This window comes from Oryzias latipes, chromosome 16 (assembly GCF_002234675.1).
Source record: "Oryzias latipes chromosome 16, ASM223467v1".
In the NCBI taxonomy this organism is placed as follows: domain Eukaryota; kingdom Metazoa; phylum Chordata; class Actinopteri; order Beloniformes; family Adrianichthyidae; genus Oryzias; species Oryzias latipes.
The window spans coordinates 8,842,951-8,964,846 of NC_019874.2; the positions used below are offsets into that span (position 1 = coordinate 8,842,951).

The following is a 121,896-nucleotide window of genomic DNA, read 5'->3' on the forward strand; positions in this document are numbered from 1 at the left end:
CGAGAATGAGTCCAAAACAGCAGGTATCTGGGGAAGTAAAGAAGTGAACACAGGTCCCTACTACAGACTCGTGCTCTCCTAAAGTCTGTGGGTTTAGATCCTAGCTTCCTTCCTGTCACTTTGTTTTTTTTATTCGTTCTTGGACAGTTAGCTCCAGCACTCCTTCTTTTTACATTCCATCATCCATTTTAGAAGAACATAAACACTCAATTGAGCACAAGTGTTAGCTCACCTTTGCACTAATAGTTTGTGTGATTGAATGAAATATCTCACACTAGTTGTTTTGAAGGCATAAGTATGCGTGTGAACACTATCTGTTTTGGGTACATGTTGACATGTGGACATTTTTTCAGCTAGCAGGTATGTTTGTAACATTTGAGTGTGTGTGAGGACAGGCCCCGCCCTTTGAGATTTGTATTACATCTGAACCTTACCGTAATGATAAACATCCAACAACTTGTTGCTTTATGCTGCTTCATGGTTTTATCCCCCCCCCCCCTTCTATAATGACTCTCCTATCCCCCTCTCTCTAACGTCCCTCTCTCTTCTTCCCTTCTTTCCTTCTTTTCTTTTCCGTCCGGTCCAACACAAAATATTTTCAAATATGATAGAAATGAATAAAGTTGGGCCTCAATTACAAAAGGGGTTTATTCAGACAAACCTCTGGTTTGTGTGAAGATTAATAACCCCTCTTGTTAAAGTAAAATATGTCCAACAAAGGAGGCCTTCAGCTCTCATCTGTCTGCCCAGCTGTTGGACAGGACAAGTAAAAAAAAAAAAAAAAAAAAAAGTAGATGCTAAACAAAATTGAGATTGTAATTTTGACTATAGCTCATAAAATAGATATAACTTTGGTTTGTCGTAAATTAGGGACAGCAGGCATCAAAGGACAGAGAACACCTGTTTCCATCTCTAGAATGAAGAGGTTATTTTCAGTATTTTCACTCTGGATGAACTACTATGAACTAAAAAAAACACACATTAGAAACACAAAACTCATTTGGAATTGTCCTGTCAAGGCAGAAAGCGTGCACTTCTTCAGTCTAATTGTGAAATGCAGTTGCTGTTGTTGTGTTGCATTCTCCTAATTTGAGTCTGGCTCTTTATTGTGAAAATCTTCCCTTCTTTGATGCTTATTTATCGGCACCGATGTCCCTCAGTGTCCCTCAGCATCTGTGTGGACTCCCTGGGCAGGAATGACTTTGACTGGACCGCAAACTGCTGTTCAGCAGAAAGGGAGGAGCTGCTGGTGGGCTGTGATGTACGTGATGCGCCTCATCCCAGTCTTCATCAATGCAGCTCCTATCGCCTGGCCACTCACTGCTGTAGAAAAAGGAAATGAATTTAAAAAAGAGCAGCGTTTTGTCCCCGTGGCTGGTGATGCGGATGAACTGCTGCACCCCTACTATACAGTATCTGTTTGGGAACAAATGTCAAGGTTTTTCTAGATTTTACTCACAAACTAAGTTCAAAGTAGCTGATGGGAAAACTCTGATGACCCAGCATTCTAAAAACATTTAAATCCATCATGTACGCACAAATCTAGAGACATGAGGAGTCTCAAATCCCCTTGTGCACTTGGACAGAAACAGGCAGACACAAGTAACCAACCAATAGTTACACACACAAAAATGTTTTGAGACAAGTTTTCTCCCTTCCCCTTTAAATTCTTAATAGATTTTGAATGCATCCCTTTTCTAGAGAAACAACCGGCTATACTATTACAAAAGAACCAAGAAAAATACGCAGTGACATTTTAGTTTTGTTTTCTTTACAACAATTTGGTGATGAGACTCTTCCTGTTTTTTACTCTCACGTCTGCAGGCGGAAAGATGACTTCTGTTTTTTTTTCTGTTTTTTTTTTACACGACTTTTCCTTCTTCATCTCACAGAAGGAAAACCAAAGATGTTTACGTTTTGAGAAATACTGACAGATGGATGATTTATAAGTGGATATCCTTTCTCAGTTGCTTTTTCTGCAAGGAAAGAGGAACAATGTCTACATTAGCGTGCTAACGGCCTGTGAGAGTCACATGCAGGTGTGACCTGATGGGAAGCATGAAGACGCATGCTGTAGTTCCATTTTCTGAAGAAGAGAGCATATGAGTCACCATAGCCTCATAAAGTTGGCTGCTGTAATGGTCCAGAGCTGGAATTCACCCTCACATCTGTTTTACTGAAAGTAAAACAGTACTACCTGGAATAGTACTAACAGAATAGTACTAAATGGAGCTGTTTGTTTAACCAGCAGAAACCTGGTCACTGGTCAACAGTTAAATCCTAACTGCTGCTTGAGGCTGTGTCGTTTGCAACTCTGATGATCATCTTCAGTAGATAGTTGTTGCTGGTTGGAGTGGGGGGCCCATCTGGAGTTCAGACTGTCATGTCATGTCTGTCATGTCTGTGCGGAGTTGGCATGTTTTCCTCGTGCATGCGTGGGTTTTCTTTGGGCACCGTCCAAAAACATGTTGTAGATGACTTTAAGATGTCGTGTGGCCATGTGATGCACTCATGACCTGTCTAGGGTGTACCCTGACTTAGTAACAGTAGCTAGGATAGGCTCCAGCAACTCTGAAATGGATTAAGCGGGTTTAGAGAATGGAGTTCCCCATAGGTTTAATGATGGTGGTGGGGGGCGTCTCCTGTCAGCTTCATTGACTGTAAGTGTCTCTTATAAACAATCTTTTGATGCTGGTCCCCCTCATCCTGTTAGAGCCCCCACCACCACACCCTACGTGCTGCTGAAGGTTTCCTCCTAAATCTTCCATTTTGAGAGTTTTTCTATTCTTCGTCAATCAGAGATTACACCCAAAAACTCTTCCATGTAATCTGCTGGTCATTCATTTAGATGACTATTAGAATTCATTCTGGGCTTAATGGAAGTATCTGGAGAAAATGAGATTCTAAAATTCTGGAATTTTTCAAGCTTGGTCTGTTGACCAAAGCCGATGAAGGAAGAGACATGTATCAGATCAGCACTCCCATCTATACCTGCTAAGGTGTGGAAGCAGTCTTGGTCACCCCTCAATGATTCAGTCTTTTAGAGGATCCAGATGTTCTTGTCATATTTTAAAGTGGTCATGATGAACAGTAGTCTTTTCTTTTCTGGACTCAAGCGATTAGGTTTTTGCCTGAGTTATTTACAAGTTGGTGTTTAGAGCTAAAACGAAAACGAAAAACCAAAATAAATCTTACAAGAGTTTGGTCACATTAAACGAGTAACTTAACGAGTAACTTTTTCTTTTTTCATTTCTTCAGGGGTCAAGTGCCCGGTGTGCTCCAAGTATGTGTCGTCAGAAGAGATGGAGCTCCACCTGGTTCTGTGTTTGACCAAACCCAGAGTCACGTACAATGGTTGGTTGTCCTCTTCCTTTCTACACGTTTCCACTGCTTTTTTGGGGTTTGTACACATTTGCATCCAAATTTGCATAAACCTGCTTCATGAATCCACTGATGACTACTCCTCCTCCCAGCAACAGTGTCATTATGCTGTCAGTGTGGGTAAATAACCAATTTTCTCATGAGATGAGACTCTCAGCTCCTTCTTATGTGTTAGTTTACACTGTTAGTTTACAATCTGTGTACCGTAATCTTTCAGTGATATTTTAAAATTGTCGATTAATGCTCAAAGCCTGACGCACAATTATAATCTCAAATTTATTTTCACACGACTACTTGTCTGTCTGCAAACCTTATTACAAGCTTGTAAAGGTCACGGGAATCCCAACATTAAGGTCCTAAGTAACCGTGTTTATCACTAAAGTTTCTCAGTGGATTCATGCAGAACCTGTTCCTGAACCTGTTCAATTTCCATTTTAGCCTCAGCCTCTTCTCCTTCCTGGAACATCTGCAACATTCCCACGATAACAGAAAAGCATTTCATACACAGAAGCTTTGAATGTTGTTGCTCTGTCGAGCAGGATGGGGACGGGAGGAGCTTTTCAGGGCTCTTTACACAAAGTGCTGGATACCTGTCCTACCATTGGCTTGAAGATCTACGATCACCCTGTCCAGCTCTTCTTGAGTAACTGCTTATCCACAGGATTGGAGGAGAATCCCAGTTTAAGTCGTCCAGACAAAAGTCAAAGCTAGTGAAGAACAGTCATAAAAGACTAGGCCTGCACAATAAATAGCTTATTTATTGTTGAGGTTTCACAGTCAATTTACAGACTGTTAAATTCCATTACTTTGGAATCATGCAGATATTTTTTGTAATAGGGAATCCTGTGAGGATGTGTGGTGGGAACATGAGTCTGCTCGTGACTGAGCTGAAGCTCACATCATCCTTGACACAGAAACAATAAGGGTGCTTCCTTATTCAACATACCCATAGATAAAGCCAGCATGTCCCACTGACTGCTGCTACGTCATAGACGTTTGGCCTTCAGCACAGCTGAGTTCTCACTCGGCCCGGAGGAACACGCTTCTACAGACTGATGCGGGTTAATCCCCGCTTACGTAAGCCTCGTCCCAATGACTCTCTTTACAGCTGCAGGTACTGCTGTGGATAGAAAGTCAGAACTAGCACACAGACAGACATGTACACCCATGTGCTTGCAGACATACATGTACACTCATGTGCTTGCAGACAGACATGCATACTCATGTGCATGGAGGCAGACATGTGCACTCATGTGCAGGCAGACAGACATTTACACTCATGTGCATGCAGACAGACATGTACACAGGCAGAATTTCAAACAGATAGACCTGCATGCGGGCTGCACAGTGGTTAATGTCTCACCTCACAGCGAGAAGGTCCTGGTTCAAATCCCAACTGGATCTGTGTGGAGTTTGCATGTTCTCCTCGTGTATGAGTGGGTTTCTCATGGGCACTCTGGTTTCCTCCCACAGTCTAGAGACTGTCCTAGTCCTTGAGACATGCAGTATATGTCAAATCTCAAATGGTTTTGAATGTATGTAGGCTCACTGGCCACTTTATTAGGTACATTTTGCTCGTACCAGCAGGGTCCGAAATTAATACTCACTGTTAAGAGCACTTCATCCTCTTTGTTGAGTAAAAGTTAGAGGGTTTTCCGCCACACAAGTAAATATTTGCATCAAAAAGTACAGGCAACTCCTGAACGAGCTGCCCGTTTGAAACCAAAATCGGTGAAATGGATGAAGCTGAAGAACATTTAGAAAGTCTTAAAGAGAACGTCAGTTGTGTGGATTCCTTAAAGCTTTCAAACAATTATCAGGGTGTTTGATGGACTGCTTTACATTTTGAAAGCTTGTGCTCTGGAATAGTCCACATTTAGAGAGCAGCTGCTCCACATGTAAAGTGGCTTTTCCTCTGAAAGTATTTGTTTGAGCTGTTTTTCATTTGTGGTTTTGATTTGTCCTGATCTGCAGAAGATGTCCTGACGAAGGATGCAGGAGAGTGTGCCATCTGCCTGGAGGAGCTCCTGCAGGGAGACACTATTGCCCGCCTGCCCTGCCTTTGCATTTACCATAAGAGGTGGGAGCTTCTCTAGACTTTCTTCAGAATTTAGTTAGAACCCTCATGCTGTGATGATGTTATATGGGACAAAATCATAATCCAGTTTTTTTCACGACCAAACTTATCAGAACACTGGATTTTTATTAAACCTGGTGGCTAAACGTGTTTTATATATAAATCCATAACAATCCACTGTTGGGACGTTTTTGGGTTTTTTTTGCCAACCAGGAGGCTTTATCAGACCTGAGGCTGCAAGTCTGGTAGGATACATCAGAGAACACCTCTCTGTTGGCCCTGTCCAATGTGTGAGAGATAATCCAGTTCAAGTCAAGTCACTAAAATGCTGCACAAGAACTGAGAGGGCCCCGACTTTAAACTTCTCTCTTCAAATCAGTGGCGATTTCTTTAAGACTGCAAGGGAAGCTCGGCTTCCCCTATAATGTCACAAAATGAATGGTCAAACATGTACTATTGTATTAACATTTTATTGAGTAAAAATGCGTTCGAAAACGTTCATCTCAAAGACGAGTTCGTTCAGAATCAGTTACATATAGCAGGTCGGCTGACTCGATTTCCTTCTCATACATCCCCGCAGCGTCACGGTGCATTGAAGCCCAGCGTCCATTGACTTCAATGGGGCTGCTTTGAACGTTTTTTTTTTTCTTCGAAACTAGACGGTCATTGGATAATTGCTGCAATCATGTCCTGCCAACGGACGCTCAGCGTCTCTGGGGGTCAATGGGGAGTGGGCTGGCCCAGACTCCGAGCTTCTGCGTGATGATTGGAGGCTCCGTGTCAAAAGACTGCATCTCCTTTTGACTGACAGCGATTCTGTACTATAAGGAATCACTGAAGCTATTGGCGCTCAGTCCCATCGCGGACCAGAGCGTCGGCCTCACGCTGCTGGTCATCGTGGCCACGCTGGTCTGCGCGCTGCTCTTCATGCTGTTCGGTGAGTCTCCCGGGTACAAACGGTAACATGACTCAGACAGAGCAGCTCATCTGCGGCTCTGGCTGATACCGATTCAGAAGCTAACGGCAGCTACTAGCTACTTATTCCTTTTTTGTTATTGTATTTCACTTTTTTGTATTGGATCGTTATGATCAATAAAGTTCTAGAAAAAAAAACATAAATAAATAAAATACGGGGTAGTGTGCACAAGCCACCAGGGGGCGCTCCTCCTATGCAGTTTGGAGTTGCCGCCTGTCTTTCTGTTCTGTTACGTTGGATGGATTTACGCATATCAATAAGCAAAAAATAGTCCTTCAGTTTTTAAGTTTATAATTTGTGTTTTGCCTGGTTCTTATATCTATTGATCTTAGCATTGTTCTATGCTCTCTGTTAATGAATGTTGGTTCTGTTTGTTTGTATGGTCTTGTCATTTGGGCATTGAGTCCGTCATAAATTATTCATTCATTCATTCATTCTAAAAATATGTTTATATACTTATATACTTGTTTTTTGTGTAGCAATAAACATAATTGAACAAATATGAATAAATAAAACCAAGATTTAAAAGATTAAATAAAAATTGATTTTTATAAAGAAAGCCCACATAAAATCCGTCATGATCCTTTTTTAAATTGCTTAGTGCAAAATTTTTTAAATTATATCGCTGTGATTATATTGTGTTATATTGCTTTAAATTATATTATACGACAGGGTCACAGACCATTTTCTCGAAAAGGAACATAGGGCAGAATTTACTTTTAAATAAATAGACAATTTTATGATGTAGGCCGAAAATGAGCTTCCCCTCTCTGACAGACCAGTAGCCGCCACTCCTTCAAAGGGATGTAAAGGATTGTTGGTTTGGGGGTTGGATAAGGCAAGAAAGGCTAAGCAAGGACATTTATTATATGTTTTATGATCCAACAATGAAATCTTATCAGTTCTAGAGTGGACAGGATTCAAGTGTAAAGCTGCTCAATTGGAGGTGATGGGGTCGTGTCTGTGTGTTGAACAGCTAAACTTTGGACTCAAACACTAGCGCACAGTTTATTCCAGTACTCCAAACATGGAAAGGTCTAAATGCTTACAATCATTCAATTATTAAACTGTTTTCATATCAGTTGTTCATATCAGTTGGAAATTATTAAAGTCAGACATGAATGCAACGTCTCTTTGTTTATCAAACTAAAAATCCTCCTTTGTTATAGGCGCTGCTTACCTGACATGTCTTAATAACCAGCTGACAGCCACAGAGCTGTGAGTGGCAGCACTAGAAGTAAAATAAAAAAACGTTAGTTTTCAATCAAAATCGAAATTGCTGTATTTTTCCGGTAGGAACTTCCTTTACCGGTGGACCACAGAGCAGAGACGCACAATCATCAGTCAAATCAATATACATGGTAAAATACAGACAATGTAAACGCAGACCTCCTGAAGTAACCAAAGAAAAAAGTAGCAAACAAAATAACTAAAAAGCTTAAGATGCCACTGATTTAGCTGTTTAGCAGTCAAGCTAAGGTTGGTACAAAACTTGATGTACACAATTTATTGGAAAGCTTTAAATGATTTCAGCTAACAAAAAGTTAGCAGCCAACAAATCTTTAACAGTGATCTATACTGAAGAACAATACAAACACAGCACTTTGGTTTAAACTCCCATTTGTTATGAGACCAAATCAAAGAACAACTAATGATGAGATGAACTCATTTTCTTGATACACCAAAGAACTGTTTTGCTTTAATATTGTTGACAAATGTGTCTGAACCTGTGACAGTGAGCACCACACCTTTGCTGAGACAAACCATCCCACCTCACAGGTGTGCTATATCAATTTGATTAGACGGCATGATTATTGCACAGGTGTGCCTTGGACTGGCCACTCTGAAACGTGCCTTTTTGTTTTTTAGGGACTCAGAAAACCAGTCAGTGTGTGGGATGACCACCATCTTCCTCATGCAGTGTTACACATCTCTGCATAGAGTTGATCACGTTGTGGATTGGCCCATGGTGGCAGTGTGAGACGTGAAAACAGTCTCACGGTAGATGGTAAAAGTCTTTACATCTGCCTAAAGTCTTTTAAACTGTGAGATTTCTGGTTCATTAGATAAGTATAGCTGAGTATCTTCATAACAATGGAGTTGCTGTATGCTGTGCTGCCTAACAGTGTCGCCTAATTGGCTGTGGTCCTCACTTCTGGTCGTCTGTGTCCCTGTACCTGACCGCGTACCTCGTCTCTACTACTGCTCCTACACTAGGCTGTGGATCCTGCCTCTGACTGCAGCCCCCAACTCTATCTGGATGAAGCCCATCTGCTGGACTATTCAAACATGTAGTTGTAGAGTTGGATAAGCTAATTCTTCTCTAAGAGTTCTGGTACATCGCCTGTCCATCCTGGGGACTGGGGAGGATCCTCCTTCATGTGGAAACCCCTGAGGTTTCTTCTTTTTTTTCTGGAAATCTGTTTGTTTGTTTTTTAGGAGTTTTTCCTTACCCCAAAGGGGGTCTAAGGGCAGGGATGCCCAGTTTAGTTTAGTCGGTTTTGTTACCAGTAGTTCAGTTTAGAATTTACCAATTGAATTGTATGACTCCATAATCCTTGTGATTATATGTTTACTATATATATAATTGCCAGTATGAAGCCCATTGAGACGACTGTTGTTTTAATATTGGGCTAAATAAATGAAACTGAAATTGAATTAATGGAAGCTTGGACTAAATAAGATTGGACCAAACACACAGCCCTGTGGTTTACCATGGCTATATTTGCTGTGCGTGGAAGCCTCGTCATCTACTGCAGCAGTTCCCGTGAAACCAATGACACCTTCCAGTCTCTGCTTAAGAAGATTCTCATCAGTTGTGTCAAATGCAGCATAAAAGAACAAACGCAAGTCCCCTGTCTGCAGCCATGAGGTCATTTTTACCATTTTCACTTTTAGAATGTGCTCTGAATCCTGGATCAAAACTTTAAAAAAGAGGTTTGTTAGGTTTGAACATGAGAGCCCACAGGGAAACCAAAGCCTTTGTGATGTCTGTGCTGATGCTGCTGTCCTTCTGTCCTGCAGCTGCATCGACGAGTGGTTTGAAGTGAACAGATCTTGCCCGGAGCACCCGTCAGACTGAAGCTTTGTTTGCACAGGTAACCTTACCCCAAACATGTCAAGTGTCTCATTTGTGTCCAAACCATAAACCGGCAGGTCACACTCATGTTTGTTTCTTCTAATTTGGGTTTCTTTTTTGTTGTGTTTGTCATGTGGGGCCAGCAACTCGACCTGGAGACCAACCTCCAACGTAAAATGTGAATCCTGGGAGACGGATGGACACTGAGACCACTGTGACACCCCCTCCCCTCAGCAATGTAGACTACAGAGTGCCAAATCTCATTGAAGCACTCTTCAGGGATTCAAACTTTGCTTTTACATCTGAGTTGCACATCCTTTAAATGAACTCCACCCTGTATCCATCCCAACCCTGAAAGTTGCAGCTTCATGGGGGGGGGGTTCCTCCTCAGCCAGGTTGGAGGAGATGGTTGTGATCTCTTCCCCCCCCCCCCCCCCCCCCCCCCATCTTCTGGTTTCTCCCAGTGCCTTGTTATAGTGATGGCCAAGAGTCAACAGTGGTGGCTGCCGTAGCACTCCACCGGAACTACTATCTAACCCAAAAGACCAGCCAGATTCTTTGCGTGTCTGTTGGTCAGTGCTGTGTAAATGTGGTGGTGCTGGTGGGTCAGTATGTCTATTGTGTCTGTGTTAGCTTGTATACTTGTATGTCAGTTTGCATTTGAATCAGTTAGTTCAAAAGGGGCCCAAGTCCAAGAGGTTTTTTTTCAGGAAATGGTTTAGCTTATAGGGAGGCTACACCAAATGATTAATACTTTACCCAGATTTAGCACCAGTTCATAGCTTACAAATGCTATAATATGAAGCACCTCACTTTTATAATTTCAGAGGACTAGCAAACTAAAGTCTTTGGACTTGGGCCCTTCTTGAATTAAACAGGGGCGCTGCCATATTGGATAACTAGTGCTGCCATCTATGGGATAAAGCTAAACCCATGCCAGAGACGCCCAAGTCCAGGAATTTTGCATGAATTCCTTTTAAATGTCAAGCATAGTCAATACATTACAACAGACTTGAGACTTTTTTTGCACATAATCAGACAGCTTTTCCCTTGAAGACCATAGAACATATAATATCTCTATTCTGAAAATGTGGACTTGGGCCCCTTTTGAACTAACTGATTCATTTGTATATGTGTGTGTCAGTGTGAATGCTCAAACTTGTATCCATCTGTGCTTCCCGGTCATAAATAAGGAGGGCGGGGCCTACGGTACATAAACCATGAAACATGAAGCAGAGGGTGCAGGGTTCTGGCTGGAGCCACGCAGGAACCAGGCCGGACCAGGTCAGGTGAACTCTGGAAACACTGAGGTGCGAAGGCCAGAACGCGCCACGCTTGACGCTCCAGATGGGCTGCAGGACCTCTCAACACGTTTGTGCGCTGTCTTCGCATTGAAACAGGACGCCCCAATCCACATATGTGTGTGAACGCAGCTTTAGAGGACCTGGCTTCTCTCCCGCTCATCAGCTGTGCACCTGGCCGGGTTTCAGAGTCAGAACAGGAGTTGGTGGCGGTCCACATCAGTTCCTCTGTCTGCCTTAACACAGAGAACATATGCTTACGGACGAGCTCCTCCCCCCGAGAGCGCTGGCTTCTGCACCCAAAGACTAAACTGTGATTGAACTTGGGGGCAGACCCATGAGTCCTCCTGGGTGGGGGGTGGGGGTGGATGCAGGCTTCAGCAAAGGCCTGAACTTACTGGAGTCAAACAGATCATTGTGACCCAAAATTCAGTTTTTATAGACTATCAGTAAATCTGTGTTTTCCCCCAATCGTTAGTTGAGTTTTTATACTGGAAAAAAAAATGCTTTTGATAAAACGGCCGCCAACAGACTCTTCTTCCACCTCTCTTCCTCTTCTTCAAAGCAGCCTCCAGACAAAAGCCTGATCCACACATAAGCGCACGCTCAGCTGTTCTTTTTGGAGGTGCCCAGATTTCTGTGGGGGCAGATCCTCCTCCTCTTCCTCCCCGATGAAACGGCTGAAGACATCCATGAAGCGATGCTTGTGAGACACGCATCGCCTCTGTCTGCCGGTTCTGGGACACATCACACCCCCACCCCCACACCCAGGCTCGACAGGTCTGAACCCGTTTCAGCTGTTGAGACAAAGTGGATTTGCAAAAGAACGCTTCTGTTTATGTTCCCTCCTCCTGTTCGGAGAGCCGGATGGTGTGGAGCATGCTCAGTCTGGGCCCAAATGTATGTAGACCTGTGGTTCGGCACCTGGATTACATGATCCAACCTCATTAGCTTCCATTTTTAGTTGAGCTAAACTGCATCTTTCTGATGACATGATTGTACTGAGGATGCAGTTTGTGCACCTTTAAGCCCTTTACTGCTGCAGAGCTGCTGCTGGTGAACCTGAAACATATCAAACCACTGTAATTCACTATTTAATTCAGAATGTATCAGTCTTTGGACTTCTTTTGTACAGTTTTTGTGAAAAATGTGGAAATGTTTGATGTACAGTGATGACATGCAGACTTTAGTCCAGAGTTGGAATGTATCACAGGATGATCAGCTGCTCTGTGGAGGGAGTTGGATCATGTTTGTGGAAGAGCCTCCTGCAGCAGGAGCTGCCGCTCCTCTCCTCTCCTTCTGACTGCATGAAGGAGGCCGTTTGTACGTGTGAGACTTGCTGCAGTGCAGGGTGTCGCTGCATTCTTAGAAAGACTGGAACCACGGTGCAGGCTGCCGAATCACAACCAAAAGCTCCTACACTTGCTCTCTGATGCTACTCTGGCCAGAAATGAGGCGGAGCCACAGACGGAACGTGATGTGCTGGTATGAAATCAATGATTGGACGGCCATTCAGCATGAAGTCTCACTCCTCCACCTCAACAGCAGCAGCAGAATGTTCATCAGAGACGGTCTCACTGCAAACCCTCCTGAAACAAGGTCCATATAATGTCCTTCACCTGATATGAGACACAAGGATTCAACAGATGCCCTTTACTGAGACAAAAGTCGTTAATTTCTAAATCTGTCGCATCTCCTACTACGCACATATTCAGTTTGATCAGTCTTTTATTGCACCTTTTTTCCCTCATCACAAGGAAAATTTGCTATAATTAAGATGGATTTCTGTTTTGACTAAAATATTTGTTGAGAAACTGTCTTATGTCAAGTGTTTTTTACAAACATGAATGGAAAGTCGACTTATGGACTTAAGACTTTATGTAGTGCAGCAGCTCTACATTCTTTTTTTTTTAAAGAATCATAACTTTATTGATCCCGCAACAGGGAAACTGATTTGTTACCATCAATCAATAAAAAACATAACAGAACAATAAATAACACAATGAAAAAGAAGTTGTCGGTGTCTGAGGTTTTATAGATTCAGACAGGAGGAAAGATCTATGAAAGAGACTCCAGATTCTAGGGGACATCCCAGAACCAAGCCAGATCTCTGCACCACTTTGTCGATCCTCTTCCTGTTCCTGTCAGTGCAGCCCTGCCTCCCCCCAGCAGCTCACTCCGTGGAGGACAACAGATGCAACAACAGCATCATAGAAAGATATTTAACCTCTCGTTGAGCAGAATGAACTACTGTGTTAATAGAACCCAAACGGTGATATCAACATGTCTTAAGAGGTTAACTGAGTCCTCCAACCTCTAAAAAACCTCAGCCTCTACCAGGAGGGGTCGAATCTTGCCCTTCTTGTTCAGGACGTCTGCGTTAACTGTCCCGTCTAGTTTGTCATAGAGGTGAACACCCAGATATTTAGAAGAGTCTACTGTCTCCAGGTCTTTTCTGTTCACTGGTCAAACAGGAAGTGACTTTCTTCTAAAGTTGATGATCATCTTCGTTGTTCTGCTGGCGTTAATCCAGACTGCGTTGTCTCACACCAGTAGACAAAATCCTCCATGACCCTCCTGTACTCCTCATCATCTTCATCTGTCACACTCCAACAGTGTCACCCAACAAACTCTGCAGGTGGCAGCGGTCTAGGTCATAGATGAAGTCAGGTGTTTACAGGCTAAAGAGAAAAAGGGGAAAGGACTGTGCCCTGAGGAGCTCCTGTGCTGCTCATGACCTCATCAGACACACAGGCCTCACACACTGGTCTGTCAGTGGGGCCAGTCGCTGGTCCACTCCGGATGCCTCCAGTTTTCCTCTCAGCAGTGCAGGCTGAATGGCATTGAATGGACCAGAGAACTCAAAGAACATGATCCCTCCTGTAGTATTTGGACTCTCTGGGGTGTGGTCCTGGAACCACACAGGAGGTCTTCCACGGTACAGGAACCCTGTCCAGGTTCAGGCTCAGCTTGTAGATGTGCAGAACCACCAACGCAGCTGGTCTGGAGCAGATTCCACCTGTTGCCTTCCTGGTCTTGGTCTGTTTGAGCTGACAAATCAGCTGTAAGGCAGAGGCCGAGTCCAGCGGGGCTGGAGGAAGAAGCTGGGGAAAACGCTGGCAGTGATGGGTTAGCAGTAGAGGAGGAGGGCTGACGATGGCGATCAGATGTTACTGACTCAGAGTCACATCTGTTAAAAACCCAGATTCAAGCCGTTAGTCCACATCTGGTCAGAAGACACCGTTACTCCTCGAAGTGGCCAGAGATCGTCTTAGTGAGTTTTCCGTAATAAATATGTTCCTAAATGTTTTTTTATGGAGATGGAGCTGCTTCACAAAGCACACTTTAAACTGTTAATAAAATGTTTTTCTTTTTTAAACTCTTACCGAAATCATTGGATATTTTTGCCGAAGTTCCACACCGTAATTTTGAAGGAACATCTTACGTCTGCTACACCAAGAAAATTAAAGATAAGATCAAAAGCTCAGGGGTGCCCTTTATTTTCTAAATTCCAAACATTTTTAATCCATTTCATGTGAGGCTCAAACATGACCTGAGCACGTCTGCCTCGCCACAGCTGTTCTTACTAAAAACGGCTGCAGTGTTAGCAGCTGTGTTCCTGCTGATGCAAGAGGAAACGCAGACGTTCTGCTGAAAACTGAAGCTTCTTCAATGCTTCTGCATCTCTGGAGAAGCGGAGCAGACACAGGAGTTTGAACTTAAGCGACCTGAATACGGGAAACATGAGAGCAAATGAGGAAACTGATTTATTCTAAAATTTTAAAAGATGGTGAGTTTCATGTTTGTCTTCCCCCGATCAGCCTCCAAAAATGTCCACTTTTTTACTGAATGAACTTTCTGTACATATGATAGTTAAGAAAACAAGTTACCTAACAGAAAGAAAGAAAGCAGGGCGTCATTTTGTGATGCTTCATGAAACCATCGATGTGGAGGGAGAAGCTCGTGGAGGTTTTGTAACAGCCCTCATGTTTTTGGCTCTCTGCTTGCATTATTGTGCAACCTTAACATCACTACCCGTTTTTCCACACGAAAACACCCACACAGGGTCATTCTGACAGGAAGAAAGAGCCAAAACATTCAGACTCTATGGTAGACCAGTAGACCCCTGGAAAAGTTTTGTGTTTGAGCCAGAACCCAAAGGCATCGGGATCGAGTTGGAAAGTCAGAAAGGTCACCCAAGACAGACAGAAAAAGGAAAATCCTCCCAGAGAAAGTTTGATGAAAGATTGTTGTCACAAATCTAATATTCATCAGGATGCATCGGGTCGAATAACAGCAGAATCTTAACCACACACACTACACAAAGACAGTGGTTCTATTCCAATCGGCTCAGAATATCCAGACTTGGGGTTCGTTTGTCCAACAGAACAGACCTAGCATTAAGGTCAACAAATCAAAAAAACATGTCGTTCTAGTCAGGAAGGAATGAAAGAGAGAAATGACCAAAGTGTCATTCTGCATGTAAACAGCACTCAGATCTGCTTCAGAACTTATCGAAAAGTCGAAGATTAAGTTTTCCTCCCACAACAGATCCTCCTCCAGGTCCAGAACTTCTGCAACTCATGGAGGAAATGATGCCCCCCCCCCTTCACAAACCTTTGTGCACCACTTTATGTTGGGCTAAGACAAAGCTGTGGTTGTGGGGAAAAAATATTGACATTTTCCCTGCTTTTTCTGCCGCTGTCAGCATTCCTTTTAGTGAGCTTGTCCTTCATAAAAATGTTAGTTCCCTTCAAATTTCTTCCTTGCTTTCTGTTTCCATTGAACAAACTCTGGTTTGTCGGACTCTATTCTCCTGGAAACAGCAGATCTCAGTCTTGTTAGAACCTCTTTCCCACCTCTTTCGAGCTCCTGCTTGTGGGATTCTTCACCGTTCTTGGCGGTCGCATGAGATTGGTGTTTGATTTTCAATCCGGTGCTAATCACATCGTTAATCCTGGAGTTGTGTTCCTCGTCATCCATTCATTTTTCAGTGATCTCCATCCTGTTGACAGTCTGATCGTTCAGAGCTCATTCACATAGATATTTCTATATGTTTTCCTTCTGTTGTCTGTCTGTGTTCTTATGAACTGTGCTGCTGACCTCTTAGCCACATTCCTTTTGAAAAGGAGACTGATTGTAATGGGTCTTTCTCTGGGTAAACAAAGGGGGAAAAAAAACCGCTGGTTCAAATCCCAGTTGAGTCCTACCCGGGTGGAGTTTGCATTCATCTCAACCGAATTTGAATTGTTGCTCAGGATCCATCATGCTTTCTGTGTTCAGACGCAGCTTCACTTCATGGGAGTTTGTTACAGATTTACATGGAGGGGCTGGATTGTTCAGCAGCAGCTGTTGAAGGTAAATGTTCAGATATAAATGCAGCAAAGCAGGAGAGAAACAGGGTTGTTGTGTTGATGTTTGTGAAGGAGAACAGAGCAGCACGCACGCACACAGCCTTTGAGAAAGGTTTGGGTCGGTTACAGACTGGCAATGGAGGTTAGACTTGGGAGGCCATCCCATAATTGTTTGCACAAACTCAAGGCCAGATGTGGTTTTGTGGTCCAAGTCTGAAACTATTTAACTGCCTTTTCATAATAAAAAATCCTGATAGTAAAAACATCCCAGAGTTGTTACCCTTGTGCTATCCTAGGCACTTTAACGTTGGGAGTTGGGTCATCTAGACCCACTAGACAGTGCTCTGAACCTTTTTTCTTCAATGATTTGTGATCTTCACTGGTGTCCATGGATTACATGAAATCTTTGCACCTTTATCCACCTTTGTCATGGTAGGGAGAACACGTCAATGTAAGGGTGGGGTCATCTAAGATAGCACAAGGGATAAACTAGCACAGGCTTACATAGCAGATATGCATCATAGCCAACATTAACCCCTAAAAACAATGACAGGATTTTAGGAAAATTAGAATCTCAGCAGATGAGGAATTGGATGTTCCTAATCACCTTTTTTTTGCCTGGGGATACCTCCAAAGTTATTTCTGAATCAGTCTCACAGCTCCATGAAGCTTCTTCTGAGGAAACATCATTCTGTAAACATGCTCCTCTGTTGGATTCTTCCTCATCAACGCTCTGAAGCCTCTATGATGACCACTTTCTTTCTACTAGTTATTTAGGGTTCAAAATGAAGCTCTAACTAGATTTTAGCTTCGGAGAGCTTAAAAAACAAAAGACAATGGAGCAAGAGAAAAAGATCAGGACAGTATGACAAATATTGAAGCATGAACTCCATGGAGTCAGTTTACTGCTATGGTCACAGAACTACTCTGGTCTCTTTTGTGTTTTGAAATTTAATGATAAAATAATATCAAAAATAAAAAAAACACATGGCTCAGGTGATTGAACAGGTTATGATGATACAAGGCTCAGTGGTTCAATCCCCGCTCCCACCAGTCAACTGTCGCTGAACCCTTAGACAAGACCTTCCCTGCCTCCAGTGTGTACACCTGTATAGGGGACACAGATGGCCCGGCCCGCACAAAATAGCAAGACTGCAGACGCCCCCTCCCCAGAATCCTGCAGACTGTGCAAAGGGCTTGTAAGTGCTGTTCTCATGATACGTGTGTGGGGATCGTGATCCTTGTGTTCGGCCTGATTATTGGAAACTACACAATCGGAGTGTACCGTAGTTTGTGTGGACGTCCTAAGGGCACTTGTGTATCCTGAGCACACCCCGTGTGCAGCTTTCAGTCATGAAGGAGTAAATACTCACACCTTCCTAATGACTAGTGTGGCGTAAGGACACCATGACATCATCATCCGTACGTCACAAGTGTGTGTAACGTTCATAATCATTACAAATACTTTACATTACATTTACCACATGCACAACAATGGTACATTCCATTTTCAGCAGCTCTCAGGGGAACTGTAAGATACGCCTGCACTCCCAATTGGATGAAGCCACTCCTTTCTATGACCCTCCGCAGAATTGGAAAACCCAAAAACCTGCAGCGCCCACACGGGTCAACACCCTTACCAAGCATGTAACTCAGGCCTTCAGCGTCTGCATGGCTTCTGATGAAAATGTAATTATGGTTGACAAATTCATTAGTACATTCAGCCTTTTTGTGTTCAGTAAAAAAGAAAAAAGAAACAAAAAAAACATTGACATTGAGGTGTTTGTGTGCTTTTTTTAGGCTTTTACAATAAATATAATACAGTTCAGTGAAAACACACAAATGCATGCAACAGTTCGCTGAGGAGAAGCAGCAAAGTTTGCTTCTTCTTTTTCTTTTCCAGCTAATGCTCAGGACTGACACTTGAGCAGAGCGTGTCTGTGGGCGCTGAGCTGCTACAGTCCAACCCCTTCCATGTTGTCACATCACTAACATCAGAAGCAGACCACTTCTGTTTGGGTGAAACCAGAGCTGCAGACGTCCCAGTGCAGTCAGTGAAAACGCAGCCGCCGCTCTAGAAGAAACTCTTTCTCCTCCTCCTTAGAGATCTGGTTTCCCTTTACGCTGTGGGAAAAGATCACACACTGTAAGAGCGTCAACAGAACCAAGGGACCCAAAAGCATGAGGCGATAGCTCTTTATGATGAAAATAAGGGCTAAAATCTCCAAAGCAAATGACTAGAATGGATATTAAGGGTCTAGACATTTTTTGTGAGACACTCCGTCTGCTGTCCTTTATTGTTCCTTATTCTTCTTTGGATTCAAATAACAAAGCTCTCATGCATAAAGTCAGCAAGATGAAGAACTCTCTTTCGAGGCTTGATGGTGAACAAAGCAAACCTTTTATTTCCTTGTTCCTCCTGACCTTGTTCTCCTATGAGTAACTGGACTGGCTGTACGGTGCAGCTTAAAATGCCTTAAAGCTCCTGTTGGTTTAGCCAAAGTTTTCTCTTCAGTCATCTTCCCACGCTGACTAAGCATGAGCGACAAAGCAGAATTTGTCTTGATTCTTTTTTTTTTTCTGCACAGAAAACCTGTAGGTTTGCGTTTGTGTTGATGATTGAAACCTTTGAAACTGTTTCTATCTGTTCCCTGCAGTGACTTCTTTGCTGTAATGTGCCGTGCCATTCATCGGAATTCCTTCCTGTTTTACTGGCAGGTAAAGTGGGAGTGGTGCTCACCAAATCTCCTTAAACTTGGTGTTAACAGCCAGAGCCTCGGCGAGCCGCCGGATCCCCACCACCGTCAGCATGTTGTTGATCAACCTGCAGAGAACTGTCACAGCTGAGTTTCTTTCTAATGGTCCGTACCCGTGAGATTTCTGGATGACTGTGCTCCTCACCAGAGGTGGCTCAGACCCGTGTTTGCTCGAACCAGCTCAGCCAAGGTTGGAGCGGCGTCATCCCCCAGCTTGTTCTCCACCAACCTGCAGCAGGACAGATGGTGAAGGGGAAACCCGGTGCTGGTCCTCATGGGGTATTAACCCCTGCTGTTTCATGCACAGAAAGAGTTACATTACGTTCTCATTGCATTAAGCGATTACCAGAATATTCTGAGGACGCTGTTCTCCCTCAGCCCCTCAGCCAGGATCCTCCCTCCTCTGGATGTGATGCCATTGGCTGCCAGACTGAGGTTGGTGAGTGTCGGGTGGTTCCTTAAGGCTTTAGCGAAAGCCTCTGCGCCCTCATCCCCGATGCTGTTCCCCCACATCCTAAAACAGGAAAAGCAATGTTGTTGCATGTTGAAAAGTGGACCAAGATCCCGGAGAGGTCATGCCACCCAGGTCCACCTACCCCACATCAAATATGGAGGTGCTCTTCTGAATTGCAAGGGCCAGATATCTTCCACCTACGCCTGTGATCTTGTTTTTACCAAGCCTGAGGAACAGTGACAGTCTTCAACATGAACTCCAAATAAAACATTTATATGATTCTCTCTGTTTTACCGAGGAAACCATCAATCTGGAGAATATTTACAACTTTTCTAATCAAAATAATTTTAAACACTTGATAAAAAATGCAACACTTCACTAACCATTTAGGGAAAATAGATGTTTACGCAACTTGTGCTGCTGTCAAAGGATTCAGATTGTTTTTTTTAAGTAACCAGTCAATGTGCCTTATATCAGGTGTAAAAAGTTATTCAAGCAGCTTTCAGGACAAAAACATTTGGTAACATTTGGTTTGTGAAGTGTTCTTCATTTCCAGGACTGGAACTTACTTGAGCACCGCCAGCTTGGGGCATTCCTCGATTATGTGGGCGACCAGCTTGGCTCCCACATCTGTGATGTTATTGTTGTAAAGCCTGAACACAGAAACACAGTCACTTCCTGTCCAGCAGGCAGGCAGGACGCCAAAATGAGCCAAAAGCTCGCATTCGTGCATCAACCGAGGGGTGGCGGTGGTGGCAGGTTACGCTCCCCCACAGACACACAGATCAGGTAAAGTCCCACTAGTTTTCACACAGCAGAGTCGGAAACTTTTTCTGTGTGTTTAACCCCTCCCTTTGGGGGATCAGTGAGATGCAGTCACAGCCGTTCCAGGGTTTTACCCCCCCCCCCCCCCCCCACTCCAACCCGGGTTGTTAAAACAGGGAGGCACTTGCCTAAACAGGGGGTCCATGCAAACATCACCCACTGCATTTTAAATACACATTTTGTTACATTCAAACACTTTTCCCTCACACAATACACACAATAAGAAAGGGGTCAACAGTGGCCCTCTGTCAGATGGTGCAGACTAGTGGTTTTGCCCCAGGGGTGTTGGCTCCAGGGGTCCAGTGTCCCCAGTCCATGCAGTGAGGGGGACTCAGGATTTACAAAACTGGAATTAAATCAATCTGAGTTTTTTGCTCCCCAGGATCCGGTTTAAGGTTCCCAGTGTCCTGCGACAGATTTCTCTGAATGTTTACTGTCGCCTCTGTGGGGACAGTGGCCTGGCCAGTTTTAGTTTGCCACTCTTTCTGCCTGTCAAGGGCCTCCTGCCGGCACTTTCATCTTTGGGGTGAGGATGGCTTTGGGTAGGGGGGCCTGGCTTAGGCCCCCCCATGTGGTTTTGGGAGTTTTGCTTAAAGTTGCTGTGATCATTTTGTGATCATACGTTGAGCCCCACATGGAGGGAAATCATCAGTGGCTTTTGTCATAATTGCCCCAACAATTGATTTCTTATCTATTGCAGATTGAGTTTTTCAGTCTGGTGCAGGTCAAAAATCTTGGTTTTGGGGTACTTTGACAGCTCTTTGGTCAAGAATGTGAACACGTGTCTTTTATACACATTACAGTTCAAAAAGCTGTCATCAATACAGGTAATGAGTGCAGGACAGAGAAGCATGTTAAAAAAGCTAAAAGGAATGGAAATCTTGCTTGTTTGTTGATGACCAAATACTAAATTTGACCCATTATTTAATAAATAAAAAAATCCAACAATGTGATTTCCTGGATTCATAGGACAGGCCTTTCTCATCTTTTTAAACGACTTCTTCAGTCGTCATGTCAGGCTGATGTTGTAGTGTTGACATGGCTGACAGCAGCTCACTGATGTCCCCGCCCCATCGTGCTTACATCACCATGGTTCGATCAAACGGTTATACTACAAGTGGGACCAAGTCATTGTTTTGCACGTCCCAAGTAAGTCTCAAATCTTTGTCCTCAAGTCTGAGTCAAGTCCCGAGTCAAGACCAACAAGTCTCAAGTCGAGTCCAAGTCCTGCTGTTGAATGTTTCAAGCCCTTTCAACAAAAGAGTAATATTATTTACACAGATTATGGATGCTTCTAATAAGTGTATTTATTTATCACAATATTACAAGCATTTTAGGTCAATGACCTCTGAGCTCAGGCAACCCTGTCAAAAATACATCACTGGAAGATTTTTATTTTTGACAATAACAGAGAAGATTTCAGTGGGATTTAAAACAGAAATGTTAAACGTTAAACTAAATGTTGCATCAAAAAAGATACATTTTTTACTTTGAACAGGCGATACAGAAATTTTGAGCATATGATTAAATTGATTAGATTCATAAATTGCATTTATAGTGGACAGATATTTTTGTATCAAGTATACGTCTCATGACGGCAGGTGAGAATGATAATAAGTGAAACACTAAAATACAGACACCCACACATGCATTCGGAAAAAAAAATGTAAATGTAAAAAAAAAAGGAAGGACAGCAGCAAAAATCAAAGAAGGACTGAGACCCCCAAAGAGAGAAAGGAAGCTTTTGACAAAAACACAACACCACAGAGCACAAAGCTAAGCAAAAAACCCCAAAAAGCTCATATAGCAGCTCTGTGAATTCTGCATAACGTTTGCTGGATTTTTATCAGGGAAACAACCGAGAACACCCTAGCCCGAGGCACCAGCCGCCCCTCTGCGCCCACTCAGATCGCTCGCATCCCGCTGCAGGTAAAGATCTGAGCAGTAGAAATACTGTCTCCTTCATTTAACTGCTGTTAGCTGTGCTTTCATTCAGAACCCACCGAGCTATGAAGTTAGTCGTTGTTGACATTTATGCCATGACATAATGACACTGGCAAACAGAAACTCGTGCTGCAATTGACAGAGCAATGTTTTCCTGCAATTTGATTGGATGGCTTGTCGGATCAAACCGCTGTGGTCCTAATTTGATTGGCTGTCATGCCGACATCAAACAAAAATGTGAACAAACATAGAGACAGAGTGACCGCGGTGTGGGCTTTGTCAAAATGTTTCTAATCTTTGGATTTGGGGCAAATAGCAAGTCTTTCCGAGTCAAGTCACAAGTTACTGATGTGAAAGTTCAAGTCGGGTCTAAAGTCATCAAATTCATGACTTGAGTCTGACTCGAGTCCACACCTCAGGGTGATACTGACATTAGGAGCAAAGGAACAGCTCCAGAGGAACAATGTCTACTCACCCCAAAATCTGCACAATTTTGTGCTTGCACAGTTCTTCAGCCAAAATCTCTATGCTGCTGTCTGACAGGCTGTTAACAGACAACCTAAAGAGAAACCAACAGGTGAGCAAAGAAGCAGCTCTGCAGAAAAGAACATCCACCATTGCAGATCAGGTTGTGCAGCTTTCAAATGGGTTTCGTTTTTTTTTTTAATGTGACAGAGCCCCCACCCATTTCTGACCATCTGTGAATCTGGTTTGGTTTGTTACAAAGACTTTTGGGAAGAACAGAATTTCAAACTTTAATTCTAACCATATATGTCTATGAAGTCAAACTGGTTTGTTATACTTGACAATGATTTGCCAACATTAGTGAGAAAGAACGGCATTATACAGTACAGACCAAAAGTATGGACACACTTTTTCATTCAAATGAATGGGAAGGTGTGTCCAAACTTTTGGTCTGTACTGTATTTTAAAACAATTTATTTACTGGTAAAAATCCCTTTGATTTGCTAAAAGAACTGATAAAAATGGATCTATTTTCAAAATGCATTTACTTCATTCATCTCATCTCAATGAGGTGGAACCTGAGATGAGTGTAAAGAGTTTTACATTGGACTGAATATTTGCTAAGGTTTAGGGTTTAGCTGCAGCCTTTCCTTACCTCACCACAGTCATCCTGCTGAAGGACGGCCTGAGCTGCTTCACTCCATAGTCACTGATGTTGTTGTTGTCCATGTCAAGCCGCAGGAGCGTCCGATGGTGCTGCAGGACAAAGTTTAGGGCGGTGCAGTCGCCAGAGTACACGTTACAGTAGCCCAGCTTGATGAAGTACGGCGTGATGCCCTTGGCTGTCATCTGAGCAATCTGTTTGCTCCCCGTCTCAAAGATGCACCGCACCATCCAGAGGAAGTTGGGCAGAACGTGAACCTTAGTGCCGTCATCCCCTTTGTAAGTGGGTAAGCCCTTCATGTGGCTCCGGACCACTGTGGACAGGTAAGACTTCAGCGTAGCCCGTTTTTTCCTCAGTAAATTCGAGCATACCAGATGTCCCATCAAGCCGAGTTGAGACTTTGCCAGGAGCCCGCACAGGAACAGGTTGGTGAACAGAAAGTGCTCATTGGTGGAAAATGGTTTGCTGAGGCTCAAATTCACAGGGCGGCCGATGCAGAAGGTGAAGGGCAGACAAGATGGCTCCTGTCTCCAGCTGCACTCGCTGAAGAACTTGAGGATGGTGCCTGTAGGAGCCTGTTCCTCCAGCACTAGAGCAAACGCAGCCAGAAACGACTGCAGGGTGGTGTGAATGAATTCAAAGCTCCCAGGGCCTCTGCCGGGGTCGTAGTCACTGACCGGTTTCAGGAACCCCAAAGCCAAGTCCTCCTCTGTCAGACCACACTCACTGATCTCCTCCTGACTGCAGATTAAACTTCTGCGCTCCAAGCCCTGAAGAGCCAGCCTGGAAAACGCCGTGAGGGGCCTGAGTCCGGCCCTGAAGGTTTCTGAGGTGCAGCGAGTGCCTTTTCTCAGGGAGGAGGCCGCCGGTGAGGCCAAGCGGCTAAGGAAGACCTCACACAGCAGCAGGAAGATGTTTGTCAGGGTGATGCAGGTGTCAGGCAGGTGAAAGTCGTCATGCATGGTCTGCAGGTGCCTGAAGCTCTTGAAGACGATCCAGCAGAAGAGGGGGGTGGAGCACAGGCCGCAGAGGTGGGGGCTGGCATCCAGCTGAACTGACACAAGTTCCCGATGCTCCTGCTCCTTAAAGTGAAGATCGATGTAAGCCTTCAGGTGGTCTGGAGAGAATCCTCGGAGAGCTACCTTCTTCCGCAACACCCGACTTTGGATCTCGATCCCTGTTCGTGCTGTCATCACCTTTTTGGAGCCTTTCAGCAGCTTCCCACTTAGGAGGCTCATGAGCAGCTGGAGGGCATTGGCCTTGTCTTCTGGAGACACCACTTCAGGAAATTTCACAATGTCCACATCCTCCTGAATTTCATCATAGCCATCAAAGGTGAAAACAACCTTCTCAGGAAAGCGCAGGATGTAATCGAAGACTTCATTGTCCGGGTCATGGTCCGGGTAACAGTTATATTTGAACAACAGGTTCCTGAGGGAAATCTGCTCTGCATCCTTGAAGATGTTGAACATCCTGCAGCGAAACTTGAAGAAGAAGAGGGCATCCGTCTTCAGCTCCTTCTTGGACCAGAGGTTTGCCAGCTTTTGCAGGAGGATGGACTTTCCCACTCCAGCATCTCCCATCACATAAATGACTTCACCCTGGGGATTGAAGACTGCATCATCTCCGAGGAGCTGGTCCAAATTGTCCAAGAAGCCCAGGTTCTCATTGGTGTCGTTTAGTAACTCCATCACAGTGTCGGTGTAGAGGTCTTCCAGCTGGGTCTCCTCCTGCTGCCCGTACGACATGATGAAGCTGGTGTCCCGGCTGATCTCGTACCGCAGCTTCTGGCTGTACCTGCTGACTGAAGGTTTGAACAAACAGTCAGTCAGCATTCTCTGTCGGATTTGCTGACAGTCTACAAATGAAAGCTTTTCTCACATTTATCTGCTGACATCAGGCTAAAATTATTCAAAATAAATATGAATAAGTGATGGTAAAAATATTTGACTTCAAGTCTCTGCGCATTTATTAATTAGAGATTGGCTGCCTTCATGTCATGTGTAAACTTGTTCACACTGAAGGTGATTCACGCATCAGGGGTCTTCACTTTTAATGTTAAGTCAATGTTAAGGCACAGTCAGAGGTTCTGTTCAGCGTCGCAGCCTATTTTAGGAGTCACAGCGTGTCCAGAGTTCAAATATCCTTAACTTTGGTGAAGAACACACATAGCATTAACCTATCAGGTACTCAGCTTTGGCTTGTGATGTGTTAATTATGTGATGAGTGGGTTGAGTCTAAACAAACATGGAGAAGAATCGGATTATTCTCCTCTAGAACATTCCATCCATCCATCCATCCATCCATCCATCCATCTTCTTCTGCTCATCCGGGACCGGGTCTCGGGGGCAGACTTCCTTCTCCCCTGCCGCTTCCTCCAGCTCCTCTGGGGGGAAGCCGAAGGGTTCCCAGACCAGCCAGGAGACATAGTCTCTCCATAGTCTCTCCATCCGCCCAGTGGGACATGCCCAAAACACCTCCCCAAGGAGGCGTCCTGGAGGCATACGGACTAGATGCCAAGCCACTTCAACTGGCTCCTCTAAATGTGGAGGAGAAGCAGTTCAACCCCAAGCTCCCAACGGGTGACTGAGCTTCTCACCCTTTCTCTAAGGGAGTACCAAGACACCCTACGGACGAAGCCCATTTCAGCCGCTTGCATCTGGGACCTGGTTCTTTCGGTCATGACCCAGAACTCATGGCCATAGGTTAGTATTGGAACGAAGATCGACCAGTAAATTGAGAGCTTTGCTTTCTGGCTCAGCTCTCTCTTCAGAATCAGAATCAGAATCCGGCTTATTGTCAAGCTTACACTGACATACGAAATGTCATTCCAGTACAACCCAAACAAGATTAAACATACAACAGAAATACACAGATACAGGTCAAAGTTAATTTAGGCGCAGCCAACGTCCTCATCACAACAGACTAGTACAGCGACCGCATACCGGCGGATGCCGCACCAATCTGCCTGTCGATATCACGCTCTGATCTTCCCTCACTCATGAACAAGACCCTAAGATATTTAAACTCTTCCACCTGGAGCAGGGACACTTCACCCAACAAGAGAGGACAAACTACCATTCTCTGGTCATGAACAATGACCTCTGAACTTTATGATTTTGAATTAATTAAAATAATAATAAAAAATAATACAAAGATTCTCTAATTTTATTCTTATTTTTCATCCTCAGACTTGGGGGACAGTCAGTCAACAAACTGGGTCACAGAGAGACGGAAGCACTGCTGAAAACGTCTATCATTCAGACGCAGCTTCTGCAGTAGATGGTCAACCTCACCGTCCTGGGAGAGTCTCTGAATGATGTCATGAACCCACACATGGAGACACAGATGATTCTATAGAGCTCTTCAGAATTTAATAAACCTGATCTCTCAACATCATCCGTGTCTTCATGCATCGTATGTGAGATATAGTCAATGCTTCCATGTCAAAACTTTTAATGGTAGCTCCTCCCACATGCGTCCAGAATGTCAAGTTTATGACCACATTTTTGGACAGGTGTTGAGTAAATTTGACGCTTGTCCAAACAGAGGTGAATTTGATGCGTGAATTGTATTCTGTGTGAATGCAGCATTACAACTTCTGGTAAAACTTGTTTTTAAATATGTAGATATAACGGTCATTTTTTAACTGAAACTCCCATCAAAACAAAAGACAGAGCTAACTTCATCCTTTCATCTTCATGGAGTATTTTTGTAGACATGGCAGAGGCTGAATGAGGCTCTGCTGCCAGAAGAACACTCACTGGGGTCGCTGTTGACCACTTCCATCCCAATGACACTGCCTCTCGGGTGGAAGTTGATTTCCTCCAGCCATGGCTGCAGGTCTCTGTACGCATCACACACTTTGGAAATGATGTAGATGAAAAACTCGCAGGCCTCTTCCCCCTTACACTGCACCAGCTCCAAGACTTTACGCACCTGGAGGAGACTGAGAAGGTCTTTATCTGGGCAGACAAGTCACTTCCGCGACATTGACGGAGGTTGCAGGCTCCTACCTTATCTGGTTTGGTGGGGATTCGCTGAACAATCTCCACATCCTCCTGGCAGAAAAAGCCATTCAGCAGCAGGTTGTCCAGTAGGCACTGGATGCTGGTGAGCGTGGACACCAGCAGCTCTCTGTGGTAGGTCAGCAGGGGTAGGCACGGCCCGCTGGCTTCTTCCATCTGAGCCCCAGTCGCAGTGCAGCAATCACCTTAGCACAACCAAAAAACTATGACAATGTGAAATTATTTTACAAACTCTCCATGCCATTTTACGTGACACAAAAGAGTGTGTGCTGGAGAGTAGATTTTCAGGAAATCAGTGACAGAAGGTGAAACTCTGAATATTAAGTTTAGGACATCAAAGTTTCAATGAGAAGAGTTGGGAGAACATCGCAGGACTGCAAAGGATAAAGGGATGGACGGAGGACCTACATGGAGGCCCAGAGCAGAGCTATGGTTGAGATGGAAACAGAAGAAAGAGTGCTATCCCTGCTCTAGACCCACCTTCTCCTCAAAGCAGCGGAAGAGTAGCAGCCTCTTGACGGTAAAAATCCTGTGGTTTTCAAGGAAAACATGAACATACAAAACGTTTTGTTCACGAAGATGTTTTCTTTTAGATGCACTTTAAGTTCATGTATTTTATCCCTGGTCATTTATATTGAAAGCAGTTTATGTCTTAAATAACTTAAAGCAAAGTTCCTAGCTACTTGATTTTTTTTTTCTGGGAGAATTTTATTTACGTTTACAACACATTTGCACTAAATGGTGTAATTTCTGTTTAACAAAGATCCTATAATTTGTTCACAGAATTAATGTCTGATTTACAGCTATTTTTTTAAATAATGCGATGGCTATAGCTTTGTTTTTTAAATGTTAATACCAATAAGCCTGGCAGCTACTTGACTTATTCATTTTTATCCTGTTTACAGCCATTTTGTACTAAATAATGGCTGCTGTTCATGTTCACTATTGTTTAAACTGAATTTTACAGATATTTCCAAACGAAAATTGTCATTGTTTGTCAAAAACACAGTATTACAGATTTCAGCAATGATACACAAAAGTCTGTTATTCATTACACCAAATAAAACACAAGTTGCTCATTATCATTGTGTTTCTTCTTTCACTTTTGGCTTCTCCCATCAGGGGTCGCTACAGTGAGACAACCCTCCCTCGAGGATGAGTTGCATGGTTAACGTGGCAATGTTTTACCCTTCCTGATGCAACCCTCTCAATCCAACCGGGCTTGGGACTGGCACAGCAGCAGAGAAAGGAATAGGGAGCAGCCCGGAATTGAACCCTGGTTTCATGGACAGAAGGCGCTGCAAACCAACACAAGCTAAACCGGACCCGTTCATTATCATTGTGTTTAAAAACTAAAAAATAAATAAATGGGGAAATATTTTCCAAAAAACAGTTTCTCAAGTTCTTTGATATATTGTGAGTTGTTAGAGACGATATATATTGATTATCGCATTATCGACATCTCGTGATAGTATCGTTATCGTGAGCGATGTATTGCAAATCAAATCGTATCGTAAGGTACCCAGTGATTCCCAGCCCTACTATGTAGTGCCGTGAATTCTAAAAGAATTCAGACACCATGCTCATTACTTTTTTTATTTTTTTTAACGGCGGATATGATGTCATCGTTTTCACGAAGTTAAAATATAATTAAAATGAGCATTTTGCGACGATTATTTATGAGTCCACTGTCTTCTTCTTTTTTTTTTTTAACTTGTCCTGTCCAACAGCTGGGCAGGCAGATGAGAACTGAAGGCCTCTTGTGTTGGACATATTTTACTTTAACAACAGACAAACCAAAGGTATGTCTGAATAAACCCCTTTTGTAATTGAGGCCAAACTTTATTAATTTCAACCATGTTTGAAAATCTTTGGTGTTGGACCAGACGGAAAAGGAAAGGAGGGAAGAAGAGAGAGGGATGTTAGAGAAAGGGGGGGGGGGGGTAGGAGGGGGATAATGGGGGGGGGGGGTAAGACCATGAAGTAGCATAAAGCAACAAGTTTAATGGTTGTTTATCATTACGGTAAGGTTCAAATGTAGTACAAATCTCAAAGGGCGGGGCCTGTCCACACACACACTCAAATGTTATAAACACACCTGCTAGCTGCAAAAATGTCCACGTCAACATGTACACAAAACAGATAGTGTTCACACACGCATACTTATGCCTTCAAACCAACTAGTGAAATATTTCATTCATCCAATCATGCAAACTATTAGTGCAAAGGTGAGCTAACACCTGTGCTCAGGTGAGTGTTTATGTTCTTCTAAAATGGATGGTGGAATGTAAAAAGAAGGAGGGAGAGTGCCCAGCCATCCCCACACCAAGACCCCCGCCGAAGCAGCAGCGGCAGCAAGAACCCCCAAGCGCCACACAGCAGCAGGCAGGGAACAACCGCCCCCCGGGCGACAACATCTTCCACCCATGCCAGGGCCAGCAGGACCGCCGGGAGGCCCCCAGAGCCAGAGAGCAGGGAGGCAGCCCCCCCGCCGCGCCGGGAGAGCCCAACGCAGGGCGCCACCCGAGAAGGGTGCCCACAGCCCCACACGAGCACCCTATCATCACCCAGGAGTTCCGGGTATCCTCAAGCCCCAACCCCAGGTACGAGTCAGGACCCCCCAAGGGAGACCGCTCCGCACTCCAGGCAGCCACCCACCCGGCCCACGGTTGGTCCAGGGAGGAGCAAGGCAGGGGCCAGCCGCCCCCGCCCAGGAGGGGAGAATCCCAGGGAAAAGGGGGGCCCACGAGGGGTGTCGTAAACATGGCCCGACCAGGCTCAGCCACAGTTGGAAATTTGCTCAGGGGCAAGGACCAGAACCCACCCCACAGGGACACGGACACCCCGGCTCAGGTGTAATTTGATTTGTTGGCAGCGTGTCTTAAGAGTTCCTTAAGAAGTCTCCAGCTTGTTCAGAATGCAGCAGCTAGATTGTTAGCAGGAACTAGCAGAAGAGATCACATCACCCCTGTGTTAGTTTCGCTCCATTGGATCCCATTTGATTCTAGAATCAAGTTCAAGATCCTCCTGTTAACCTATAAGGCCTTACATGGAATGGCCCCGTCCTATATCAAAGACCTCATAGTCCCTTACCATCCAATAAGAACACTTCGCTCACAAAATGCAGGACTGCTTGTGGTTTCTAGAATTAGTAAAAGTACAGTTGGAGGTAGAGCGTTTAGCCACCAAGCCCCTGTCTTATGGAATAAGCTCCCAGCTCATGTAAGAGAGGCCGACTCAGTTTCTACATTCAAAGTTAGACTGAAAACATTCCTCTTTGGACAGGCTTATTGTCAGACTAGTTAGTATTTAGAGATTATTTAACTTAATGTTAATTTGTTTAAATTAAAATTAATAACAATAACAATTTGTTTTTAGTAGGCTGCTAGAAGTTGAAGCTGGGGTAGCTATGGAGCACTGGGGTTCTGTCCTCTTTTCTTTTCTACTTCTACCCTTCCTCTCTTCTCTATTCTTGATCATTATTCATCATTTAGTTCTCCATGCCTCTGTTTGGTGCAGTGCCATTCATGTACTGTCCCTCTTTCCCACCCCTCCTGGGGAGTGGTTGTGCTTCCAGATTCCAGTTGACTCATCTGTGCTCCTGTTCCTGACCGTGTACCTCGTCGTTGCTCCCGCTCCTACACCTGGCTGTGGATCCTGCCTCTGGCTCGTCTCTGCTCTGAACCTGGCCGTGTACTTTGTCTCTGCTCCTGCTTCTACACCTGGCTGTGGATCCTGTCTCCAGCTCGACTCACGTCCCGACTGTCCCCCCAACTCCGGCTGGATGAAGCTCGTCTGCTGGACTTTGTATATGTAGTTGTAGGGTTAGATAAGTTAATTCTTAATGAATTGAATTGAAGTGCAAAGAGGTCGCTGACTTACTGAACAGTGAATTGCTACAGACCTCTAAACGTCATGTGACCGTCAGATTAGCCTAAGTAATGGGTTTCATGGCCGAGCAGCAGCAGCCAAGCCACACATCACCAAGTGCAATGCAACGCATCGTGGACAGCCTTCCCAGAAGAGCTGAAGCAGTTATAGCTGCAAAAGGTTGACGGACATCATATTGAACTTTACGGGTTAATAATGGAGTGGTACTTTAGTTCATATGTCAGTCAAGCCAGGTGAGCCAATACTTAGGGTAATATAGTATACTAAAGCTGTAAATTTGAACCCAGACACTTCTGATGAAGAAATTTTACCAGTACTGTCAAAACTTGCCACGGGAGCCTTAAGGATACAAGAAGTGTTAACTAGTTAAGAAACACAACCACACTCAGTGTAGCAGATTTGTACATCCATGAATTCTTACACAATTTTTACGTAGGACCTAAGTGTTTCTGTTGTAACAACATGCTGGTTTGGTAATTTGATGAATACAAAAATAGATTTTTTGTATTGTCAGCAACAAAGAAAGCTTGCTTTGATATTTTAATAGTTTATCAAAAAACACATATTTGTAATAAACAAAAGAAGAAGAAGGGGGTCTAATGGTCACTTTAGTTTAGTCTTTTTAGTTTTGTTTAGCAATCAGCTATAGTATTTTATAACTGATTTTATGTTTGTAACAATTAGTGAAGTCCACTGAGACAACTGTGTTGTAATGTTGAGCTATTTAAATAAAACTCAATTGAATTGAAGACACAAAGAAACATTAACTCCTTGTATTCTAAAGGCTCCCATTAAAGAATTCTGTCAATGAGCGCAGTGAGGAGCGCCCATAGCCTCAGGTCTTTAGTACAAAATAATGAACCGCACTAAGTACGAATAAAGCCTGTATTTACAATAATTAATTCAATAACATTTAACTGCAGAAGCACCTGGATAATGTTCATCTAGATCTAGAAGACACACATCTCTAGATATTTGTCTGTGATTATAGGTTCTATTGTGCTTTTTTGTGTTCATAAGCTCCATCATTTGAAGTCACCAAATGTTGTCTGGCCCTAAGAAAAGTTTTGATCCTTGGATTGATTACTTTGGTTGATTGATTGATGTCTCTCACATCTCATTGGTACACAGAACGGAGCTGAAGACTTGATGGCTGCAGTTCAAAGCAGCCTCATGTAGTAATTCTGTAGTATTAGTCACGTTTACGATGATCGCCGCTCTTCCAGCTGACAGCGACGTCTCTCAGAACTCACAGCACCCCTTCTCACCTTCTTCCGGTCTTCACGGCTGCCCTCCTCGTCTCCCGATTCCGCGCCGCGACATCTCCGCGGCTGCTGTTCTTCTTCCAGGGCAAACACGCAGCTGGACGGAACAAACACCTGAAGTGAAAGCACCGCCCCGTCCACCTGCATTCACGTTCCCACCACCCAGCAGCCGCGCCAAGGAAAGCGAAAGTCAACCCACGGAGAGTCACGAGAAAAGTCCCGGGACCACACCGTCTATGCCCAGGACGGAGAGCAGGAGAGGAAGTGAAAGTTTACGTCAACCTCCTGCGAACGCCCCGCGGTGCGTTCAAGACATGCTCGTTCATGAATCAAATGATTCATTTGGAGACAAAAAAACAACTGTTAAGACTTGAGAGAAACTGAAAGTAGAGTTCCAAAAAATAAAATAAAAACTAGGAGCAGCGGAACTTGGCAAATGAAGGACTCATGACCCAAAAAGGTAGAAACCCAGAAGAACTGAAAGGACGCAGCCAAAACCTGGAGCAGCTGAAGAGAAGTGGTGTGGTTTGAAGACAAAGGGCCCAAAATGGACTCAGTAGTGAAGAAAAACAAAGACGGAACAGAACTAAAGGCTGTTCCAAGGACAAATCTGCACAATTACCTACAGAGATGATCATGTTTGCTGTATTTCCTCAGAGGATTGTCATTTTCTAAATGTCTGTAACCTCATGGTGGGCAGGTGTGTGAACCCCATACAGGTGAAGCCCCACCAAACACAGAGGCTTTCCTAACAATTCAAAAGATTCTTCAATGATGGTGAGGTCTGGTGGGCGTCTGAACCACAGCATCCTCTACAGAGCACTAGCACCGTCACAATCCCATGACTGCAATGAAAGTCCAGAAAAGTCTTTATCAGTGATGTGCGGTGTGGATGTGAACACAAAAGAGCTGCTGACTGTGTTTCTGATGACTTATGGTATCTTTTTAATAAAAACTAAATGCAGACAATCTCTAACGCATGAGGTAATAAACCATATATGAAACTGTTGAAGGAAAATATGCGGAAACGTTAGGTTTTATAAATTAAACTTCTAATGTATTTTTTTGCTTGTTTTATCCTAACTTCACTTGTTTTTATTCCCCCATCACATCCAAAATCTGGCTGGTTGGGGGGGGGTTACACCACACATTTACTGTTTGACATAAGGACCCTCCATCCTGTAAAACTTAGGTTTGAGATTTTTTCCTTATAAAATGAAAAAAATAACCATGTCATACGAATTAAGCGTTTATTTAAAACTTTCAACTTGATTTAAAACTGTTCTAAAAGTCCCTAACATGATTAGAGATCCTTCCTACTTTGTAAATGATTGTGGTGTTTGAATGAAGAAACATTGCTTTTTGTTTTTTTAAAGAAACCTCTTAAAGGTAATGATTTGTGATTTGGAGAATTGTATGTCTGACTTGATTATTCAGAAAAGCTAAAAAGTGATGATTTTGTTCTGAAAACATGCACACAAGCAGATCCAAAAGGGTTTGAGTGGCAGCTAAAGGTAACCATCCTTACCAGTGACTCATTTGTCTGTAATCAATGTGTGTGGACAAAAGGTCTTGAAGTTTCTGGACTCCCAACAGATTTTATCCTTTATCCTTTATCCAGTGCTGCACTGACATTTCTGGATCCTGAGTCATCGGAAAAGCCAAATAGCTGTCAAAAGATCTACAGGAAAAGGTAACTGAGCTGTACAACACAGGAAAGGGATAGAAGAAGATATCCAAGGAACCGAGAATGGCAGTCAGCAGCGTTCAGACTTTGATCAAAAAGTGGAAAGTGGTGCGTTCTATTAAAACCAAACCACGGTCACAAACATTTCTGCCACAACTGCCAGAAAATTGTTAGTGATGCAAAGAAAAACCAACAAATAACTTCAGCTGTGATCCAGGACTCTGAGAAGCTGAGGTGTGGGTGTTTCCAGATGAACAATAAGGAGGCACCTGAAGAAAAATGGGCCGCATGGTTGAGTGTCCAGGAGAAAACCTTTTTTTGGCAAATGCCGCAAAATAGCTCACTTTAAAACATGGCAAACAGAACAGAGACACACCTCCAAATATCTGGACAAAAATCATTAAGAGTGATGAGGCCAAGATTTAAAAACATGGGTGGAACAGGGAACCACCCTGGATCAATGTGCCCATCTGCAAGGTCCTTCCATCTGGGCTCAAAGTTCAGCCTCTGTGAGGACTTTTCTGCAGCAAAAGCTTGTTTGTCTGATAATGGATGCTTGATCATCATCAGTGTTCACATTTCTCTGAGTCTGATCCTCTTGTTCCAAGATGCTGGGATCTTTCTTTCTTATTTTTTCTTGTGACAAAAACGTTTCAGACACCTGGGTTTAGTAGGTCTCCAAAAGTAGATGACAGATCACCCGTTCCCCAACTTTTTTGTTTTTTTCTTTAGGTTTCTGTCTCAGCTCTCCTCCATAAACCAAATCCATCAAAGCAGTAGCGTCTACGAATCTTACGGAGGCTTTCATTGTTTATTGCTCCTCACAAAAGCACAAACACATCATGCGCATAAAAAGACATGAACTGCTCATCGACATCACTTTAATTAAGAACATTTTTATTGGGAAGGAATGTATGTGTTCCTTAAATAGGACAGTGGTATTTTTTAATGGAAAAATAGGATCAACATCATTAATGTGCACAAAATAAAATCCACCCAAGCATGACAGCAGAGAGAAAGCGTCTTAGACCAGAAGAAGGAAAGTGGTTTGCTTTGAATTGAGGGGATGGTTGGGGCCTCACTGCTGCAGGCCTGCTTCAGTGCTTCAGAGGGGAATGTGATGCTTTCAAATCCCTTCCACTTCATGGTGAACAACGTACTGAGGCCAGTTTCAACAGCAGCTGGTAGGACCAATGCCAAACACCAAAGTGAAAGAGTAACAGGTCGGTTCCACCTGCGCTGCAGCCTCATGGAGGCGACCGACGTGACAATCCCAGGATGCAGCAGTTTGTGTAAAAGTCAGATCTCGCTCTCGTATGTGTGCATGTAAGTCTTGAGGGACAGAATCTCAGCATAGCTCCGGGGGGTTCTGCGGTACAGGTCCAGGCCTGTCAGGAGCTCCACATCTTTGACCCGTGCCGTGTGCATCTTCATCAGGTCCTCCACCCAGCGAGACTCGTCCTCTGAGCTCTGCAGAGAAAACAGGCCGTCGTTCAACAACCTGGCTCCAGGAGACTGCAGCATACAGCAGGAGTCCCTTTGAAAGGGGAGGGTGATGCTGCTCAGTGCTTCACTTTCTCTCTGACGTCACAGCCTCTTCATCCGGTTACTGTCACCGTTGTGTTTCTAGTTCAGTGTTTTTCAACCTTTTTTAGCCAAGGTCAACTTTTTCCCTGACAAAAATAACGAGGCACACCAGCAACCAGAAATATAAAAACCCAGAAACTCAGTAGTCTGTAGTAATAATGTTCCTGCAGGATTTTGTGGGCCTTTTTGTTATATTTGTCATAGTATTAGTGAGTATTAGTACTTTGACTAAATTAAAAAATGTGAATTTAATGAAAATGTTTTATTCGTTTTGGGGAAGAAAACAACTTTTTTCAATTTAGTTTCAACCTTAATTCTCTTTCTTTTATTTTGTTATCACTTCTATTTATACTTTATGTCCTTTTTTCAAAAGTGCTTGAATTCTGGAATTTGTGCTCCAACACAAACCTTAAAGGACAACTAACTGTTTACTTCTGATTTAATCAGGATTTACAAACTGTTAGAACACACTGTTGGAAGTTTGTTGAGGTTCATGGCAAGTAAACAGCAGTGCTGAGATGCTGTTACATTAACCCAATGCATCATGGGAGATGTAGTGAATAAACTGTGGCGCTGATGTCGGACAGATTCATGTCGTCAAGCTTTATCTTTTTATTCACTACTTACATGATGTGAGCCCGGATCTTGCAGGATGCTCCACCGCTAACCACCACCTGTAGCTGTTATATTTATTGGAACTGAAAGACTTCAGGAGTCATGTCGGCACCAGGAAGAGAGGAGGTTTTCCAAACGTTTTCAAAAAATGAAAGCGATTGGCCAAAGGTGCAGCTAAATGGCGGAGCAATTGTTCTTATTTAGGTGTCTTGAATGGGAATCAAATAAACACAAAGAAAAAAGTATTTTGTGGTCTTTAACATTCCTGAATACTCAGCGTGAAACCTGGTCCTGTTTGAATGAACATAGAGCTGATATTCTGGGAATGGTAAATGGTTTTTAACATTTAACATAACAAAGTAATTGTTTTTTTTTTCTTTTCTAACTTGTCCTGTCCAACAGCTGAGCATACAGACGAGAGCTGAATGGACATATTTTACTTTTACAATAGCGGTTATTAATCTTTTGACTCACTAGGTGTACATTTGAATAAACCCCTTTTGTAATTTAAGCAAACCTTATTCATCTTACTTATATTTGTAACAAGTTTTTGTTGGACTGGATGGAAAAGAAAAGGAGGGAAGACATTTCTTTTCCGTTTGTCCCTTTTGGGGTCACGGGGATGCTGGAGCCTATCCCAGCCACTTATGGGCGAAGGCAGGGGACACCCTGGACAGGTCGCCAGTCTGTCGCAAGACCACACATATCACACACCCATACACACTCACATTCACACCTATGGACAATTTAGAGTAACCAAATAACCTATGAAGCATGTTTTTGGACGGTGGGAGGAAGCCGGAGATCCCAGAGAAAACCCACGCATGCACGGGGAGAACATGCAAACTCCACACAAAAGGACCCCCATTGATGTTCTGTTTCAGGACCCCCAGCCGGGACATGAACCAGGGGGTCTTCTTGCTGTGAGGCAAGAGCGCTAACCACTGCGCCACTGTGCAGGGAAGAAGAGAGATACTAAATCTGTCAGTAGGTGCAGTCAGGATGTCCTGTTGTGCAGTAGGATCCTCTTGCTCTGGATGGAACTGTCATCAGGTTTCCATGTTTTCCATTTGAATGAGGAGGTGTGATGGTTTTTGTGATGGGGTGTTGGGTCTTACGTTGCAGGTCTCGTCATTGTTGGGTCTGTGTGGTAGGATGAAGGCGGCGCTGCTGAGCGGGCCGGTGCAGGCGTCTGCAGTCTGGGTGTAGTCCAAGCAGCTGGTCAGAACCACAAAGAAGTGCGTGGGAATGGCAAAGGGTCCACTCACATACCTGCAACAAACAAAGCAAAGACTGCATCCAAACCTTCATCTGCCGGACGTGTTAGTGTGGAAGATGATCTTCATCATTCAGTGGCTTAAAGATCCTAAAAGGACTTTGAAGGGTCCTGCTGACTCCAGAGATCTGCCTTCTTAAATGAAGGGAATGTGAACACACAGACTGCAGCAGTGCTGCAAATGAACAGCCAATCACAAACACGTCTTCCTACTCCTTCATCGTCTCAGTCGAGTCTCTGACTCCATCATAGTTGTAGTCAAATATGGGTCCAACGAGAAGGTTCACTCCATTCCTTTCAGTTGCATATTTCTTCACCAGGACTTTCTGAAAGTAGACCCATATCCCTGTAGAGAAGAAGGGAAGAAGAGAGAAGGTGTATGAGGAAGAATAAGAGCAGAACAGCTTCGAAGTCCGGTCATGAACTTACTCTTGAATGCAGGGAACATGGGTACAGTGTTTGTGATGAGGACAGCTTCTGACTTTCTGTCCCAGGTTGATGACAGTTCTGTCAACAAACGAGAAAATTGAGGTTTTTTGTTAGGAGGAACGTAGACTTTGACACAGCAGATTTACCTCTTCTGAATCAACGTCCTGTGAGTCAGAAGCAGCTCAGTTTTGGTAAACATATATGACCATCGTAGAACTGGGAGAACAGCACTTTTTTCTAACCGCAAACCTCTTCTTACGTGCAACCTGCCTATCTCAGGGCTTTATACTCTTCTTTAATTCAGAGTAAAATTAAAAACTCCACTGAATGAAGAGAAGCAGCTGATCATACGGCCAGGGCAGTTACTGCTGCACCACGGCTTGGCAGGCATGTTCAGCCAGAACAATGACAGCTTCACAGCAATGTGGCTTATTCACAGAAAATCAAATCAAGAGTTCATCTGAAGTCCTTCACAAACAGAAAAAGGCGTCAGTCCGATTCAGAGTTCTTATCTTTCCTCCTCTTTACCACCAGCCACATGCCGGGGTCTGCCTGCCTGGTTTCCACTTTCAGCTGTTATAGTTAGGATGAACTCCCAGAATTCCCCTCCTTCACTATAACCTCACTCTACACGTCTGTCGTGTGAAGCCTCTGTTCCCCCCCCCCATGTCCTGCACACGGATGTTGTGTTTGTTGCTCTAGCTGTGTGCTTCGTCATCATTGCAGCAGCTGCGAGTGTAGCAGTGTTTGATTTATTAGATCTTTCATTTGCAATCTAAAATTACATTTAAAATCTGTTTTTTGATTGACTAAATCATCAATTCAAAGTTCTTCTTCTACATTCTCAGATCAAAGTCTAGAGCTTATAGAAATGACCCTCAGAGTCAAACGTGGGTTTTGTGGTTAGAGTTTTTACTCTTAATGTCTCAGTAGTTGATAATTAACAGCCCCGTGTGTTGAATATTATGCTGTCGATGAGGCTTTATGGAGTTTAGAAGAAAAATGGTTTCTTCCAGATGACAACAGATGGTTCAAACAGACGTTATTGTTCATAAATAACCAGGTTTGAAAGAAGGGTTCATAAGCAAATCCTTCTGAAATCATCAGCTCCCACACAGAAGAGTGTCGGGTGACAGCTGTGCAACACAAACCATGAAAGTGAACTGCAGGACGCTCCACACTCAACAGCAGATCAAACTTTAAGTGGATGAAAGCACTAATGCTGCAGGCAGTGAGAGCCCCGAGTGCTGCACCTTACAAAGAGCAGCTCAGCCAATCAGGAAGAGAGAGACAGAGGCCGGCTTATTAACCAATCAGACGAGACCAACAGCGACGCTACAGCAGATGAGGAAAGCCCACAGGATTTAGAGACACTTATAGGGTTTGCTTATTTTTTTTACCAGAAATCGAATGTTAATACAAAATCTTTGTGTTTTGTTAAGCTGTAACGACTTTACTTGAATTTAAACACTGTTGCAGCAGCTTCTTTCAGTAGATGTGCAGCTTCCCATCCTGCCGTTCTGTCCTGTAAATGTAGCCATATTGTTTCTGCTCTCAGCCACAAGAGAGGAGACACAGGCAGCGCACCTGTGCGGTGATGATCAGAGGAGATGCGATGCGTTCACTTACGCGGTGGGTACAGGAAAGCAGATGTGACGTGTCTGACTGCTCTGTAGTTGGTACAGGACTGACTGGAGGCTGGAGGCATTCTGGCGTCCGGCCTCACACAGGTGGACAGAGCTTCAGGCACAGGAGACATCTCCACCTGCAGGTCACACAGGGGTCATGAAAAGGGACCTAAAGATTACAGTAACCTCAACCACAAACACGCAGCTTCAAAAAACTTTTTCAAAATCCATTTCAAGTCATTCAACATCAAAAGAATGCAGTGAAATGAGTTCATGTGGTTCATTTCAGCCTTTTGCACATCTGACCCCAGCGCCGACCCAACATTACACACAGTACCAGTATAATGTTACTTTATTCTAGATGAAGGTGGTAAAGCTTGAAATGGTACAAAATTCCCATGTGAACTGTGAACTGCCAAATTTTTTTTTTTTTTGTTTTATGTTACCGTCTCTCCGCACCGTAGTGCAAGCTTTACGCAGGAGTTCTATGTCCAGCCCGCGTCAATGTCGACACAACAACCGGAGAAACAGGAAACAGGTCAGAGTTCAAAATGAAAACTTCCTTTGTACTATCGAAATAAAACTTTGTAAATTCTTTTATTTTGTAAGGTTGTGCCCACGTGATAATGCACGTCAACACCGCAGATAACACCGGGATCTATTTTTTACCATGGGCGACAAAAGTTTGACAAAATACAAAAGGACTCAGTGAGAAAGGAGAGGGCACAGGGGCCTGACTGCTTAAGTTTGGGATGAGCGAAGAGAGAGGGGCGATGGACAAACCACTCCACCGAAAGCCAGGGGGGTGGAGGGACGGACCAGAGACGCAATGGAGACAATGACTAAAACTAACTGATGCTTATGAGACGGACACCACACATCACAGGAAATAAACCCCAGACAGACCGATGTCAACTCGGCTGTAAATCATGGAGTGCTCAGCTCAGTCTCCAGAGCTGAACCCATTTGTTTTGGATGAACTGAACGTTTGATCTTTCATGGGAATGTCTGCAGGACACTTGGAAAGAACTTTCTGAGAACTTTTCATTAGTGTAGAAAGAATGCAACATCTGTGTTCAGCTGTTGTAGCTGTAAAAATGGTCTCTTTGATGACTTAATCTGGTCTTTTAACAGATTTCAGGTTTTTTTATTAATGTTTGACAGTTACTAAAATAGATGTTAGTCAAGATACAAATCTAAAGCTCTTCAGCCTCCATGATATGAGCTATGAGGCATTCTCTTAGTGTTTCTCTTCATCTCGGTAATGTTCTGATGTGTAGATATCTCTTTTTCCCTGGATAACCACCATTAAAAGTTAACTTGGTGCACTTTTTTTTACCTGAAATTTTTTGTAGAGGCAGCGTCCTACCTTTTTTAAGATTCAATGGGGGTTGATGCAAAAGAAACATTTTAAATGCTCTCCTTCAGGCTGCTCTGTCTTTACAGCTCTGTGGCATTAATTTTTCTTTTTTCTTTAGCTAAGAGTTCTTGCTTTTGGTCTTGATATTTTGTATCCTGACTAATGTTTATGATTTTTGTTAGTCATGGTCAATGATTTTTCTCTCCTTTTTATTTTTTTTAAATTTTGGATTTTACGTTTTGCACTTGTATAATACAAAAATAAAAAATTAAAAACCACAATCAAGTAAAGAAATGCACAAAAGAAATAGCAACCGAACAAACAAAGTACAACAAGTGGGGTACAACAAAAATTGAGTTTTGAGCTTTAGGTTCTTAGCAGGATGTGTATTGCTTCCATTTCCTCCATTGGAGTTGAAATTTTGCAGCTTTCAACAGCAAGTGAAATGTCCTTTTTTCCAAAGAACAGATTTCCTCCATAATGTCTGTCCATTGTTCCAGTCTCAGTGGTTCACTTCTAAGCATTTCCCTCCTTTTTATAAGGGTTCCTCATTCCAGGGTTGATTTTATGCTTGAATTCAGATTTTGTGTTTCCCTTTAATTTTTAAGTCCCACTCTGATCATCTTTTAACCTATTGTGATCTTTTGAGCTGTTTTTAGCCAAAAATCCAAAAACCTTTGACCTTTTCTATGACATAGTTTCTGCAGAGCGGCAGGAGTTCATTAGAAATTTCCCTCTGAGTTGTGGGTTGTTGTAAGCCGTCTTTCATTTCCCATCATCCCTTTATCTACACTCTCTGGTCAGCTTACAGCTCCTCATAAAACCCAACCTGACATTAGCGGTGCAACAAAAATGGTGAAAACAAAGATGTGCATGAATCTATCTGTATTATGGATCTATTCTATATTGAATGGAGTGGAGCAGGGAGGGACTTTGGTCTGCCGATTGAAGAATTTTATGTAACAACTACGATCTTTTTCATAAACCATTTTTTCGTCTGGCCCTGATTCACAACAGTTTGAATAAAGAAATACCCAGAAATGCTATTTTGAGCCTCATTTTCTTCATATATGTATTCCATCATCAGAAAAATGCTACAAAAACATGTAAAACACACCAAAATGTCATGAAAGGTCATTGATAAGGAGCAGACTGACGCGTACCTGTCTGCTAACGGTGAATGAAGTCCACAGAGGCATGGCGAGAGCCTCACTGTAACCGCTGATGTAGTCTACATGGTGGAGGACGAAGTATTTAGTGCGAAAGATGACAGCTGGTCGCCCAAAAGGCAGGTTCCTGCTGTCTAAGAAACACAAGAAATACAGCAGAGTCACACTTTCCCACACACATCCACCAGGATTATGGTCTGATCTCTGAATGTTGTGTTGATGAATGATTGAAGAACAACAGCAAACAGTTTAATTGTAAAAGAGACGTTTCTCTGCGCATTTTTTAACCCTTGTGCTATCCTATGACCCCACCCTTACATTGACGTGTTCTCCCTACCATGACAAAGGTGGATAAAGGTGGAAAGATCTATGTAATCCATGGACACCAGTGAAGATCACAAATCATTGAAGAAAAAAGGTTCAAAACACTGTCTAGTGGGTCTAGATGACCCAACTCCTAACGTTTCAGTGCCTAGGATAGCACAAGGGTTAACTAAACGACGCACATGTATCTCCTCTAAAGATAACATATGGATCTTTAAAACTGGAATTTAAATTCACAGCAGGCAAGACTGACCATCAATAGCTTGCCTCAATCGCTGGTTTAGCTCCTCCACTTGGTTCTGTAAGAGACAGAGCCAGAGTGACTCCAGGTTATAGCCTCGTACAAGGGTCACTTTCAAACCTCTCTGGCCCCTACTTTTTACACGCAACTGCAAAAAGATCAGAGATTGACACAGTCTCGCGCCAAAGATGCATACAGAAATCCAAATAGTACAGATTGCTCTCAGCCCAGCAGCTCCACCCACATACACCCTCTGTGTGTAGCCCACGACCGGCTTTGGCAGCTTTGCAGTGATGGTTGTGGGCTTCCAAGCAGCTGACTGTTTTGAGAAGACATGCATGACTGACTTTCCTGTTGAACTAACTGCTCCTCTCTGTCATTTCAATTTAAACATTTTGCAGAAGCTATAAGACAGAAAATTTGAAATGAGAGCGTGATCCAAAGTCCCAAAGTCGGCATCACAGGTAGATGCGGGCTGTCTGAGGGCGAAAAATGGGCAAACAAATTTTAAGATCGCAGACTGCTCCATGAGCCCATATAGCCAAAACATTCATGGCCATTTTATCTATGGGCACAGCGCAGGCGACAGATTGCAGTGAACACTTAAACAACACATTAGGGTGAGTAAGGGTGAAGTAAGTGAAACGCAGGCACATCAGATGGATTTTTCATTTTTTCAACCTCCCCAAATCCTGCAGATTGCACAGGGAGCCAGTTCGTTGTGTTCGTGTGATACGTGCACGCTCCTTCCTGCAGCCTGACTGTTAGAAATGAGGAAATTAGCCAATCAGAGTATTTAGGATCCTTTTGATTTTATGTTGAACTTTTTCAATTACCGTTAAGAAGCCCATCGAGACAACTGTTGTTGTGAATTTGGGGTATACAAATAAAATTGAATTGATTTGAATTGAATTGAGTGTAGTTTATGTGGACGTCCTATATGGGAACATACAGATCATGTGCACACCCCTATGTGCAGAATTTGCGCGATCCATTAAGAAGCCAGTACACGCCCCGTAATAATGACTAAAGTGCGGCAAAAGGGCCCCGTACCACAGCATCACCTGTGCGTCATAAGTGCATGTAACTTACAATATCCTTACAAATACCACAAGCACCACCATTTCCATAACATCCCTTGAAGTGACCGTGTGAGTCTCAAGGGAACTGCAAGACACACCTTCACTCCACTTGGGACTCGGCCTCTCCTCTCTACAACCCTCTAAGGCCCGAACAATCCACAGTACCTGCACCCCGTACATCAATCCCCGCACCAGTGCATGTGACTCGAGGTACAAACCGGGCTGGGATTGATCCGGAATGAAGTTCTGTTTGTCATTTACATGATTGAATTGACTTTGGTACACGCTCGCTGCTTCTCCTGACGCAACCCTCCGCGTTTACTCGAACTTGGGACCGGTACAAAAAGAGCACTTGTTTGCGTCATAAAAATGATAAATAAATACCAGATAATTTCAAACTTCAGAGTGGAAACATATCCCACTGACAAGAAATGACTCTGCCCATCACAAATCTCCACAGTCATGAAACTTGTTTCCAGATCCAGAGAAAATCGGTCCTCTGGGTAGAGATGGGAATTTGTGTCTTCTTGACTTCATGACTAACAGGACTCCGCTTAGCTTGGATCAATGACAGCGCAAATGGATGGAGGTCATTTACTAAACCACACTGCTGAGACAAGAAGTTAGACGCATGACGCATAAATATGTCCAGCACTAACATGCAAACAGTTTACCTCATTGTAACCCCCTGCTCTCCTTCTTTAAAGAGCGACCACCACTTGTTTACCATTACAATCATAGAACTTACTAGGTTCGGACCTAAATAAGGGTCCATGTTGTGGTGTTAAACCTCACTACATTTATTAGTACTGTACTACTCTATGATGATATATTAGTTCTGTGATGTTTCAAATGAACTTAGTTCCAATCAGCTGATCTGTTGACAGGAAGTACTGTTGGGTGTACATGAGCAGAGCTGCTGAAAACCAGCCTTCAGTGCAGCAGTCTATGGCTGACCTTTTCATCGCAGCTGCAGCCCAAATCATCTGTTACCATGGGAACAGTGCTGGTAGGCAACGGCCTGGACACCTCCTCTGGCATCACAGGTTTGAATGGGGGGCTTTTGAGCATGTGATTGAGACTGCCATGGGTTCCATTGTTTGGAGACGGTTTCAAACCCAGAAGATCTGAAAGGGAACACCCGACACAAGCCACTGCACAGTTAGGTTCGTGAAAGCTGGGATCCTCCAGTTCACATGCACACGTGATCTTTGCACTCAAACCAGAGCAGACAGGAAGAAGTGCCTTACCGCACATGACGTTGTAAAGCTCGATGTTTTCAAAGACTGGGACTTTCATCTTAAATTTAAACGCAGGTCCATAACCCAAGAATATTGTCTGAAATGAACAACTGATGTCACAAGTCAGGACAGTAATGAAGAGAAAGCAATAATGAAAAGTCTGGAATATAGTGTTGTGAAATCCCACGTGAAGACATTTGCAGGTTTACAAAGATGTTACACATCATGTCAACAGCCTGTGATATGCTCAAGATCATACAGACAGTATAGGAAAGATCCATGTCATCAGCATACTTGCATACTGTTGATCTTGTTGTCATATCCATGGTCCCCAGAGAAGCCACAGTGCCTCCTCCCCTCAGGAACTTTCCTTTAGAAAAGACCAGATCCGTATTTCAGAGGCTTCTTTGAAGGTTTGTATCTTTGGTATTAATCTTCTTCAGGTGTTTCTCTTAAATTTCTGAGTGAGCTGTGTTGATAGACTAGTAGGGGTAGGGGTGTTAGAAAAAAGAGTTTTGACGGTATTTTGCAATAATTCATTTGGCGATATTGGTATCGATTCAAAATGCTGTCAGGACGATATTTATTTATTTATGAGCGTCCTTCAGTGTCTCTTGTTTTCCACAGATTTGAGAAAAACGAAAGAAAGTATTCAAAATCTGCAGAAAGCGCTGACTCATGGAATTACAAATAAAGTTGGAGGACAAGTTGATAGATCTAGGAAGTCGCTCCAGTACACAGGGATTTAAGGAGGGCCAGAAGCAGTGGACCAAGACGGGCCCCGCTGATCGCTTTTGTGGAGGAAGTGCTGCATGGGAACTTGGAACTAGGAGACATAGGACGTCAAATTGATGTTCTCTGGCCCCCCTTCACCAGTATAAGCACTGTCACGTTCAAATGTGTAAGGCAAAAGACAGGATTCGTGTGGAATGGCACAAAAATTACCCTGGACACCCCCCCCCCCCCTTTCTGAAGAAGAGAAGAGAATACGCTGAAGAACACAGAGCCCTCCAAGAAAACCTGATACAGTTCTAGGCTTCCTTCCCTTACAGACCAAACTCTCCAACACAGTGGAGGAAGCCACTGAAAATGTCCAGAAGACGATTCTCAGGGACTGGAGTCAGAACACCAGAGTCCAGCCGGGAGTGACAGCGGACTTGGTTCTCTGATAGACCTGTCCAGGGTCTATCCCGTCTTCGTCTGACAGAGCCACAATAGGCTCCAGCAACCCTCTGACCCAGAATTGGATTCAGTGGTTCCAGAAGACGGATGGTGTTCCCGGTTTCTCCTACGCCAAAGTCCCAAACAAAACGATTAAATCTTCCCCACTGGAGGAATTCACTCAGCACATCTGTTCTACTGATGTACTTAGAAGATGCTTGTGTTGAAATAAAAAAAAACACTGCAAGATTATTCATTATTTTCACAAGGTAAAAGACTTTGGGAGAACAAACTATCTTTCAGTCAGACAACTCTTGCAGTAAGAAATATTTATTTCACATACTTAATTTTAACATTCTTTAAGTTGGCATTCACATCTTTCACATTTGGCATAAGGCTCCGTTCAATTCCATGATATAATTTTCCATAAAACTTTCGGGTAACAAAAACCCCCTTAATAGAGCCCACAGGTGGAAGCTGGGGAGGAGGGAGGGGCGACGAATGAGCGCTGAAGGTAAGAAAGAGAATGAATAACTGCGCACCTGGGCTTAAATAGGACGCTGAGCAAGTGAGTTAATTGACTGAACCGCCCTAGGGTATTTACCTGTAAAACACTGCCGAGTGTGCCTGCCTGAAATAGCGAAGGACGCTTATAAAGAGAAAAAAAAAAGGGCTCATCAAAGAAATGTAAAGGATTTTCTTTTCAGACCAGATTCAGAGCCGCTTGAAGGAGAAATCCTGCAAAGCCCAACAAGACAGAAGCTGTGTGTGAGCTGTAGTGACTGAGACAATGAAAGGAACTAAATATGCTCACAATAGGTGGACAGCAACTTTTGTATTGCATCAGTTGAGGAAGATGTGTTTTGGGTTTTTTGGTACGTATACACCTGCATATTTGGAATTTCAACGAGCTTGGGTTCGTACCTTGCAACATGCCACCTCCTGTCCACCAGCAGGTGAACGTCTTCGATGCGGCGGTTGTTGGCGTAGTGCAGCCTCTTCGGCAGGTGCTGTTTCAGGTAAGGCTTGAAGTGCTGCTCTGCTTTCTTACACTGGAAACAATGCGAGGCTGTTCACTCTAAGCCAATGCAGTTCCATCAATCGACCCGGACATTTGATCTCAGTCTGTGCTGCATCGTGACTTGTCTTTAACACTAATGTTGGGTAGAAAATCTTTTACTTACTGTTAGATTGGCAACTACAGTTTTTGGGTCATCTGAAAAAGAACAGAAGCATGAAATACCAACATTATCAAATCCATGTGGAAAAATTCAAATTCAAATGTCCTCCACTCACTGAAAACTGAGCAGCATAATGTTAAAAGGTTTTTAAAGCAACAATTTTTTGGATCACACTGTTTCTTCAAGCTGTGGTTTGAACTCAAGCTAAAGTAAGGAGAGATCAGGCAGCTAAAGAGTTAAGTCTGTCTGCAGTGAAGGTGGCAGCTGTGACGGGTTCTTCTCAACGTTGGAAAAAAGAGACAAAAATGCCTCCATATAAATCTGGCAGGTAAAACGTGAAAATGCTGAAAACAAAAACACACTTTTTTTCTGTTCCCTCACATTTTTGGTTGCTGTGGAATCTGGCTCGGATCCTGCCGAGGGTTCCAGGTATGAGGGCAATGTCATCCACACTCATGTAGTTACTGAGGAACTCAGTGTGGTCGCAGTGGGCCTCTTCCATACCTGAGAACATGGGGGGACAATGTCAAATCAGCAAAGTTAGGAGTTCTTTCAGAGGATTTTAAATGCTCTCCTCCAGATGTGCATTGACATTTGGGGGGGGGGTTTAAAGGCAGCTCTGTATCTTCTGTGTGTTTATTTGTCTATTTTCGTGTCGTAATGATCAGTGAGTCAAAGTTTCAGATCCTTAGCTGCTGGGGCGACAGCATTAGCTTTAGGTTTGTTTGACTCTGAGGCGGTCCGTGAAGCTCTGTTGGAAAGTGGAGGAATGCTAACAAATGTTGGTTTGGTTTTACACATGAGGCTCCCTGTCAAACCCTGAAGCGGACCAAACTGACTAACAGATGCTCATTGGTTGAAGGAGGAAGAAAACCAGTCAGTGCCGCCAGTCTTCAGACTATCAAACACCTGCAGCCCCTTTGCAGATATTTGTAATGTTTTAAGAGTTCTGTGTCTTCAGGTTCCCGCTGTGGGCTGCCTTTCTTCTCCTCCCAGCACATGGAGCTGACGTCCCATCCTTTCTTGGTTCCTTTCATCTCTTCGATCTGTGGAAAGTCCTTCTGCATTCACATTGAAGTGAACCGGACCAGAGTTCACTACCAAAAAAAGGCAACTATCCAGGAGACCACAACTGTGGCACCGACCAGACGAAGACCGAATGCACCTTTTCCATGAGTCAGTGGTGTCTGTGCTGCTCAGAATTTTGTACCGTGATCCCCCGCCAGGATGACGTTGACACATCGATGCAGTTTCATCTGCTTCAGCCCGTCCATCAGCTGACCAACTATTCTGTCGATCATCCTCAGAGGGTTGTTCAGCTGAGACACAAAACAATTCATGAATTAAAGAACAAAGCGCACAGGAATCTGAACGCCTCCGCTTTTCTGAGGTCACAGATGTCCAACCAACACAAACACATGCAGAAGCAGAGAAACAGAGAACTCACGTCTGCACTCATGGGCCCCATTTTGTGTCCGTATATGTCTGGCTGCTCAAAGTGCATTGCATAAACATACGGCCTGAAACAGTCAGTTTAGAGACATTGGTGTGTGCTACAGCAGGAAGACAGAGCAGTTTTTTTTAAACAGCATTTTTTTCTGCTACTCTTTACCTCTATCCCCCAGTTGGTAAAAGTTTTAGGATGTTTTTAAGTTCAACTTTTCTCAAAAACTGACAACACATCATTTGCAAACACTGTTTCAGCAAAAATACAGTTAAGCAACAAACTAGGAATTTCAAAGGTAATAAGAAGTCACATCAGGAGAATTTTAGCCCCATTTTTTTCCATTAATATTAGCATTTAAAAAATTGGCTGTAATCCTTGTGCTATCCCAGGCACTTTAACGTTGGGAGTTGGGTCATGTAGACCCACTACACAGTGCGCTGAACCTTTTTTCTTCAATGTTCAAAGGCGCAGGACTAAATTCAGCCAAACTGTGGTGTCAATCAGAGGCACACAGTTATGGAATACGCTGCCACAGCACATTAGGAACCGTGAAAACTACCCTACCTTCCAAACAGCTCTTAAAAAATGACTGAAAACAAACCAGTCCTCCAGTCATTAGTTATTGTTGTTTTTCTGTGACTTTCTTGGACTTTTTTAGACTTCCTTTCTATTGTAAAAACCTTATAAATATTTTTACCTCTAATATTGTGCTATTTTATTGTGTTGTAAATGTAATTGTTGAACTTTTTATCCTGCCCTAGGACAGCGGATGAAATTTAGCTCCTGTGCTAACTCTGGCATATTTATGTTAAAGCAGCTGCTGAAACATTGTTTAATATGCACTGTCCTAATTCAAATAAATAAATAAATTAAATTAATGATTTGTGATCTTTACTGCTGTCCATGGATTACAGGAAATCTTTCCACCTTTATCCACCTTTGTCATGGTAGGGAGAACACGTCAATGTAAGGGTGGGGTCATCTAAGATAGCATAAGGGTTAAACTAAGCATGTCTACGTTTAATTCTTTAATGCATTGATGCCTGATTTTATTTTCAGCTGTGAAAAAAAATATGTTTTTGTTTTCAAAAGTGTTTCCTTGTTTCCCTCGGGAGATATGTTCCATAATTATCCCACAATAGGTAAAATCTGCAAAGTCGGATTCCAGATGTAGGCAGATGAAGGTAGTAAAACCCCTCACTACACATCTCTCTTGTTTAAACTCTCAAAGTTCAAACCTTCGAAGATATGATATGAGTTCAGGATTATAGAATGAAAACAAAAGTCTGATCACGATGAAGATTTATGAAACTCTGGCAAACATACTGTATGGGAGACACAGCATGGAGATTGACTGACAAGATAAACAGCCAATCAGGATGCAGAACACAGTGCACTGTAGAAAGAGAGAAGAAAAGGCAAAACTGTTCTGAAAAAAATCCTCAAAACAGAGAGGCCGCAAAAGGTGAAGCATGATAAAGTGGGGAAACAGTGCAGATGCTAAATTAAGGTAAGTTTGGAGCAGAAGTAGTTTGATGCGTATGTTTAAGGGGTTAAACATAAGTGCTGAAGCCAGCAAAGAACAACTTAGTGAAAACAGACACAGGATCTATAAGATGGAAGAGAAACTGGGTTTAGACCATTGACTGCATAAGAGAACTGGACTGAGCGAGTGTGACATCACCCAAAGAGAAGGACTTGCTTCCGGTTCCAACTAAATGAAACCAATTCATTTGCTATTTTTCAGCAAAACGGACGTCACCATGTTGGAACCAGACAACCTCAGTAAGCCGTGAATGCTCCAAGCCGGTCTGAGTCCATATTTTTATGGCAAACACTGTCTCCAATCTGGAGTTGGAAGACCACTCCCCATCCACTGAATCTGTCAATCAAACATTCAACATGATACCACCTGCTTTTGTTGAGGCATCTGATCGGTCAGTTTATAACTTAAATAACTTAAGCTACAGCCAAAATGTCATAAAAATAAGGATTGTCAAGAAAATGTTAATAAAAGGTATCAGAGCCAGAATGGTTATTCTGACCAATAGAATGACTGAGTAACAGCTTTTTATTTCTCTATAATAGTCTATGGGGTTTGGCTTCTTGGAGCCACCAGGTACTTCCTGTTTGGAATTCCAGGGGGGAGGGGCCACTCAGTCCAGTTTTCTTTTACAGTCAATACAGCTGCTGTCGAGGCATCAGGAATGAGTCTGGTGAATAAAGGGGTTAAAGAAGCTTGTAAATAATGACAGCTCTGCTGTAGGATGTCCCTCCGAGCCTGTGGAAGTGCTGAGTAATCACAAGAGGTCAGCATATCATTCCTGATGAAAAACCTTTTCCTGTTCTTCTGACAGACAATCTGAATGGTCAATCAATCTGCCCAACACAACTCCTTTTCACGTCCTTTCTTCTAAATGACCTTGTGTCCTGCAGTCCAAGCTCGTGACCCTTCCAGAGTTAATTAGTATTTTTAAACAGAGTTGTCTGGAATTCCAACTTAGGAATTCTACACTGAAAAAACTGTATTCACCTTTCTCCATCAGGAAGGTGGAGCCACTGCAGCATGGTCAGTATCCTTCTCTCTATAGGAACGGAACTGAAACACATGGAGAAAAAAGGCTACTCCTGAAAGCCCTACAGGAAAGCACAAAACTGGGATGCAAAAGCAAAACATGTGAACAGTGCTGGTCTGAACATTTTCGAATGTCTGAAACATTTGACTTCTTTTAGTTTCTTGAGTCCTGTGTCTCTGGTTTTTGTTTTCTACTTTGATCAACAAAGCAATGAGAATTTGAGATTCTGGGAACACAAGTGTCTGACAATCTGTTTGGGTTTGAGGTAAACAGACACTTACTTGTGGGTTTTCTGGTCATTGTGTTACCCCAGGTTGTTGTGTCTCGACAACCGTGCTCAGACAGGTAATACTGCTCCGTTTGTTTCTTGGACAGCGACACACCAGCTAGAGAGTTGTTCGCTTCCTTCTAGAAGACTACTTCAAAACTTACTGCTCAAGAGCAACCACTAAATCGAAGTCTGAGTGTGTGTGCTCCCAAAGTAGAAGAGAAAGATGAATGGGTGGATGATAAATGTGATAACTTTAACGAGCATCTGTGCTGAATGTCATCATTTTATAGGTAGACCCAGACGAGCCAGAATTAGCATGCAGAGGGCTCAAGACTATTCCATCTACAATCAAAAGCAGCTCTTTTCTGGTCTTTTAGCTTATCAAGAACGTTACCACTGCAGCAGGTACCTGTCTTGACAAAATCAGACTTTAACTGAACCCTCTTTTAAACGAGTTCCTTTTCGGTCTGTGAATTTTACAATGCATTAGGTTGCCTTTATTTATGGAATAAGACTTTTTTCTGTAGCTAGCGGTTTTAAAGCCTTTACAATAAAAATACACATGTTGACAGTATAAAGGAATAGAAATCCTCAAGTCTGTAAGTAGTTATGTTTTCATTTTTATTTATGTATAGGTAAACTCCGACCAAAAACCACAAAGAGCTTCACAGTTATGGTTTGTATGAAGAATAAACTTCTAATCAGGTGTAATGCCTGTTGTTTGGTGCACAGCTGCCAAACCAACAGAGGCAGAGCTGAGTCCCTGAATGCATCGTGAAGTGGACTACTCCAGGAAGCTGACAGGATTCCTTTCTCTGCCAGTCTACTTTGATTCTCCTCTGTCTGTTCTTCTAATTCAGCCCCCACTCTGCCATTAAATGCTTGATGCCCCCTCCAATCATTTCTGCTGTTGGGTTGGATGGGGACCTCCCACAAAGCTTAATGCTGACCAGACCTTCAACCCGCCCTCCACTACTGTGTCATTACTCCACATAGAATCTGATGGGATGTTGGATTTAGAAACTATTCTGTGCCATGCTAATTATTGTGCCATGTATGCACAGATGTCCATGGATGCGGTCCTTTGTCCTCCAGGTGTCTCTGTCAGAGCAGAGTCCCTGCAAAGCATTGGAATGCAGAGGACGGTGTGTCACCTGTCTCCCTGATATAAAGAGTGGTTTTACCAACCCCATAGCAAAGACTATGGTAAAAACAACCCATTCTCATGCAGCAGCCGGGCTGCCCGGCCCATGGAAACATAAACACCATGCTCTGCGTGGGCAGGCTTTGTCTGAAATCAATCTGTAAGTGTTTGTGTGTGTGTGTGTGTGTGTGTGTGTGTGTGTGTGTGTGTGTGTGTGTGTGTGTGTGTGTGTGTGTGTGTGTGAGAACTCACACAGGCCAGAAGAAGGTGGCAGCTTTCACTCCCTGCTTAACTGCTGTGATCCAGATCTAAATAAGCACGATAGCGTTTTGTTAATTTGGGGTTTTTCTTCTGAAGGATTATGTCAGACACAAACAGACGTATTAATGTGATGATCCTTTAGTCGTAATCCCAAACATTTCTGAGGCTTCAGAGGACTCCAGATCCTCTGTTGCTCTGCAGTTTTTGACTGCTTCAGTGCTGGACTAAGATCACAGAAGGCATAAATAAAGACTTTAGAAGAAGAAGCAATGAGGGAAGAAGCTTCATTATTGAGTCACAACACACAACAGTATAAGGGCAGTAAAGTGAAAGACAGCTGCAGAAAGGTAAAGTTGACATAAATAGTAGTAGATGTAAAGACACAGAACAGACAAAAGCAAACAAAAACTATAATTTCAAACTTGTATAGGAAAAATGCAAGGTTACAAAACCATATCTGAATTTAAAGAGTTTTAACAACAGAGCCCCCACTTTGGGTTCCCGGTCTAGCTGCATGTCTTCACTTGATGTTGCACTCAATGACATTCAGTGCAAATCCTTTGATCATAGCAGCAGAAAACGATAGGGTAACATTTGCAAAAGACTTATTTTTGCTGCACAGACTTCAGAAGACCATGTCACACAGTCGCCACATACATTCTGCGCATTTTCCATGTATGAAATTTCAGTCATGGAGAAGGACTGTCAGATGACCTCGAAGAGATTCTGGCAAACAATCCAACCCCTCAGAGGGGAAAGCAGTTCTCTCCAGGCACCGTTTTCAGTGCAGGCGGGGAGCTGTTGACTTCAACTGGGGACATTTTCGGGTGGTGGAAGGAATACTTCGAAGATCTCCTCAATCTCATGCCTTCTTTTGAAAAAGCAGAGAATGAGGACTTTGGGGTGAGGCTGTCTATCACCCAAGCTGAAGTCACTGAGGTAGTCAACGAGCTCCTCAGTGGTAAGGCTCCGGAAGTGGATGAAGTCCGCCCTGAATACCTCAAGTCTCTGGATGCTGCGGGAGTGTCTTGGATGACACGTCTCTGCAGTATCGCGTGGCAGTCAGGAACTGTACCACTGGACTGGCAGACAGGGGTTGTGGTTCCCCTCTTTAAGAAGGGGCACTGGATGGTGTGTTCCAACTACAGTGGAATTACACTCCTCAGCCTCCCTGGAAAAGTCTATGCCAGGGTACTGGAGAGGAGAGTCCACCCCAAGTGTGGCCAAGTGTGAAGCGACTGGGATGAGGGTCAGCACCGCTAAATTTGAGGCCATGGTTCTCGACCGGAGAAAGGTAGTTTGCCATCTCTCGGTGGGTGGAGTGTCCCTGCCCCAGGTGGAGGAGTTTAAATATCTTGGGGTCTTGTTCACGAGTGAGGGAAGACCGGAGCGTGAGATTGACAGGCGGATCGGAGCGGTGACCGTAGTTATGCAGTCGCTGTATCGACTGCATAACGGACCACAACGGACCGATAGGAGATCCCTGCTTGATGAAGCCAACAGGACAACATCATCCGCAAAAAGCAGAGAGGAAATCCTGTGGTCCCCAAACAAGACCCCCTCCGGCCCCTGGGTGCGCCTAGAAAAAACTGTCCATAAAAACTATGAACAGAACCGGTGATAAAGGTCAGCCCTGCCTGAGTCCAACGTTGACAGGGAACAGGTCTGACTTACTGCCGGCAATGCGAACCAAGCTCCTACTCCGGTCATACAAAGACCGGGCAGCCCTCAGTAAGGCTCCCCGGACCCCATACTCCCAGAGCACTCTCCACAGGATACCAATTAGCAATTATTACGTAAATCTGGTAATAATTAGCGTGGTTTTTTGCAAGATGAATACACAAATCTGTGTCTTTCCACAAATTTTTCACGTGCGCCTAAAGAACTTTTAACGCATTTACCACCGATGTATAACTTTTATATTGCATACTAGGCTCACATATCACGTTAAGATTACGTAATTGACACGTCACTAATGCATTGAATACAAACAGCAGAATCATCACAGTTCATGTTCTACATTGATGTATGTACTCTTTGCGTGGTTTAATCATGATTCATTTGTCATTCATCTGCGAAAATTTCATGTAAAGTGAAACTTTTCTCACTTTTCCACATAAATTACCGCATGACCAATTTTCATCTGTGCAATATGCACAAAATTTAGGTAGTGGCTATGCCTTTCTTCTAGGCGTGTGACACGGCCTAGACTAAAGGTATTTGCTGATAGGACTCACTGGTTGTCCTCCCCACCAGCGGTGATTCAGTTTTTCTTGGCTCCTCAAGTTGAAGAAAGCATCAAACTGTGGGTCATACATGGAGTTTCCTATGATGCCGTGAGACTCCGGATAGAGACCCTTAAACACAAATTAACATCAATTTTTGAACAAAATGCATATTTCTACTATACATTAATATTTGGACAGAAGTGTAATTCAGTAATATTCACATAAACCTGGGCAGGGAAGATTCACACAACAATCAAACTCATCTGTGTGAACCCCGACCAGCAGTTTCAGCTCCTTTAAAAGTAGAAAACGCTTCAACCTGAGGAGGTGGGGTTGTCTGTGTTGCTCCCATTGACCCCGAAACATCTTTGCCCCTCCAGATGTGTTTTTTTCAGTCAAATGGTTCCTGTGTCCTTCTGAATGAGATACTTACTGTAGCTATCGAGTAGAGATTGGGGAAGGTTTTGGAGGGGTAAACTGGCCTCATGTAGGGGGCATGGGTTCCACATGTTCCTGAAGCAAACAAAGAGAAATTCATAAAAAAAGTTTGTAAATTGAAAAAATCTTACATTTCCTATCCCTCATGGCTCCTTTATGTTTCTAATAGTTCCATGTTCACTGCAATAACATCACTTCAGTCACACAAACAAAAAGCAGCTGGCCTTACTGAGCTTCTCAATGTTGGGTATGACAGTGCTCCCTCTTTTTACGTAGGACGCCCTGAATCCATCCACTGACAGGATGATGAGGGGGGGTCGCACAAACCTGCATCACAGAGAGAAAATCCGCTTTAGCAATCGAGCTGTAGCCACTCTGTGAGCCCATCTGCCACAGAACCGACTGAAACGTACCCCGCCGGACAGTCTGCGCTCTTCATCTCCTCACAATCCCCCTGCAGCCATGAAGGCTCCCCTGAACAGGTCACATGAGACAGTTAACAGCAGAACATCAGGGCTGATGTGTAATGACATGGCATTTAAAGCGCGCACTTTTCCCTTTGTGTTAGCCCGTGCAGACACACATCAAACATGCACACACACACAAATTAAATGGTGACACAAAAATCCTCTTCTGATCATATAAGAAGAAACAGGAGCGCCTGGAAGTAAATCAGAAGAAAAAGTGAGTAAGACCTCTGAACATTGCTGACCGCTCACCCTCTGACACGTCGAAACCAAAAATCCTCTTCTGGATCATCCAAATGTTCTCTAGCAAACTTTAGACAGGCCTGCACATGTACTGGCTTTAGCAGGGGGACACGTCTGACACTGCAGGGTTTGAGTCCCTGGTGGCATAGTGTGTTACTGATGATAGCCTTTGTTACTTTGGTCCAGCTCTCTGCAGGTCATTCAATAGGTTCTTCATGTGGTTCTGGGATTTTTGTGCACCATTGTGATCATTTTGACCCTATGATGTGAGATTTCAGGGAACCCATGATGGAGGGAGATTCTCAGTGGTCTTGTATGTCTTTCATTTCCTAATCATTGATTCTTTCTGGTGGCCCAGAAAGGTCACAACACAACACATTAACTGTACACACAACACATTAACTGAACACACAACACATTAACTTTAAACACAACACATTAACTTTACACACAACACATTAATTTTACACACAACACATTAACTTTACACACAACACATTAACTTTACACACAACACATTAACTTTACACACAGCACATTAACTTTACACACAAAACATTAATTTTACACACAACACATTAACTTTACACACAACACATTAACTCACAACACAATAACTCACAACACAACACAATAACTCACAACACAACACAATAACTCACAACACAACACAATAACTCACAACACAATAACTCACAACACAATAACTCACAACACAATAACTCACAACACAACACATTAAATCATGGCCCAGAAGGGTCACAACACAACACATTAACTTACCTCACAACACTTTAACTCGCAACGGAAGTAAAGCAGCAATTGAAGTGCCATGAGTTAATGTGTTGTGTTGTGAGTTAATGTGTTGTGTTGTGAGTTATTGTGTTGTGTTGTGAGTTAATGTGTTGTGTTGTGAGTTATTGTGTTGTGTTTTGAGTTATTGTGTTGTGTTGTGAGTTATTGTGTTGTATTGTGAGTTATTGTGTTGTATTGTGAGTTATTGTGTTGTGTTGTGAGTTAATGTGTTGTGTGTTAATGTGTTTTGTGTTAAGTTAATGTGTTGTGTGTTAAGTTAATGTGTTTTGTGTAAAGTTAATGTGTTGTGTGTTAAGTTAATGTGTTGTGTGTAAAGTTAATGTGTTGTGTGTTAAGTTAATGTGTTTTGTGTAAAGTTAATGTGTTGTGTGTTAAGTTAATGTGTTGTGTGTAAAGTTAATGTGTTGTGTGTTAAGTTAATGTGTTTTGTGTAAAGTTAATGTGTTGTGTGTTAAGTTAATGTGTTGTGTGTAAAGTTAATGTGTTGTGTGTAAAGTTAATGTGTTGTGACCCTTCTGGGCCACCGTAAGCTATCACTGAATCAACCCATATCAAAGGTCATACACTAGACATTATTTTAACATGTGGGATTTTATCATGTCTGACCATAAGTGCATTTTATTTTCTCCAGAACTAAATGGTATTCTTCCTGAGTCTAAGCCTAATTTCATTTACTCAGGTGTCTTCAACTCATCTACTGCAGCAAAATTTGGAAATGTTTTCTCGGCCCCTTAGGTTTTAAATTCTGATGCAAACAGTATTTTATCAAATTTTAACTCAGCAACTGCACGCATCCTGGACCAAATTGCCCCTTTTAGGTTGACAAAGGTCCAAAATAGAACTTTGCCTTGGATAACTGATAGTATTCGTAACTCGAAAAGAATCTATCGTAGAGCTGAGCGCAAGTGGAAAGCTTCTAAATCAACTGTGGACTTGGAAACCCTGAAAAATCACATGAATAATTTTAACCGTCAAATGAAAAAGGCAAGATCAGACTACTTCTCGCAATTAATTGATTCCAATAGAAATAATCCCAGGGTCCTTTCCAAGGTCATAAATCAGCTAAGTGAAGCCCCACATACTAGCAATCTACCGACTTCCCCAGTAATCTGTGAGCAATTTGCAAATAATTTTATTAACAAAATTTCTAACATTAAGTCCCAGATATCCATTACCAGATCTTCGTCACCTCCTATTCTGCCAAATCCACCTGTGAGGCCCAAAGTGGTCTTTGAAGCCTTTCAGTCAATCTCCCTCAACAGCCTTTCTGAGATTGTTCATAAAATGAAACCATCCCATTGCTCTCTGGACATTATGCCAGTTAGAGTTTTTAAAGAAATATATGGATCGGTTAGCTCACACATACTGTTCCTATTGAACACATCTCTTTCAACTGGCACAGTCCCAGATGATTTGAAGGCTGCTATGATTCAGCCAATATTGAATAAACCCTCCCTGGACCCAAGTTGCTTGGAGCATTACAGACCAATTTCAAAACTGGCTGAGCAGGTAATTTCCTTTTTAAATACAAATAAATTATTTGAGACCCTTCAATCTGGTTTTAAGGCCAACCACAGCACATAGACTGCCTTGCTGAGAGTAATGAATGACCTTTTAATGGCTGCAGATTCAGGAAAAATATCGATTTTAGTTCTTTTAGATCTCAGTGCAGCATTTGATACAGTTGACCACTCAATTTTATTACAACGTCTAAAATCTTGGGTTGGTTTTTCTGGCACAGTTCTTAACTGGTTTTATTCTTATTTATCTGACAGGTTTTTCAATGTTTTCATCTGCAATTCTTGCTCATCTAAGGTGAAAATGACATGTGGCGTTCCCCAGGGATCGGTACTGAGACCTCTGTTATTTTCAATTAAATGTTACCACTGGGGGAGATAATACGCTGACATAACCTTATTTTTCATTTTTATGCCGATGATACTCAACTTTACTTATCCTTTAAACCTGGTGACCATGGTCTTTTAAAGAATCTCAATAGCTGCATTGCTGACATTAAAACCTGGATGGCCCAAAATTTTCTGCAGTTGAATATGGACAAAACTGATGTAATTATTTTTGGTTCAGTTGAGGCCCGAAATGGTGTGCTTCAGAAATTGGAGTCTCTGTCTAACAATGTTTCTTCAAGCTGCAGAAATTTAGGGGTGATATTTGATACCGATTTGAATTTGGAGACACATGTTAAATCGGTGGTCAAATCTTGTTTCTGGCAACTACATAGGTTATACAGGATAACCCCTCTCCTATCACAAAAATGTCTTGATATGGTTATTTACGCTTTTATTTTTTCCCAGTTTGGACTATTGTAACGCACTCTACACACGCCTTTCACAGCAGAGTATGTATGAACTCCAGTTAGTCCAAAATGCTGCCGCCAGACTCATAAACGGAACCAGAATGAGGGACCACATCACTCCAGTTTTAGCGTCTTTGCACTGGCTCCCAGTCCGATTTAGAATAGATTTTAAGATTTTAATGATTGCTTTTGAAGCACTTTGTGGACTGGCCCTGAAATATATAGCCGATCTCCTCATTCCTTATGTACCTGGTCGCAATCTTAGATCTTCGGCAAAAGGCCTTTTAACAATCCCACAATCTACATTGAAGACGAGGGGCCTCATTTATAAACGTTGCGTACGCACAAAAGAAGGCGTACGCCACTCTCTACGCAATAGTTGAGATTTATAAAAAGCAAACTTGACGGGAAAATGTGCGGTCCTTCACGCAAGCTCTGACCCAGGCGTACGCACAAAAACAGGTGAAATGAGAAACGGCGACACCGTCGGCAGATGGAAGAAACACGTGAAAGTGAAAATGACAATACTGCCTCTCAGAAATAACATGAAGACTTCACAAAGCAAGTCTTACAATTAACAGCCTACATGAACACCCGTTTGATCAATCAGCAATGAAACAAACAAAAAAATCAAACGAAAATTACAACAGAAATTCAAATGAACACTTATTTGCAAAAGAAAAGTGAAATATGTTCTGCAATATTGGCATGTTGTGCAATTCATCCTCATAAATAATATAGTTAACAGAACGAAATAATGTACAAAACTGATATTCTTGTTAATGTGTCCGTCTGGCGGAGCAGATATAGGTGCAATTAGACAGACAGATGGATAGATAAAGAGAGATGCATTAATTGTCCACTAGGGAAAGTTATTTTCATAGTAAAACATTTCTTCATAAGCTACAGAATTATGGTATTCATGCATATGCCTTTATTTGGTTTTATTTTTGATAAAACAATGTATGGCGTATGTCTCAACCATTCAGAAAGCAACAAGGAATTACATTTGCGCTGATCAATTTCCCATTTCCACGTCGATTATTCCCGACATCTGTAGCTTGTCAGATGTAATTAAATGGAGGGAAATAAAATGCCCCATCACAATGCGTAATGACGCACAATGGCTGATCTTGCGCTCTTACAAGGTGTGGCAAATGGAAGAATTGGGGGTGAACGCATCTTTAGACAGCAAGAAGACTTGTTGGCAAACGAGGACGACTGGCTTGTGAGCCGGTTCTGACTTCCTCGAGCCGTTCTGTTGGACCTCTGCGGGCTTTTGGGGGTGTGTCACCCGGTGCATCTGGCGCGTCGGCGTCCCCCTGCGCCTCAGTCACCACTCCACTAAGGGATTCCCTAATTCTTGCCGCTTGTCTCTCATCAAGAGGGGTCAGCTTCGGTGTCCCCCCCCCCCGTGGCAGACACACTGCTGGCGATGCAGCGCCATACGTTTTTTTGCCTCGACTTTGATGTCCGACCATTTCTTTTTTATTTAACCACGGTCCGAGGTTGTGAGGCTACAGCATTAACGGCGTCTGCCACTCACGTGGCTTTTAGGCATTAGTAATGCCCACACTGTGCCCTCCAAACAACACTTTTCTCCTTTTTTCCACCTCGCCAACGATAAATTCTACTTCACATTGAGTGAAGATACGTTTTTTTTTGATTTCCTCTCGGTGTGTGCCATGGTTTTGCAATCAATGAATATTCATTTGTGGGCGTTTCACGGACTATTTATGGGCAAATATGGGCGTGTCATACAGCCGCAAAAGCTGCGCTGCATTTAGAATTGGTTGTGATTTATTAAGGGAAAGATGCGTAGGATGTGCGTGCGCACGGTTTTATAAATCCGAATATTTCTGTGCGTACGCACGTCCTATGTTTCATCCGTACGCCACTTCTGACGCAAATCCTACGCAAAGTTTTATAAATGAGGCCCCAGGCACGCTGAGTCCCTACCAGTATGTAAATCTCTTTCAAAAACCTACCTCTATAGGCGTGCTTTTAATGATTTTACTGGTTCTTAAATTTAAACATTTAATTTCATTGATTTTATTAATTTCGATGATTTTAATGATTTTACTGATTTATCGATTTTATTGATTCTAACTACTATTACCGTTTCGCGTGTGTGCTGGGTATTACTTCTACATACTGGAAACTGTTTTTAATACTGATTTTGTCTCATTGTAATTGTACAGCCCTTTTTAATCTGGATTTCGAAAAGTGCTATATAAATAATTTTTTTCATTATTATTATTATTATTAATAACAGAGTTGATTTCTTCACACCAAGCTGCTTACGTACTGCTTTGGTCTTGGACATAGTGGAATTTGGAGAGTGAGTGTTTGAGGTTGTGGACAGGTGTCTTTTATGAAGATAATGAGATCAAACAGGAGACATTAATCAGTGGAGGACAGAAGATCCACTTACAGAAGAAGTTTCAGGTCTGTGAGAACCAGAAATCTTGCTTGTTTGTTGATATCCAAATACTTTTTCCCCCGCGATAATTTACAAAAAAATTCTGTAGAAATCTGACAATTTTCTGGATTTTGTTTCTCGTAATTGATGATGAAAATGACAGGCCTCTCTCAACCTTTAAATTTGGAGAACTTGTACAATTGAATATTTGTTTGCCCCACTGTGTGTTTGTGCCGTTGTAGGTACCATAACCTTTCAGCCTGCATAACCGTTCGGGGTCCTTCGACTAGTGCTGACATCACATTATGTGATTGGCTGTCCGTTGGTCTGATGACGTGTCACATAGTGATTGGTCTGGACAAATTGCTATACTACCATAGAAGAAGATATTTTGCGGTCCATTACAAACAAGCAGAGCTCCGACACAGAGCGAGATTATCTTCTAAACGTACTTTTATTATTGTTATGTTATTATTAAGTGCATTTGCAGCCGAGCGGACTGCGGTTCGAACCTTATAACAAAGCCCCTTCCCTGCCTGCAAACACGAAGCAATTAGACTCCAGGGGCCTCATTTATAAAACTTTGCGTAGGATTTGCGTCAGAAGTGGCGTACGGATAAAACATAGGACGTGCGTACGCACAGAAATATTCGGAGTTATAAAACCGTGCGCACGCACATCCCACGCATCTTTCCCTTAATAAATCACAACCAATTCTAAATGCAGCGCAGCTTTTGCGGCCTCATGACACACCCATAGTTGCCCATAAATAGTCCGTGAAACGCCCACAAATGAACATTCATTGATTGCGAAACCATGGCGAACACAGAAAGGAAATCAAAAAAACGTAACTTCACTCAATGTGAAGTAGAAGTTATCGTTGGCGAGGTGGAAAAGAGGAGAAAAGTGTTGTTTGGAGGGCACAGTGTGGGCATTACTAATGCCAAAAAGGCACGTGAGCGGCAAACGGTGGCAGACGCCGTAAATGCTGTAGCCTCACAACCTCGGACCGTGGCCGAAGTAAAAAAGAAATGGTCGGACATCAAAGTCGAGGCAAAAAAAACTTCTGGCGCTGCATCGCCAGAGTGTGTCTGCCACGGGGGTGGGGGGACACCGGTACTGACCCCTCTTGATGACAGACTGGCGGCAATAATTGGGGAATCCCTTAGTGGAGTGGTGACTGAGGCGCAGGGGGACGCCGACGCGCCAGATGCACCGGGTGACACACCCCCAAAAGCGGCAACAGTACGGCTCGAGGAAGTCGGAACCGGCTCATAAGCCAGCAAGTCTTCTTGCTGTCTAAAGATGCGTTCACTCCGAATTCTTCCATTTGCCACATTTTTAAGAGCGCAAGATCAGCCATTGTGCGTCATTACGCATTGTGATGGGGCATTTTATTTCCATCCATTTAATTACATCTGACAAGCTACAGATGTCGGTAATAATCGACGTGGAAATGGGAAATTGTTCAGCGCAAATGTAATTTCTTGTTGCTTTCTGAATGGTTGAGACATACGCCATACATGGTTTTATCAGAAATAAAACCAAATAAAGGCATATGCATGAATACCATACTTCCGTAGCTTATGAAGAAATGTTTTACTATGAAAACAACTTTCCCCAGTGGACAATTAATGCATCTCTCTCTGTCTATCCATCTGTCTGTCTGATTGCACCTATATCTGCTCCGCCAGATGGACACACTGATGAGAATATCAGTTTTGTACATTATTTCGTTCTGTTAACTATATTATTTATGAGGATGAATTGCACAACATGCCAATATTGCAGAACATATTTCACTTTTCGTTTGCAAATAAGTGTTCATTTGAATTTCTGTTGTAATTTTTGTTCGATTTCTTTTGTTTGTTTCACTGCAGATCGATCAAACGGGTGTTCATGTAGGCTGTTAATTGTAAGACTTGCTTTGTGAAGTCTTCATGTTATTTCTGAGAGGCAGTATTGTCATTTTCACTTTCACGTGTTTCTTCCATCTGCCGACGGTGTCGCCGTTTCTCATTTCACCCGTTTTTGTGCGTACGCCTGGGTCAGAGCTTGCGTGAAGGACCGCACATTTTCCCGTCAAGTTTGCTTTTTATAAATCTCAACTATTGCGTAGAGAGTGGCGTACGCCTTCTTTTGTGCGTACGCAACGTTTATAAATGAGGCCCCAGCTGCTCTGCTCAGAGACACGGTCTCTCTTGTGTGAAGCAACCGGTTCACTCTAAAAGCCACAGATCTTTTTACAATGTGGGTTGTGGCAAAATCTCTCCATAAACACTACAAAGAATAATGTCAGACGAAACTTGTGAGGTAAAAGAACTTTAGGTTACAAAGGAAACGTGAAATGAAAATATGTATCGTTTGTTCAAGTGGGGTTACTGTAGTGTGACGTTATCCTGAGTCAAAAGGACCCCGAACAGTTATTGCAGGCCGAATGGTTATGGTACCTACACCGCACAAATGATCCGATCACTCTGAGGGATAAAAACAGTGACAACAGCTCATTTGTTGTGACTTCAGTCACACAAAGTGTAGCTTCACATGTGGGAACGCATCTCCAGCTCTGGTACTTTACATTTTGAATCTACAGAAACATTTAAGGACACAGCACTACACTTTATTTTAATTTTACTTAATTATCTGTGGATACAGTAGGAGAGTGACCACGTACAAAAGCAGAAAAATGAACAAATCCCAGATTTGATACGTTTTCTCCCAGAGAAACTGAACCGATATATGTAGCCATGTGTAAGCAGATAATGATACAGAAAAACTCTTTACAGATTAAGGTTTAGCCTGACCGGTAAAAATGCAATGAGAAGATACAGCAAAGCTGCAAACCTTTACAGAGTTTCCTGTAGTTTGTGCAGCAGTCTCCTCTGGACAGGCAGTCATCAGAGCAGTGGCATGCGTGCTGATCGTTGCGAGTCTCTCCACATCGATCCTTGCTGCACTCATAACCTCCATCTGTCCCAGAAGGAGGACAGGAGAACATGTCTTTCTTAAAAACGTTGTTGCTTATTTTTTATTTCAAGCAAATAAAAAACAGAAAAAAAGACAGAAAAGAAAGTATGAAGCCATTAGAATTAGTCTTGAGCATAAATAGACATATTTCTGACGCACTGAATTCCATCTATTTTCTATACATGCTATATCCCTTTCGGGGTCACAGGGTTGCTGGGGCCTGTCCTCACTGCTGTCACAGGGCAACACACTGACAGGTCATTAAATGAAATGATTGTTAAATGAAATTTAGGTAATTACTTAAAAGGGAGCAGGAACCTAAATAATCCTACGTCTATTATGTTTTACGGAACTTTTTTACACAGTTACCAAAACACAAATCTAATAAAGATGGAGTACTTATTGATCTATCATCAACGAATGTTGTTTTATTATTTCTGAAACACATGTATACATTACATGTCGGGGGGAAATATGCCATTAATTAGATAATCAAAAAACATTATTACACCCATATATCTGTAATTCAAACACTCAGGTCATCCAGTGACCTTTGCATCCCCTTATCTCTATATCGTGAACAAGTTTCTTTGTAAATAATGATGAACTCATGGATGCTTGTGCATGGTTTGAGCTCAGTGCTTAATCCGTTCCAGAGTCTGGAGCTGCACACTGACTCACAGAAACTGCAGCAGAATGCAAAAACCATCTTACAGCCACAGCAGATGACTGCTGAAGCTGCAGCATTGCTGCCACAGTGGTTTGGCTGCGTGATGGGCAGGCCGCAGCAACTAACCAACAACCTGGGAGTTTTTCAGCTTTCCCCTGCATGCATAGAAGTTCCGGGCATGAACTGGCCTCGTCCCTGCAAACAAGCCCACGGTGACTTAGTCAGAGGGAGTAATATTGTGGTGAGAAGTTGGAGAAAATCTGACCACCAGCCAGTAAACACACACAGCATATGCCTTAAAAGCCTGAAGCCTTTCAGTCCATGAGCCCCTTCCATCTCTGATCTCATCAGGCAGAACTTTAAGTCAACATCAAGTAAAAATAAGCTTTAGCTCATTTACATTTAAGTACTTTTCTAAAAAAAATAGAACTTCTTAGCCGATCCCTTTAGGGGTCGCTGCAGCTACTTGTCTTCATCTGGCTCAGAAGTGCAGACCTCCCGGTGTGTCTGCATATTTTCCAGATATCTTTTCTGTACTCACAGCTAACTACCTGGATCAGGTGTGTCCAGTTAATTGGAACATGCCATTGCAGGGTATACTGGAGAACAAGCAGGAATGTGGCCCTCAGCCCCCATTTCTGATCTAATCCCATCTTTAGTATCAGAGGCGGTCGTGGCTAGTCTGGTGCCCTGGGCGAAACAATGTACCGCCCGTTTCATGCCGTCAACCTAGAGCCGGCACCATGTCTGCGTTTTGCCGATCACCGCTAACTCCACTGAGAAAGTGTGTGTGTGTTAGCATTGGGGGCGGGGCTGGCAGCACAGGCTCTTCCTGGAAGGGACTGTACCTCCCTTTGTGACATCACAATGTGAGGACCCACCCATTTTTGTGGGTTGGGAAGGGCTGGTGCTTAGAGAGCAGGTTTTTAGAGGAATACTCAGAAATGCAGGAATGGATCAAAATACTGCTTTGGGATTGTTTTTGTGAGAAATGAAAATTGTAATACACTTAAAAGACTATAAGCAGAGCTGGAGGTAGCAGAGAGGAAGATGCTTTGGGAGAGACCAGGACGGATAGGATCAGAAATGAGGACATCAGAGGGACAGAACATTTTAGAGGTTTTGGGGATAAAGGCAGAGAGGCCAGACTGAGATGTTGGGACACGTCCAGAGGAGAGACAGAGAATCTATTGGTAGAAGGATGCTGAGTCCAGAGCTGTCAACAAGAGGTTTAGAGGAAGACCAAAGAGGAGGTTTTTATGGATGCAGTGAAGGAAGACATGAGGGTAGCTGGTGTTAGAGGAGAGGATACAGAAGACAGGGTTAGATAGAGGAAGCTGATTGGCTGAGGCGACCCCTGAAGAGAAAAGTCGAAAGGAAAAGAAGACATATTTAAGTTCCATTTAATAGATAATGTATTTCATGTTTGTTTGTTGTTTATTTAGTGTTTGAATCTGAAATAAGACTGCACTGAGAAGACAGAAGGTATGGCAGGCAGTAGCTCAACGTCAATAAAGATTGTACTAAAGAGCTCGCATTTGTTCTTTGGTGATTGTTAATAAAGTTCAGCAGGAGTCTGTTTTTGTAGGTTTTAACTGCTAAAGAAAGGTGACATTTTAAAATGTCTTAAAGTTGGACTTTTAAATGAAAACGCTATTCTCCACCTGTCTAAATTTTGTTCCCCCTGCCCCTGGCTCTCACTGCAGGAAACAACGGCTTAGCAAAGCAGTAACTTGAGTGTCTAAAGTTGGCTCACACTGCATGAGGGGCTTTCAAGGAATTGAACGCTGAGTTAAAGCTGTACCTATCCAGGGCTTTCAGGCTAATTTAAAACCAACAACACTGTCTATGGAGTGAAATAAAGAAGGGTGGTGGCTGAATTTAGTTCAGCCCTGCCCTGAAAAGTTCAAGGACTCACTTGCCGCCTCTACCAAAGTGGACAAACAGGAAGGTGAGTCTGATAACTCAAAATCCACTCCTTCTGACCTTTTCAGGTCTTATTCTGAAACACTTTTCAGATATTGATAATCTCAACCCAGCTTTATCTACTATCTCTGATCAGCTTTATTTTTCCTCTGGAGCTGCTACCACACTTCGCCTTTCCTTTCGCAACTTTGGCATGAAAGTTCACCTCTGAACTTTCATGCGCCATCCCATCACCATATAGGACTATTCATCTGCTTTCCTTTTTCCGGACAAATCAAGTGTCCTCCTGCATGATGCCATTAGCTGCAGCATCCAGTCTTCCTAACAGAGACTGTCTCATCCACAGAAAACATAGACTCAGCTGTCTGAACTGAAGGAAAATCAGGGCGAACTGACTGAAAAGAAAGAGGAGCATGTCGGAGGGATTGTCCAGCCCAGGATGCAGAATGTTAAAGGCATAGACATACACTGACATCACTTACTGGGTTCTTCCCAACCAAAAATGAAGCTTGAGGTGAAGTTTACTCAACTCATATCTGTTAGAAACTGGGCAAGACAAAAGCTATAGGTTTGTGGCGTCAACACCAGGGTTGACACCAACCCTTCTGTGCTCATTTGAAGAACTGCAACATTTGGTTTTTCTGGTTTAGCTTCAAATTCTGTTTTGTGTTCAGAATACCAAACCTATCCATCTATCCATCACCTGTTTGTAGCACCAACGTGTCAACCCACCACTATTTCTTCAGGAAGAATTCTCGACATCAACTCATCTTTTGAAAATCTATTTCTCACGTTTTCCTCATTTTCTTTGACCAACAGAGGGCCATTTTTCACCCTGTATGACAGCAGAACCGATGGCTCCTCCCCCCATTCTTTGACCAAACTCCTGAGCTGTTGTTCATGTAAAATTGAGTTCACCTCATTTGACGATGTGGTTCTAGAATCAGGTGGGTTTCAATCATGGAAATCAAGGACTTTTACATTTGGCTTTTCTTTTAAGCAGACCTTTTTCCTCCACTTGCAGGAACGGTTTTCATTTCTTACAAAATATAACAGAAGAAAAGTTTTCAAAGTGAAAAGAAAAAACAGATGACAATTCCATTGCATGTCGGAAAGAAAAATTCCAACATTAAATGGCAGATTTTCAGGATTTCCTTCCCTTATTTCTTTTGGCCTCAGCTATCCCCCCCCCCCCCCCCCCCAACCTCAACCAATGACAGATGACACCCCTGCCAAAAATCTGTGAGTGATTTTCTTCCTTTATATCATAGCCTGTGTGAGAGACTGAGGGGGAAGGCGGGGAGGGTGCGGTTTGGTACCTGTCCGCAGGCAGAGCTGGTCAAAGTCCGAGCAGCAGCCGTGGTACGTCTTACACAAGTTGTCACAGCGACAGCTGGGGGGCTCCACTTCCACCAGCTCGAAACACCTGCTCCTACAGGAGCCGGACATTGGTGCGTAGGGGGGGCTGGAACGAGCTGAGGAGAAAACAGACCAAAGCACTCAGACAAAAACTGATGCTGAACGTGAGGCACTGAAGTCCTGCGGAGCTTCACATAAACAGGACAGCGGCTGTAATAGCAAACCATCGTTCTGTGAAGCACAGGTGCAGAAAAAACCAGGGGGGGCCCAGGAGAGCATGGGCTGCTCGTCTGGGGCTTCGGGGGGATCTCGGGTGGGATCCCCTGGCGCTGCAGGAGGTCTGCTGTCTGGCTGGGCTGGGGTTAGTACTCTCCATGGTCCTGTGCCCCTATGCTCCCCGGCCTAGGAGCCCCTGTTGTGCTCCTCACGGCCCTGTTCTGAGTGGCTGAGGTGGGTCGAACGGCAGGCGGATTCCCTCAATCTGCTATCCCATGCAAATGTCTGACTACTCCCTCCCACTTCTTTAATCATCCTCCAACTTCCTTAACCCCCTTTTTTTTCTCTTTTTTTGTGCCCTAATACCCCATCTCCAACATCCTCCTGTCTCCTTCTCTCTTCTCTTTTTCCATCCCTTCAAACAAATAAAAATTTAAACAAACATATATCCTCAAATCCCAAAAGGGTTTATACAAATATACACCTTGTGTGTCAAAATATTCATAACCCCCTGTTGTAACAGTTAAATTTGTCCAACACAAGATGAGAGCTGAGGGATGAAACATCCAAGATTCATGAGTACATCAAGCTCAAGGCCCCAACTGACAGTTTGCTCAGAGAATGTCTCAGGCAATGGAGAGCAGAGGATACAGTGCTGGAGGACAGATCCTCATGGAAGGAGAAGCCCCTGTATGGGATTTAAAACCAGACCATACCTGAAGTGGTTGATATCAAGAAGTCCTACCAATGGCTGGAGAGGGCTGGCCTTAGGACAGCACTGAAGCGCTCATCCTGGTGGAACAAGCCCTGAGCACCAGAGCAATAGAGGCTCAGATCTACCACACCAGACAAGACCCAAGGTGTAGGCTGTGCAAAGAGGCGCCTGAAACAATCCAGCACATAACTGCAGGGTTATGTGCTGGATTGCCCTGGAACTGCAGGGATGCTGGCAGGGAAAGCATACATGGAGCGCCACAATCAAGTGGCTAGAATAATATACAGGAACATGTGTGCAGAATATGAACTGGAAACCCCAAGGTCAAAATGGGAAACACCTCTGAAGGTGGTAGAGAATGAGAGGGCAAAGATCCTGTGGGACTTCAAGATCCAGACTGATAGGATGGTGAACCAACCAGACATTGTAGTGGTGGATAAAGTACAGGAAAGCCGTGTGGTGGATGTGGCAGTGCCAAGCGATGGGAACATCAGGAAGAAGGAACATGAAAAACTAGAGAAATACCAGGGACTCAGAGAAGAACTGGAAAAGGCATGTGGAAGGCAAGTGAAGGTGACAGTGGTGCCTGTGGTAATTGGAGCACTCGGGACAGTAACCCCCAAGCTGGAGGAGTGGCTACAACAGATACCTGGAAAGACCTCAGACCTCTCAGTCCAGAAAAGCGCAGTGCTAGGAACAGCTAAGATACTGTGCAGGACCCTCAATTTTAATAGAAAGGTCATGATTTACTGTACCTCTCATCTGATCTGTCTTGTTTTTCTTCTTCCACCTGCGTCTTCCTTCTCTCCCTTGCTTTCCCTCTGTCACTCCAATGTTTTCTAAATTATGCAATATAATAAATGATCCTCAAAGTTGAAACTTTATTAACTTCCTCCTTTATTTGAACTTAATGCCTACATACAAACACTTGTGTTAAAGATAAATATGAAATTCTAATTTATACCATGGTCTGGGCGGATACTCGATTCTGATTGGCTGCTGTGCATTTAAAAGTGATAGTGCACAGGATAATCCACACCTAAGATGGAAGTTATGGTCACGTAGCTAAAATGTTTTATATCACTGCCTTGCCTTATTTGAAACAAACTTTAGCTTCATCATCTGGACAAAAGCGGGAAGAGGTGAACTTTCTCTCTGAACTGATGCTTTATTCACAGATGGTTCAGGCTTCCATGACATGCTTCAATTTCTGATAATGCACACTTCGTCGGCCTTTAACCCTTACATAACTACGTTTTATTTTCCTGAGTAAATCTAAGGAAAAGAAAAGAGACATAAGTCCTGCAATTATCTGGTAATGAGCATTCAAGTAAGTCAAATGATCAAATCAAATATTGCAATATTCATATCAAGTAGCCTGATCCTAAACAATTATCATATGGACGGATTTCTATATGAAAAACTTCCAAACTGCAGTCTAGCATGAAAAATGAGGACATCTACAAAAGAAGCCACTGCGGAACATTCTAGGAAACGCTGATCAAATAAAAACATTTACTTTAAATGTTTTGTCTATCTGAATATCAAATGTTATAAAAACACACCAACCATTTCTTCACAGGTCAACAGAAATTCAGGCTCTTTTCCAGTGGAGCAACTACACTGAATTACCTGGTAAATGTCAAGGCTAACACTTTAGCTGACAGTACTGTCATCAGATCGGCTAGATGTTCACAGAACTTTTGAATTTCTAGCTCGTTTACCTGTTTCATGTGTTCAGACAAAGTCTTGCAGTCTGCTGCAGCACAAGGCAAGAATTGTCTCGCTTATTCTTCTCAACAAAAAAACAAACAAACAAAAAAAAATCGTCGGCTGTCGTTTTTTAAGGGAGTCAGGACCATTAGAAAGTTCAGACATTGGAGTAAACATAGAAGGAGGGGTTGGGGAGGGATAAAACATGGAGGATTTATCCTCTCCAATTGGTTAGACCGTTCTTGATGTACACTAAAGCCAGGAAAATACAAAACTGCCTTCATCTGTCATGTTACTGAGTAGTTCTCTCCACAGCCAATCAGCTTCCTCCATCTAACCCTGTCTTCTGCATCATCTCCTCTAGCACCAACTACCTTCATGTCTTCCTTCACTGCATCCATAAAAACTCTAGGCCCTCTAGGCCCAACAACATGGCTGCTCTCACCATGGTTTTCTCCACCGTTCCTTTCATTTCAGCTGGAAGTGTTCTGTCACACATCACTCCTGACACTTTTCTCCACCCATTCTAACCTCCCTGCACTCGCTTCTTCACTTCTTCTCCAAACTTTCCTTTCCATTCTCCATTCTTCATCCCTCCTTCCTGTAATTTAACTGTTCTACTTGGGTCCCTCTCATTCACATTAATGCACACTGTTTTGCTGTGGCTAACCTTGATTGCTATCCTTTTCACGTCAAACCTCCACCTCTCTAGCTTCTCCTCCACCCATTCCCTGCTCTCACTACAAATCACAATATCATCTGCAAACATCATAGTCCATGGTGATTCCTGTTTAACCTCATGTCAGCCTGTCTAGCACCATTGCAAACAGGAACGGGTTTAAAGGCGATCCCTGATGTAGTTCCACCTCCACCTTGAACTCCTCTGTCACCCCTACAGCACACCTCACCACTGTCTTACAGCCCTCAAAAATGTCCTGCATTCTCCGTCAGACTTCCTCCTCCAATACCACCGTTCCTCTCTGGACATCCTGTCACAAGCAGTTCTAGGGTTTAAAAAAGTTTTCTGGGCTCAATAAAAAAATTGTCAGGGCTAGAGCTGGGAATGCTTAGGCCAGGCAACGCCCCTGCTCACTAACAAAGCTTCATATCACACTTATGCAGATGACACTCAGCTTAACGGAGCTCTGACACCAAACCACCATCAGACTCTCTGCTGATGCTGCTGCTTAGAGCAGCTAAACTCCTGGAAACAGACAAACTTTCTTTAGCACAACAACAAAAAGACTAAAGTCTGAGAATTTAGAGACAAGAAGGAAAGAGTGAAGGTAACTGCAGAGCTGGTTTCTGGAGGAGGTACAGCCAAAAGTTAGAAATCCTGGAGATGCAATACAGAGAGGTAAGCTTCGGCCAGAAAACAAATCCTGCTGCAGCAAAGCATCCCCAAATCAAGACACTATGCTTCAACGTTGGTGGTTCTTTTCTGAAAATTCCAAACAATTCTGTTTTCCCCCATGAAGTAAACTTGTGTATTCTATCTGATGGTAGAGTCGTGCATGTTCACATCAACAGCTATGAGGGTCCACTGTAAGACATTTTAGGGTGTTTGGTGACTTCTTTTCTCATCTTGTGATCTGCTCTAAGGGTGAACTTGTTTGCACGTCCAGACCTGCATGTGATGGCAAATGCTTTCTCCTCCAGTTGTGAACAATGTTCCAGATGGTGGAATGGCTGATGTTAAATACGTTTGGAGATCTTCTTAAATCCTTTTCCAGACTCTTAAGTGACAACAACCTTGGTTCTGAGAGCCTCGGACAGCTCTTTGGAACTCATCATTCTCCTCACCCTCACTTCAACAGTCAGGGGCACTCCGATCTAAACATCTGAGGTTTAAACGGGGCAAAATGCCTGGCATTAATGTTCTGATCATGTGCACAGAATGTGATTCACCTGTGTGAGGCTTTAACCACTTTATGTAGGAGAATATGTGATTCATTCTAACAAGAAGTTGCATTCTTTTTAAATCAAACTTTGGACAACATTTTAAAAATACTTTTTTTAATTTTCAAATGTTAAGTGTTAAATCTCCTAATGTCCAAAAGTGTTTAAAAAATTCCAGGCTTTCATAAACTGTTCTAATTTTTTCACATGACTGTATTTTCCAGTTCTTGTATTTTTTTTTTTTTGTTTTCCTGCACAAACCGCGTTGATCATTTTTGAGTGAGAAAACCTTTTCTGTTGGGGAACAGGTTCCTCCCATCGTCATGGCGATGGTCAGCCCACACCAAAGACATGTCTTTTGTCTCCATGTGGGTTTGCAGACCATCTTGGCTCCAAATGTTTTTGCTTCAAGTTCACTAGTCGTGATCCCTCATCATACGGTGGACTTCGATAAAGGTGTGAGTGATGACCAGCACCCAGATTACTTGATGGTGTGGATGTGATGAAGACAGCTGACATCATCTTCTGCCTCTCTTGCCTCTCCTTTGTTGTTGTTTTTTGACAATAACACATTTTACATTTGCATAAACCGATCTTCTGCAGACCAGCTTTTCCTAACCTTCCTCATGTTTTCCAAACAGGGAAGGAGCTCGTGATTGGGAAAAAAAAAGAAAAGTGAATTATGGTGAGAAAGGTTTTTAATCTTTTCACCCCCAAACTGTTTCAAAGCAGCTGGTTTACATTGGTACCACCTGTGGAGAAGAGATGATACCACCCAGGGAGACGCCTGCGTCCACAAACACCAGACAGAGTGTGGGGATTCTCATCCCGCTGGGTCTGAGTCTGAACCCACCGTCTGTCGTTCCTGAAGGCCCGTCTTCTCCTGAGCGCGGAGGCCGGCCAAAGACAAAGCTCCCACACAGAGCGGACAGACTCCACAGCAGCTGAGGGGTAAGAACAGATCATCAACCAGCGCCTGACTGGATTCTGATGAAAAAACATGGCAAGATTGTGTTGTTTGTGGATCCAAAGTGTTGCCAGATCTCCTCTTCATCAGAGCACTGCTGTGTTCAGACCTAACCTTCATGTCAGAGCTGTTGGCATGATCAGGACATGTTTTGAATGTGATCATCAGAGAGGCTGCAGCTTCTCTACAACAGGAGCTCCAGAACCTTCCTTTCAGTTTCAGTCAGAAAGACTTTTACAGGTATGATGGGATTTATACGGAAATGCCTTAAAGTGGCGTTTTTTTTCATGCACGTGCGTGCACGCTACTTTTCCTGTATCATTGTGACTGCTGGAGACTCAATGAAACTTCAAATCTATAAAGTGATATTTATGCCACCATATTGCAAAAAAAACTTTGTCAGTAGCAAATGAAAATGTTAAATATTTGCTTTCAAAAACTTTTTTTTTCTTTCAAAAAGAATTTTTTCGTTTGCAACACAAATGTTTTTACATGCGTTGTGTCTAATCTCGCTTTCTTCCTATCTTTGAGCATCAGTTTAGCTGACATAGCTGCCATCAAACAGCCTGCTGATTGGTTTAGATCAGTGTTTTTCAACCAGTGTGTCAAGTGTGCCATGGGAAATTGCCCTCATTAACTGATCTAAAAACATTTACCATCTCCAGGATATCAGTGGGTAAAAATCTAAAAGACACATTTTTACTTTCATAATATGAAGATGCAATCGTTTTCACATTCTATATTACAAGTTCTCACATCAAATCTACAAGTGCGTTCTTTTAGACACATTTTTACTTTCATAAAACAGTTTTTGAATCTTTTAACTTAACTTTTACTACATCTTTTAGAAAAAAAAACAACTGCAGCTTCCAGCTTTTTCTGCAACAATTATCACAACAATTGATGTGAGATTGCAGAGGGACTGTAAATCAATACAGATTAATATGAGCTTTTCCTTTTTTTTTTTTTTTTGGATGCTGGTGTGCCGTGGCTCAAAAAAGGTTGAAAAACACTGCTCTAGATCAGGGGTGGGCGGTTATTTTAACTCGCGGGCCACATTGGGTTCTAAAATTCGATAGAAGGGCCAGACCAGGAGCAGAAGCGTGGAGTGAGAAAGAAATAACATGGAATGCAGATGAAAACATTTGGATTGAAAATTATATTCCAAAACAGAATATTCTAGAGTTTTTAGTTTAAAACTTTTGTTCCCATTTTAGATCTTTTTTATTGTGAAGCCCTTTGGTACCTTCAAGGAGTTGTAAAGGATCATGTATGAATAAAGTTTCATTCATACATGATCCTTTTAATAAAATAAATAACATTATTTATAAAATAAAGCAATGACCAAATAACACACTATGATTTTCATAAATATACTGATACATTAAAAAAACACAAAAAACAATAAATCATCGATCCTCTCCCGTCATAATCCTAATATAGACTTTGAGGGCTGCAGCTCATCACTCGTCTCACAGTTTGCGCAGCTGCGCTTTGTCCTGCGCGTCTGTTTCTCATCCAGCAATAATGAAAAAAGCAAATTTCTATGTTGCTGCAGTTACGTTGCTGCAGCTAAGCATATTTCTGCGTTACCTTTTCACCAGAACATAGTTCCTTGTTTATTGCAGGAATTACGTTCTAAAAATAACTGTGATTGGTGAAATTCACGGAGAATGATTACAGATGTTTTATGGCAGTAAAACTCCTCACTGATTTTGAGAGGGTTTCAGGTTGGAGCACAGACTGCAGAAGGAGGGAATAAAATGTCACGTCTTGATCGTGTGGCCAGATAAAAAAAACAAAAACAAAACATGGGTCTCTGATATTGTTCAGTGGGCCGGACCAAACAGGGAGATGGGCCGGATCCAGCCCGCGGGGCACAGTTTGCCCACCCCTGGTCTAGATTGTAACCAATCGAATCGCCATATTCATCTAACGTTGGCTATGTCCGAGTTCTTTCACTATACTACTCACTACATAGTACACTAGAGATGTCACCTACAATTCTAAAACTAAGGACAATTTCTTTCAAGAAATTTCCCAGAAGTCTCTGCAAAAAACCAGTGTGCATTGATGCTCATTGGATTGGCAAATACTGACCCTTTTTTGGCAAAAAAAATGTATTTAAATGTATTTTTTAAATAAACCAGTGTTTTATTCTTCAGAACTCAGTGGATTCATACTAACGAGATTTTCACTTTGGGAAATCAATTACTTTATATTTTCCATTAAAAAAAAAATTGTAGTGAGCATGGTGACCAAATTGCTTTTAAAATCTTTAGTCCCACACTATACAGCTTTTCAGTAGTCAGGAGTTAGGGTGGGAATTCGGACAGAGACATGGCGTCTGCTACCGAGGCTCAAAAAGCCAAACCGGCTCTTTTTACCCTCGATTCAACTCTTTGGCGGAGTAAAATTTCATTTTTAATCATTTTAAAAATAAATGTGTTTTTTAGCATTGATTAATTTTTGTTTAGTCCGAGTTGTGAATTTATAGCCAAGGATCTCATGAAACTGTCAAATAAACTGTAAAGTGTATCTGCTGACATTAAATCAACAGGCCTGTGTGTGATCTGTGAATCCTCCAGAGCAAAATATTGGTAAAAAGTTTGATTTTCCTTAAAATCTGTTTGCCATTAAAAAAAAATAATTAAGGCACAAATTATTTCGCTGCTCAACAGTGTTTTGAAATAGATGATCCTGTGTTAGGGTGTCTTATTTTTAAGAACTAATTTGCTTTTGTCCAAAGTAAAAAAGAAAAAAAAAATAAATTAAAAAGTGCAAGTTTTTCTTCATATTTTCACATTTATTCATGAAAATAAAACAATTGTTCAGATACAAATCTTTATCGTAATAAAATGTCACTTCTGGTTGGATGGAGTCACCAGGGGGTGGCCAGGAATCAAGGTTACAGTGTACATGTATGTGTACAATACTAAAGGCACGTTTGTTTACAACAGACTACATAATATTTTCTTCTATGGTTGTATATTAATTTGTCCAGAACAATCATGACACGGACCAATGTACAGCCAATCACATAATGTGACGTCAGCATTAATCCCAGGACCCCGAACGGAAGTTGCAGGTCGAACGGTTATGGTACCTACACCGGCCACCCCCATGCAAAATTTCTGGAGGCGCCACTGGACGGAGTCTGAGCTTTTTTTCTGCATTTTAAACACACTGGTCGGTAAAAGAAACGAATACAAAACTCTGTTTTATCTTTTGTGGCTTTGCTTCTCCTTCTGGAGTTTACTCTGAGAGAAAAAGGCCAGAATAACTGATACAAAGTCCAAAGGCTGTGTCCGTCTCCAAGAACCATCAATAAGAGACAGAGACACCTGATTGGTTAGAATCTAGACCAATCAGGAGGCTGTTTGGTGGCAGCTGTCACGATATAATTAAACTTAAAACGCAAAATCAAATATAGGAAAAAAAGCGAGATGACATACAACGCATGTGAAAACATTTATGTTGCAAACGCAGAAAAAAAGTTAAAAGCAAAAAAAAAAACAAAAGAAAAAAAACCTAAAGTTTTTAAGCAAATTTTTTATTTATTTTCATCTGCTACTTAGAAAGTTTGGTTTGCTATGTGGTGGCGTACATTTAACCTCATACAAATTTGGGCGACAGCAAGGGCAGGGGGGGGGATTCACGCGCATTCATCTGAGCTGCACGGACGCGTGCGAGGCGAGGACTCAAGCGCGCACACCCTGAAATGAAGCCGTGCACGAGCGAACACGGATCACGCACGCGTTGAAACGGCGGAAAGAAAGCAAAACTGCGTTCGTGTGGACGCGGCGCTTACCGTACCAGCTCGTGCAGCAGCATGGTCCCGCGCGGGTCCGGTCAGAAGCGGACTCAGAACCGGTACAGAGGCGCTGGACTGGGACCCAGACTCTGCTGGTCCACAGGAAGGCTTCTGTCTGAGACTGGACTCGGATCGGAGGAGGGGGGGGGGGGTCTAGACGACACCCACTGACGCAGGGGGCAGGCCAAGACCCCCACAGACCCAAAGAACTCCGCCTCACTCCAGAACCAGCAGCTTCCAGGATGACCCTCAGGTCTCCAGCCCGGCAGGACTTTCATCAAGGTGGGTGCTAAACCATCACATATCATCATGCCTCCACCACCATGTTCATAGCAGGGGGGGCGTCATTACGGTTCTGTCTGACCCGGTTCCGTTTTTAGGAGTCAGAAATTAGCCTGTAGTCTTACGTTAATAACCGGTCACCTCAAAAACCAGTTTTATATCAAAGAGGTGAGTTTGTGGGACCTTCATGAAAAAGAGGAGAAACTAAGGAGGAAGACGAAAAAGTTCAGAGATGAAACACGACCCTGGAGACCTTCAGATGGGGGTGTGTGTGTGTGTGTGTGTGTGTTCTAAAACGGCTACAGAGCAGCTCTTTTTTATTCACGTTCTGTTGATGATGACGTCAGAGTTTAGCTCGGTTGTCCGGTTCCACCGGGGTCAGACACATACACAGGAGCATGTCACACGTCTTGGAGCGGTTCTGCTCCTCCAACTGTGGAGCTCACTGAACCTCTGCAATCACATTCACTCAGCTACAGTTCACACAACACAACACAACACAGGCAGCTCCACTCCAAGGAGTTTTATTTGAAAAGACGTGTTCCTGTGGTCCCTGCCGCTCCTCCGGTCAGTTGGGAAGAGCAGTCCGTCCCGGTAGAACCTGGTCTCAGGCAGAAAACAGCAGAATCAACGCCGAACTGGAAGAAACCTGCAGATGTTTCCACTCAACCAATCAAACTTTCCTCAGATCCTGCAGTTTCAACGACAAACACCAGATGGCAGTGAACCTCACAGTGGTCTGCATGCTCACATGCATACTTTGGTTTCTGGAGTCTGACCAGTTTAAATGGTGCCGGCCCAAAGTGCTCCCCCCAGCTCAAACCTGGTTAGGGGACAAATGGCCAGAGTGACCCGGATGGTGATCGGTCCAAACATCCATTTTTGGGGGTTGGTCTTGGACTTGGACGCTGGAGCGGGGTGGGTTATGGGGGTGCAGTTCTTTCTTTCATGCATGTTAGGAGCAGCAGAAATCTGCCGCTGATCCAGAACTGCAGTTCAGTCGGACAGAGACGGCGAGCGCAGCGACAGGCCGCTGGCTGGGCTGTTGCTGTAGGCGTGGGGGGTGTCGCGGTCCCGCTCTCGGTCCTTGTCCTTGCTCTCATGCTTGTGCTTGTGTTTGTGTTTGTGCTTGTGCTTCTTCTTCTTCTTCTTGTGCTCGTGGTGGTGATGGTGGTGGTGATGGCCGTGGTCGCCACCGTGCTTAGAAGACGAGGACGCCGTCTCCTTGGAGAAGGACGGCACCGGGGTGGCCGGCATGGAGAGCAGCGTCTGCTCCATGAGCGGGGGCTCTTTGCCTGAGGACAAAGACAAGACGGAGTTTAGAAAACACAAAAGCATCCTCACGCCGCCCTGAGGACGTCAGCGTCAGGCCGCCCTGAGGACGTCAGCGTCACGCCGCCGCCCTGAGGACGTCAGCGTCCTGCCCAACCCTTCACGTTTTTCCATGAGGTGAATTTATTATTGCAAATCCAATTTGTCACAAAGGGTTTCTTATTCTTAAGAATGGCGGAACTTATCAGAAGGCATCCATCTTCGAATCCGTTTTACCCTTTCGGGGTCACGGGGCTGCCTGAACCTATCCTGGCCACTTGTGGATGAAGGCAGGGGACACCCTGGACAGATCGCCAGTCTGTCGCAGGGAAGAGTGTCCACTATCACACACCCATGCACACTCACACTCACACTACGGACAATTTAGGTTGACCAATCAACCTATGAAGCATGTTTTTGGACGGTGGGAGTGGGAGTATCCCGGGAAAAGGGGACAAATGGAGAGAGTGACCCGGGTTGCGATTGGTCGAAAAGTGCAAACTCCACACAAAAAGGTCCCCCATTGATGTTTTTTTTGGGTCCAGGACCCCCAGCCGGGACTTGAACCGGGGCCTTCTTGCTGTGAGGCAAGAGCGCTAACCACTGCACCACCGTGCAGCCCTCTCATCAGGAAGCAGTGGTGAGGAAATTGGCGTGATTTTGCGAGAGCAGTGGGTTTACCTGGCGTAGAAGGCCTCTCTAGCAGGTTAAGATGATGGTGAATGAAGGCCTGGCTGTCATGAACGGTCTCCATGTCGATGTCTTCTTCCTCCATCGTGTTGAACTGCAGGAAGGTCACTGCAGGTCAACTTCACACACAGCAGAAGCATGTCTGACACACACTCAAACTTGAGAAGCTAAAACACACAATATTGCCAAAAGCACCGGCTGATCTGACTTTACACACGTCTGAGCACATCCCATAATAATCCAGCTCTACATCTTTCTCCTCTATGCAAACCCATGAGCTGCTCTGAATGTCTGCAGAAAGTTGGTGACCTGGGACTTGTTTTTGCTGAAAAGCACAAATTCTATTGTTTGTTTTGTTCTGCAGCATGTTTATATTTGTACAATGACAGGATTTTTTTTATGGAGAGCAAAGTATGTTATTTCAGTTTCCTGTCTATCTTTATTCATATTTATGTTCAAAAAAGTACTTTTCAGCGTGGTGAATAAATACTGATCTTGTTCAGCTGCGACTTCAGGTGTGTTGTGGATTTTGCCCCCCCTGTGCGATCGAGTTCGACACCCCTGTGATTGGAGAAGCGGTCTGATGATGTCATCCACCTGACATCATCTGAATATGCTTTCGGCGCTGAGGCCGGTGCTTCCATCTCACAGTTGCATTTAAAGCAACATTCCCGCAAACACACCCTGATCTTGTAGCGTCCTCTTCCATCCTCGTCCTGCTGCTGCTGCAGAACCTGCCCTGGCTCTGGGGGGGAGCCCAGGGGGGTTTCCGCCTTCCTCTTCAGGCCTTGTGGGGGCTGGCCCACCCCACACACTCCTAGAGAAATGGGATCTGGTTCCTCATCCTCCTGACAAACACAGAGGAAGACTCCTCTTTAGACAACACACCGTTTCCATGAAAAAAGAAACAACAGATGATTCCAACTGGATTATTTGAAGCATTGTTGATAATCTTTTCAAAATAAGCCTGTCATTTTCAGCGGCTTGTTTGTTAATATCAGCAGATCACAGCATTTCTGTCCTTTTAGAAAAATGTTAGTTAATCTGTGATGGAAGCTTTTATTAGCTTTTTTTAATTTCTCAAACAGCCCATCAGCTCAAAATCCAGCTTCTTCTTACTTCTATGTTGGACTGTAGGTCTCTAAAAACAAATTAGTCAAAGAATAAGAACTAAGAACTCTACAGCTGCTGACTTTAACTCTCTTTAGTGCCTGGAGGAGAAGTAATCTTCAGAGGTAAAAATAGGAATAGGAACCCAGCAGTCTGCTTCGGTGGTGTTGGTTTCTGCTGTCTGAGGTGGAACAGAGTGTGAAACAGAACTTACAGCTGTGTAGCTCATGCCCACGCCATGGATCCCTATGCTGGCTGGAGAGTCCATGACGGCAGCCACGCCAAGCTCAGGCTTAATAGTGGGATTGAGGACCGCCTTCTTCTCCTTCAGGTTAAGGACCAGGCCCAGCTCCGGCAGAGGCAGACATGACGGCCGGGTCAGACCAAACAGAGTGTAGTAGAAATTCACGGCACCACAGCGCAGCCGCCAGTCGTGACAGGCACCTGAGAAACAAACAGGTAAGAAGGCAACTGTGTAAACTACAAAACTTCCAAACTGTCTAAAAACTATGCAGCTCTGTCGCAGACTCTGCAGCTGCCTGAACAGACTGCAGCTCTGTCGCAGACTCTGCAGCTGCCTGAAAAAAACGCAGCTCTGTCGCAGACTCTGCAGCTGCCTGAACAAACTGCAGCTCTGTCGCAGACTCTGCAGCTGCCTGAACAAACTGCAGCTGTCACAAACTCTGCAGCTGCCTGAAGAAACTGCAGCTCTGTCGCAGACTCTAAAGCTGCCTGAACAGACTGCAGCTCTGTCGCAGACTCTGCAGCTGCAGCTCTGTCGCAGACTCTGCAGCTGCAGCTCTGTCGCAGACTCTGCAGCTGCAGCTCTGTCGCAGACTCTGCAGCTCTGTCGCAGACTCTGCAGCTGCAGCTCTGTCGCAGACTCTGCAGCTGCAGCTCTGTCGCAGACTCTGCAGCTACCTGAACAAACTGAAGCTCTATCGCAGACTCTGCTGTTGTGTGAACTTTCTGCAGCTCTGTCGCAGACTCTGCAGCTGCCTGACCAAACTGCAGCTCTGTCGCAGACTCTGCAGCTGCAGCTCTGTCGCAGACTCTGCAGTTAACTTAATATTCTGCAGTTTTCTTGTTCAGCAGTGACATTCAGTTTTTATGGAGACTTCTCAGCTTTTAAAGCTTAGAAACCACATTCTTTTCTTTAACAACCTCTGTAAGACAATACAACACAAATCTGCCAGCTCAGCAACTGAACGCATCAGCATGGCGTGCGTGAGGGCTTGGATGAAATAAAGCTGAAAACCTGGAGGGCAGGCGCCGAACAACAGGGCTCCACTGTGGCTATAGGAATGAGTGTTAGCTAAAGACAGAGCTCTGCAGTCCTGACCTTCATCTTTTGGTTAGCGCATATATTCAGTTTATGGGGGGCCTGGAGGATGAGGAGCAGAATAACAGCACATTTCCATAAAGCAGAGCAATTAACTGCGACCACACTGGTCTGCTTGTGTTTAAGCTGGCAACGCTGTCCCGAAGCTGCATACGCTAACCGGACCGGCTAACACCAGATCAGTGGAAAAACACACATCCATTCAGCTCAGCTGTAAATCAGTGAGAGGACAGACAAACTGCAGCTGGAGCGTAGGTCAGGAATCTAACACTGAAGCAGTGTTTGTCTTGGGCTGCCGGGTGTTTGCTTTGGCAGAACAACGGTGTTCTGAGAGCTCCACAGTACCCCCCCTGGAAGAAAAATAAATAATAAAAGAAACAATGAAACACAAGGAGACGATGAAGCACAACAGCGTGGATGTGCAGGGCGCTGTGTGGACTCAGCCTGTCAGCCAAGCCCCAAAAACCAAAGGAGACAAGAAGTTTCCTGGGTTTGAGGCACCCGAGGAGCAGAAGACAATGACTCGCATTTCCCCGCGTCCAATAAATGTGTTCTTAGGGAAGAGGAGAGACACAGACAGGAGGGATGAACCCTGCAGCCATCATGAGCCTAAAGGGACACTACTAAAACAAGTGCGTCTCACCTGAGTTCATGAGCTTCCACAGCTGATCCACCAGAGCTTCATTACACAGAGCCGAGTCCGTCATCTTGGTGAAAGGAGGGTTCTTACAGAGCATGCTCAGGATCTTATGCCTGGAGGGAGAAGAGGAGGACACCTGTTGAGTGGTAGTCTGTGAGTTATGCAGAACTGGAACCGAACTGAATGAACAGAAGAAGACTCGACAGACAGACCTGCAGCTTCAGAACACTGAAATGACTAAAAACAGCTTCTTTCATCATGAAGGAACAGGAAGAGTCCTGATTCTGTTGAGGATTCTGGACAAATCATAAACAGCCCACACAAGCAAGACCTAAGATGTTTTATGTTTGCAAGGCCCGGGGATCCTCTGCTCCCACTAAAAACCTCTAAACGTCCATCAGACGCAACATCTTTTTATCTGCAGCGCTCCATCACCGCAGCATCAGAGGTTTAGTACTCCAGGGACCCGATGGGCGTCAACAACCCCGGGTACAAGCTAAAAAATAAATAACTGAAGAGGTCTGTCCAATTTTAATAACTCTAGAGCCCTATGTATAATGTGTAACCCTTCTTCTGCTCTTGTTAGTAGTCTTTGAAGTGGGTCTGTCACAGATTTACTTGGCACAGCCTCAGGAGCATAGTTGTGGATCTACTCAGACGCGTGGCTGGATACATACAAGATCATGGCTGTGATGGGGCACCACGGTAAAAGCAGCCAGAAGATTTATCAGACTGTCAATCCTCCCGCAATGTTGTCCCGCAATGTTGCAACCAACAGTGGTCAGGGTGGACAAACATTAAATCTCTGTGCCTCAAACAGCACTATCGCTGTCATCCTACAAAGATTCCTTCCTCCTCTCCTTGTTCGACCAACAGCAGTCCACCAGGACCCTGTTGGTGAACAGCACCAATGGCGGTCGTTGTTAACCCGGGCTTCAACCAATTTGGTATGGATATCATAGGTCCGATTCGCAAATTTGGCTCGGCAAAGATTTTGCGTTGGATGCCTTTCCTGACACAACCCTCAGTATTTACCCGGGTTTGGGACAGGCACAATCAGCCCCCGGCTTGGGCCCCCTTGTGGCTACAGTGTACCTGAATCAGTTGAGTGTGCGTCCCCCCCCCCATAGCACTGAGAGGAATGAGCGGAGCGATCAGAGGAAGGGAATTTTGAAATGAGGAGTTAAAGATGAAGAAGTAAAGGTCAGAAGCAGAGTACCTGACATAGTGAACTGGATCATTGTGGACCAGAGTAAGCAGCCACTGCAGCTCTGCTGAGCTTCTTTCCACTGCAGTAAGTAAAACACAAAGACATGAAAACATGAGAAAACAAACACTGGCGCCTTATGACACACCACAAATCACACTGACGATGTGCAGCAGAGCAGGCTCAGCCAGGAATTGGAGCAGCAACCACCTGACTGAAACCTCAGCAGAGAGCCATCAGGAGCGGAGGCAGCGAGCTGCAGCCAGGAACAACATACCTCGAGTGTAGTCCACCAGAGCCTCCAGCGCAGCGATGCGAACGTCCACAAAGTGTCCGTACTCTGCATAGGATGTGAAGAGAGACGGGTCGCTGGGGATGTGTCCGTTCCTCTGCAGCTGCCGGATGGCTCTGAGGCAGCTGCAGACATGTAAGGGGTGTTACTGTGGCTCCCAGACATAAAGTCAAAGCTTTCTACAAACTCTCTCAAAACAACCACTTTCTCTGGCCTACAAAAGCTTTTTTCTGCTTAAAGGCTGTGGCGCTGGAACCATGCTCAATTGGTACCAGGGGGTTCAAAGTGGGTTGAGAAAATATCCCCCACACCATGACACCACCACCAGCCTGAACCATTGATACAATGCAGAATGGATCTATGCTTTCGTGTTGTTTACGCCAACTTTTGACACTACCATCTGAATGTGGCAGCAGAAATGGTGACTCATCAGACCAGACAATGTTTTTCCAATCTTCTATTATCCAGTTTTGGACAAGTGGGCGGGGACATGGACGAATCTAAAGACGCTCAAAAGGTTGTTGGCAAGGTCCCCCATTACCCTGTACCTGACAGTGATGGTGTTCCTGAAGCTCGGCAGCAGTTTCTCCATGTTCAGGAAGCGTGTGATCTCCTCTAGGATGAGGCGCACGTCAGGGTTCAGGTTGTCCACCGTTCGCACTTCATTGTTGATGCTGATGGCGGGGGTCAGGGAGTTGGTGAGGGCTTCAATCAGCTCGGCTCGGTAGTAGTTATCTGAGAACTGGAACCAAAACCAGAGGCAAAGAAAAAATAAAGAAAAAGAAAATTTAAACTAAAAAAATAGTGATCAGCTGAAACATTTGAGAGGCTCTGCAGACGTTGTATGGCTTTACGTTGCAATAGAAAAGTATAATCCGCTTAAGAAACTTTAAACTTATGTAAAAAACAACATAGAAACTCAGTTAAAACTTATTGATGAGTAATGGACCATAACTCATCAAAGAGGCACTACATCCTTACTTTGTTCTTCCTGTTGTCGTTGTACTTGATGAGATCAAGTATAAAGTTGAGGACATCTTTGGGACACAGGTTCTGTACATCTCTCAGCAGAGCCATGGCAACTGGCATTGTCTGACGGGACAAACCGAAGAGAAGAGGGTTCAAATCCACAGTCATGTGATATGTAACAGCATGAATGGAGGTAGGGGAGTCTACCCTGTATGCCGGTACCTTCTGCAGGAAGTAGCTCTGGAAGCTGATGAAATTGTTGGTCTTGACAATGTTGGGGCAGCTCTTACAGCAGAACATTCTGGTGAAGAGAGACTTCATGGCTGGCGGGCCCTGCCAAGTGCTCACCATGGAGTTGGCTATCTACAAGGTCAAAGGACATAATGATGGAGATGACCCAATCTTTCTATACCAGTAGAATATTCAAGCTGCACTGCCATTTCAAACCACAGTAGCATCAGCTGTGACACACTGGGCGTGCAATTTGTTCTCAACGTTTGACCCCGCCCACTGCAGTCACAGCCACACCCGGAATGCAGCTGAAGGATTAAACCCCAAAACCAGTCCTCAACACGGGTGTCAAGCAGGGGGCGTTTTTAATATTTGGTGTGACCCAACCACAGATTTACACCAACAGTTTCACACCCAAGACTTCCTCAAAAACACTGAGCTGTCTGTTTAAGCTGCTGTTCCCTTTATCTCCTCCATCCATCCATCCATCCATCCTCTGCTCAACCAGGAACTAGTTGCAGGGGCAGCAGTCAACGGTTTCCTTTCAATGTGGCGGAGCAGTGGCTCTACAACAAATTCTCTCCGAGTGGCCCATCTTCTCCCCCCATCTGTAAGGGAGCGCCCAGCCACCTTGCAGAGGAAGCTCATTTCAGCCGCTTGTATTTGGGACCTGGTTTTTTCGGTCATGACCCAGACATCATGACCATAAGAGTATACTGGGATTTTCAAAATGCCTGCCTGAATTGTCAATTGGGAATTGCATATTATTATGGGTGAAAAAGATTGCATAGGCTGTGGCTTAAGCTACGTTCGCACCGAACGTGATTTCAATATTAAGTCAACGGTACAGACGTGATCAGAGGTCATGCGGTGTGTCTGGCGCGGTGCGTGGGCCTGGCAGGAGCGCGGCACGTCCACAGTTTCTTTACCAATGTTGCCTCATTGCGCACACCAATCAGAGACTCTGCTTTGGGCATGTGATGTGCTCAGTGACTTAATCAGCAGGTGAAGTACAATCCAACATGGATGATGGATCCTGCCGTTCTCATCCTGAACTTCCATCCATCTATTTTCTTAACCCGCTGTATCCAGTACCCAAAATCCCTTACTTCCAGTGTCCACCACCGTGTTCGGGGATTACTACTGCGATAGGCACCAGAGACCTTACGACCAGAGCTCCGTACAGTAGCAGACAATGGAGATAGAAAACATAGTCCAGTTGGACTTGTCACCAGCCGAGTACTCTGAACCGTAAGCCGAAACCAGTCAGAGACCTTTACCCCACCGGAAGGCAAAGGGACATGAGCCTCTTGTCCATCCGAGTGAACTCCAACACTTGGCTGTTGAGCTGGGGACTCAAGAATAGGCCCACACTGGGCCGCCGTCTGACACCATGATCAACTCCAGGTTGGTCGAGTGTCTACCCTATCTAGAGGGATTGAGTTTCGGGGAACAGACTGTGCGTGGAGATGAGCCCAACTATATCTAACCAGTCCCACACAACCTCCCACACAAGCTCATTAGCCGAGCTGCTCAGCCACCTGCAACCGCTGCCTGCCTTTTGAGCTCTCCTGCTGGTGGTGGGCCCAGGGGAGAGTGATCCTACATCATTTCTTTGAGCTGGTGATGCCAATCTCTGAGACGTAACGAAATCTTTCAGTGTATTTTTTCATAAAGGGGGTTCTGAACCGCTCTTTGTCCTCACCCAGGACCTGTCTGCCATGAAAGACCCTACCAGGGGCAAAAGCCCCAGACAGCTTAGCTCCTGGGATCACTCAAAGTCCTCCATCCTCTCATTTTTTTGTGCATTTAAAGAGGCTGCAGCCACAGGCTTCTCTTCATCAGACTATAACACGGGGGAGGGAGAGAGGCAGCTCGTGTTACCGGATACGAGGGTAAAGCGTGAAGGAGGATCACGGAGCGTTCCTGGGGCAGGAATGCTGTCGACACACGTAAGGAGTCTGAAGAAGGAATGTGGCTAACAAAGACTTTTCTGTTTGTTGACTTTCTGTGGTGAAAGCAAAACACTTGGGTTTCTGTAGAACAGACTGGCAGTTGTAGACATTTTAAAGTTGACAGATCATAGTTGAGAATGATGAGGGTTTAAAGGTCGCCCATGGGATGCTGTCCCTTGCTTGGATAAGTAACCATCCCATCCCATCCGGCCAGCCATGTGTGCGCTGCAGCTCACTGGCGGGCGGCTGTGAAGACGTATATTTGGATTCTGTAGCAGTACGCTGGTTCTTCAGCTACAATTCTTGTGAAAATATTGATTCAGGTGCAAACCCTGAGGTGCAGGGCAGCCCAAAGCCAGAGAATTTCCTGCAGCCACAGAAGGAGATGCTTTAGCGAGCGGCACGGCAAGGGTTAACCCTCTCCAGGCTAATGCATACGTGCATTAGCCTGGCTCATTAACCTACAGGGCAGCCCATTTGAAACTCTGCCCTGAGAGGCTGGGTGGCCCTGCTGCTAGTGTGTATGTCTTGTGCTAGAGTCTCTTCCACAAGAATGCCCCTGCTAAACATTTGGAGGAGTGTTTACCAAGAGGATGGGGTAAATGTTCCGTACACCACACATACATCAGGAAAAATGCATTTCTTTTTCAGTGTTCTTCACAGATAACTCCTCATGACCTCAATGTTCCTTCACTTTAACTCTGAAGTTGCTTAATTACCATTAAAGTCAAGGTTGCAGGTCTGAGGTTTGTAAGGAACTGAATCTGCCTGGAGACAAAAACCAAGTAACCCGGTCACTAGTTTTTTGTCCCAGAACTGAATCTGGGCCAAACTTTGCCCCATGAGAACCTGATCTTTCAGTTGGAAATCTGCCACCAATGCTGGTGAGAAGCAGAGTGTGAGGAGCTAACCCGTCTAAAACTGTCACACAGCCACTTCGTGCCTTTCATGATTCATGCGTGATATACACAGTTCATGAGCGTATCTTGTGTTTTTCATTTGTCTGTGTGCGCAGATGCTCGTCTAGGGTTTTTAGCCGATGGGTCTTTCCGAGAATTCGGTTTTGAGCTGTTCAGAATTTTTGCTATGTTGAGAATTAGGCAGTTTATGCACATTCAGCATAGTTTATACGCTATGTTCGTTTATATAAATCTTATGCAATTGTATGAGATTTTAGCGGGATGCATACGCAAATTTGTGGCTTTCCATGACTGTTCGACGTAGGTTTAACATAGAGCAGGGCAATTATTGATTAATCTGTTGTTTTAGACCATTTGTTTACTCTTGTGCTTCCGTTTTTCAGAGTAAAGTCAGTCTGCCGGTCTCTCACAAAGCAAAGATGTGAAAACAGTAGCAAACAATCAGGAGCTACTTCCATGAGACTGAAAAAACAAACAAAAAAACCACTAGCACTATGAGAAGCGCCCTCCAGCCCCCTAATTTCTGCTATTTGCTTCCATGTAGCTTCAGTTTAAGCTGCTGAAGCAGTGAAACGTGAGGATTTTGACCAGGATCCAGAAGGAACTGGAGGATAAACCTGCTGGACTTACAGCGGAAACAGAAAGTTTATTAAAAAGTGTGGATTTGGAGACGGCGGGGTTGCTGGACACTGCTGCTATGATGCTAACGGGCTGTTCATGTGTCGCCCATAGAAACACTTTAAAGTTAGACTATATTTCCACGGAGCTGACTTCAAAGACGTGGCAGATAAATGCAACAAAATTAATTCATTAAACATTTATAAAAACTGTATTTTATAAACGTAATAAGAGGCACGTTGTATGGAAGTGTGTTAGTAGTGCCTTTGTAACATTACAGAGCACAGAGCTGAAAAAAGCCCCCCCCCCCCCCTCTTTCGAGCAATTCATCTTTACCGTCAATGGCACGAATCCAGAACAGGATCATGTTTTTATTTTGATTTCATGTAAAAAATGAATCAACTGGAGGCAGAATAAAGAAAACGGTGCCTTTCTGTCAATCTGCTCCCTTTTCCAGTTGGTTCAGGCTGCAGGTGACTGACTGAAACCCCTCTTCTCATGGGGGCGTATTTTGGTAAAAATAAACAGAAAAAGACTCATTTGGGGATTGAAAATTAAACAATTCAGACAGCGTGAAAATGGCAAAGGCAGAGAGCAAAGATTGATTAGAAATCAATATAGGAGTTCTTTAGAAAAAAAACAGTTGTTTTTATCTGATGTTTTCATGATGTTGTGACTTCCTTTCTCATTGCATTTAACCTAATATCATATTTTAAAATAACATCTATAGTTTTTCTTTGTAAAACGATGGAATAATTTGGTCTTTAGACTTTTTTATCCAACAGTCAACTTGGCTGGTGCGTCAAAAATGAGATTTTGGTCTCTGGGGTTTTGACTTTAAACTTGGAGTATCAAACCAAACACAGCAAAACCCATTTCCAGGATGTTGCTACCAAAAATGCTCTGCTGAGTGCGTTGTAGTGTTTCTCTTTTGGAGATGTTAGGGGTAGCTCCCAAAACATCTGCTGGATTGTTCTGGAAACATTTTTACAGCTTGTTATTAGTGGAACTTTGTGTTAGAGCCAATTTCCAAAGGAGATGTAAATAAAATAGTTTGTGTTACATATTTTCCATCATTTGTAATTTTGGTTAAATAAAATAAAAGCTGGGAGATACAAATTGAAATTAAAATTGAAAATCAAATTTGGAATGAAAAAAATTGAGCTTTTTTTTTGGCCGTATCACCCAACTCTAGTCTACAGTCTTTTCATGAATGTACCACTGATGTTAAACTTTTATTTCCCGTATGCGGTGCACATTTCAAATTCTATGAACATTTAACACAAAGGCCACAACTTTTCTCACTTTCTCCACCTATATTCACGTTTGACCTGTTTTCATCCGTGCAATATGCACAAAATGTACGCAGTGGCTGTGTGACACAAACTTAGAGAACAGACCTTGGCCAAACAGAAGCAGGCCAGCATGCGAACTTTGTAGAAGCACTGTTCCTGCTCCAGGATGTCCGTCAGAGCCAGCCTGGAGGCGGGGGTCGGAAACTTCTCCAGAGCACTGATGGCCTCCTCCTGAAAGGAAAAGGAGCTGCTGTCAGCAGGTTACGGCTTTCAAAAACAACTCTGATCAAAATGGTGTTTTTAACACCTTCTTGTAGTAATTATCTTCTCATGGTGGACATGCATTAAGAAAATTCAAATCTTGATGTAGTATTTAGTTATTCAATCGTTGTGAACATGAAAAAATGCGGTTTGAAAAAGCTTGTAGGTGTGACGTAGAAGTTACTACGGCAAGCCACAAGCTTTCTGCTCCGCTCCATTCTGATTCATCCACCTGCAGACAGATTCATGAACGTTTTCCTCATCTGAGCTGGAATCTGGATCCAAACTGTACGACTGGACATCTCTGATTTTGCTCGACATTTTTGTTGCACCGCTAATGTTAGCTTGGGGGTGTGAAGGGCTGTAAGCTAGTGGGAGAAAGTGTAAACAGATGGATAATGGAAAAAGGGGCGGGATTAGAAATTCACCTCTGAATTTCTAATGAACTCCTGCTGCTCTGCAGAAAATGTCCCAGAAAATCAGGTTTTTGGATCTTGGCTAAAAACGGCATCATCTGAATTAAAAGACCACTGCAAACATTATTACAACTGATCAAAAGATGATTGGAGTGGGACTTTAATCATTCAGTGTCATCCAAGTCATTATCTGCCTCTCTAAAAAACAAATTTTACTACTTTCCTTGCAGACACTTTCCCGCCTGCATACATGTGAAACCCAACAGAATGTGACGGTAAAACCAGCAGACCGCCGCTGTCATCAGCCCACCTGTGCAACCACGTCCCTCTCATAGCGGAGCTGATACTGCCACATGAAGTCTGCCTGCTCAAACTCCACCTTCCTCAGGATGGACATGTCGGGGTCGATCCGGATCCAAAGGAGAGGGGAGTCAGCACTGCAGCGTAAGCAGAGTCCATTCAGACATGGATCACAGTCCTGCTTTCAAAGAGCTCTGTCCTTCACTAACAAGTCAAAATAGACAGATTTCACTCCTAAAAAAAGGCAGAGGCCTTACTCCATGGCTGATAAATCCATGTCCACTTCTTCCCCATTCATCAGAGGAATCTTCTTTTTCTTGTTCCTAAAAAAGAACAGAGTAGAACAAAGAAATTAGTCCAAAAGGTTCAACAAAGGCTGACCATCTCTTTCATGATTTTATGCCCAACAGAGAGAAAAACACTGCAGCAGCTCAAAAATTCATAGGATGACACTGAATGAAGGGGCTAATCTGGAGGAGCCCCGTGGCTCTGGAGGAGCCCCGTGGCTCTGGAGGAGCCCCGTGGCTCTGGAGGAGCCCCGTCGCTCTGGAGGAGCCCCGTGGCTCTGGAGGAGCCCCGTGGCTCTGGAGGAGCCCCGTCGCTCTGGAGGAGCCCCGTCGCTCTGGAGGAGCCCCGTGGCTCTGGAGGAGCCCCGTGGCTCTGGTGGAGCCCCGTCGCTCTGGGGGAGCCCCGTGGCTCTGGAGGAGCCCCGTGGCTCTGGTGGAGCCCCGTCGCTCTGGAGGAGCCCCGTGGCTCTGGTGGAGCCCCGTCGCTCTGGAGGAGCCCTGTGGCTCTGGAGGAGCCCCGTGGCTCTGGAGGAGCCCCGTGGCTCTGGTGGAGCCCCGTCGCTCTGGAGGAGCCCTGTGGCTCTGGAGGAGCCCCGTCACGGAGCAGGAAGCTTGTGGCTTGCTGTTGTAAATTTTACGTCACACCTACAATCTTTTTAAAACCGTATGCTTTTCATCTGCTCCTGAGTCACAACAATTTAAATAAACAATCAATCAGAAACGCAATTATGAGCTTAATTATGTTACAAGAACATGTTAACAACACCAAAAACACCATTTTCATTGTAGTGGATCTTTTAATGTTGCTTTTGTCTGCAGAGCTGGACTGAAAACCTCAAAGCCGCCCATCAAGAAGCAAAAACAGAGTTCACAGAAAACCCCTAGCATCAGTTTACCTGAACAAAACTTTGTCGTCCAGACAAACATCAGGAGCTCAGAACAGAGAGCCTCAGCTACAGCTAACGCTGACTAATGTTTCAACCCTCGGCTTGAATTTAGATTCATTCTGACTTGAGAGCAGGAACAAGATTAAAGTCACCACGTCTGCATGACAGTGATGGAGCCGTTTCCTGTGGCAGCAAACAGCTGATCGAAGAAAGGAGGCGGACTTTAGAGATGACAGGAACTTATCAGCGTCCACCTAACCCTCTCCCACACCACCCTCATGTCCTCCCCCCACTGCATCCATGAACCTCCTCCTTGTTGGTCCTTCAGGCCTTTCGCCTTGCAGCTCCGACCCCAGCCACCTAATCCTCAGATGGTAAAACCGACGTTTCTGGTTGATCCAGAAGGAGCTGAGTGACATCACCACAAACATCAGATGTGACCGTTTAATGTGACCCTCAGAGATCCGAGGAGTCCATAAACACATTTCTGTAAGAATTCATGCACAAACTAAAGAACCAAAAAAGTTTGGAAATGCATGCGGCCATCTCTTTGGAGCAACATTTCCTGCAGTTTGCACTAAAATACACGCAGTGGGAACGCTTGTTGGAGCATGATTTTAAATCAGATCATTCTCCGACTAGAGTTTAGATAGAGTTTACTTGAATGACTTTAATGACTTTAACTTGACTTTAATGGTAATGAAGCAACTTCAAAGTTAAAGTGAAGGAACTAGTCAGCCAAAGGTCAGGTCTGTGGAGTGCATGTACCTTCTACTCTTTGAATGACAAGGAATGTCATGTTTGAGGCTGTTTTCTTCTATCTGCAGCGTGTGGTTGAAAGAACCGTCCAGTTCTTGTACCGTCACCTTGATTGGACCCTGCAAGGAAAAGATTGTAATTGAGAAGAGAAGGTAGTGGTGGAGGGAAAGGCTGGGGCTGGATTTATGGCAGCCTGGTACAGCAGTGAGAAGAGCCTGAAGAAGCGAATGTGGCCTCACTGTAGGCCACAGTGGAAGCTCACACAGACACGAACGAGCAGCCGATGTGGCCGCGAATATGCCGTTATTTCACAACGTTATTCTGTAATAAGATGTTCTGTAGGATGCAAAATAGATCCATTGATCAGTCTTTGTTGTCTCCCCATGAAGCTTTTTGCAGGAGTTTTTGCTGTTCTTCTCATTAGCAAACACACAACAGCTCACTAGCATAACATCAGCCTCATGCTGCAGCTGATGGTTTACCTCGTGGTTTCTCTGTGAAGGCTGGCTGCTCCTGGGAAAGGTTTAGCCTGTTCTAAATGCTGTATGGACATGAACCAACAGAAGTGACGTAGGGAGGCCTTCGTGTGCGTTTGTGGCCCTCGCTTAAATTCAAAGAGCAGAGGACTCGACGCTCAGAGCAGATTTCCACATTAAATATCCTATACAAATTCTAAAGCTCATTCCATAAAACAAGGGTTGTTATGGGTGGACTTCCTCTGAAATCTAGGGAAAGCAACAAAAGCCCCTGACAAACGGGCTCACCGGCTGTGCAGGATGAAGAGACGCAAACCACACACTGTGCTGTTCTTACCACATATTTCTGAGTCCCGGACGATGTGTAGTCTTGCCGGATCTCCAGTTCCAGAACATTTCTCTTCCTGTTGAAGGCAAAGCTCCCAAAGAACTTCACCACACCGCTCTGGTCTCTGGGTGTGAAGGGTCAAGATTCAAACCTGTTGGCATCTCCCAAAACCAAACCAAACCAACCACCTCAGCTGTTACACGCACATTCCACTGGCGGTATGAGGCACCAGGTTTCACATCACAGTACTAGGCCTTTTCCAGTCTCACAGAAGATCCCAAAACAGTGGCGTTTTCACTTCTGCAGCTGGAGCTGCTCAGATTTTCAAAGAGGATACACCCATTGCTTGATGAGGGGGCCGATGTCTTTGCCTGAAACGTTGGAGATGGACTTGAGGAAGCCGTAAGTGGACAGCAGCATCTGGCTCCACATGTGGCTCTGGTACTTCTGTGAGGACGCCGTGCTGGCCAGGCTCAGCAGCTTGTTGAAAACCTTACATGTAGAAAGTGGACATGAGACCCCAGCTTATAGTGTGACAGACATGCAGCAGCTTACCTGCAGCATGAACTCCATGCTGATTCGGTTTTCTATGAGCCTCATCACCAGGTGAGCTTTGCACTGGAACATCTTGTAGTACTCCCAGGACATGGTGTGGGGGTGCTTGATGGAAAAGTGGAGGTGGGGCGTTGGACTGAAGGTAGAAAAGTGCAATCAGAGGATTATTCCAAAGAGCCACTAGAAAAGCAGAGAGTGGGTCTTTTGGTCACCACCTGTCCTTGTCTTTGCATCCAGTGAAGGTGGGGTGCAGCAGCACGCCTCCCATTTTCAGCTCGTACTCAACAATCTTGTCCAGCTCCTAGATGGTAAAAACACCAACAGAAACAGTCGGGAACTTCTTCTTAGCTTTTGTTTTTAAAGATGAACACAAACGCAAAAGCCAACACGTCAGCACAAAAACTCCTGAGAGGTTTAGCTTCATTCGCATCTGACAGTTTATATCAGAGTGAGTTTATCGTGGCTGCAGATAAAGCCGGAGATGAAGGGCTATTCAAATAGAGATCCGTCATTCCAGAGGAGCTCTGACATGAGGCTCCACAGCAGAACCAAATCACAGCAGGGAGGTCTCTGCTGGGTTTCTCCTGCTGCAGGAGCTGAGGAGGACCACGCCTGACAATGTGGTCCGGCACCATTGGCAGATGTTCACAGGATTTAAACTTTGTGAATTTGTGCTCTGACGAGCCTCCACGGCACAGTGACGGACGTGACAGCTATTTATTCAAGAGACAAAAGCCAATATCACACCAGAGGCCAACACAGCTTTCAGCTGCTACTGGAAAAATGTGACTAGAGGACATCTCCGGCCTCAACTCGCTTCTGTTTATGGCATCAACAACAGACAATTCATGTTTTTACTAAAGTACCGTATTTTCACGACTATAAGGCGCACTTAATAGACTTAATTTTTTTTCAAACACAAGGGGGCGCCCTATGAGGCGGTGCGCCTAATGTGGAGCGTAGATGAAGGTCGTGTGAGAAAAGAGGACAACAGTATGGGGTGAATTGCAGCATCATTTTTAATGCAGCGATGGGACTGAAACTGCTATTTAACTGTCTGCTATGGTAAGTTGCCAGTGCTCCATATTTGTCCCTAATCTCAACAAGTTCATTAAGTGGGTGAGCAGAGTCATAGCTTATCCATACTGAACAGACAAACAACCTATCTGCTTTGACAGTCCTCTATAACATAACAACATGTGCGTCACTTCTCTTCACAGCTCCCTAACTCATGGTGTAGGAATCAACACTTGCTATGAGTCTTAGTTGCCATGGGCGGGGCTAAGTCCCAGGTCCCCGAAATATTGTTTACAAAATGGCTGAAGCACAGTTTAAACTGCAGCTATCAGCTACGTGGATTGATGGATTTTTAGATGATGTTTTATGACTGAAAAAAAAAAAATCAAAACTAACTCAGATTTGCTCCTGGTGCATTTTTTAAACACACCGAGTCTCTGTGTGTGTGCTTATGCCGTCTCTTCGCCAGTGCGTGTGTAGAAAAGAGGAAAGCAGACACACCCGCGTGAACAACAAGGAGGGGGGTCAGGCGCTGAGCGCAAGTGAGTCTGTGAGCGTGCATTCAGTTTGTGTTACCCAGTTAGGGAGAACATTTAAAAAAAAAAAGGTTTCCTCTAAAAGAACAGTGACTGGTTCTTTTATTAACCCACTCTGGAGGCTCTGACGGTCTGAAAGGGCGTTAACGTGCCCGCGCCTCAACAGCCGGTGCGCCTTTTGTATGTGTCAAAGACACACGTAACTGAGACCGGGTTCTTTAACCCGCCCTATAACCCGCCCTTGAAAATACGGTAGATGTGTTTAGCCAGAGTGGGTCAGCAGCTGGTCAGAAAAGAAACAACTGTTTCAAACTTTTGATCAATCGGACATTTTTAAAGCAGCAGCAGCAGCATCTACCTCTTTGAACCAGTGTCGATACTCGTTCACTCCAAACGTCTTCTTCAGGTACAGGCCGTAGATGTAACCAGAGATGCCCTTCAGCACCCACTCATCCGCCCTGCAGAAAACAGTACGTCAGCCAAATGCCACCTCACCTCAGCCCCCCTCAACCGAGTAAAGCACTCTTTATACTCAACAAGTGCAAGTGTTTTTAAAAGGTTTTAGTTTTTGAAAAAATTGACGTTTGACAGAGAAAACAAAAAAACTGATCTTGATTTTGAAGCGATATCTAATTTAACATGTTTAAACACATTTGCTGATTCCAAGGACCGATATTCAAACTATTTTCCTTTATTGATCATAAAAAGTCTGTAATTTTGGAAACAACAGTGAAATAAATACTGCCCCCCAGAACAGTGAATATTAGTCCTCATGTGAACAGTTATCCAGGTGAGCTGATGTCTTCACCTTCATCAGGGCCACATGTTCAAAGCAGAACTGGACCGGATAAACTCCCTGGCAGGATATTCAAGGCCACCTGTTGCCACCAGCCAACTCTCTACCGGGATGAGCTGATTTAATTTCTTTTTGCCTTTGCCGGTAAACAAATACTTTCCACCATAATTTACATATAAATTCTTTAAAAATCAGACAATGTGATTTTCTGGATTTTTTCTCTCTCATATTTTCTCTCTATGAAGGAAATGACAGGCCTCTCTTATGTTTTCAAGAGGGGAAAATTGTACAATTGGTGGCTGACTGAATACTTTTTGCCCCAATGTATATCAATATATATGACAACTTTTTTATGAAATATAAGTTCTTTTTCCAACCCGGGAGTGAGACGACTCAATCTCTGAGGCCAAGCCTTTCGCTTCTTGTGGGAACCGCCCATTTCATGACGTCAACCTGGAGCCGGCCTCTGCAGCATGTCTGCGTTTTACCCACGAAAACAAACTACATCCAAACTTTTGCAAAGATGGATGTGCATATAAAAAGAAAGTTTAGCCGATCACCGCAAGCTCCACAGAGAAAGTGGGTGTGTGAGTTAGTCTGGAGGCGGAGCTAGCAGCGCAGACTCTTCCTGGAAGGGGCGGGTCCTAGCTTTGTGAGGTCACAATGTGAGAACCCATTTGTTTTCATGGCTTGGGAGGAGCAGGTTTTTAGAGGAATACTCAGAAATGCGTGAACTTATCAAAACGCCGCTTTGGGGTTGTTTTTTATGGAAGCATTTGTGTAGCATTATTAAAAATAAAAGTCAATAGCAGAAATGCTTTTTCATTTTCAAAATAAAGCTGCATTTGTTGAGTTAAAATTAAAATGGAAAACAAGGGATTGCATTTTCATTTTCACATCCACTATAGTGTCGCATATATCAATTCGATTTAGCATTTCCAGAGGGGAGGCGGGTCGATGACATCAGTTCTTTCTCCGTATATCCGGCTGCTAAAACACACAGACATGCTAGGAGCAGTGTAGCCAGGTCTGTAACCTTGTGTTAACGGCAGACCAGAGGGCTTTGTGACTTTTTTGCTCTCCTGTACACAGCTTCTCAGGGCTACGTAGCAGCATTTCCACCTTCCACCCTCTGGTCAGAAGTTTCGAACCACAGCCTCCTTCGGAAGCCCCGCGGTCCACAGCCGGATGCACCTGCTAGGCCTTGGATGGAGCCTGGGCCCACGGTTCGAAGTTTCTCCCTCGGAATAGCTTTGTCTTTGGACGGAGCTAACGGAGCTAAACCCAGCTCGCTAGCCTGGAGACAAAGCTAGTCCAGGGAAGCTTCGAAGTAGGAAGTGCTTCTCCCCAGACCTGGGAAACTCTAAACCATCATATGAATTTGGGTTTCCAGTGGTGTCCAGACCAAAATAAAGGCTGTTGTTATTGCCACATATTTACATCCAAGATGCTCATTGCCCGCACAGAGTTTTAAGTACCTCTACGGCTAATGTTTTTAGCACATATTAGCCTAATGCTAAACCATCTTTCGGGTCCTTGCAGCGAAGAAAAAAGCACTGACCGCACAGATTTAAAAAAATATGAGCAAGAAGGCCCTTAATAAAAATCATAGCAATAATAAAACCACATTTAGGAGATGCGTATTGGTCCAACCAGCAAACGTTTAGCATGACGAAATCTGCTAGAGCTGTTGATGGGACTCCAGCTGTCATCGAACAGCAATATCAGTGCGAAGCTGCAGGAGACGATCTTCTAAATGTGCTTTATTACTGATTTTCTGGACAGCAGGACACGTGGCCTCTGAGCTAACATAAGAATGGAGCCGACAGACAGAGGTCTTCACCACCTCCCCTAAGAGGACACGGAGAGCACACGGAGAGCACACGGCTTTCCCTGAGCCACACGTCAGCGGTGTCTCACCATGACATTCTGGAGATGAAGCAGCCAAAGAACTGCTGAGCCAGGGCCTGGGCCAGACAGCGGCGAGTCAGCGGGGTCTGGTCAATGATCATGGGGCTGTGCAGCAGGTTGGTGCTGAAACGGTAGTGTCACAGTAAATACCCTTAAGAACAGGGTCCTTCTAGTCATCTGCTCATCCATACCTGAAGATGCTCATGGAGGCATAGGAGGACACCTGGACGTAGGCTTCATCCACAAACACGGTTTTGAAACAGGAGTACGGATAGCGGCACGTCAAGATCTCCTCATAGAACTCAAAGATTTCGTGCAGGAAGGACATGGAGTGTTTGAGCAGAGGAAGCAGCTGCGGCAGGCAGAAATGGGTCACCTGAGGGGAAGGAGGACAGCCGGGTCACGGTGGGTGTGAAACACCAAAGAGTGTCCCCCACAAATGATCATTAAACAGACACATAAGCTGACAAACAGAACGCTAGCTACAGCCTGCCAGATATGGCTCCAGGGACATCTGCTGGTCAACAGGCGTAACAGGCTTAATCTTCCCGTCTTAAACCACAACAAACACACAAACAGTTTTTAAATCTTCTTGATGAAATCACAGGCCAACAGTTTAGTTCTCCTTAAAGGTTTGTGTTTCTTAACAGCCAAACATCCCAGAGTTTGGTCCAAGTCCTCTTTCTAGCTGAAACACTTTTCTAATAACGTCTGGATTATTTTATATGTTAAACTTACGAAGAAATAATAGCAACATTTAAGAAACAGGATTAAGGTGAAGTGGCCAACAAACACAATTAAACTAAATTGAAACAATTTAATCATCTAAAAAGAAATAAAACATTTTTTGTTTAAGTTTTCAAAGACTTCATTTTTGATTAAGACAAGAGAAAAACTAATAAAACTTTATCATGTTCACTTTTTGTTTAGCTACAGAAAACATAAATGTAATGTTTGTCTTTTGCTTAAATGTTATCAAACATATTGTGATCATATTGTTCAAAAAATACAGCAGCCTTTGCACTAACGTTGAAATAAATATAAAAAAATAAATGAATCACCGTTTAGAAAGAATATATTTGGTTTTTGTGAGGTTACATAAAATTACATGTTAATAAACCTGAGAGGAAAAAAACAACTACCAGGGTAAAATTTCAAATAATTTAGTTTAAAAATTATTAATCAAGAATAAATTAACTTCTATTGCAATTTTCTTAGAAAAAACAGCTGCAACTTCCAGCTTTTTCTGCCACAATTATCACAGAAATGCATGTGAGACTGTGGAGGGACTGTACATCAAGCCAGACTATAGTTTCTCCTACTTTCTTTTTGGATGCTGGTGTGCCGCGGGATTTCTGTCAAGGATAAAGTGTGCCTTGGCTCAAAAAAGGTTGAAAAACACTTATGGGATGTTGGCTTTTTGGAGCCAGCAGGTACTTCCTGTTTGAAACGCCAGGGGGGGATGGGCCACTCCAGTTCTCATATACTGTTGATGGTCTAATCTTTGTTTCCTCAGTTGAAACAGAACTTGGCCTTTTTGAACTCCCTTACAGCTGAGTGAGTGTGTCCTCTAAACCCACCTCGTGCATGTAGGGGTCCACCAGGATTTCAAAGGGGCCCACAGCCAGAGAGATGTTGGGAGCCGCCGTGGGAATGGGAAGGACATAGTGGAAGGTTTTCTTCCTCATGTCATTTGTGTAGATGGTTTCAACCAGGTCTCCACAGGATACAGCCACCATGGATGCATCCACCGTGAACTCCAGCTTCCACGTGCACAGCTCAGAGTAGGAGTCCACACAGGGGAACCAGAACCTGGAGAAGGGGAAAAATTGGTAATTCTGTGGTTCTTAAGACCAAAAACACACAAAAGGCAAGACAGGAGGTGTAGCTCTGCTGCCCCGTTGTTTACTCAGTTTCTGCACACGCAGATAAAGAAGTCACCTGGTGGAGTTCTGATAACCAAAGGAGAAAACGTGAGCAGCCCTCTCTGCCATACTGCCCTCCACATCTGGAACAACAAAGTGCAGACCTCCTTTTGGCTGGTCCAGGGAGAAGTCTATGTACACCTTCAACACATTCAGCTCTGCAGACAGAAAGAAGACAATTCACAAACTTTTGCTTTTGTCAGCAAACCGGAAAAAAAGAAAGAAACTCTGCTCCTCGGAGCTCCAGAGGAGCCGGTTCGTCTGAGGGAAGGGTTCCTTCCAACAGAGCATTTAAGGAGGACCAATGAAACAGAATGAATCCAAGTCACCAATCTTTTACATTTCAGGTAGGGTTAGATAGTATGACATCATGACCTGCTGCTATTTTTAAGTTTCTGCCAGTTACTGTAAACATGGAAACGGCTGTCAAGTTCTCCTGGCTCCTTACAGACCAAGAGCTTCAACAGCCCACTGTACTTTGACCCCCATCTCACCATCTCCCTGTTTCCAGAGTTCAGAGGGAACTTTGATGACCAGCTCTCCATTTCCAGCATCGGGGTCCACGGCACTCACTGCAGCCGTGTAGGCACTGGAGAAATAGTTGAGGTTCCTCCTGATCAGACAGACAGACAAACACAAAGACAGTCAAACACAAAGACAGTTTAGCCATCAGAAGGACAAAAGTGGAACAAAGATGTTCAGAAATGTGCAGGATCACTGTGTATGCAGGGTTTACCATCCATGCCTCTAGTTTCCTGTTACAAAACAGTCCACATTGTTGCAGAAGAACCTGCAGCAGGATTCATTAAAGTGAGCCTCCATGTGTGAGAATTTAAAAGGGGCGACAAAAGTGATGTTGACCTTTCGGCCCAAACCCTCAACATCTGAGCACATTGACGAATGACGAATGCACACTTATGAATTACATAGATCACACAAGCATCACGAAAGACATACATGGAAAATGTATGTAGTGGCCGTGTGACACGGCCTTAAGAAAAGATGCCCAGACTTCCCTCTCCACGGCAACCATCTCCTCTGGGGGGAACCCAGATGCTTTTCCAGACCAGCCGAGAGACGTAGGCTATGTCCGAATTCCTTCACAACTTACTACATAGCGTGTTCACCATTTTGTAGTGCTGTCCGCATCTACGATGCCAACATTAGGTGCCCTAGAAATTTCCCAGAAATCCCTCTTTGCATCGATATTCACTTGATTGGCGAATCCAGAACCCAATACATCAACGTTTTCATCTTAAGAACACAGTCGTCGCGAAACGCTCATATCAATGAGATTTTCACTTTGTCATATAGATGACGTCATATTCCAGTGGGACATACCCAGAACACCTCCCCAGGGAGGCATCCGGGGGGTATCTGGACCATACGGCCGAGCCACCTCTTAAGGGTGGAAGGTGTTTTTAGAGCATTCCATCACCGACATGCTCTGATGAACGGGGAGGACTTAAATATATGGATGCATTGAAGCCTGCTTTATCAGGGCTCCAGACTAACTTCTTTCACTAGGAGCACAGTGGCCCCTAACTGAAAATTTTAGGGGCGCAACCAGAAAATTTAGGGGCGCATACCGTAAATCAACATTCTAATCAAATCTACTCATTTCCACTGTATTACTAATAAATACTTTAATAATAGATGCAGAAATTACAATGTGCTGTTTCTAATTCAGTGTCACATTTTATTCTGCACTTTTGAAGATGCAACAACAGGTAAACTGACAGCACCATCGCTGTCATGACAGTACAGATAAGTAAAGAAAACGGATGGAAATTTATCTTTGTGACACTAAATAGGTGCAGCCAAGATGCACAATAAGCGTGTTTGAGATCACCCAGGTGAACTCAACGCTGCGCAGATCACCTGGTGTGTGACATGTATTTTTGTTTTTGCTCCAACATCAACTGTCAAACATCACAAAAATATCGCGAGAAAGGGGCGGGAGCAAGGGGCAAACCTACCCGGACACAGCTGGAAACTGAACTGACTGAAAGCTGCCCTACAGACTACAAAACAATGCAATATGGGACATGTTACCTGATGGTTTTTATAGTGGAGTGATTAATTAAAATAATTTAAAATACCAATTCATTAAAAAAGGCTACATACATTACAAAACATTAAAATAATCATAAAATATGTAATAACACAGATCATACTAAGGGGGAGAAGAATATTGAAACTAAATTGAATGTTAAGGACAACTCCAACATCCTGTTCTCCTTCAGTCTTGCTGCAGATTCGTCTTCATCTCACAGCCCCCCCCCCGGTCTCCCCAACGATCCAGGCGAGGTGCCGGTTCATCTCAAACATGTCTATCGTTGCATTTTCCCCACGTATTTTCAGTGTGTCTAAAACTAATGTTGTTTTTGCTCGAGCGTGTTTAAAGTTCAAGCCCCGTTAGCTGTCACGCATGTAGGTGTGGGACATTTATTCTCCTCAGCTGACCCGACACCCGCGGGACGGGAGCGGTGTGCTGCCGTAACGGCATAAACGCTTTGATGCGCCGCCGTAACCGTAACCAAACCCTAAACCAGAGGTGGGCACTGAGGGCCGCAGTCCTGCATGTTTTCCAGCATACCCTGCTCTGGCATGTTCTGATTGGCTGGACACACCTGAACCAGGTAATCAGCCATGAGTAGGGCAAGAGTATCTGGAAATCATGCAGACACACCGGCCCTCGAGGCCTGGAATTGCCCACCCCTGCCCTAAACCTTCCTCCGGTTCTGTGTGACCCAGAGAAAAGTTCAGCACGGACTGCATGTATTTAGAAAATTACGAGCGAATAGATACGTTCTAAAGGAAAGTAAGGAACTCCTTAATGAGGGAGGGGCTGTCAGGTGTCCTGCTTTCAAGCCCTGTCATTGTCACGCCCCCAATAGTCATTTACTCCACTGTGATTGGTTGGTCAGCTCCGCGCACGACAATGAAAAAGTGTCATTCATACAAACTGGCGGTCTGCAGTAACATTAAACCTTCATATTAAACATTAAACCTTCAAAATATCATCTTGGGGGCCGCAAATAGCCTGCGGGCCGCGAGTTTGAGACCCCTGCTGTACACTCTGGCACTGGTACACTAGCCGCAGGTCGGAAGAACGAATCAATAGTTCGCTTACCCATAGTTCAGACGCACATATCAGGTTGTGATATTTGTCTCAGTTTCCTTCCCACAGATGTTTACGCGCACTCGATTATCTCTAGGCCCCTCCCCCTACACGCATTTTAGCCACTCACAGTGGCTTTCCCTATTCTTCTCACGCAGTGGCCGCTTCAAAGACAGGTATCACGCGAGAGTGTACGTGCTCGCGTTTCATGAGTATGTACGCGAGTGTGTGTGTCTGCCTGCGTCCGTGTGGGCTTGCGTCTCATTGATTATTTCATTGATCATTGACGTGCCCCTTCCACGTTTAATGTATAAAAAATACGAAGGGTGGGGGAGGCAAATTTACTGGTCGCGCATGTGCGACTGGATGTAAAATTCAGTCGCACACTCTCAAATTTTGGTCGCAAAATGCGACCAATTGCTCGCAGTCTGGAGCCCTGTTTATGGTTTCAAATCCTTTCAAAAAGCTAAAGAACTGATTTCACGCTATTAGAAAATGGTTTCAAATTCCCACGGCTTGCAGCAAAATCATTTCCCCTGTGGAGAAGTCAAGTAAGCTGGGTGACGGCGGGAATGAGAGGCCCAGGCCTTCTTATCTTTGCGCCATAAAACTCGCTTTACTTAAAGTCACATGGAAGTTCAGAGAAGTCCTGCTGCCTTTTTTTCTTTAATCGCTGAAATAAATCATGTTTGATGTTTGACTGGAACCCTTTACTGAGAATATTCATCTCATTCCCCAGACGTGTTTGCAGCTGAAATCTCTGACATTGAAGTGTTTTACTGTCTATGTGTTGATTAAAATCCAAAGTTTTCAAATTTTGCTTTTAACACACAATGACTCCAATAATGACAAGAGTGAAAGGCAACAGTTGAGTCCCTGCAGTAAATGTGTGGTTTGCAGCAGAGCCACTCACTGCTTGGACTCGCTGTGGCACACCTCCAGCGTGGGGTCGTTGTAGATGAACGGAGCTTCCAGGTCATTGACTCGGACTCTGTAGATGCGACACTGCTTGCTGTTAAGCTTGATCCTGTTGAGGTTGACCACCGTGGGGAAAATGGTCAGCTCCACAAAGCCCTAGACAAGGCAGAACAAAGGATGTTGGAGGAGGAGCATGCTGCAGGGAGAAGAACAGGTTGTCCTTCTCACATTCACTCTTCTCTTGATGCCTGCAGTAACTGAACAATGCAGGTCACGTGGGAAATATGTCTTTGATGCTTTTCTGTAAGAAAACGTGTCAGCCTGCTGTAAGGCAGCTCCTTCCACTGGAGAGAAGTACGGTAAGCTGTGCATTTTCAACGCCAAGAAGTTCTTTGATTTAAAGACCCACTCTAATTAAAAATGGTGTTTAACATTTTCTCTTTTGCATTTGTCTAATGATGGAGGACATACAGGATCAAAATAGGGTTAACACTGCATTTCTGACTATTTTTTATTCAAATTGTTGTGAATCAGAGGCAGATGAAAACATGTTTTAAAAAGCTTGTAGTTGTTTAGTTCAATTTAAAATGGTTGGGCCAAAGTCTCCCAGCTCCGCTCCATTCTGATGCATCCACTTGCAGACCAATAGATCCATGAACGTCTTTGTTTTCCTCGTCTGAGCTGGAATCTGGATCCAAACTGTACGACTGGACAGTGATGAAAGTCAGGCAAGGAAAAAATCCCTGAACTTTTCTTTGAGCGATATGGCGGGCGCGGAGCGAAACTTTAGAAAAATACACGGTCTTAAATGAATTCTAGTACATTCTGGCAGCTAGTTATTCACTTCTTAATCAAGAAACTAAGACTAATTGGAGCATCATGATTTGTCATTCAAACCCCTCGTTTGACTTGCCATTAAGGACTTGCTGCTGGTCCTAAAATATTTTTTTGATAATTTCTAAAAGTAACACAATCCTACAATCTAAGCTTTTCCTAAAAGCTGCAGAACGTACAATTGCTAAAATATAGTAACATCAAAGCAAAAAGAACACCAGTAGCTATGATATTCTATGAAAGTACCACATTTATTTGAACGATTTCTGCTTTAGAAATACTGTTTTCTCAAACTATAATTACATCAAAATATGGGATCTGCTTTAAACTATCTTTCTATAACATAATACATCAATTCTTTAACACCAATACTTAGTAATCTGGGAAATTTTAAAAAACAACAACATACAAACAAAATTAAACATTGTAGACATTCCTTTTTAAGGGAGTGTGGGTCCAAACCACCAAATACTTATAATTATAATTAATGTCAATAATGTTTTTGAACAAAACTGAACAAAATCATGGTAATTAGGGAAAAAAATAAATTGGATAAAGAAATGTATTCAAATGTTTCAGTTTTGATCAATGTTGTCGGTTATTCTGCAGTCAGATCAAGAAAATCTAGAAAGGGGGGGGGGGGGGGATTCTCCTGGTAAATGGGGCACTGATCAAAGAAATGAAGAAGATCCCAGACCAGATTTAACAAACTACTACAAACGGTACAACCATTCACAGACATGACATAAATGGCAATTTCAAACTATGTATAAGCATGTTTTATACCATGGTCAGTTACCAAGGCAATACACATTAACCAGGCGCATCGCGTCGCATGATCATCACGTAATATAGTCCGCGTCGCGCAGCACCACCGCTGCAGTCAAGATTCGGCGATATATATATGCTGATCGTCCCGATGGGTTGAATAAAGCATCAGTTCAGAGAGAAAGTTCATTTCTCATCCGAAAGCAACTAAAACGTCCCGTCATTGGTCAATTAGGGCGGGAAGATGAAGACAAGAAGCCGCGCCCATAGAGAAAGCGATCCCCGGAGAAATATAGAAAATAAAGGGAAAATTCGCAGATTTCAGACATTTTTTTCATCCGGAAAGCAGAGATCAGCCCCCCCCCCCCCTATAACTGACCGTTTATTTAAATGGCACAACAGGAGTGAAAGTGTAGCAGGCATCTTTCACATCCTCACATATATTCATGACAAGATATAGGTTGGACTTTGAAGGAAATCAGTAGGTTGGAGGTAGAGGATGTACTTGGAAGTCATCAATGCTCCATCTTCTTTGTGCTGGCTGGTTTTCTTTCAGTTCATACTCTTGTTATACGACAAGCTTAATTCAGTCGTCGTCGTCATCATCTTCAGGTACAAAGATGTCGTGCTCTTCCAAGAGAGCGACAAAGTTCTTGCTGATCAGAGTTCCCACATAAAGAAAAGGCACCTCCACGGCCGTCATGCGGATTAAACCAAAGGGTGTTTTGTCTGGTTTGGGGAGAATTCCTCCAGACTATGTAGACACAACAGTTCTACTTTGACCCGCCCTGGATATGGCTGACGCTTTCGAGACGGGTTGACGAGCTGTTATTCCCCTAATGCTCGTAGAAGCGAGTCGGAGCGGCAGTCGGAGAAGGTTCACCATTTTTCCAGCTGCAGGGAGACGTTTTGTGCGGAAGGACGCTGTCAAGAGATCAGGTCTTTATTTCCCGGAAGATACGATCGGTTTGCTCAAAAACCCGGATTTCCGGGAATTCCCAGCAATAACGTTGGGTTGGGTGTGTTAGGGGCTGTGACCTTGCGGAAGTGCGCATTAAACAGATGGATGATGGGAAGTACGTGTGGGCTTACTCTGCATCAAACGACAGATTTTTCTGCAGGTCGTTCCTTCCTCTGTTAGCATGTCCCACTGTACTAATTCACCGGCCTTCGGCTCCCACTCAGTGCCCTTCTGACAGTGATGCGCCTGAAGGATCGGGTTCAGTGTCACCAGCACGTTCAGCTGCTTACGGGACAGCAGGCAGAAGCTGCAGGGTCACCAAGAGCAACGCAGTCCCCCCCCCCCCCCCCCCCCCCCTAGGTGTACTCACAATGACGGACTTCCTCTGGAAGTTGATGTTGTTGATGCACACCACCTGGTGAGTCGTAAAGGTTAACAAAAAAAAGAGTCAGTCAGCAATTCTCCATAAATCTACAGAAATGACAGAATCATTGGACCCCCTTCCCCCCACACACGGTGTCAAGACAGACGGGGTCCCACATACAACCAGGGCTTCCGGTGAGACCGTCACCCCCCTCGGCTGTTTGAAGCCGCCCTCAGCTGTTCCGGTTAAAAGCTAAAACCAGAGAGAAATACTTATAATTTAAAAGGCCGAGGGCTCTCGAAGCCTTTGTCCTTCTTCCTGTTCATCGCCGCTGCAGTTGTGGCCGAAGCTGCAGGTTCTGCTGGGATCTGACTGTGGGGCTCTTGAGTGGGGAAAAACCGGTTCCGAAAGCACAGAGGAACGGCCGTCAGCCGCGGCGGGGTCCGGACGGAGCAGGAGAACACGCGGCGGCCTCCACAGACCGAACCGAGACGGCCTTTCGAGACTTTACCAACGATTGTTTTGCTGCCTTGGCGCCATCATCGTCTTCCTCTTCTTCCGGTGCATTTTGCGCTCTCAGCGTGAGCCTCGCAGTGCTGCCCCCTAGAGTCCAGGCGGATGAAGCACGCGGAGCTTTATTTTTCTCTAAAACTTTCTTACAAAGACGCACGAACCACAGATTAACAGTCACAGAGCAAACGCGATGAAGGAAATAGAAAACTGGGGATACATAAGGATTTTAGGCTTATGTTTTGAAGGTGGTTTACTGTTAAAATTGATGCTTTGGAAAATGTTTAGAATGTTGGGAACTTGTCCCAAAGTTTAGAGAGAAATTGTGGCGTTGGGAGCTAGTTGACTAATTACTGTTTCATCATCAAATATTCCTAATTTTAGTATGTTTGAGTTTTTTTATTATAGTGAATAAACAGGGGGGATGTTGCATCCTTGTTTAATGGTGAAAAGTGGAAAAGTCCTTTAAGGGAGTGTGACTGAGCGTAATGTGTCGTAAAAACATTCAATCATTTTACAGAAGTTTGGCCCAAATTCAAAAAAAGCGTCAAACTTAGATACACACATCTAAGGAGACTTTTATTTAAAGAAGCTTAAAATTTTTGATGGTTGTAGAGAAAAGATCTTTGTTTTTGGATGCATTACAGCAGAGGTTTGGACTCGAGTCATTATTTTTGATAAATTTAGACCAGGGGTCGGCAACCTGCGGCTCTTTAACCTCTGTGCTGCGGCTCTCTGTGTTTTTTTTAAATAAGTCTTGTGTTCTAAGATTGTTGTGGTGTCAGCCCAGTAAGAAAGCTGTGGGGAACCTGAACTTGTCATAAGCATCATATTATTCATCATATTATTATTATCATATATTATTATCATGTGCATATATTATTCCTATAATAAATAGACCAGCTTTTCTAACCAAAAAATCTAAGCATACCTTAAAAGTAATGGAAGACATGTCCAAGGTGTAGCCACCGTCGTCATTCAATAGCTGGGTAGTCCATGGTCAAGCCTATGACCCCATCAGGAGAGGAGCAGCTTTAAAAAATGGATAGAAATTGGATAAGTTCTGGTAAAGCTCAGTACAGATTTACACCAGCAGGTGGCGTAATTGCACCATTTAGATGCCAACACAGTTAACACCCGTAAAAGTTTTTTTTCCGGGTTTTAATTAAGCAGAAAAGCAGAGGCGGCCTGGACCTCCATCATCAGGGTTTAACGGCTGCTCTCAATAACACTTTCTCCGCTTTGATTAGAGGTTTAATGAAACGACAGAGCTCCTTTCACCAAGTGCAATCAATTCACAAGCTCATATTTGTGGGTTAGTGACTGTTACAACGCCACAATTACAAAAACACTTAAAGGCCCATCAGGATTCAGTTTACATTTTGCTTCAGAGGATGTCATTAAGCAAAACTGCAATCAACAGCAAAAGTTAAAAGCCTTTGAGGTCTCTAAGGGTTTAAAAACTGGAGATTGGTGCTATTGTTTAATTATCCAGACTTGTTTTTCTAATACAACACAAAGTTCCCCAACAAAAACCTGAAGTTAGAGAAACAGAAGCAAACAAAAGACAAAATGTATTAAGACAAGAAACTCAAATATGGAGATGCTTGATGATAACTCTGCGGAAGGGAGAGGGCCGACCAGCAGCTGCATAGTGATCAGTTCACAAGAACATCATCCCAGAATGAAGAGTCTAGGATTCCTCTGTCCTTGGAAGCAGGGAAGTTTGACGTCTTAATTTTTTTTAGGCTGATTGTTTCACTAAACAAACCATAACTTATTTCAGCTTGTAAAGAGGGACCGGGGACCTCTAGTGGTGGGGATTACAGTATGTGCGTGTTCCTGACCACACATTTGTTTTATTTATTTCTGTTCTAGAAGTAAATTCTAGGATTAGCATCATCTACCATGTATTCTATTAATGGTTCTACATTTCCCAATGTAATCATACCATGGTTGTTCAGTGCAAAAAGTGTGGCAGTGATTGTGAACCCCAGATGGGTTAAGGTTCCCAACTAAAAAGACATCTTGGAACTTTTTTGGTCTCTATGTCTTACTTTTGTTTCATTCCTATCCAGATAGTTGCCCCAATATTTATCGTTTCATCAAATCAATAGGGATTTCTATGGATGAAATTTGCAGTTGTGATAGTGGATAGCTTTTCCAGCCTCCATAATTACTAACAAAGCTCCTGTGAAATGCCTTTGTTCTTTCTGAAGGGAAGCAGTGTGCAACATTTTCACCCATAATTCAAACTGAAATTCAATTCTCAAATGACGGTTTACTTTACAATTTGGTCATGGATTTTGAAAGAGCATTTTACAGTAAACAACTTAATGTCAAAACTGACATTTTAGTTCTTGTGTGTTTTAACTGCAATTAGAAGCAACATTAAGAGGTTAGAGATTAGAACAGAACCAGTGATAAAGGGCAGCCCTGCCGGAGTCCAACATGCACCTGGAACAGATCTGACTTGCTGCCAGCTGTGCAAACCAATGTTCTGCTCCAATCATACAGGCTCCCCGGACCCCATAGAGCGCCCACAGGACACCACGGGGGACAGGGTCCAATGCCTTCTCCAAATCCACTAAACCCACATGGACTGGATGAGCGAACTTCCACATGCCCTCCAGCACCTTAAAGAGGGAGTAGAGCTGCTCCACTGTTCCACGACCAGGACAAAAACCGGAATCTGAGGTTTGACTATTGGATGAAATTAAAAAAGTTATGTGAAAACGAGACACTGAATTGAAATCTGTTCACACTGAATTATTAATTATTAAATGCACATTTGAATTTGCGTCACCTCGACAGCAAATGTATCGCCCTGATGTGTCAAATCAAAGGAGAACACGAGTAATGCTAACAGTTCCTACATTATTATGACCCATGGTGCAATTCCTTTTTATTTTTCTCTTACTTTAAGCTTTTGTAAATATGTGATGCATTTACTCTTTTTTATTTGTACATACGTATCCTGCTCTGCACTGGAATTTCCCCATTGAGGGACAAATAAAGCATCTCATCTCATCTTATCTCATTTTATACTACACATCTTACTTAACTGTCTGTCACTTCTCATGAATATTTGGTTTTGAACTCACTTCTAGCCTCGTTCACCTCCTCCATTGTCACTGGTAATCTGTCAGTTTGTATGGTTTCTATCAGAGGTCAGTGCAGGACAGCTCCTATCTCTTCTTCATCTGTAGACTGTTGATGAAGGTGTGAAGGTGCACAGCTCTTGATAATACTTCTGGAACCTTTTTCCTGTTCACTTTAGGAGCCGATACACAACATTTTATTTTGCTTAATGTTTGGTGGTCTATTTGCTTGCTTTGTGGTAATGGTACTTCCAAAATGTTGGTTATTTTTGGGGTTATTTGTTGTTTTGTGTTCCTTAATTTTGATTTGTGTATTCTATCTGCTTAGGATTTCTTTTTCTTTACATGTGCAGTCACTGCTATCTGCTTATCTCTGATGGAAGCTGTCAAAGTATCCCATTATGCTGTCTACTTATGGGTCAGTGACATTATGTGTCATTATGGGTCTACTTCTCATGTGTGTTTCCTTTTGGTCTTGTACTTGTATTTTCTCTGCTGTGTTGTCCTCAAATTTGCTGCTTTCACTTCAGAAATAATGTTTAGTGTTTTTTGCACACACATGTGCACACACAAACACACAAAGTGACATTGAGTTGCATGCTCTAACTGACAGAGTTCCTATGACCTGGCCAGGCTTCAGGGAAGTCCTCATCAGTGGGCTTTATCTCTCTTTAGCCATCTAAATGGGGGTCAAGGCCCGGCCGTCCTCTGCATCACAAACACGCAGCCTGTTATTGCCAGCAGCTGTCTGCCGCACAATCTGCGACTATTTCCAGACCTTTTGTGAATCTCCAGGCAAAACCAGTGGGTAAATGTTAAACAGAAAGAACAGTCAGTACCTGACTTCTCCTGACTGACTGAAGCTTAGGCATGGAGAAAGTAAAAGGTGCTATTTATTAAAACAAACTTTATTCTCTTCAGAACAACCCAGAGAAATCGTTTAAGAATGAAAAAAACCTTTTCAATAAAACATGTAGGGTTTTGGTGCTGCTGTCAGCTACAGAGTTTTTCAAAATAAACAACAGAAAATGGAGCTCCAGTGTTGACGTTCTTTGAAATACTGTGCCTCTTTAAGCGTTTATGCAATTAATGTAACTCCAATGAATTGTGAAGTGTAGAAAAGCAGCTTTGTGCTGATTTTACACAAAACAGCTGATACTGATGCAGAAAAAACAGATTTGCAGAAACCGTGCATGGACAAACAGTAGTTGTGTAACACAATAATAATGGAAAATGTTATATTTGGTTGCATGCTGCGGTGCAAAAACGTTTTTCCCTGCATCAGAATCTGTTGAAAGTATGTTAGTTTCATAAAAAGTTGAAGACCTATGGTAGTTCAAAGAGCGTGTTATTTTGCTGTCATTGGCAACCCTTGTCAGTACTAGGCAACATCAAGAACCCCAGAAGTTGAGTACTGCTGTCATGCCCCTGAACTGGAGAAAAGAGAGAAATGGGTAACAAAGAAAGTTTTGAAAACCAAGTACAGTGGAGCAAAAAAGTTTTTAGTCAGCTACCAATTGTGCAAGTTCTTCCACTTCGAATGATTAGAGGACCCTGCAATTTTCATCATAGGTATACCTCAGCTGTGAGAGACAAATTGAGAAATAAAATCCAGAAAATCACATGGTTGGATTTTTAAAGAATATACTTCAAATGATGGTGGAAAATAAGTATTTAGTCACCTACAAACGAGCAAGATTTCTGCCTCTCACAGACTTGTAACTTCTTCTGTAACAGGATCCTCTGCCCTCCAGTTGTTTCCTGTATTAATGACACCTGTTTTGACTTGTAATCTATATAAAAGACACCTGTCCACAACCTCAAATAGTCACACTCCAAACTCCACTTTGGTCAAGACCAAAGAGCTGTCTAAGGACACCAGAAACATAATTGTTGACCTGCACCTGTCATGATTCTGTTCTGCACCTTTTTTACTGTCAACCTCCTTTTTCCCCTCCATACCGTTTTTTCACTCACCTGTTCTGGGTGATTATCTAATTGCTCCAGCTCTGTCCCACAACTCAGGGTCACTTCTTCCCTGCCAGTTCATTGACTCTGTTCATGTTCTGCACTTGCTAGTTGAAGTCTTCAACCCTTTCACGATTATTACCCTGTTTCTGGTTCGAGTTAAGTGTCTTGTCTTGTCTTTCACCTCTGCTCCAGACTGGGAGATTGATGTGTGTTTGGGTTCCTCGACTTGCTATTCTGCTGAGAAGTACTGTCCTTCACCGGTCAGGAGTATTCCAGCCCCTCCTCTTCAGCCTGGAGGAATCCCCTGCTGACTCTGTGACGTCTTCAGTCCTGTGCTGCACCGGGCCAGAATATTCTCCAGCCTCTATGTCAAGAAACACCCGACGAGATCATCTTGCGTCTTGGATCTGAAATCCAGATTAATATTGATTCTTTGCTTCTCTGTACACCTGGCGGCAACCAACTTCCTCCCAAACTCACAATAAACACTAACCTCAACCTGCACGAGCCTCTACTTGGATTGTACTCTTTAAACTCCTAACAACGCCAGGCTTGGAAGACTAAAAAGAAAAAGACCACCATTCCTACTGTAAAGCAGGGGGGGCAGCAGCCCAATCCTTCTTCAGGTGTTCTTGTTATAATATTTATTAAAATGTGGGAACGTCAGGACAGCAGTGGGACGCTACTTTTCCTTTAAATTTGAAAGATTGCACCTCTTTAATTCTGATTCAGTAAACAGTTTCTAAACTCTGCTCTGCCTGAAATCATTTCCTCCAAATGGATGGTCTTTAGACATATAAAACCCTGGTTACTAATAGCAACCAAGGTTTTCTGCATGAAGAAACCATTTCTCCACTTTTCAGGTCTCTCAGTGATTGGTTCATATCCAAACAGGCTGTTACATTTATATCTTTTTCACGGCTGAACAGCTGTTTAATGGTCTGTCAGTACAGTAAGTTGACAAATCCTATAGGAAATGTCCTCCTACATCCTAAACCTGTGACAGACAGCACCATCAATACTGTCACTGACCAGCAGCACAGTTTTCTCATGCAGATCCGAGTCTGGAGTCCCTTACTTCACCATCACATGCGCACTCTGCTGAGGGTTTTTTCGTTTTGATACTCAGTTCAGTCTTTGACAAAACTTCTTTTTGCTTCTGCAATGATTTGGTTCATTTAGACAAAATGACAACATTACCTCCTCCACCTGCTCCACCCTCACTTATAATTATGGAATTGCTATGAAAGTGGGATTTCACAGAAGCCATTAAAACATTGAAATATGTTGCCGCAGTGGTAGTTGTTTTTAATTCGAGTATAATGATCTGGAACACTGAGCCATGATCTGGTCCCTAAAAATAATCAGTTAAAGATCTTATTAATAAAGTAACACTAATCAACTGATTGTGTTTAGTTTAAACACAAAGATTAAAGACTACGTTTTCGCTGTTTGTAACAAAAGAAAGGTCTGAGTTTGTGTTCCTCAGAAGCCTGGACCGTTCAACCAGATGAACACCAAAATGTCTCTTGGCTATAACGTGACCTGGAGGACTGAATCTGCACAGACACACCAGCATCCTGATCCAACCAAATGGAAACTAAACAAGTTGGAAGAGCTTTTTTTCTTGTGCTGCTGCTTTTTGGCTGAATGCTACGCAATGCTTTTTTGTCATTCATAGTTGCATTTAAACAACAGCAGCACAAGGAAAAGCAGTCCTGGCATGTCATCTGAGGACACAGGGATGGAACAATTGGAGCTAACTTGCAGCCCGTTAGACATGGTTACATTTAGATCCACACTGCTGCCAAGCAACATGCCAACTGGGGATGCTGGGTAATTGAAATGCTGGACTGTGGCTCTGCTTTGAGGTGTCAGAGCATGTTACAGTCGTGCCTCCAGCCTCTAATCTAAGGTGAGGTAGTGCTGATGTCTTTGGGGCCATGGCTGTATTTGAGATGGCAGCATCCTAAGCTCCTGTTCAGGTCCTATTAAGCAGTGCCGCTTGCTGAGCTCAGTCTAGAGACAGCTAGCTGCCAGCTTCGATCACATCTATCAATACTGTGACTTTCTAAAGAACGCTGGTTAGCAGCAAGGCTGAGGCCAATCAGATCACCAAAGATGTTAACTGGTTTCACATTTTGCTCCCTTCAACCCCACTATTTCTATTCCTAATGTAAAATCATATATGTGTAGTCATGCTAGTAGGCAGGGCTGCATGGTGGAGCAGTGGTTAGCACTCTCACTCACAGCATGAAGGTCCTGGTTCAAATCACAGTGTGGAATTTGCTTGTTTTCCCTGTGCATGTATGTGCACTTCCACAGTGCAGAAATATGCTTCAGAGACTAATTGGTGACTCCTACATTTCTTTAGGTGTGAATGTGAGTGTGTGGTTGTTTGTCTCTGTGTGGCCACATGATGTGCTGGCAAATCATCCACAGTCCACTCTGCCTTTGCCAAACAGAGGCTCCAGAAACCCCCTGAGCCTGAAATGGATAAAGCGGGTCTGGAAAACGGAATGTTGGATGTATAAGTTATGTAAAAATATTTTTCAGTCCTTGAAGAGGATTTGATTTTTTTTTAAATGATATGAGCGCTGTTTTGAAGTTTTAAAGCTGTGGCACGAGCTTAAAGATGTTTAGGCCATTGCTGCTGGTCGTCTGTTTCTGTGCTAAAGTTGGGTTTGAATACTTGTTAACAAAATATTGTGGAACTGCAGACATGTTCATAAGGTGGAACAGATATGGAACTGCAGCCCAATGTTCTCAACCCTGAAGGTAAAGTCCTGTTGGTCGCAACACAGCTGAGTGTGTGAACTGAGTGTGTGCTGTCCACATCTGACTGTTGGACTCCTGAGGATGCGGTGAGCTGCCGTCATGGCCACACTTGTCAACAATTTGATGGTTTAGCCTCCCAATCCCACCCTTCACAATTACTGTCAAACAAGGCGAGCACCAGGTCCCATTGGTGTGACCCAGCTGGATTTGAACCTCCAAGGCTGTTAAAGTCCCTCTTTCAATCTCAAACTGTTCCCAGCTGTCTTTTAATTATGATTATGCTGTTTTTAGCCAAAATGTAAAAAGAAAAGTTTTGTTTTCTTGGACATAGTTCTGTAAAGCGGCAAGAATTAATTGGAAATTCACCTCTGAGTTGCGGGCAGGACAGTTGGTTCAGAGCAACCCGTCTCCTTCCCATCATCCATCTGTTTGCATGCTCTCCCACTAGTTTACAGCCCCTCATACCCCCAACCTAGCACTAGTGGAGCAACAAAAATGAGGAGCAATATTGGAGCTATCTATCCCTACAGTTTAGATCCAGTTTCCAGCTCAGACGAGGAAAACCAAGACGTTCATGGATTGATTTGTCTACAGGTGGGTGCATCAGAATGGAGCAGATAAGCTTGAGTCCCGCTGTTATGTAACACCTACAAGCTTTTTCTAACAGCATTCAATTTTCTTTATGTATGTCCTCAATCATGAGCAAAATGCCGCAAGAATGAGTTAAAACCACCAAAAAAAACAATTTTCATTGTTTTCAAGTGGGTCTTTTTTGAGAAATTTACATTTTGTTCTTTGGAATTCACCTTATGTGAAGAAACTTATCAGGATACATAACAGACAAAATAGTGCAAGGAGAATAGTTGGAGACTTTTCCATTACAACCCCATCATGGCGTTCAGTGCAGGTCTGCATCATGACTCTCTAAGTTACTTTCTCATTTGTGAGACTAAACTATAAAAAACAAAAGGCTCATTGACATTTATGAACATATTTTTACAGACATGAAACTGAATTTTTAGAGCTTTGGCAGACATTTTTGATCCCTTGCATGATGACATTTATTCATCACATGAAGCTATGATGCAAGAAAACTTCAGGGCGTATAGGCAGTACAGACATTTTAGTGTCTGCTGGTGGATCCACATCGGCACTGATGTCCACGTAGAAATGGCATAAAGTAACTAAATCAATCAATTCTACATTGAGTTTAACATAAACTCTACTTTATATTTAGTTTGTTTGAAAATAAACAACAAATTTTAAAATTTCTGTCATGTTAGAAATAACTGAAAGCCTCCCAGACATGTAAATGGCACTAACAAGATGCTGTGAAACCAAGATGAAAGTTTCCTCATACTGCATGAGAGTTGCATTAGTAATTATTTTACAAGAGTTTACACGCAAAATGGTAACACAGAGGAGGATTCTGGAAGAGCTCTGATTGGTCAGAAGAGTTCAGGGTTCTACAGATGTTCTTGGATCAGTTTTCCAAGTGGATCTCTAGTTCAGGCAGCAGTCCTGCGGCTGTCAATCATGTTCCCACAGTCTTTGAGGCGTGGCTTCCTGCAGCTGATTACCGCGCTTTGGTCAGATGACAGGCTGTCATGGATCTGAAGTGAGGAGTGGACAGGCGCTGGACAAAATGTGTAAAAATAGCAGCAAATGAAGAAAGGAAAGGCTTTAATGAGCGTTGATGGGGCTGCTGTGGACTCCCTGGAGGCTTCACATTCAGATGCATCAGAGAGCGCAGTGGTACGAGTCATCAGACACGCTGTCTTAAAAGCTGCTCATTGACAGGCTGGGCCCATTTCACAGACAGCCCTTTGCTCAGAAAAGAAGCACATGTCTCCCAAAATACTTTATTAGTGGAACAGAGCAGTCTGCTGTATATCATTAGCTGTGGTTACACGGACAAAAGTATTTGGAATAAACGCTTTATCAGAATAAAAATGCGTCATGTAAACACATTGTTCGGAATACTCTGCCTTAATCAGATTCATCCAGATCAAAATTTCTTTCCGATCGAAATAGGCGGGTCATGCTGATTGTTGAACCGATCGTGGTGCATATAAACAATTTATTCTAATTGTGGGTGACTACTGCTCTGGCTTTTACGTCAGACATAGATGGTGTGGCGCTCCAAAGCAAACAGGACTCGTGCTCAGCACGAGCGAAGTCTCTGAGCAGTGCAGCCGACTCGTAGCTTTGTGTTTGTGGGCAGGGGAGGGTGCTTTGTTACGGTGTGGCACTCTGGAGGAGGCTGCGAACTGCAGTCCATCCGGATACTCTGCATAAATGAGCTGCTGAACTCAGGAGAACCGTGTCTCCTGGAAGAACCATGTGAGCTGGTGGAAGCGGCTTTTGAATGCACAAATGCCGCCTGCACACATTCCTGAGAAACCATGAAAACAATCATGTGAATTTGTGTTACCAATCTTGTCCAGACAAAATAAAGACTGATGTTATTCCCATATACATACGTTCAGCCAAGATGCACATTTCGGCGTTGCCTGCACGGATTTTAAATGCATCCAAAGCTAAATGTTGTTAACACGTATTAGCCTAAACCTAACCCTTCTTCTGGCTCAGTTTGGCCAAGAATAAAGCACTGGCCGCACATATTTAGAAAATTATGAGCGAACAGGCACTTACTAATAATCATAACAATAATAAAAGCATGTTTAGATGATCCTCTCGCTCTATGCCGCAGCTTTTTTTGTTTACAATGGAACTCGCCTCTACTTCTACGGCCATTTTAGATAGTTCTGCGCATGTCAAAAGGATTTATTCTGATCGAAAGTGTGGCGTTTATAAACATTTGTTATAATCGGATGAAGTTTTTCTGGGACCATGTACACAGTTCAATTCTAATCCGATCTTTGATCCGATCAAAGACATTTTGCACATGTAACCGCAGATTGTGTTTGTGCAGCTGCTGTTAAAACACTGGGAGATTTCACACAGAGGTGCTGCTGCACAGCCCTCTGTGTGAAATTGTTACAGTGCAACCACAAGGTGTCTCTTTTCCTCCATGATAGTTCTCTTCTGTTCTATTCTCCACAGAATAAATGTTGCCTTGAATACAGAGAAAAGCAGGCAGCTGAGGGGATGGGGCTGAGACAAGGCAGAGGTGAGGAGGAGGAGGAGGAGGCTTGATCATCAGAGCAGGACCAAATGAAAGTCAAGTAGGCTGATAAACACTCAGGCGAGAGCGCCATGCACAGCTTTACTGAACACCATTCACAGTCAGACTCTTATTTTGAAAGAAATCTCAAATATCCTTCTCTCCAATAAAGGCTGGTCACGTGAAACAAAAACCCTTATGCAGCTTTGTTCGCAATAAAGAATCTCTTTGTCTGCATCTTGTCTCCAGCGGACGTGTTCTTGAGTGACCATCGGCAGCATGCAGACGTCTCTGAAAGCAGAGCTTCAGTCGGTTTGCTGCCCTGAAACATTCTTATGTGCGAAAACAGAGTGAGAGAGAGGCAGCCTTAGCTGCACATCAATCTGGAGCAGCTGTAGCAGCCCTTCCAAACCATTCTGGTGATCAATCAAATTTATTCACACAACCCTTTTTATGTTAACATTGATAGCACAAAGTAATTCACAAGTGCAACAAAAAAAGTAACACAAGTGAACAGAGAACAGAAAAACAATAACAATGAAAGACAAAGAACAGTCATCTATTTGTCATTCAAACATTTTACTACAAGAAGGAATTAATTGTTGAGCTTTATCCTTTATGGTTTAAAGACCAACTCCAATGAAAATCATGTTTTTGGTGTTTTCAATATATTCCTGCTTTTTGATGATGGAGGACAAATGTAAAGAAAATGAAGCTGAAAATGGAGTTTGTGAGTATTTCTTGTTTCAGATGGTTGCGGATCAGGAACAGACGAAAAAATCCAGTTTGAAAAAGATTTCAGTTGTTACGTAAAATCTACAATTGACGGTCCCTGCTCTGCTCCAAACCCACAAAACACATATGGGCTGAATGAGCAAACCCCAACAAATCCTCCAGCCCCCTAAAGAGGGTGTAGAGCTGGCCACTGTTCTGAGACCAGGAAACAGCACCGTTGTTCCTGGATCTGAGGTTCAACAATCGGACAGACTCTTCTTTCCAGTACCTTATAGGCTTTCCCATGGAGGTTGAACGTGATTCCCCAGTAATCCCCTCCGGTCCCCCTTCTCAAAAAGGGGAACCACATCCCTGTCTGCCAGTACAGTGGTGCAGTTCCCAACTGCCACGCAATACTGCTGAGATGTGTCAGCTGCTAAGACACTCCCACAGCATCCAGAGACTTTTGTCAGAGCGGACTTTATCCACTCCCTGAGCCTTATCACGGAGCTCAAACATTTTTCTCACTGACCTCTGCGGCTCCAGACTTCTGGAGATATTTGCAACAAACGGTTGGGTTGCAGGCATGAAAATACAACCATTAATGACTTCAAATAGTTAACTCTACAACCTGTTTGCTGTGAAAAGAAAATTAATTATGGGCCCCTCCATTTGGCTGTTATTGTTCCTATCCACATATGTGTCCCGTTCAGGAATCACGTTCTATAATCATTAGACATGTCAGAAAATGTCCTTTTGTCTGTTACAACAGCGCGTGGATGAGAAACGTGACACGATTAATCCGTTGCTTGATGGAGTTTGGAGGGAAACTTATGAGGTACTACCGGGTAAATTATTACATTGTGATTTTTTTGATAATTGTTTGTTCGGTAATGATCATAAGTTTTTATATCTAAAAAGGATAGAGTGAACATTTCCTCTATTAATTAATTTTGACATTTATTATGTCCCTTAAATCTGATTAAAACTTTTTTTACTGGAGCTTATGATATCAGTCAAGTGAATAGAAATTTCCTTTATGTCTGTTTAATTACTAGTCAATATCAGAATGGCTTTAGTCTGTTTCTCTTTTAAA

The 121,896-nt window shown here is 43.6% G+C and overlaps 4 protein-coding genes and 1 long non-coding RNA gene across 10 annotated transcripts in view; 2 read left to right on the top strand and 3 right to left on the bottom strand.

Annotated features, from left to right (window-relative positions):
* The window catches only part of LOC101171690 (E3 ubiquitin-protein ligase znrf2), an 18,769-nt gene extending 8,492 nt beyond the window's left edge, over window positions 1-10,277 (top strand). The window contains exons 2-5 of the mRNA XM_023964184.1: window positions 3,259-3,354; window positions 5,356-5,461; window positions 9,459-9,532; window positions 9,657-10,277. Of these exons, the coding sequence (XP_023819952.1) occupies window positions 3,259-3,354; window positions 5,356-5,461; window positions 9,459-9,516 (260 nt within the window). The 3' untranslated portion in view covers window positions 9,517-9,532; window positions 9,657-10,277. The remainder of the gene's footprint in view (window positions 1-3,258; window positions 3,355-5,355; window positions 5,462-9,458; window positions 9,533-9,656) is intronic.
* A 6,824-nt stretch (window positions 10,278-17,101) lies between these two features.
* nod1 (nucleotide binding oligomerization domain containing 1) lies at window positions 17,102-33,100 on the bottom strand. Of its 3 annotated transcripts, XM_020709972.2 has the most exons (12): window positions 32,464-33,100; window positions 27,785-27,833; window positions 27,293-27,489; window positions 27,041-27,215; window positions 23,268-25,080; window positions 22,623-22,706; window positions 19,948-20,031; window positions 19,521-19,604; window positions 19,271-19,438; window positions 19,070-19,153; window positions 18,909-18,992; window positions 17,102-18,292 (listed from the first exon to the last, which is right to left on the bottom strand). In XM_020709972.2, the coding sequence occupies exons 3-12, from the start codon at window positions 27,458-27,460 to the stop codon at window positions 18,220-18,222; spliced, it is 2,817 nt and encodes a 938-aa protein (XP_020565631.1). In that variant the 5' UTR covers window positions 27,461-27,489; window positions 27,785-27,833; window positions 32,464-33,100; the 3' UTR covers window positions 17,102-18,219. The 3 variants fall into 3 exon arrangements, with proteins under 3 accessions (XP_020565631.1, XP_020565632.1, XP_011483244.1); XM_020709973.2 differs by lacking the exon at window positions 27,785-27,833 and having other exon boundaries at window positions 27,293-27,507; XM_011484942.3 differs by lacking the exon at window positions 27,785-27,833 and having other exon boundaries at window positions 32,464-33,098.
* A 1,839-nt stretch (window positions 33,101-34,939) lies between these two features.
* Window positions 34,940-78,912, bottom strand: enpp2 (ectonucleotide pyrophosphatase/phosphodiesterase 2). Of its 2 annotated transcripts, none has more exons than XM_004077649.4 (25): window positions 78,317-78,912; window positions 74,387-74,477; window positions 68,951-69,106; window positions 64,913-65,038; window positions 56,220-56,280; window positions 56,036-56,133; window positions 55,802-55,881; window positions 55,378-55,497; window positions 53,132-53,187; window positions 51,422-51,487; window positions 48,889-48,961; window positions 48,652-48,760; window positions 47,823-47,945; window positions 47,445-47,476; window positions 47,185-47,312; window positions 45,394-45,469; window positions 45,109-45,196; window positions 44,816-44,985; window positions 42,789-42,834; window positions 42,206-42,345; window positions 39,684-39,819; window positions 38,055-38,132; window positions 37,839-37,971; window positions 37,468-37,621; window positions 34,940-35,617 (listed from the first exon to the last, which is right to left on the bottom strand). In XM_004077649.4, exons 1-25 carry the CDS (start codon window positions 78,332-78,334, stop codon window positions 35,447-35,449), a joined length of 2,529 nt encoding a protein of 842 aa, XP_004077697.1. In that variant the 5' UTR covers window positions 78,335-78,912; the 3' UTR covers window positions 34,940-35,446. The 2 variants fall into 2 exon arrangements, with proteins under 2 accessions (XP_004077697.1, XP_011483245.1); XM_011484943.3 differs by having other exon boundaries at window positions 42,789-42,924.
* A 192-nt stretch (window positions 78,913-79,104) lies between these two features.
* Window positions 79,105-109,171, bottom strand: taf2 (TATA-box binding protein associated factor 2). 3 transcript variants are annotated; one of them, XR_002874877.1, is made up of 28 exons: window positions 108,876-108,925; window positions 108,606-108,660; window positions 105,668-105,828; window positions 102,125-102,243; window positions 101,647-101,788; window positions 101,286-101,517; window positions 99,897-100,081; window positions 99,715-99,828; window positions 97,357-97,456; window positions 95,661-95,746; window positions 95,446-95,581; window positions 95,228-95,382; window positions 94,900-95,014; window positions 94,096-94,205; window positions 92,411-92,476; window positions 92,164-92,290; window positions 91,282-91,407; window positions 86,380-86,520; window positions 86,170-86,280; window positions 85,737-85,930; window positions 85,174-85,313; window positions 84,909-84,978; window positions 83,693-83,802; window positions 81,922-82,151; window positions 81,281-81,445; window positions 80,589-80,691; window positions 79,376-79,891; window positions 79,105-79,287 (listed from the first exon to the last, which is right to left on the bottom strand). XR_002874877.1 is itself a non-coding variant. In XM_023963890.1 (27 exons), the coding sequence occupies exons 1-27, from the start codon at window positions 108,923-108,925 to the stop codon at window positions 79,593-79,595; spliced, it is 3,642 nt and encodes a 1,213-aa protein (XP_023819658.1). In that variant the 5' UTR covers window positions 108,926-109,171; the 3' UTR covers window positions 79,105-79,592. The 3 variants fall into 3 exon arrangements, 1 of the variants encoding a protein (XP_023819658.1); XM_023963890.1 differs by having other exon boundaries at window positions 79,105-79,891; window positions 108,876-109,171; XR_002874878.1 differs by lacking the exon at window positions 79,105-79,287 and having other exon boundaries at window positions 79,690-79,891; window positions 80,589-80,716.
* A 2,403-nt stretch (window positions 109,172-111,574) lies between these two features.
* On the top strand, window positions 111,575-114,683 carry LOC110016760. Its single transcript, XR_002292103.1, has 3 exons — window positions 111,575-111,806; window positions 112,564-112,628; window positions 114,374-114,683. It is a non-coding gene; the product is annotated as an uncharacterized LOC110016760 (long non-coding RNA).
* The last annotated feature ends 7,213 nt before the right edge of the window (window positions 114,684-121,896 follow it).

Bases quoted from the DNA above. Each gene is read 5' to 3' on its own strand.
- nod1 (XM_020709973.2), bottom strand. From the start codon at position 27,460: ATGGAAGAAGCCAGCGGGCCGTGCCTACCCCTGCTGACCTACCACAGA. The intron at 19,605-19,947 runs GTAAGTTCCAGT...ACTGTTCCTCAG, and splicing joins CCCAAGCTGGCGGTGCTCAA to GCTTGGTAAAAACAAGATCA. The intron at 18,293-18,908 runs GTGAGCACCACT...CTTTTCCCACAG, and splicing joins ACCAAGTTTAAGGAGATTTG to CGTAAAGGGAAACCAGATCT.
- enpp2 (XM_011484943.3), bottom strand. The intron at 47,946-48,651 runs GTACAAAATTCT...CCATGTTCTCAG, and splicing joins CATCCTGGCGGGGGATCACG to GTATGGAAGAGGCCCACTGC. The intron at 42,346-42,788 runs GTCAGTCTTGCC...TGTGTTTCTTAG, and splicing joins ATTGAGGCAAGCTATTGATG to ACAGCAGGAACCTGCCTTTT.
- taf2 (XM_023963890.1), bottom strand. From the start codon at position 108,925: ATGAACAGGAAGAAGGACAAAGGCTTCGAGAGCCCTCGGCCTTTTAAA. The intron at 101,789-102,124 runs GTGAGATGGGGG...TTCTGTCTGCAG, and splicing joins ACTCTGGAAACAGGGAGATG to AGCTGAATGTGTTGAAGGTG. The intron at 92,477-94,095 runs GTACATGCACTC...GTTCTTTTTTAG, and splicing joins TGTCATTCAAAGAGTAGAAG to GAACAAGAAAAAGAAGATTC.